Source organism: Anolis carolinensis, unplaced genomic scaffold, assembly GCF_035594765.1.
Source record: "Anolis carolinensis isolate JA03-04 unplaced genomic scaffold, rAnoCar3.1.pri scaffold_10, whole genome shotgun sequence".
Taxonomy (NCBI): Eukaryota; Metazoa; Chordata; class Lepidosauria; order Squamata; family Dactyloidae; genus Anolis; species Anolis carolinensis.
The window spans coordinates 13,712,752-13,844,607 of NW_026943821.1; the positions used below are offsets into that span (position 1 = coordinate 13,712,752).

Below are 131,856 nucleotides of genomic sequence, written 5' to 3' on the forward strand. Positions count from 1 at the left end.
TAGAATGCTGGAGTCAAGTGACTGCATCCTTAAAGGAAGCACACAAAAAGTATAAAGCGTTCGCAGACAGAAAGAGGGTGGAAGGCGATAAACTGGATAAAGGAGATCTAGTGTGGTTAAGTACCCAAAACATCAAATTGGGGCTACCTTCGAGAAAATTGAGCCCCAAATATATTGGACCATTCAGAATACAGGGTGTTATCAATGAAGTAACTTTCCAGTTGGCATTGCCAAAAAGTTTAGGGAAAATACACCCAGTATTCCATCGCAGCTTACTGAAAAAGTATATGGGGACTTTAGACAAAATGGACACATAGAGTTATTGTTTGATTTGTTTCAGAACTATGATGAAAGAAGAACCGAAGAGGAGGACGAAGAAAACGAGGGCGCCATGTCATGGAGCCAGATCCCAGGGCTGAATTTCCAAGCCCTGAATCTGACTTCATAACATAAATAATCCTGCAAGCACCTGGCGGGAGAAGATAAAATGAGCCTGGGAACTCAGGCTCGAAAGTATAAACAATTATAATTGATATAGTGTGTGGGAATGGTAGTAATGTGATCCAGGAGGTGGGATTTGATGATGATATTTGCGTGTGGTATTACGTTGCATCAGAAGTGATAAAATTGAGTGTATGTAAACATTAGGTCATTCTCGACTTTTCCAAAGTCATGTATTCTTCAATAAAGATTGGATTTGAGAGCAGCAATCTTTGATCTGCGTTCAGACTGGTCCTTTGAAGTGAGCCTGACAATGTTATATAGTTCACCAAAATGGCCCCTAACTAGAACAGAAAGCATCAGGGCAGGTAGGGTTTAAAGATGACTAAAAAAAGGTTGATTGATTATTATACTTGCATGAAATGTCAATTTTAGCAAAACTAGTATTTCTAAAGCACGAAATCATCTTAGAAGAGGGATTCTAAGAGAAGATGAGACACCTCTCCTAGAATGAACCTATCAATGCAAATAAAATATTGGTCTTGTATAGCATTATTACATTGGTTCCAGATTTAGTTAGGTTTAGAGCAGACCTGCTAAAAGCAATGGGAGTTCAGTGACTAAATTAATTCCTGGTGATGTCAAATCCTGCAAGACTGTATGGAGCTAACTCAGTTTTTACCCATGAGCAGTTATTAAAACTGTATCTTTTTTAAAGAAAAAACTTGTAAGAACTACAGATGGCAGGCATCATATCAGAATAATTCCAAAAGTAGCAGCTTAGCAGCTGTTGCACTGAAAACAACAAAAAAGCTTATCTGTGTGTAAGTGCCTTCAAGTCAATTTATGGTGGCCCATGAATTTCCAAGGGTTTTTACAAATGTAGCCTTTCCCTTGAAGGAGATGCAACAATGAAGAAGTCGTCAACTGATAAATTGTTTTCTGACACAGCGCTTTCCAAAGAGTAGATTTTTTGTCAAGGAAAAGGACAGTTAAGCCAGACAAGCTAAGCGTAGTTGTTCAATGCAAAAAATGAATACGGCTGTGATATTGCCAGTGTGCTGGGATGCAGTCACTCAGCCTTAACACCACAAGGATATTAAATTTAGGAACAATGAAGATAAGCAGAAACAAGTAGCAACAGTTTGTGGGTAAGCATTAGCAATGTTATCACTTCCTCACCCACTGTATTGTCGTCGGAGCCTTGAACTGTTATAAAACCAGATGGAAAAACAGCGAGAGAAACTTTCTTGTGCCCTGAAATTCCATCCACGGCACTAAGGTAGGAAAGGAGACACCTGTCAGACCTCCATCTGCAAAGCCAGAGCCAAAGAGCCAGAAGAAACACTGCCAGATTTTTTTTTAAAAAGCAAGCCAAACTTTGAATACAGAACTCAAATTTCTGATGAAGAATCCAGTACAGTTCCAAAGCTTCCGTGAAGCAGCAGTGAATACCCATTTGTGTTGTCGAAGGCTTTCATGACTGTAATCACTGGGTTGCTGTGAGTTTTCCATGCTGTATGGCCATGTTTTGGAAGCATTCTCTCCTGACGTTTTGCCCACATCTATGGCAGGCATCCTCAGAGGTGTGAGATCTGTTCGAAACTATAAGCATGGTTTATATATCTGTGGAAAGTCCAGGGTGGGAGAAAGAACTCTTATCTGTTTGTTGCAGTTGATCATCTTGATTAGCATTTAATGGCCTGGCAGATTCAAAGCCTGATTGCTTCCTGCCTGACGGAATCCTTTGTTGGGTGGTGTTAGCAGGCCCTAATTTATTTATTTATTTTCTGTATTTAAATCTGATTGTTTTATGTCTGGAATTCTCCTGTGTTGTTCTTTATTTACTATCCTGATTTTAGAGGGTTTTTTAATACTGGTGACCAGATTTTGTTCATTTTCTTGGTTTCCTCCTTTTTTCTTGAAATTGTCCACATGCTTGTGGATTTCAGTGACTTCTCTGTGTAATCTGACATGGTGGTTGTTAGAGTGGTTCAGCATTTCTGTGTTCTCAACAAAGGATTCCTTCAGGCAGGAAGCAGCCTGGCTTTGAATCAGCAAGGTCATTAAATGCTAATCAAGGTGATCAATTACAACCTTCACACTTGCCTAAAACAGGCCAGAGTTCTTTCTCTCAACCTGGATTTTCCACAGATATATAAACCCCACTTTCCTAGTTTCCGACAAACCTTACACCTCTGAGGATGTGTACCATAGATGTGGGTGAAACATCAGGAGAGAATGCTTCTGGAACATGGCCATACAACCCAGAAAACTCACAGCAACCCAGAATATCCATTTATTTACATTATCACTCTAATTTCTCATCTGAAACCAGCACTGGGTATTAGAAAGCGTTTATTAGAAGTCATGAATATTTACATACGTAGTAATCTCTGCATCACAAGTGCTTAAGTGGCTTCACATACATTAGCCAAATGGCCTTTACAACAGCTCCACGAAGGAGATTGCTGTAATTTCTATTTCCTTTTAAATATTCACTTTTATTTGCATTTGATTGGTTAAAATAACCAGTTCCTTGAGCCCAATTTGCAAAGGCAGCTTATAAAGATGACATTCCATAATGTCACAGTTATCATGCCACAGGGTATAAAAACATTCTGCGCAAAGCAACAGGGAAAGAGAACTATTGCTTGTTTATCTTTTTAAAAGGTCATTGCAGCAATGGGACCCATATTACAAGAGAAATGAGGTATAAATAAAATAAATAAACAATATTAGCAATCATTGCTTAAAGTCAACACGGATTTATCAAAGACAGGTCATGCCAGACTAATCTGATCTCTTTTTTTCGATGGAGTTACAAGCTGGGTAGATACAGGGAACGCCATGGGTGTAGCTTTTCTGGATTTCAGTAAGGCTTTCGACAAGGTCCCCCATAACCTTCTGGAAAACAAGGTAGTCAAATGTGTAATAGACAAAACTATGGTTAGGTGTGTCTGTAATTAGTTAAGTGAACAAACCCAAAGGGTGCTCACCAATGCTTCTTTCTCTTCATCCTGGAAAGAAGTGACGAGTGGAGTGCCACAAGCAGAGTTCCGTCCTAGGCCTGGTTCTGTTCAATATCTTGATTAATGACTTAGATGAAGGGTTAGAAAGCATCATCATCAAGTTTGCAGATTACACCAAATTGGGAGGGATAGCTAACACTCCAGAAGACAGGAGCAGAATTCAAAACAATCTTAACAGATTAGAGAAATGATCGGGAAAAACTAACAAAATGAAGTTCAAAAGGGATAAATACAAGATACTCCACTTAAGCAGAAAAAATGGAATGCAAAAATACAGAATAGGGGATGTCTGGCTTAACAGCAGTATGTGTGAACAAGATCTTGGAGTCCTCATGGGGAACAAGTTAAACATGAGCCAGCAATGTGATGTGGCAGCTAAAAAAGCCAATGGGATTTTGGCCTGCATAAATAAAAGTATAGTATCTAGATCCAGGGAAGTCCTGCTCCCCCTCTATTCCGCCTTGGTCATACCACACCTGGAATCACACTGTGTCCCATTCTGGGCATCACAATTGAAGGGAGATGCTGAAAAGCTAGAATGTCTTCAAAGGAGGGTAACTAAAATGATCAAGAGTCTGGAGAACAAGCCCTAGGAGGAGTGACTTAAAGAGCTGGGTATGCTTAGCCTGCAAAAGAGAAGGCTGAGAGGATACATGATGACCATGTATAAAGAAGTGAGGGGAAATCATAGGGAGGAGGGTACAAGCTTGTTTTCTGCGGCCCTGGAGACTAGGACACAGAACAATGGCTTCAAACTACAGGAAAGGAGATTCCATCTGAACATTAGGAAGAACTTGTACCTTCCTGCCATATGGCTACTAAAGTTGAGATGAGAAGACTCTCAGAAAGATGTTCCATCAGCAAAAAGACAATTGAATAAATTGTTTTTGCGGAGCTGTGTCCCTCTTCTTATGAGCTGGTCATTGACCATAATAAAGTGAACTTGAACTTGACATGATGGCCGTGTTTAAATATGTGAGGAGGACTCATAGGGAGGAGGGAGCAGGCTTGTTGCTCTGGTGACTAGGACTAGAACAATGGCTTCAAACTACAGGAAAGGAGATTCCACCTGAACATTTGGAAGAACTTCCTAACTGTGAGTGCTGTTTAGCAGTGGAACTCTCTGCCTCGGAGTGTAGTGGAGACTCCTTCTTTGGTGCTTTTAAGCAGAGGCTGGATGGCTATCTGTTGGGGGTGCTTTGAATGTGAGTTTCCTGCTTCTTGGCAGAAGGGGGTTGGACTGAATGGCCCAAGAGGTCTCTTACGACTCTATGATTCTATGATCAGGAAGAACTTCCTAACTGTGAGAGCTGTTCAGTAGTGGAACTCTCTGCCCTGGAGTGTGGTTGAGGCTCCTTCTTTGGAGGCTTTTAAGCAGAGGCTGGATGGATATCTGTCAGGGGTCCTTTGAATGTGATTTTCCTGCTTCTTGGCAGAAAGGTGTTGGACTGGATGGCCCATGAGGTCTCTTACAACTCTATGATGAGGAAGAACTTCCTAACTGTGAAAGCTGTTCAACAGTGGAAATCTCTGCCTCGGAGTATGGTGGAGGCTCCTTCTTTGGAGGCTTTTAAGCAGAGGCTGATGGACATCTGTTAGAGCTGCTTTGAATATGATTTTCCTGCTTCTTGGCAGGGGTTGGACTGGATGGCCCATGAGGTTTCTTCCAACTCTATGATTCTATTATTTCATTCCCTTTTCTATTTTAAGATTCAACACTTCCATCAACCCCCTTGTCTCAAAAGGACAAGCTTCCCCCACTTGTTGGGAAAAGGGGAGGATTCTGGAGGCTATAGTCTATCAGAAGGCCATCCTGTCCAGGAAAGCTGACTCAGACAATGACGTCCAAGTCAAACATATTGCCACGCTGACCCTTAAACCCAGAATGTCATACTCTTAAACGTCAGCAAGACTCAATTGTAAGAATTAGAAGAGAGGAAAAGGAGGGGGGAAACTTTAACCAAAGAAGGATAGATGGGGCTTATGCATCCAGGGAGGAAAGCATCGGAGGAGACACCCCTTCCTACTGCTTCAATGCTATTGGGCAGCTGAGTTTCCTCTGCATATAGAATAGCTTGCCTCTTCCAACATCAGCACTAGCTTTCCATTTCCCTCTCCTTTCTCTCACACATACAAGCCCCCAACTACTTCACAGAGAGCAGCTAATCCGCCTCTCTCACACTCCGTGCCGGGCTTTCTTCTGAATAGATGGAGGATCAGCATCATCCTTTCTCCCATCCATGGGGCTCAGGTAGTCCCATTGCCTCTGGATCGGACAGCATCTCCTTTTCTTAGAAGGGAGAGGACCACTTTGATTTTTTGGAACATATGGACAGAGGAGCCAAGAGCCAGAAGACCTGTTGACCTATCAAAAGGAGCAGACTTCATCAAGCAGTCAGGTAGGATTCTATAGAGCTCTCTCCTTCCTCTTATTAATCTCTATTGAATGGGGATGCCTGCTTTTCTGAGACCAATTTGGCATCATGAATTGCAACGGCTGTTAGGAAATTGTTTCAGACAAGCTTGTGACAATCTAATCGTATGTCCCCAACTAGAACAGATCCATGAAAAGCAACAGGGTCGAAGGAATGAGTCACAAGTCACAGCCTGCATATTTGTCTTGAGTCAAGGCTAGCATTAGATTATAATTATAATCCGAATGATTAGAGATTTGTTAAAAGCATCAGAAGTAGAATCTAATAAATTGTGGCCATAACAACAGGTGACTTTCTAAAACTATCTCCACACACAACATCACAAGGCACCATCCTTGAGATATACACGACTCCATAGAGAGGATTACGAATGCACTCACCTGTGCTCTTAAAGGTATATAAACAATGGAGCATTTGCGACCGAAGTGTAATTCTCTACCCCCTTAACTCCTCTTTTCTGTTATTCTCAGCTGTGCCGGACTCTTCGCATGCTCACACATTACACATGGATCATAGCTCTGCTACGCAGATATGCTAACTGAACCATTCAATGGGTTAAGGGGAATAAAATATCAGTAGCATTTTTTGTGGCTGATTTGATCCCAAATCCATGTTCTCTAGTGTTTGGGTGATTATGTATGAAGCACTCCAGACATTGCTTTTAAAACATTGCACACTTTTACCCTTCTTAAGTGACTTTCCTATAGAAAAGGGGGTGTGTTCAATGGGGAAACATGAAAGGCTTACCAATGGATGTCAAGATAATCTGGATCCCTATTAAAATGCCAAAAGATGTAGTTGAATGATTGTGGGACAAAGCCGCAGGTGTCTGTGAGATGCTCACAAGCAAAGCATTTAAGGCATGGCCAGACTTTTGTTTGTTATCCAAAACTAGCATTCCAATATAAGATATACTGCTACTGGATAGAGAGGCTCCACCTTTGCATTCTGTTCTGCCATATAGGAAGAGGTGTTAGGGTGCATCTACACTGTGGAATTAATGAAGTTTGACACCACTTTAATTTCTGTGGCAGAATGTAATGGAATCCTGGGATTTGAAGTTTGGCAAAACAGCAGCCCTCTTTGGCAGAAAAAAGCTGAAGACCTGATAAAATTGCAACTCTCATGATTTCATAGTATGGTTTTTTGGGGTTTTTTTTTGTTTCAGGAGCAACCGGAGTTGCTTCTGGAGTGAGAGCATTGGCTGTCTGCAAGGATATTGCCCAGGGGACGCCCGGATGTTTTGATGTTTTACCATCCTTGTGGGAGGCTTCTCTCATGTCCCCGCGTGGAGCTGGAGCTGATAGAGGGAGCTCATCCACGCTCGCCCCGGGTGGGATTCAAACCTGGCGGCCTTCTGGTCAGCAACCCAACCTTCAAGTCACAAGGCTTTTATCCCCTAGGCCATCGGAGGCTCCTCATAGTATGGTAATTAAAGTGGTGTCAAACTACATTCATTTTACTGTGTAGATGCATAACTAGTTACTTGCTTGCTTAGACAAAAAGGGGGTGAATATGGGGCCCCCAGTGGTACAGCAGGTTAAACCGCTGAGCTGCTTGCTGACAGAAAGGTCGGCAGTTCGAATCCAGGGAGCGGGGTGAGTATCCCACTGTTAGCCCCAGTTTCTGCCAACCTAGCAGTTCAAAGACATGCAAATGCAAGTAGATCAATAGGTACTGCTCCAGGAATGTAATGGCGCTCCATGCAGTCATGCCAGCCACATGACTTTGAAGGTGTCTATGGACAATGCCAGCTCTTTGGCTTAGAAATGGAGATGAGCACCAACCCCCAGAATCAGACACGACTAGACTTAATGTCGGGGAAAAAAACCTTTACCTTCACACTCGCTCAACCCTCAGAGATAGGTGCCCTGTAGGGCTGCCACAAATTGAAAACAACATAGACGGAAGGAACTGTTGAATGGAAGGCATTAAAATACATGTTGTAAATAACTTTTTTTACAAATTATTATAGTGAAAGATCCATTTAATTAATCGCTCCTCTGGGGCCCGCCTTTGTTTGCCTGCCTTCTGTGCCCTGAAACAGCTAGGTGCGCATCCATTAGCAGGCCTTAATGGGCCTTGGCAACTCGGGAGCACGTGGTGGGTCGTTCCCTGGGTGGCGGAGCATCTTTGTGAGTGACGATTATTAGCAGCATTCTTCCCTTCGGAGACAGAGGGACTGATGGACGAGCCCCTTCAAGGAAGTGGTATTATTAACGGGGGCGTAAAAAGCTGCTCCTCCCAGGGGAAAGGGGAAAAGATTTGATGCTGGTCCGCCTTCTGATTTAGACTGCAGTTCCCATAATCTCCAACAGCAAGTGGGTGTGTGTGGGTGGGGTGGGGAGTGTGCTCAAGGCTGGTGGGACATCCAATTCCATGGGCTTTATGGCAAGCTCTCCTTTCTGTTGACATCAATCTGCCAGGGATCCTCTCCCTTCTGTTTTGGACTACAGCTCCCATCATCTCCAACCCTCAGGGGAGAATTTGCTTAAGTCTGATGGGACATCCACCCATGTGGGCTTGAATATAGGTAAAGGTAAAGGTTTTCCCCTGACATTAAGTCTAGTTGTGTCCGACTCTGGGGGTTGGTGCTCATGTCTATTTCTAAGCTGAAGAGCCAGCGTTGTTCGTAGACACCTCCAAGGTAATGTGACTGGTATGACTGAATGGAGGACCGTTAGCTTCCCAATGGAGCAGTACCTATTGATCTACCTACATTTGCATGTTTTTGAACTGCTAGGTTGGTAGAAACTAGGGCTAACAGCAGGAGCTCACCCGCTCCCTGGATTCAAACCACTGACCTTTCAGTCAGCAAGTTCAGCAGCTCAGTGGTTTAACCAGCTGTGTCACCGGGGGCTCCTAGGGCTTGAAAATACTCCTTTCTATTTTAGACTGCAGCCCCCATCATCTCTGACTGCAGACGTTGGGAGGCATTTCCTTTGAAGCTGATAGAGTATCTATTATTCTAGGCTTTGTGGGATGCTCTCCTTTCTGATTTGGACTGAAGCTCCCATGATCTCTGAACCGAAGGTAGTGTAGGAAGATTTCATTTGAGATTGATGGGGATTGATAACCCCTGGATGCTCTCCCTTCTGTTTTGGATTGCAGCTCCCATCATCTCCAAACTCAGGTGTTGGGAGCTGATTGCTTTCAAAGCTAATGGGACCTTCAGGATTATATGTCTGTGTGGAAGGGCCCTTGGACTGCTGTTCCCACCATTTCAGACCACAGATGTGGGGAGATTTCGTTTGAGGCTGATGGGATGTCATCCCCCATTGATTTTATAGGATACTAGCTGTGCCCGGCCATGCGTTGCTGTGGCAAAGTGGTGGTGGTATTGGTTAAAAATTGTTGTGTAATTTTTATTTGACTTTATTTGCATTTTTAAAATTAATTTTATTGTAAGTTATATTTTTATTTATTATATTTTATTATTTTCTTGTATTATTTTTAGTTATTTTCTGTTATTATAGTATTTTATTGTATTAATTTTTAGTGTTTTAAATTATTTTTAGTGTTTTTTATTATTTTTTATTGGGTTGCTAGGAGACCAAGTTGGAGGAGCTTAGCCTTCTAACTGGCAGCAATTGGATAAAAGCAATTATTCCTCTCCCTCTAATTAGGACTTTATTTTTCTTTTCTTTTTGTTGTGTCAACCTAGAGGCGTGGATGATGGGTTGTGTTGTCAAATTTCGAAGTTGGGGGGCCTGTAGTTTTGTTGTTTTGTGGGTCACCGTGATGCCATCACTCTTTTATATATATAGATTTGCCTTTCTGTTTTAGATGGTATCTCCCAGCACCTTCTGACTGCAGGTGATGGGGAGAGATTCTGATTGAGGTTGTTGGAACATTGTTGTTGTTGTTGTTGTTGTTGTTGTTGTTTATCTCCCTGCTTTATCTCCCTGAAAAAGAGGGACCCAAAATGGCATGTAGTGGAAACATTTGAAGGAATATAGTGCTGGCTGCAAGGTGATGTTGGGCAGATATAATCAATTGTTAAACAATAGAGACTGTCTGCAACCTATGCATATATATTTGACAGCAAGCTTCACTGAACATATGGAAGGAAAGTCATAGTAAACATTGTATCCATCTTCATATTTATGAAAATTTCAAACAAATGGCTGGCAAATGTACTTTGCAAGTAGGTAAAAATTAATTCAGTTTTAGCATCCCTTTTCTGGAATTCTGAAATCCTCCCAAAATTGGCCACATGGATAAAACTTACTTTGGGACGCTTCAATGTACACAAACTGTGTTTGATGCACAAAAGTATGACAAATGTGGTATAAAAATTATCTTTTTGTATGTGCATAAGGGTGTTATGAAACATAAATTAATTTTATGTTTAGACTTGGGTCCCATCTCTAAGATATCTCAATATGTATGTATGTATGTATGTATAGGAATACAAATATTCCAATTTCTGAAAAAATCCAAAATCCAAAACACTTCTTGTCCCAAGCATTTCTAATAAGGAATATTCAACAGGCAGAAATCAACCTCCTTGATAAAAATAAACATTTTGCCCCTCCTCCCTATAATAAAGGTATTAACGTTTTGCAAAATACAAAAATAATCTTTTGGATCCATCCTCAAATGCAGAAAGCTAATACAGGTGTCCAGGAGTCTTAACCAACACCACCCTTTTCCCATTTTTAAATAAATATCAGGAAGATAAAATACAATGGCACTGAATTGGCCTTTAACAATTGTCAGTTCACATTACTCATGTCCCTTATCACTCTCCATGGAAATGTAAGATAAATGAGGTGGGAGAGAAGAGATGTGTTGAAGTTTAATTTTTAATAACCTTGCTCTTTTCAGCAGTGGGACTACCATCATATTGTGCTTATAAACCCCATTGTTTTTGCATTAGTGAGAAGCCATAAGTACAGTGCAGCCTACATTTGGCAAGGAGACAACAGCAAAGTTGTACTATTTAGTGTATTTGCAAATATACAAGCAACAGACAGGGCAGTTCTTCTCATGCTTAAGGATTATTCCATTTTTAATTGACTCGAAACTGAAAAGGACCACCATGGTTTCATGCAATAATTTCTGGTTTGGATCTTGGAACCCAATAGGATTTTTCTGTCCTTGTGCAAAGCCTATTTGAGTTAATGACCCAAACTAGCAGTGATGCTCATGTATGCCTTCAGAATTCATTGAATGGCAGCTCCCAATATTCCTCACTATTGACTATGCTAGTGGAAGCGGTTGGATATTTTAGTCAATCTCTCAATCAATGCTCAGTCAATGCTTCCGATGTTGGCCTATATCCAGTCTTAATTGCAATTCAGTGCGTCAATTGTAACTTGGTTAGACCTAGGTTAGGTCTAGAGTTTGACTAGTTCTATTCTGCTTGGGGTTTAACACAGCCGCCAGTATTCCTGATTTCCCAATGAATTCTCTGCCTTCCCACTTTTTCATCTGCTTTTAAAATGTCCCAGTTTCTCACTTCCACTCCCCCTTTCTCTACAGTTTACTTCAATCCCTGCAAATTGAGTTTAGAGTAATAAAGTAGTTTGTATTTAAGTAACTCACTGGAGGGGAAAATATGAGAGGAGTGGAAGCATGGATAGGATCTCGATCTTCCTGGAGGCTCAGGCAAAAGCAAATTGCTGCAGTGTTTCCTTGCTTTTGTGTTTTTCCACATTAGCAACTTTTGCCGCCTTGACTATGTTCTGATGTTACTTGACCACATGTATCCCAGTTTACATCTGGAAAATGTCAGTGGTTATGCTAGAAATAAGGTGGAGGTTTTCCGCTGACATTAAGTCCAGTCGTATCCAACTCTGGGGGTTGGTGCACATCTCAATTTCTAAGCTGAAGAGCTGGCATTGTCCGTAGATGCCTCCAAGGTCATGTGGCTGGCATGACTGCATGGAGCGTCATTAACTTCCCTCCGGAGTGGCACCTATTGATCTACTCACATTTGCATGTTTTCGAACTTCTAGGTTGGCAGAAGCTGGGGCTAACAACAGGAGCTCACCCTGCTCCCCAGGTTCAAACTGCCGACCTTTCAGTCAGCAAGTTCAGCAGTTCAGCGGTTTAATCTGCTATGCCATCAGGGGCTAGATAGCCATAAATATCCTAAAGGCACCATATCTTATCTGATCTTGGAAGCTAAGCTGGGGCAGTCCTAATTAATACTTGGATGGGAGACTGCCAATGAATACCAGGTACTGAAGGATATATTTCAGAGGAAGGAATTAGAAAACAAACCTGTGAATATTCCTTGCTTCAGAAAACTCTGGGTTCACCATAAGTCAACAGGTGATTTGAAAGCACATAATATACACAAACATGCTAGCAATTGGATCCTGACTTTAAATTGTTGTTATTAGAACCAATGGATCTTGAGATCTTCCCCTCATCCTTGAAGCACAGGCATTAAAAAGAAAATAAAAAACTTAAAAGAAAGATCTTAACTTGAGAGCTGCTTTTATACTTTTTGTTGGACAGCTCCTCTCCTTTAGCATCACCCTGATAGACAGAAAGAAGAAAGTACTGTTTTGTGATCCAGAGAGAAACAGTCGGGGGGGGGGGGGGGGGCTTTCATCTCAAGTTCTGTGCTAGACTCCTGCTTTTTTTAAAAAAAGGCAATGATAGTCTCGCCACCATTTGGTTGCCTCCCTCGCTTCCCTTCTTTGTTTGTTTCCAGATAATGTGTCTCTGGTTGTTAAACAGCACCTGGAATCAGATGGAAGAGAAGTTACACAACACAGAACACCTCAAGGTCCCAGCTAGACCCAGGAGCGAAGATGCAACAATAGCTGTATAAATAATACAACTACAGCTGCAGTTGCATAACCAGATCACAGCATTATGATAAATCTTCCAACAGCGAGGAGACAAGGAGAGCAAACATTAAAGGTCTTCAGATCTGCAGGTTTGCTACATTTGAAATGCTAGCACCCAGACTTGGTATTAGATTAGAATTCCATCAATTTTCCTCTCTCTTTCTCTCTCATATACTTTTAGAGTTGGAAGAGACCCCCGGGATTATCCACTCCAGCCCCCTGCCATGTAGGAATACATATAGTACATATCTATATATATATAAATGAGTGATGGCATCACAGCGACCCACAAAACAACAAAACTAAACACCCCACAACCTCGAAAATTGATAACACAATCCATCATCCACGCCTCTAGGTTGATACAACAAAAAGAAAAGAAAAATAAAGTCCTAATTAGAGGGAGAGCCATAATTGTTTTTATCCAATTGCTGCCAGTTAGAAGGCTAAGCTCTGCCCACTTGGTCTCCTAGCAACCCACTCAGCCCAGGGTGCAGGCAGAGTTAGACCTCACTTAGGCCTCTTCCACACTGCCTATAAAATACACATTATCAGATTTTAACTGGATTAGATGGCAGTGTAGACTCAATGCCCTTCCACACAGCTATATAACCCATTTATAATATTATATTATCTGCTTTAACTGGATTATCTGGACTCCACACCTTTACCCTTTACCTTAACTACCACCAATTCCTCAATACTTTATTTCCCATACCACTATACTTCACCATAGCAACGCGTGGCTGGGCACAGCTAGTAATACATACATTTTATTGATTAGCCCATTGACCATACCAAAGCATTTGACAAACACATTTAATACACACAGCGTACAACACACATTACAATCAAAGTTAAAATAAACAAGTTGTTAACAAAAGGTCAAGATCCTAATCCAGACCAAATATATGTGTAGGAATACATAATCAAAGCACTCCTGACAGATGGTCTTCCGGATTGTTTAAAAACCTCCAGAGAAGAAGACTCCACCACACTCTGTCTTTTCCAAAACTACAGCCTCACAACAAAAAATTCTAGAATGCTGCCATTTGTACCCAAAGTAAATGCAGGAGGCTTTGGTTGTTACTGGAAACCGTTGGCTTCACTCCAAGATGTACAGAGCCCGAGTCACCAAAAGTGACAGGCCACATCTTTTTTTTTCTGCCAGATTCCTTCCTCTTATTCTTAGTCCTTTCCAAGAGGTGACTAAGGTAGGAAACAGATCCTATTCGCCATAACTTAGAAGATCTAAAAAAAATAAATGTTCTGTTAAATCTGGTGTTGTTTACCCATTTGTGAGTAAACACTCTGCATTGGAATTTGAGAATATATTTACTTTTACAGGTTGAAAAAGATAAGGAAAGAAAACCTTTGTCATTTTATTTCCCTCTGTTTTGTAATCTTTTGTGCTGAAATAAGGTGTGTTTAGGAAGGAAGGAAGGAAGGAAGGAAGGAAGGAAGGAAGGAAGGAAGGAAGGAAGGAAGGGAGGAAGGGAGGAAGGAAGGGTGGGTGGGTTTAGGAAGGAAGGAAGGAAGGAAGGAAGGAAGGAAGGAAGGAAGGATCCAAACTTGAACATTCTCTCCTATTTCAAAAGCTTTCAAATTTGCTTCTCAGATTTGAATGTGGTGAAAACTTTTTTTACTACTGTCCAGTTTCTTCCTCTTGCTCATTTCTTTCCTGGGCGTATTTAGGTCTAATTCATTAACAAGTTCCTATATCTTTGGTTAGCAAAGGGTAGAAATGTGTTGTCGAAGGCTTTCATGGCTGGAATCACAGGGTTGTTGTGTGTTGTCCGGGCTGTATGGCAGTGTTCAAGAAGTGTTATCTCCTGACATTTTGCCCACATCTATGGTAGGCATCCTCAGAGGTTGTAAGGTATATGTTGTGACAAACACACAACAAAAGGTAGAAACATTCTCCTGGCTTTGCCAAAATGAATGTACACTGCACAATCCATGCTGGAAGGCTTGTATACTCCACAGATGATATCTCTCTAATCCCGCAAACCCCACTCTGACCCTTTGATGGTACTCATCCTCTGCTATGCACCTAAGTTATTCACTTCAGCCTGCCTTATGGTCGGACCACTGATCCCCTCCTCTCTTTTGCCATCTCTTGGCAACGGAAGCTCTCTCGGATCCCATGGCAACTCTCTCGTTTTGAAATGAGGCTCATTTATTGATGCTTCCCTCCACTTTGTGCAATAGTTCCAGCTATGTGGAAGTTACGCCGTAACCAGAGCAACTGAGATTGCCCTTGAGAATTTCAATTATAGATAGTCAGGGGAGGAGGGGACAGTTTGCACAATGTGTTGGGTGTGTGGGAGGGGAGCAATGGGGTTGAAGTGAATCCTGTCACCTTGGGGGGAAAATCCCAGGTGCTTTGACTCTGCCAGTGACTCCTGTCCTCTTTTTCCTGTGGCCTTTGGTTCTTCCCATGCCAACAGGATGATGAATCAATCTGCACTGGGTTTCATACTTTAAAGTAATTCTCCATGGTGCTGAACTACATCCCCAAATAGGTTCAACCAAGCATAGATTTACCATGCAACTGACGTGGGAACCACCTGCACTCTCTTTACTAATAGACACAACTTCCCATTGGATGGGCACATGTAGTATGGTTTTCACCTCCTACTCCAGACTCTGGGGCAGCATTAAACTGGGTAGCAGTGAATGAGTTGGAAGACTGAAAAGTTGCCGTAATTGCTCGTAATGCTTTCTGCAGACTTTTGGATTCTGAAAGCATAGTAAGGGGCATGGTTTATATAGTGCAATGGGGATTAATTAACTCTTGGTGAGTCACTCAGGAAGTCTAGAGGGTGAGGAAGTGCCAATCTCCAGTTTGCAGTTCTGTGACAATGTCATTCCCAAAGCTAAGATCACAGCACACTGAAATGTAACATTCAGAAGTTTAGACATGAATAGGAGAAAGAAGTAGAATGTTTCATACAACATTTTCAGCCTCTTGATGTACTACTCTTTCTTTAGATTTAAAATAAATTGAAAGGGATGTAGGTATCACCAAACCTTTTTTGGGAAAATGCTGTTTGGCTCTTCTTATGTTGGTGAGGGAATGTGGACAGACATAAAATGCCATTGTTCCTGAAAGTGGCTTGTTTTTGATCAGAGGTGATTATTTAAATAAATATATATCTGGGGTGCTTTCACAGGACCCCCATCACACAGAGAGAGACTTTACACATAGGTAAAGGTAAAGATTTCCCCTTGACATTGTCTAGTCATGTCCGACTCTGGGGGTTGGTGCTCCTCTCCATTTCTAAGCCAAAGAGCCGGTGTTGTCCATAGATGCCTCCAAGGTCATGTGGCCGGCATGACTGCATGGAGCGCCGTTACCTTCCCGCCGGAGTGGTATCTATTGATCTACTCACATCTGCATGTTTTCAAACTGCTAGGTTGGCGGAAACTGGGGCTAACAGTGGGAGTTCACCCCACTCCCTGAATTTGAACCGCCAGTCTTTCAGACAGCAAGTTAAGCAGCTAAGCAGTTTAACTTTCTGCACCATCAAGGTGTCCACATTTTTTTACACATACAGCACAGTTTTGAAAGTTTGAGCATCTCAAATATACTCCACAAATTGAGTGCTAATCCATCCGGCTGCCACCTCTGACCAAATTAATGGAGTGCCCCATAATCAACCCCCAAAAGTGAATTTGCATTCTCCATTCAGCCTGGTTTTTAAGTCAACCCACTCCAAACATATCTTTGCAATTTTGTGAAAAGCCTTTAAGCCATTTTCATTTAATGAAAGCCCCAAATAGAAATGTATTTTTTTTTGTGTACATAAGATTTGAACCTGGGTGATGCTCATGTGTTTTTGAGCTATATATATAAAACATGGAGAATGAGCAGATGAGCAATGCAATTTCATGTCCTTGCTGAAATAAAGAGGTTTGTGCTTCAAGGGTGGAAATAGCACCTAGCACTTGGTAGTTTGAAGAACTGACTATTTTGCCTGAATGTTTTCTAAAGATTTTTTTGTGGGCATCATTTTGCTATACCTACTGCTTATAGTAACCCATATATTTTTTTACAATATTTTTCTCACCTTGTTGGTTTTATTATTACTAATTTTATTTTATTTCTTAGTCCCCCACCCCCCTTTTTGACAGTGTGGCCCTTGGGGTAGGGCATATGTTTCAGTACACTATGAACATACAGTAAATTGTGGTGGGCAAACTGTGCATGGCTTACTGGCTTGAGTGCTGGACCAAGGCGCTAGGAGACCAAGGTTCAGATCCCAATTCATCCACAGAAACACATCTTGGGTAGGTCACACTTCGTGAGCCTAAGAGGAAGGCAATGACAAACCCCTTCTGAATAAATCCTGCCAAGAAAACTCAGGAATAGTACCACCAAATGAATAGATCCAAGATCAGTGGTTCTCAACCTGTGGATCCCCAGATGTTTTGGCCTTCAACTACCAGAAATCCTAACAGCTGGTAAACTGGTTGGGATTTCTGGAAGTTATAGGCCAAAACACCTGGGGACCCACAGGTTGAAAACCACTGTCCTAGAGCAAATGAAACCTGAACCTTCTCTAGAAATCAAGATGTCTAAGCAGTGTCTATTATACTTTGGCCATATCGTGAGAAGACAGGACTCATTAGAAAAGGCAATATTCCTTGTAAAGGTAGAAGATAGGGGTGAAGAGATACTCACTCAGTCAATGAAGCCATGGCTCTGATATTGATAACATGGCTGTTGATAACTAGATGATGTGGAGGTCTCTGTTAAGTCAACCTGATGGAAGTTAACAAAGTGTCAAGAAGTTGGGGCTGGGGCTGACCTGAACACTTTGAGGTCTAGGAGCCATTCCTCCCTCTCTGCTCACATTATGGGGTGCAGTAAAGAAACAAGAAGGTGGAAATTCTCTCTCTCTCTCTCTCTCTCTCTCTCTCTCTCTCTCTCTCTCTCCCCTTTATTAGTGGTTGAAGAAGAATTGGAGGGCTGACCTTTGTTTTAAAAGTGGATTTCTGGTCTTGGAGGCCACCATAAACCATAATTATCATTCTCTTTTTGCCTAATGAGGCAATGGGCAGAAGAAAGTTCAGGGTCCACAGAAATGGGTGAAGAGGACATATGTGGTCCATGACCTACATAGATAGTGTTACATGCAAGCCTAATTTGTCTCCTTCCTTTCTCTCTTTGCCAGGGAGATGTCCGCAAGCCCAGCAGCCAACAGTTCATCTTCCTCTTTAGTCCTGGGGGAAAGCACAGTGCGTAACATTGTAAAGATCATCACCGGTGTGATCTTCAGCTTTATCCTCCTGGCTGGAGTGACCGGGAATGGGATAGTTTTGTGGGTCACTGGCCTGAAACTCCGCTGGACATCCAACACGGTCTGGTTCTTCAACCTCGCCTTGGCTGACTTGGCCTCCACCTCCCTGATTTTTGTGACCATCCTGTACTTGGCCTTGGATCTGCACTGGCCCTTTGGATCCGTGGCCTGCAAGGTGGCCAACTGCCTCTTTGGGCTGAGTGTGTGCAGCGGTGTGCTCCTGCTCAGTTCCATTAGTGTGGACCGCTGTGTCCTCGTGGTGGCTCCTGTCTGGTGCCAAAACTACCGCACTCCCCGCCTCACCTGGGGGGCGTGTGGGTTGCTCTGGCTGCTCTCCTTGGCTTTCTTTGTCCCCAGCTGCTACTTCTTCACTGAGGTCTCACTCGAAAAGAACAACCGGAGCTCCTGCAACAACCTGGATGTCTTCCAGGACTGGCAGGAAGCTGAGGTCCTCACCATTTGCATCTTTCTCTACCAGTTCCTCCTACCCTTATTGGTCATCTCCATCTCCTACACAATCTTGGTGGTGACCATGCACAAGAAGAAGCTCAACAAATCCAGCAAGCCTTTCTTGGTGGTCACCAGAGTGGTCTTCTGCTTTTTCTTGTGTTGGCTGCCCTATCATGCCTTCGCTTTGGCAAGGATCTCCATGGACACGGTGCCAGATGCCATGCGCCTGGTAGCCATCCCCCTCTCCAAGTGCCTTGCCATGTTCAATAGCTGCATCAACCCTTTGCTCTATGTCTTTGTGGGGCAGGAGTTCCAGGATGCAGTAAGGAGGTCCTTGCTGCAGGTCTTCAGGACAGCTTTTGAGGAGGCACCCATGGCAGCCAATCTCTGAGAAGCAAAGGGAAGTCCAGGTTCTTGAGATCTCATTAGTGGGAGGAAAACCATTCTTCTGATTAAGATACAACTAATCACAGAGTAGCATTTTGCTACTAGCCAGTGCCACTCTATTGGAGAAGACAGAAAACCCACTGTAAAGAAGTGGGGAACCTGCAGTCCTGTAGGTATTATTGTACTACATCACCCATCATCCCTGACCATTGACCACACTTCTGGGACTGATGGGGAGTGGAGTGCAATAATATCACAGGGTCCACTGGTTCTCTTAACACCAAGCCCATCTCTACTGTGCATCACTTACAGTCTGGATCAAGCTACTGTGAAGCCGAAACCTACAAAATTAATATATATTTATTTTTCAAAAACTTCAGAAAGCATCAGCATTATTGAGTTTCTGCAAGTGATAGGAAGAACCGAGAACTGTGCTTTGGAAGTTCACTTCCAACAAATGAACTCAGGCTCCTCACTTTGCACTCCTGAGATTTCTCCCAAGACGACCCATCCCTCTTCAAGCGTAGCAATGCAAGGGCTAGTGAACTGACTTTTAAAAAGACAAGAAAACTGAAAGTCATAGGACTTTCATAGTGTCACAGGATGCCACCATTATGCTATTTACACAGAGAAACTCTGAAAATGGGCAGATCTGATGAAAAGAGACTTCTGAACCAGCATTAATGCCAGCCTCTTGGTCTGAATGCACAATGCAACCCTATCAGGTTGACTCTGTAGTAAATCCATTGAATACAATGGGAATGGCCTCCTGGCAAGTGTGTGAGATTGCAGTCTTAAGCTTGCATCCTTCCCCTCTCTGCCTTATCTTAGTCTCATAACCTGGCCACTCTGTTCCATTGTGTGGAATTAGTAAAGGAGAGACACACCTATGCCTCTATACTACTCTGCCTTTGAAAATAGTCATCAAGGCAAGATCAATGTATTTCACCGCAAAAAAAATCTAACCAACCACTTAAATTGTATATGATGTGCCCCAAAACCTATTTTAAAAGTGCATTCCTATAAGTCAGTTCACTCTTTTGGTAGATTATACATTCATGGGGCACTCAGGGGAGTGTGGAGGAGCCCAGGGCTGCAAAAATAGCCTTAGATGGCAATATATATTACCCTAGGATCTACAGAAACCACCAATTTCTGAAGATTGTGGCTCAACATTAACCATAGCTGCAGTTGTTTTGCTTTGTATGGACCCTCTAAACACCAGCAGTTTAGTCAGTAAACATTTTCATCCTTGTGCCTGAAACTGAAAAATAAGCAGGGCAGGTATAAAGGCTGGAGAACATCCAAGCATCCTGAAGTTTGTATCAAATGAAGGTATTAGAATCATCTGAAACATCGCCTGTGTGGCTTTCTTAGCTTTGAAACTGCCCAGTGCATTTGTGTTTTGCTTTGGCTTTTACTTCCATCAAGAGGGCTAGGAACTTGATTTTTATGAAAGGGGCAAATGACAATTGGTCAAACATCCTAATTTTTTTTTTGTATCAGGAACAACTTGAGAAACTGCAAGTCACTTCTGGTGTGAGATAATAGACTGTCTGCAAGGACATTGCCCAGGGGACGCCCGGATGTTTTTGATGATTTTACCTTCCTTGTGGGAGGCTTGTCTCATGGAGCTGGAGCTGATAGAGGGAGCTCATCGGGTTGGATTCAAACTGGCAACCTTCAGGTCAGCAACCCAACTTTCAAGTCAACAAGTCAATAGTCCTGCCAGCACAAGGGTTTAACCCACTGTACCACCTGGGTCTCCAACGTCCTAATGAAACGACTGATGAAAAATGCACAAAAATACTTTTTCGTTATGATCCTCATGCTGTCTTTAGACTTTCTCTAATCTCTTTTCCTTCTCAACATCCTTTCTTTTGGTTTGTTTTGTGTCTGTGTGTGTGTGCATCAGGAATTTTGTAGGTTTGTCTCAATCTGCATTTAGGAAAACCGCCACAAAGTGTGCAAAGATGCTGATTTCTGCTTATGTGTAACTTTCAAACCTAACAGTTTAGCATGGATCAGGGATAAAAAGCCAAGCCATCAAACAACTGATTGCAGAAAGAAAACGTGTAAATTGTTGGTTTTGGAGGAGCAACCAATCAGTAGAAAGTGCCTGAAAGTAAATCAAATGATGCAGAATCCCAGGCTTTGGCTGCTTTTGCATCAGAGGAGAAAGACTCAATGTTGTTTCCATCCTGCTATTGACGCAGTGCTCCTTTTTTTTGGCAACGGTTAACGGCATCTCCAACTGCGTTTTTCATTTACTCCAAGAGAACAAACTCCAGAAACGAGCAGAAGCGGATTGTTGATAAGGACTCACTCTTTGGTTTTGTACAGAACATTTGCAAGACCTTAAAATACAGCTTCAAACGGCACAATTTCTTGCTGAAGACTTGTAAAAGATTGCTAAGTGTGGGTAGAAGAAGCCAGTTTCCTTATCCCCAAGTGGGTTTTAAATCCTTTGAGAACTGAGGTATTAGTATAGTGCTTTAAATCGAAAGCTCTGCCTTGTCTTTTCACCTCAAAGTACTATGAGACATATGGAGACAACTAAACTATTGTTAACTGCTACCTTCTGAGCAGCCCTAGAAGGGCTTGTATTTTCCGTCACTTATTTCAGCAGGGGCTCAATGGGTCATCCCTGTAACCCTTCTTGCTTGTCTCTACCCATTTTCCTTGGTGTCGTGGGGCTGACCTAGATTACTTGCTGTCTCAGGCAAAGGACAAGATTCTTTCCCATCTCCATGACTTTATTCTTCTCCAGACCACCTGCAGTCATCCAGAGACTTTGAGGGACTTAGGGACAGTCACAGAGTACAAAGCTATCTACTTTGCTTCCCCCTCCTAGCATCTGCCGCCTGAAGCAATGGTACTTCTGTGCTTAAGTGATGTCATTCGGCCCTCTTTTAATTTCGCTTTGGATTGGATTAGGAAAGGTAGGCAACAGTGGGCAGCTACAGGGAAGTGTGGTCTAGCCTCTGTACTCTGCATGGCTGATTTGTCCCAGAAACCCATAGGATTGAAATACAGCCAGTCCCCAAGTTAGGAACAAGCTAGGTTTTTGTAGGTTTGTTCTTAAGTTGAATTTGTTTGTAAGCCTGAACAGGAACATTTTAAAAGTGTAACTCTAGCCAAAAATACATATATTTTCAGCTTTAGTTAGCATAAGGAAGGGCTAACATCCTTGTAGTGTTTGATTTGCGGTCTGTGCTCCTATTCAGATGATTTAACCTCACTCTTTATCCCTGTGATAACTGGATTTTCAAAAATGTGGCTTGTGGAAACAAGGATCGGAGAGAAAGCTTCAGTGAATACACCTTTTCCCCATGATAACTCTTTCAGGAGTAAATTTCACTTCCGAGGCGTAGATTTCTCGCACTTCCTGTTATCTCATCCTTGTTCTTGACTGTGAGTCATTTGTAAGTCAGATGTTTGTAACTTGGGGACTGCCTGTACATGGCTGACATGTGTTTATGATGTACTTCATTTGTTTACTGGTTTAAGAAATACCGAAGACTCTGGTATTTGCCAATACTCATTCAGCAGTAGGCTCAGTGACCAGCTCCCCTTATATCCATGTGACTATACCTATACAACCTGTGTGCAACTGCTAACAGAGTCACATTGAGTTCCTGTACAACCTCAGAGACAACTAGTGTAATATAGTGATTTCAGCTTTGGAGTCAGACTCTGGAGACCAGGGTTTGAATCACTGCTTGGCCACTGAAACCCACTGGGTGATTTTGAAGATGTTACTCTCTTAGCCTCAGAGGAACGCAAAGTCAAACCTCTCTGAGCAAATCTTGCCAAGAAAATTCCATGATGGCCTTGCCTTAGGCTTTCACCATAAGCCAGAAATGGCTTGAAGGTGTATACCAACAGGAATCTCAGAGGACACCATTGGATTGCCTCCAAACCACCAAACCATCAAGAGTTGCATGTGCCCCATACTGTACTTTTGCCAGCTATTTTAAATTTATTATGAATCTCATCGGAGAAAAGATTGGTTTTATGGTGGTCAAGTGAGTAGGTTTTGGTCTGCATGCCCCCTTCGTGTACTAACAAAACCACTGAACTTTACCTACTGACCATCGAATGTTATTTGGGGAGGAATTAGCAAGAGTTACATTTTGTTATGACAAAAATTATTGAAAATATGATCTTTGCTTCTGCTTCAACTTAAGCTTGACACAAATAACTGCAACATCTTGAGGTGAAAGACAGCTCACCTTTAAGGCTGCATTCAAACCTAAAAATCAATGATTCAGTCAACTCTACCTATTCTGGTTGCATTTCTGTGAAGACCTTATGGAGCTCAACAATGTTGAGTTTGGGATTTTATCAAAGTGCCATAAAATGTTCCTTTATTGCGGGAGGCTAGGGGAGGGAGCAGAAGATGTAGTTGCTTACCTGTAACTATGTTTCTTCGAGTGGTGTTCTGTGGAATTCGCACTGATGGGTTTTCCTGTGCCTGCACAGCAATTGTCGGAACCTTCTAGAACTTAGAATAAAACAAAATGGCGGGAAGCCCGCCCACTCTCCCCAGTATGATATATAAGGCCCTGTGGGCGGGGCTAGTCAGTTCCCCGCCGCCAGGTAGCAACTGAGCCTAGTGGCATGATTCCAGAGGGGAGGATGGGTGGGTTGTGCGAATTCCACAGAACACAACTCGAAGAAACATAGTTACAGGTAAGCAACTACATCTTCTTCTTCGTGGTGCTTCTGTGGAAATCGCACTGATGGGAGACTAGCAAGCTACTCACCGAAGGAGGAGGGTCATGCCACGCATGAGAACAGCACGGCTCTCCCAAAGGCTGCATCCCTCTTCGCCAAGACGTCCAACTTGTAGTGGGAGGCAAAGGTGAAGGAGGAGGACCACGTGGCTGCTCTGCAGATGTCGTCGAGCGGTACTCCCTTTAGGAAGGCTTGCGATGTAGACAAGGCCCTCGTGGAATGGGCCACCACCTTCTGAGGAAGGTCCCGGCCCGCCAGGGTATAGGCCGTACGAATTGCTGCCACAATCCATGCGGCTAGGCGTTGAGAAGAAACCGGGGACCCCAACGCATCTGGTCTATACTTCAAAAAGAGCCTGGTAGATTTCCTATGAGCCTTGGTTCTTTCAATATAGTAAGCTAGTGCTCTCCTAACGTCCAGAGAATGTAACGCTGTTTCTAGTGGTGTGGAGGGATTTTGGAAAAAGGCCGGCAGAGTGATATCCTGGCACATATGAAATCTGGAGACTACTTTCGGTAGGAAAGTTACATCTGTCCTAAGGACAACCTTATCCTGATGAAATCTCAGATACGGGGGGTCTGCCCTAAGGACACACAACTCACTAGCTCTTCGCGCGGACGTAACCGCCACCAAGAAAGCAGTCTTCCATGATAAATAAGAGATGTCACATGAGGCCATCGGTTCAAACGGTGTTTTAGACATTTGGGACAATACCAGCTCCAGGCTCCACGCCGGTGGTGGTGGCGTCACTGGCGGGTGTAGGTTCTTGAATCCCTTAAGAAAAAGACCAATTAAAGGGTCCTGAAAGCAGGATTGGCCAGAGGAGCCTCTACGGTACCAGGAGATAGCTGCCACGTAGCATTTAAGAGAGGCCAAACATAATCCATTGTTGGACAGGTGCACCAGGAAATCCAGGATTATGGATGTAGGGGCTGTAAATGGGTCCACACCTTTGGATTGCGCAAAGACTTGGAACTTCTTCCACTTGTATTCATATGAGCGTTTAGTTGATGCTTTCTGTGCTGCCTCGAGAATAGCCCTCACTGGGCCTGAGAGATTGAGCATGGTCTGATCCTCCAGCCGGTCAGATTCAGCGTTGCTATGTCTGGGTGGCGGACCTGCCCCCTGTGGAGTGAGAGAAGGTCCGGGGACTTCCCCAGTCTGATGTATTCACCCTTCGCTGCCTTCCACAGTGGTGCAAACCACGGCTGGCGCGGCCACCACGGTGTTATTGCTATGCAGTCTGTGTTGTCCGACAGGATTTTCGAGATGGTCTTTCCTATCATTGGTAGAGGAGGGAAAGCATACAGTAGTCCTCCAGTCCATTGGAACCGGAACGCATCCCCTAAACACCCTGGAACCGTGCCCGGGTGAAGACGTGCGCAGAACACGGTGCATTGGGCGTTCTCCGGGGATGCAAACAAGTCGATTATCGGCCAGCCCCAGTGACACGCCAGAAGGCGGAACTCCGTGTGTTTCAGCTGCCATTCGTGACATGCCGACTTCGAGCGGCTGAGTGCGTCTGCCAACACGTTGTCTTTCTCTGGTAAATGTATTGCTTGCGGTGTCACTCGCTTCTTGACGCACCAGTTCCAAAGGCGTAGGGAGAGGTGTAGCAGACGCCTCGAATGGGTACCCCCCTGCCGGTTGAGGTAGCTTTTTACCGTTGTATTGTCCGTCACGATCCGTACGGTGGTCCCTTGCAGGATCCTTTCGAAGGCGTGGAGGGCTTTTTCCACTGCCAGAAGTTCGAGGACGTTGATATGGGCGTCGCGTAACTGGCCTGTCCAGCGACCGTTGATCACTAAATCGTTGAGATGAGCACCCCATCCGTCTTGAGACGCGTCCGTTGTAACCTCGTAAGTTGGTATCGGGGGGCTGAAAGGAAGACCTGCCCGCAGGTTGCGTCTGCTTGTCCACCATCGTAGTGAATGCAGGACAGGACCTGGAGGCTTCAACATCATCCATTGGCTGTCGCAGGACGGATTGAACGAGTCCAGGAACCACCTCTGAAGAGGTCTCATCCTGAGTTTTGCTAGTTTTACCACCGCCGTGGTGGAGGCCATATGACCTAGGATGGATTGGATATGCCATGCTGAAGCTTGTCGTCGGGAACGGAGTTGCAGGATAGAGGCCCGGATAGTACGGAAGCGGGACTCCGGAAGGTAGGCCCTTTCCGACCGAGAGTCCAGGACAGCCCCAATGAACTCGATGTTTTGCGAAGGGGTTAAATGAGACTTTTCCTCATTGACTACGAGGCCGAGGTCCTGCAAAAGAAGGAGCGTAGAGGACACATCATCCTTCAGGCCTGTCTCTGATTCACTAACGACCAGCCAATCATCAATGTAAGGGAAGATAACTATTCCTCTTTGCCTTAAGTATGCGGCCACAGTAGCCATGCATTTGGTGAACACCCTTGGCGCCGTGGCTAGGCCAAACGGCAGCACATTGAAGGAATAGATGGAGTGTCCTACTAAAAAACTGAGGTACCTACGATAGGAGCGCTGTATAGAGATATGGAAATAAGCGTCACGTAAGTCAATGGTCGCAAACCAGACTCCCCTACGCAACAGCGGCAATATGGTAGCCAATGTCACCATACGAAATTTACGGGCCCTGATGTGCCTGTTAAGGCCACGTAAGTCTAGTATTGGACGCAGCCCACCCGACCTTTTCCTAATAAGGAAATATCTCGAGAAGAAACAGGAATGGGCTTTGCACGGAGATGTTTTAGAGATCGCACCCTTCTGTAGAAGGGTCGAGACTTCCTCTAAGAGGCAAGCGGAAGGGGTAGTAGTGCGGGGAGTTCCCGTTCGGGGACGAGATATAAACTCAATGGCGTAACCCGTTTGAATAACTCTCAGGACCCAAGAGTCCGATGTTATCCTCTGCCACACTTTAAGGTGTGGGGCAAGTCTTTCAAAAAAGGCCAAGTGTCCTTTCTGAGGGGCCATAAACGAGGAATTTAAGTACCCTCTCCCACTGGTAGAGGGAGCAAGTGGACTCAACGAACTCAAACAGGAGTCCAGGGGTTGCAAACTTGGAGTGAACCTCGGGAAGGGGGCCAACGCCGTAGGGTTAAAACCGGCGCCTTTGCTTCTCATTCTGCTTCCCCCCATTCCGCTGCTGACCTTTGTATGGAAAGGAGGAGTGCCTAGGCCCGAAAGGACAAAAAAAGGATCGTTGTTTTCCCTTATAAGATGGTGAGTTCGATCTCCTGGACCGATAGTATGGATTCCACTGTCGCCGTTGGTACTGGTAGGTTTGTTGTGTTGCATACTTATTGGTGGCTTGGGTCACTTCATGAGTGTCCTTGATTTGGGCGTCAGTCTCCGGATTGAAGATGCCAGCTTCATCCAAGGGAAGATCCTCTATAACTGATTTAGCAGAGGGGGAGAGGTTGGCTGCCCGCAGCCAAGCATGACGCCGTAATGAGATCGCTCCTGCCAGGAGCTTTCCCGAAGCGTCCGCTATATTTTTAGCTAGGTCCTTCTGTAGCTCTGAGAGCAGGCATGCTTCCTGCTGGAAAGCCCTTGCCATGGCTTGTGTTGGGAGAAGATCTATATACGGGGCCATCTTCTCCCAGAGGTATGTCTGGTATGCTCCCGTGTAAGCGCCATAATGAGCCATCCTAGCGAAAAGGCATGACGCAGAATAGAACTTCTTCCCCATGCTCTCCAGTTTTTTGCCCTCTTTATCCGTGGGCGCTGGTTGGGAACGCTGAATTTGCTTGGGTTGGGTAACATCCACAACACGAGAATTCAGTTTAGGCTGCTTGGCTAACCATTGAGCTCCGGAAAAATCAATTTTATAGAGGTATTCCGCTCTCCTGGGGGTAGCAGGAAGAGCCGCTGGAGATACTCCCTCATTCTTAATTATCTCTATTAAGTAGGGAAGGGATGGCAGCGCTGTGGTAAGGGGCCCTTGTTGTTTGGAAGAAGGATAAACGGGGTCACTGACCACCTTTGCAGGTTTTTGAGCTGGCAAGTTAAGCGCCTTAGAGAGGCGAATCAATAAAGATGAGAAGGTTTTGATATCCTCCGCTGAGGGGGGGGGGGGGGGGTCAAGGTCATCATGTGGGTCCGCAAGTAGAGCTGACATGGAAGGTTGGCCCTCAGTGTCTTCAGGGCGATCAGCCTCAGTCTCCTGAGAGGGTCCCAGTAACGCCCCCCACCTGTGGCGCTGAAGGGGGTGGAGATTGGGCGCGCATCTCCCTTTCTCCCATCTCCGGCGCTGAGCCTGAGGTTTGTTTTAAAGGGAGACTTTCCGCAGCTGCATTGCCCCGGCTTGCCAGCAGGGTGCAGTCTTGAGACGCGTAACTACGCTTCGAACCCGGTGGGGCTGAATAGAGCCCATAGAGCCCATATGGATTCCAAAAGTGAAAGCCCTCGAATCCGGGTGGCATAAACGGGTAGGGAGGGAATCCATATGGATAAGGAGGGAATCGGGAGTCTCTAGAGCGGCTCCTGGCGTTGGAATCAGCAATGGAGCGCCCCGAGCTCAATGAAGAGGAACGCCGACGCCGGGATGGGCGGCCTCTCTGGCCCCTCCTGGATCTTTTAGGCGAGGGAGAGGAAGTGAGGGAGCTCGATGATGAGCTGCGTGCCGCCGGGCTCCGTCCCCGACCCCGCGCCTCCTGCTGTTCGCTCGGCAACAGTGGGGCCGGCTGAGCAGGGGTAAGCCCAGTTGGGCTGAGCGCCTGTGAGCCCTGCAGCTCAATTGGGGTGAGCGGAGGAGGATCGCTCCGCACCGGGGAGCGTCTTATGGTAAGGTCGGGTTGTTGCCAGGTGGGCCGACGGCGCGGTGCTTTCAAATGCTTTACTTTCTTTGTCTTCTTTCGGGCATCGCGCGGACGGGTGGATTGGTGGGAGTCTAGGGCAGTCCCTGGTTCCTCCACACTCAGAGGCCCAGTCTGGACCACCTCAGATGGTGGATGACTCGCGGGGCTTGGCGATCTAGCGTTGTTTGAGGCCGATGGATGAGGCCTAGCCTGAGGGGGGGAAGGCCCAGCGAGGTTAGGCGCCAGGGCCTGCTCATAGAGCAAAGCTTTCAATCTGGATTCCCGATTTTTACGTGCCTGAGGTGTAAACCCCTGGCACATATGGCAGGATTGAGTGATATGCCCCTCGCCCAGGCATAAGAGGCATTTAGAATGTCCATCTGCCTCAGGGAGATTGCTCCCACAGTTCGAACATTTCTTGAAAAAGGAGGCCATGATCACTCCGGTCACCTAATGTAAGTGGCAAGGCCGGGATTAAAGAACCAAGTCCAGTCCGTTAACCAAGGGGATTTACCAAGTCCAGTCCGTTAGTCAAAGAAGGATGGGAGGTTCGCAGCCAGTCCGAGTCAAAAGGATTAAACACGATGCTAGAAAGCTCTAGAGAGGTTCCTAAAGTTGCTGCCTCTGCGGCGGAAAAAAGGAACTGACTAGCCCTGCCCACAGGGCCTTATATATCATACTGGGGAGAGTGGGCGGGGCTCCCGCCATTTTGTTTTATTCTAAGTTCTAGAAGGTTCCGACAATTGCTGTGCAGGCACAGGAAAACCCATCAGTGCGATTTCCACAGAAGCACCACGAAGAAGAAATTGGCCCTTAGTCCTGGGAGAGCTGTACCTCTCCTGAAAGTGAATTCATTTGTCCTCTAGTCAGTTTTTCCTAAATTTGTTCTGTGTGTCTGTGATGAAATTGCAACCCAGGTGGACATTTGGGAGCATTTATGGGCAACTGTTTTCCTTATAACATCTTTCAGAAAAATGTGTTTGACTTGTGATGTTGAATTCCACCCAAATGTGGTGGAAACACCACTAGAATGACATTATAGGGCAAAAGTGTTTTGTTATTTTGTTAATGATTTGGAGGCCTTCATGGGCTGGAAAATAGCCCTCAGAACCCCATAGTTCTTGGGACTGCCTTTTCCTCATTCTGCTGTTGATGCTCCATGATGGGTAATTCTGAGCTCAGAGAAAGAGACTTCATGTGAGACATCTGTGCAGTTGAGATGGGCAGAGAAACAGAGAATGTGCACAATGCGAGGTGAAATAACTTGAAGTGTGTGTGTGTGTGTGTGTGTGGGCGATCCAAGGGGAGATACTCTCTCCAAGCAGGAAACTGTAGAAATACCTGTTTGCCTCCATTCATACTCTGCTTGTGTATTTTGTAAATAAAGCATACGCTGCCAAGGTGCCATAGATCTTCGGTGTGATTCCTCCATAGAGTATGACCCCTGTGCCCATGGTTTCACTTAGCTTCATCCAACAAAATATGCTTTCTCTAGATCCTCCAGGCAATTGGATGGTATGCTTTTGTCAGAAGCTACTACCATAGTCACATTCACATAGTAATTTCCTAGAGAATATATATATGTCTTGGAGCTTTCTAGGTCCTCTGATTCTATTTCGCTATTAAGCCGTTTCCTGTGCAAGTAGAATAATGTGTTCCCACAGATATGAGGATTGCATTGTATATTTGGAGCTTTAGTCATGGGATTTACTCAATTGTGTTTCTGGAAAAAGGGATTGACATGAGTCTCATAGGCGAGGAGTAGGAATCATGCCACCACCTGGATGTGTGGCTGCAACTCCCAGCATTCCTTACCATTGGCAACTACTGATAAGACTTGCAGCTCAACATCATCTGGAAAACCAGGATTTCCACCCCTCCTGTTTGTGTTGGTAGCTCTGCCTACTCATTACTGTCAGAATTCAGGATCATGTAAAAGGCACTCTGCATATGCCCAGGACCACAAATTACAACTTTCAACCCTTGGGTATATATATCTAGAGCCACCACAAATATACAATAGTGAGCCTCAGAACTCAGCTGAGGGCAATGGGACATCTGTATGTCATCTCTCATCACTTTTCTTCCTTGACCCAAGTCGTCCGCTGTGTACCCACAGTTCCTTGAACTGGCCTAGCTGTTTGCCTCAGGACTTTAATTACGGCAATGTTAATTTTTGCCTCCAGATGAAGATAAATTAAGCTGAATGGCACAAGAGCTGGGTTCCTTGATTATCGCTAACAATGGCATTAACAAAACGCGTACGCTTTCCCCCCCATTTTCCAAGGTCCTTGCCAAAAGCATGACAAGAATACAAAAAACGAGTTGAATAAATGAAGCTTTAATGCCGAGAGGCCAGGGAATGCTAGCTGCCATCAAAGCATCTCTGCAGGTTGAAAGAGCTGATCCGTATCCAGAGCAGTCCTCCTCTCTCCTGGGTGACACAAAGAACATTGGCCAAGAACACATTGCTAGGTTATTTTTTTCTGGGGGGGCGGTGGCGGCCATAAAAGGGTTTGAAGGACATTTTTCACCCACATACTCCCTTCCCCACCCAGAGCCATCCCTCCAGCACAAGAGGTACAATTCCTAGAAATTAAACCCTTCAAAACTGCTGCAGGGTAAAGCTCTGCAACAGATTGTGCATTAAAAAATGATTTCAGTTGTCTGGAGATGACACTGAAAAGAGGAAGTGCTTGCATTTGTATAGCCTCTTGAAATACAAGAGGGACTTAATTTGCTTCAAACATAAAAATGGTTGATTAAAGGGGGGATTGCTGTATTGTTTCCTTATAGACAAAAAACCAGGTTCAGTCTAAAATGATACTCCATTTGGGTAGATCTCCTCGACAAGCCCTACCCAAATGAACAAGAACTATACACGAGACACTATAGCTTTCTAACTGTCTAACAGCAACCCACTTTGCTTATTAGGACTGGGAAACACATAGCTTTCAAAGGACTGGGGGACTACAATTTCCACCATCTAAAAGAAGTCTTGAACTCAATAACCTCTAGAGCAGTGGTTCTCTAGTTTTCCAAGGTCTTTTGCCACAAATCCCAGGATTCCACAGGATTGAGCCATGGCAGTTAAAGGGATTTCAAATTACATTAATTTCACAATGTAGATATACTTTAGTTTTACTGAAAAGACACAGCTCCATTTCACTGCCCCGAAAAATAAGATGTCAGATAACGTTCGAGCATTTTATTAATTAGAGGAAAAAATGAACAAGTATACACCAAAAAAATTTCAACAATTTTAAAGTAACATGCCACTAACAGAGGGAGGTTGTGTGTGTCGCTGTTAAGGGGTGCGTGGTTAGAACACACACTTGTTTCACTTGTCCAGTGCAAGAACCAGAGGCAGCAGCAAGAATCTGGGAAGTGGAAGGGGTCAAGTGATAATTGGGGAATGTCTGAGGACAGGGAAGGAAAAAGTTGTCTTTTTAATTTTTTCAATTTCACATGATAAAAACTGAGAAACACAGTTGGCAGACCTTACAAGATTCACCAGAGAAAGCTATCTAATCGTCACTCCCTTGCATGTCTATTAATTGTGCATCCCTTCTCATAAAGCATCCCCAAGGCTTCATATTTAGGAAAGACCAAGCCTGGATAGTTAGAAAACATATTGGTAAGTCCCTGACTCACCTTAGTCCAGAGGTAGTAAATGCTAAGGCCTGAAGCAACACAATACTTGTCAGCTTCCAAACCTCTGTCTGCAAATCACATTAGATGAACTCTTTTAATCACAGGTGCCATTTCTAATGCTTACCTCCTCCCAGCAAAGAGAAGCTCACAAAATTAGACATGCAAGGGATGCTATTTCCCAATTTGATCAGGTAGATTGAAAAAGAAGGTCTGATAAGCCCTCTCTACTGCAGTGTTTTGGGACTACAGGTGGGAAAGCTCTGATTTATTTCACTCCCAGAATTTTGGAAATTCAAGGTACCTTTTCTGCCTTCCAGCTCGTTTCTAATCTTCATTCTGATCAAACTGGTTTTCGACACTGAAAAAATTAGGCATTTCTAACTAATTATGACGGGAGAACTAAAGAACCCATCGGGCTGCCAGATAAGCTAATACTAGCACGAAAAAGGCCAGATTGATACTGCATTCGCAGCTACATACAGCTTTAGGGACATTCTCATGCAAACCCTGGCCAATACAGTTACAGGTTGGCCTAAACGGCAGGTTTTGTCTCTTGCAAAGCTCAGATTCATGCCAAGTGAGGCTCGATGGGGCTGTTCTGTCTCTTTTGCTAGCTTGCAACAGGACACAGAAGGGGGACTGCTGTTTGCTGCCTCCTGCCGATGGAACAAAAATGAAACTTGTCTAAAATGGGAAAGGAAGAGAGTCTCACAGCTGCCCAAGAAGGTCTGAAAACACAGAGCTAAGAGTAGGAGAGGGAGACCGGCTACTGGCCAATAGCACTGTCTCCACCATGTGGATCGGGGGGGGGGGGGGGGGTTGTGGGTGTCATACACATGCAGGGAAAGGGAGAAGGGATGGGTCCAATGGCGTCCAAGCTGAAGAGACAACAGAGCCAGGTCCTAACGTTCAAGCCAACGCCAACACTGTATGAACAAAACAGAAAGTAAATTGGTTATAAATATAATAACTACTTGTAAGGTATTTTTGCATCATCAGTTTTTGCCACCGATTAACTGGTTCCTCCACTGCAAGAATGAGCAGTGGAGGATGAGACCTCATGGGCTATGAGTGCCTGTTCTTCTGGCTAAATAGAAGACAAGGAAGCTTTGAGTACAAAGGCAAACCCCGAAGGGCACTCAGAACAGCCTTACAATAGGCAACAATTCGATGCCTTATCAAACAAACAAAGAGAAATAAACATATACATTAGAAGAAATATAAACATTAAAACCACAAAATAGATGGGGGGCACACTTTGTTATTAGGTTGTTAATGTCTTCAGTATGAAATGATGGCTCACAAATGGGAATGATCCAGAAGAGGTCAATCAGCCACAACACCTTCATGTCATTGCAACCATGCACCTCTTCAACAAAGATGGTTCACATCAATAGGAAAAATGTCACAGAGTCCTAAGTAATTGAGTGATATCCATGTCCTGTGCTATGCTAAGCGCTACCAAGAAGACTTAATAACATTGAAGTCTTTTTAGGTGAATACAAAAGGGAATGACTACAAGAACAAATTGCAAGGAGAAAGCAGAGTGTGAAAAGTTCTCTCCCTTTATACAATATTAAAAATTAGCAGCATCGAATGTTGAATGGATTGCACATCTCTCTTCATGACGGAGTTAAAAGTACTGAGTTTTCTACCTAGGTACGTGTTGATAGCCACATGGTTTAAGAGAGGATTAAACAAATTCATAGAGGTTAAGGCTATCGGTAGTTACTAGTCATGGGTCCCATGTTAAGAGAAAGAAGGGATACACATTAAATATTAAATACGTGAAATAAAACGGTGAAAGTCATGAATCTATCAATTCTAGTACAAATCAGAGCTGTATCATTAAACAGCCAAAGCAGAACATATGTTCTGTTTATGGGCTTTCTTGAGCATGCTGGTCTATAGACTTTGGTCTGATCCAAAGGGACAAAGAAAAAACATTCCCAAACACGTGTTCTTTGAATACAAGTATTTCTGAAACTTGAGTATCCTGCACAGGTTGTCTTTTATATAAATGCCCTTGGGTCTAGCACCATTAATAAGCCAGCACTCCCCTGTGACACTAAATCCATAAACTGAAGCTATTAAAGCAAGAAGACACTAATCTGCATCCCCAATGAGAGAAAGAGTAGACATACAGGTATTTTAGAAACAGCAATTAGACCTTGACTGGAAAGCATTTACTCTCATAATCTGCAGTCTTTTCCTGGTTAGAAGTAGGATCTGGAACTGACACATGTTTGTCATGAAAGAGGTCAATGTTACCAGCATAGAAGAAAGGAGAAACTGTTCCCAACTCACCAGTCAGTGCCTCCTGGGCAAAGTATTTGACATCCACATCTGCATCCTGTGTTAGTTTTTCCAACACTGGCTTCACTTCATTCTGAAGGGTGCTGTGGGTTTAAGAATTGTGTGGGATGATCAATAGGATGAGCCAAGGGAAGAAAGACCAGTACCCAAGGTCTTGTGAGCATTTTGACTTCTTTGCCTCCATTTTCACCTCCCAAATAAACCCTTTTAACAGGAGAAATTCAGGACCTACATAAAGGAATTCTCCTCAGTAACCCCCTGTACCTGTTGTCCAGGATTGGTCCAATTTTCTGCAGCGATTTGGCCACATTGAAGCGGACGTTTGCTACTGCGTCGCCCGCCATCCGCAAGACGGTAGGAAGCATGTGCTTTGTGGTGATCTCCTGCCCACACACCTCTGACAGTACCTAAGGGAAGGAATAAAGGACATGGATCACGGATTCTGTGCATATCTAGATCCAAATAGTACCTTGATCTTTAAGCTTGCTTCTGGCTCTCTTGCTATCTTGTGCTCAATAGATTAGATTAAAAACAGAATTCATCTTCCCAAAGCTAATCTTGGAAAAACAATTCAGAAAGGGAACTAGTGGGCTAGATAATAGATTCTAATGCCTTTAAAACAGGACATCTAGTCCCCAAAAACAAACAACCAACTTCAATTGGAACACCTTGAAGGATGGCTATCTTAATGTCTCCTGAATAGCTTATTCCATTGTACAACAGACCATATATAAATAGAGTGGTGTGCACTCAAGTTTAAAAAGTAAGATTATAGCCTTGATCCTGCTTAGAAGTGGCAGAACATTAAGGTGCAGCCCTGAACTTGTCCGTGAAAATTGACTGGTCTGCTATGGTAAACAGAGATCTGTTGTTGTAATGAAGTACTGGATACTATTTTAAAAGACACATCTGCCAATGCATCCAGGAGTTACACCTGCATAACATCGCTTATGATCCTATCCAGGAAGCTTTGGCTATGGGTCAGGGAAGGATTAACATTACATTCTGAATAACACATTACTATCAGGCGAGGAATGCAGAAAAAACACTAGAGGAGGCTGTACATTATTTTTTAATGGTTCCTATTCCATCTCTTCATCACCATCTTTGATTTCTAGTCCTAAATCGGTCCCTTGACACAAAATTCTTTCCAATGCATAGAATATGCATTTTAAGGAAAAAAATGTATTCAAACTTCACAAGTCTACAAAAAGTGCAATTAAAAATGTTGTTGAGTTATGGTAATTTTGAATGTCAGACCCACTGGATGACTTGTGAAGTCAATCCCATGTATAGTTTGAGGGCAAGTTTGGGGAACAAAATTAAAATTCAATTTGACTTGTGGATAAGTCGAGAGTCATTCCATGGAGAGGGGAAAACAGACAGGACACCTCAAGGGGCCAGCCACCCCTAGCAGCTTTTGCTCTTTCCCTGCTCAAGAATTCAAAAAGACCAGATGTAGATGAGGACAGAGCAGAAGAGGTCAATGCTTTTTAAAGGTTCTCCTGGGACAAAGCTCTTGCCTTTTACCACTATTCAGAGAAGGGGATGGTTCCTTTTTTGATAAAAGTCCAGCACTCACACAGATCCATGGAGAAGTCAAACCAGGTTTTTTGGATTGGTTTCTTTGCTAAAATTCCTCGACTTATACCTGAGTATATAGAGTAGTCTTACTTATTAGATAATGGATGACAAATTATATCTGCAGAAAATTGGAAATGCATTTTATAATTTTCTAGACTTAGGAAATGTGATTCTATTAATGTTTTGAGTTTAAACTGAAAATATACCTATGTGCCCAGTTTTTAAAATTTATTCCAGCAGCAAGAGGTTGTCTTTTCTAAGTGGAAACTGGCAATTATTGTATAAATAATCAAGAACACCCCCTGCTCCTCTTGGCCATCATTTATTCCAGATGTTTCTTCTATTCCAAACCCTGACCCAACTTACGTTGATACAGAAGAGCGTAGTCATACGGTGTAAGTAGTTGGGGTCATTGGACATAGCCAGGACCTTTGGGATGATTGTGGCATGGGCCCAGTCTTTGCCAAACTTCTCCACAAGCTTCTTGAGGTTGCTAGTAGCTGCCTCTCGGATGGCATAGACTAGGGAGCAGGAGAAGAGCCGCATTAGCGAAGGATGTGGGTTAAGACAGGGAGTAGTTGAAGCCATTCTTTGTTTCACAGGGAATATCTCAAGGGGATGTTCCAGCATTTTTGCAAGAACAAAGAAGGGCTTGTTCTTGATGTTTATCAAAACAGAAGTTGCTTTATATCCAAAGTAAAATGATCTAGCAGATGGGTTCTGAGAGTATCAAAGAAAAATACTGTGCAATCCTGCTATATGTGCAAGGAGAAATCTACCTGAAATATGGAAGGAAATCTATCCCATACACAAAGAACACTCTCCATTTTATGTAATACCTGCATTAGTGAGGGTACAACGAAATACTTTATATAGGAGAAAATGAGCTATGCAATACACAAGTTTCACACATAGCGTGAACTTCTATCAACTACGTCACCATTGGCTACAATTATCACTAAAAGCCTTCTTTTCTCAATTGCAGAAATTGTGCATGATTAAACTGACACAGTGTGGAAAACCGAATCGAGCACAAGTTATGTGTGGTCTGCCTTGGATTGTATCCTCTACTTTATACAATTCACCTGTAACCCTTCACAATAATAATTTAGGAAGAAGATGGCAGTTCAATAGATATCTTGAAAACTATATTTCAAGTCCAGACAGATATGATACCACAGAAAATTTACAAATTACTTAACAAAGCACTTAACAGTGGTTTGCAACTCTGCCAATTGGAATGTGAAACAAGGTCTAGGGTAGTTTGAGAGTGCCAGAAAATATATTTCTTCAATTTTATAAAGCAACACACTCATGAATTAAAAACCCAACTGGTCAACAGTGGCAAATCTTACTCGATAAATAGCATACTTCCATTCTTAAATAATTATTATAGTGAGTGACTGCAGAAGGAAAGCATAAAATAAGAAAGGAAAGGCTTAAAATGAGGGGTAATATTAAGTCATACCCCTTATTTGCAAATATTTAAGGTTTTAGTTGTATTTTAAAATCCTATACATTATATAAAATACTAAAATTATGAATATTCATTGAATATTGATTGAGCCAATGCTGAAATAGCCATGGAAACAAACTAAATTACTTTTACATCATTGTACTGGCATTAAACTTGAATTTAATTGCTTCTGTGGCTGAAAAAGGTTTCTCTCTCCCCCCCCCCCCCCCCCCAATTAAATGGCAAAATGCAAACCAACATCTTAATTTCTCTACTAAAAGCTGCATTAGTCACTACCCTGCTGTAAGTGGGAAAAAGAACACAATGGAGCTCATTAGTTTCAAAGTACACTTTCAATACTGTGGATTACTTTTTCAATTCTAGAGCACTTGCAATTTTAGAGATGTGGACAAAAATCTAAAGAACTACTTCAACATGCACTCTCCAACTCCTTACTGACAGGAAGTGCACTAAACTCATAAAATGAAGCCTTCAAGTCCTACACAATTTGTCATCATCATCACCATCACCATAATTCATTTTATCATTAACCTTATTCATTTGCTACCCAACGACAAAGTTATCTGGTAGATAACACAGGTATAGGAAACAATACAAATGAACAAATAGACACACAGACTGCAGACTTATAACACTAGCTATCAAACATTGTGGTGCTGCAAATATTAGCCCTGTTTCTGGGTATATTTGTCCTGCTGATTCCAAAAATGGCAAGAGTTTTCCCTATCAGCTCTAATTTTTGAGATACAGAACACATGGCATCTACCAGTCACCATCTGCTTGCCCATGATAAATATATCTAAGAGAGTTGATGTAACTTTCCGAATCAGTGCCCCAAATAGCTCTATGAACAGGCCTAAAAAACAAGACACCAAGATTTTTTTTTGGTTTGGCTGTGTAAACTAAGGGAACTGGAAAAATAAAATAAAAAAGTTTGTCTCCTACACAAAATTGGAAAACAAGAGTGGGGTGAATTTCTCTAAAAGGGAATGCCACAAAAAAGGGTCCCACTTCTGGAAAAAAAACTTGTCCTGTATAAGCATCCAGATAAAACCCCCTGAATATGATTTCAGGATCTATATATGTCAATGTAATTTGTTTAAAACCTGGAAGGTAAACTTTGAATCTGTGCTGGAGATGAACAATAAAGCCAGTGCTTATGATGACAGTGCGTCGCAATTCAACCTCACATCACTTATTATTTCACAGCACATTTCTGAATTAAAATCTCCCAATCGTTTACAAAGGCAGCGTCAAAACAACACACTACAATTATCCCAGAGCCCTTCCTCACAGCCATAAAAAACAGAATATCAAGGCAGATAATCCACAATATCTGCTTTGAACTGGATTATATGAATCCACACTGCCATATAATCCAGTTCAATGTGGATTTTATACAGCTGTGTTGAAAACGCCACAGGAATCCAAAGGGAGGTTAATTATACCTTGGAAATCTGAAGCAGGATACTATCCAATCAGGTATGGAGACAGCTAATAAATCAGCTGAAACTTTAGTGATAGCATATCTAAGATGATGACTTGCTGACTGACCAAGTATGATACAACCCTCTTGATGGGAAAAGTATTTTTTTATATTTTAGCTGTCCATGGCATAGGGCAGAATTGCTAAAGAAGGAGGGGAAAAACAAGGGAGAATGGTCTTACCATGATCCACAAGCCATGCCATACAAAGGGAGTTCAGCTTCTCATCAAAGAATTCCACACCCTGCAAATGGGAAATTTGCAGTAAGTCCAAATTAACTTGCAAGCTTGTTAAATTACAGGACATTTAGAATCAAAGCCATAATTTTAGGAGATGTGATGATGTTAAAAGAATTGGTAAAAAAGGTAAGGGTTTCCTCTGACGTTAAGTCCAGTCATGTCTGACTCTGGGGGTTGGTGCTCATCTCCATTTCTAAGCCGAAGAGACCTTCAAGGTCATGTGTCCGTAGACACCTCCAAGGTCATGTGGCCGGCATGACTGCATGGAGCGCCGTTACCTTCCCGCCGGAGGGGTACCTATTGATCTACTCATATTGGCATGTTTTCGAACTGCTAGGTTGGCAGGAGCTGGAGCTAACAGCGGCCGCTCACGCCGCTCCCGGGGTTTGAACCTGGGACCTTTTGGTCTCCAGCTCAGTGGTTTAACGCACTTCGCCACCGGGGCTCCTAAAACAATTGGTAGGCCATTTTTAAGCTTCATGTGCAAAAGCAATGGGGAAATTAAACCACTAAACATCCACGAAAGATTGTAGATGAACAATTAGAAAACATATAATAATTATATGAAATTGTTGAAATTAGAATCAGAAGTAATAGAATTGACAGGGCTGTATTTTTATAACACTATGTGAATGAAAGGAAGGGTGGAGGTGAGTATAGATTTGGGAATACATGACGTGATAAGACAATTATATTATTTATTTCTCACATTTATATCCCACCCTTCTCACCCGAAGGGACTCAGGGTGGCTTACAACAGTGGCAACAATTAGATGCCCATACAAACCAATATAAAAACAGCACATAAACAGTTAAAACTATTAAAATACATTATGAATTAAAAATATACATTTCAAACATAAAATCAGATCCGTTCTTCCTCATGCTTTGTCCATAGTTCAGTCCGTGTCATTTTCACCATTTATTGATTAAAAGCCTGGGCACACAATTTAATGTTTCAAAACAAAGTTTTAAAATCATTTAAAAAAGGACAAGAAAAACCCCACTCTCAATTGGTAGGCCAAACATAAAGAACATGGAAAAGGAACAGGCCTTGGTTGAATTATCAATACAGTATTCCCTCACTTATCGCGGGGGTTACGTTCCAGGACCACCCGCAAAAAGTGAAAATCCGCAAAGTAGGGATGCTATATTTGTGTTGTTTACAATCTCACTGGCAAGTAGCGTCTCTGTCGTCTCCTCGTCTCTCAAGCACGCATATGCCTTGTGAGGCGAAAACAAAGCTGCTTCAGCCTCCTTTTCTCTCCCTTTGGTTTCTCCTTCCTTCCTTAGGCTTCTTCTTAGGAAGGAAGTAGAATGAGGATTTATATTATTTTACGATTTAGACTATTATTTTGGTGTTTATTTAAAAATCGTGAAACAGCGAGGATGTGAAAAGCAAACCGTGAAGTAGTGAGGGAATTCTGTACTTCCAGTTTCACTGGCAATAATTTTAAGACTCCATGAGTTGGAACAAACAGTTCAGCTGATGTAAGAATCTTCAGATCATTATTTTCTCCCAGACACACAAGTACTTTTCATTCATTTCTAAAGAGGTCGTGTAGCACTTACCAGTTGCCCAGCCAACAAAGGCATGTACTCAATGATGGCCAATCGCACACGCCACTTGGCGTCCTCTGCCAATTCCACAATGGCCGGGAGCAGGGACTGGGACAACTGCCGGATACCAATCACCTCATTCACACAGTCCAGGTTGGAGATGATGTTGAGCCGGACTTCAGGACACTGCAGAAAGGGAAACAGATGATATCACACAGGGGAGAGCTTACCCGTACCCCCAGAGGCAGTTTCTAACACCCGCTCCCTCTTCTTGAGCTTCTTTCGTTGGAAGGCTAATAGGGAACCACTGCGCTTTCTTCCACCTGACGTGAATTGATTTGCAACCTGTTAATGTGCAAGATGCATTCTAGAAAGATACAGATCTTTCATTCAGAATTAGGAGACAGTAACTCTCTAACAGACATGGACAGACTTTGACCCTAGAGGTGTCTTGGCCTTTCACAATTCCTACCAGCTTTGTGGGAGTTGGAAGTCCAAAAACACCTGGAGGGCCAAAGTTTGCCCAGGCCTGCCCTTTAAACTCCTAAAAAACCAAGGTTTCTACTACCTAATATATACTTGGTCCATCTAGTTCAGGGTCAACTTATTCAGACTGATTTAAGCACTGTACCATCTTTTTAAAAACAACAACAACCATCCCTTCCTTTGAGTAGAGTGGCAAAAGGCAGTAACATCCCAGGAGAACCTAAAAGAAGCACTCTCTCCACCTTGGTGCTGCTTCTTAGACCTTTTGAATGCTCGAGTGGGGAAATGGCATGGGTCATATTAAAATCTGCAATTTTGGTCTCAAAATCTGCCATCAATTTGTATATGAGTAGGAGCCCCGGGGGCGAAGTGTGTTAAAGCACTGAGCTGCTGAACTTGCAGACCAAAAGGTCCCAGGTTCAAATCCCGGGAGCGGAGTGAGCGCCCGCTGTTGCTCTAGCTTCTGCCAACCTAGCAGTTTGAAAACATGCCAATGTGAGTAGATCAATTGGTACCGCTCCAGAGGGAAGATAACGGCGCTCCATGCAGTCATGCCAGCCACATGACCTTGGAAGTGTCTACGGACAACGCCGGCTCTTCGGCTTAGAAATGGAGATGAGCACCAACCCCCAGAGTCAGACATGATTGGACATAACGTCAGGGGAAACCTTTACCTGTATCTATATACAGTAAGCCTATGAAAGCATATGCTCTAAGATGCTACAAGTCCCTTTTTGAATATTTCAAATTTAGATTACATTTCCTTTATCTTTCCATAGCCATTTCTATGCTTCAGTTAATTCTATGCAACTGTTTCATTAGCATCACACAAAGTGCTTCATGTAAGGAAGCTAATCAGACATGAAATAAAACACATAAAACAGGAGAGCAGGCAAATGCTCCCTTGTATTAGCCCTGGAAAGTAGAAATAGACGTTTTGAATACTCCAGAAAGAATGGGAAGCATAGGGCAGAGGGGGCACTCACCTCATCTTTGAGCTGAGCCAGGAAGAGAGGCAGGAGGTGTTCAATTGTGTTGTCCTTGCCCAAAATGGGAGAGAGCCCCATGATCACAGAGGCCAAAGCAGATTTGACATGTTGATTTGCATCTGATACTAGTTCCTAGAAGGAAAAGGGGAGTGTTTTTCGACAACACATGCTGGACAGAAACATTTAGGCAGCAGTTTCTGTTCTGGTCCTCTGCTTAAGTGACAACCTTTATTCTGATGATTATGAAAATGTATAAACAATGTTCTAGTGCCACACCACAAATAGCTACAATTAGGCACTCTCTTCTCTTATACATGCTATCTTTTCCCAGATCCGTGCCAGCAAGGAAATAGCCAATATGAATGCATGCAATATGAATGAACTACCAAGGCTTTGATCAAAATCAAAAGTAAGAAATCGCCTCCCCCTTGCTCTGGCCATGCATAATATACAAGTGCTTGCTGTTCTTTCTTTATAGAGTCCTGCTTCCTTTCTTTCTTCACCCCCGCAATCCTTATTGAAAGTCTGTTCCTGGCCTGACTAACTGAAGAGCAAACCAATGATTTTTTTAAAACTAGCTCAATGGAAGATGCCCTGACACATACCTTGATGCAGGGCAAGATCTGGGTCATGATGACATTTTCACGACAATCAGGAGAAAGGTTCTCACAGAATTCTAAGAAATGGATATAAATGGTTACCACAGCAATAAGATACAAGGATGAGGCTGTTGTTTACCTGGATAACAAAGAAGACTCATAGAAATATTACATTTCTCTTCCCTGGTGTCATATATTTTTATGCTAACTCACCTCAGCACAAGACCTATTCCTGACTTCCTTTCTAAAAGCCCATCCTCCTTAAACTGAGACTGGACAAAGGACAGTTGTCTCTTAGGAAAGAGCTCATTAAAAGCTTCACAGCTCTACTACTGAGTTAATTTAATGTGCAATTTTCTTTCCACATTCATGTGTGGAGATTGGTGCTATGATGTAGCTATCCAATGTATTATCAGATCCAAAAGCATGGCTAATCATCAAGAGTTAATAGGAATTAATGTCAACAGCCTCAGTAAGGTCACAGGTTATTCATCCCAAAACACACGATAGGAGAAAAATATCTTCTATTGAATTTCTGGTAGCAATGCTCTGAATAGTATTTTTAGATCTCACTGCTAAAGTAGTTTGTATTTTACTTAGGTAATTCGTTTTACAATCCAGTGTATAATTTTGTAGTGTAATTATTTTTTCCCAGTTTGTGTGTATGCACACATTTTAAATTGTACACCTCTGGCAGGACCCACTATATTTGGATATGTTCCTCACAAAGTGCAACGTACATTGACGGCACTAATAAAAGAAATAAGGATGACAATAAAATAAGTTTGAAAAAAAGCCCAAATTTTCAAATGAAGTGAATAGAGCTTGAATGGATCTCACACTTCAAAAATGATCATTCTACATACTGCACTTACTAAAAATAAAAACCTGTTTTCTTGAATCTAATGCTCACCTTTTTTTGGCTAAATTACCTTGCAAAATTACTGCACACATTAGATTCACGTCACATGCTGAGCCAAAGCTGCTTCAGAAACACCGAAGCTCCTATTAGAGGGATACCATCTCAAATTTAATGCCATTGCTCAATGTTATGAGATCATGGGATTTGTAGTATAGTAGGGCACCAACACTCTTTGGAAGAGAAGGCTCAAACTACAACTCCCATGACTCCCTAGCATTGAGCCAGGGCAGTTAAAATGGATTCATTCCACAGCATAGATGCACACCAAGGTTTTCTTTTCCACTACTGGAAGCTTTGTTTTTAAAAAAGAAATTCTAAGCAGGCAGCAACTGTAATAGTCAAATTACGAAGAGTGCACTTTAAGTGCTTTCAGGGAGATAGGGCGGTATATAAACAAAGTTTTATTATTATATATTATTTTGCTGCTGAGCATTACATTTAGCAGAAACCTTTTTTTGATTTCAGGGTTTTGAAAATTGAAGTGCGCATTACATTCAATGTTGCATTAAACTTGGACAAACAGGTAAGTGATTTGTACTAAATCTGCTCCCAGCTGGAAGCATTTTAAATCCTGGAGAGCAGAGGTGGGCTCTCTATAGCAGCAGTTATCCTTTCTGACTCCTGTCACTTTCAAGGGCCATCACTATACCTACTTTGTTCTACTTCCCCTATATGGATTACATTGCTGTTCAAGGTCTTCCACACATTATTACAAAAATACTATGGTCAAGTAAGTACAACTGACCTTTAACTTTGTGGGAGGCAGCAGCCCTCACTTCAGCTTCACAGTCTTTCATGAGGTTCTGGAAGGCCGGCACCAAATCAGTCTTAGTGATTTCTGGTCCAACAGCTTTCTGGAGCTGTAAGGAGGAAACAGCACCAAACTTCACCGCAGAGAAGCTCCCAATAGTGCTGCCCTGTACTCTGATAGAAGTAATTGTAATTCATGCACCAGAGAATGTGCTGGTTATGAGAAACAGGCTTTGAATAATGTGCTGGACTTTAATTTGTTTTTTAAAGGTTTATGTTTTAAACATGTTAATTTTGTGATGGTTTAACTGCTTTTCAAATTTCATATGGTTTGAAGTTTTAATCATGCTTATTTTATAACTGCTGTAAGTCTCACTGAGTCCCTAACTGGGAAAAAGCAGGACAGTAATAACAAACAACAAGAACAATCCACAACACATGTGTCAAACACAAGGTCCATGGGCCAAATCTAGCCCTCCATGTCATTTTGTAAGACCCTCCAGATGCTGGAATACAACTCCAGCATAACTAGAAATTATGGGAGTTGTGGCACGAGGAAGGCTGTAGTTTGTTCTGTTTTGATGATGGAGTGGGGTTTCGATGTAGATACAAGGCTCGTGGATATGATGTTTGATACCACAAGTGCTGTTCGGTCGCAGTTCTCATCATCCGCAGTTCATATGGCAGATAATTAAAAGTGATGTCCTTTAATAACATCTGGGGACCCAAACTGGGTAAAAAGACTAAAGAGCACTGACCACAATGTTTGCAGACGGGAATCATACTAACCTCTGTGAACTTATCAGCCACCATGTAACGAACCCGCCAAGATTTGTCCTCTGCTGCTTGCCGTAATGTTGGCATGACCAAGGACTCCAGGTCCTCTTGGGGCAAGAGCTGAGCAATATTAACACAGGCTTCCACAGCCAATAAACGCACAGAATCCTATATGAGAGATATGAAATGTGTTAAAGTTTGTTTTTTTTAGAGAACTACACATTTCTCTGCCACAACTCATTCCCATTCTCTTCCAGAACTGGACTTGCCAGCATACCAACCTGCTCATCAGAGGCCAAGTTAGAGAACATGGGGATGATCTCACTCTTGACATATTCCAACTCCAAGACTTTGGCAAATTCGCCCAGCTTGGAGGCTGCTGCCCGCCTCACCATTGGAGTATCATCTGAACATAGGTTCCTGAAATACCTGCAGAAGAGGAAAGAGCAGCAATAGTTAGGATGTATGGGACCACACAATCACTCTTTCTTACTCTGTATTATCCACAACTCAGCAAACAAACCCCAACCATTTTGCACACTTACTGCCGGAGTTCAGCTTTCACCGAACTGGAGACTCGCGGATAACAGACGCTGAAGAGGCCACATGCAGAGGTGCGTGAGGTGAACCAGTCACCCCCTGCCAGGCGCTTTACCAGGGGCACAAAATGGGCCTCAAGGTCAGAGGGAGAGTGCTCATGGGAGATGGCTCGCAGGGACTCCACTGCCTTGTCTCGCACCACTGTCTCTTCAACTGTTGCCAGGCTCTCAAGTGGGGGCTGCAATAAGATCAGAGGACACATTATAGACAGGATGCCTTTCTACAGGTTATCATTTTTCAATATCCATAAGAAATAGCAATAAAACCAAAATATACCATTGGTTTTTTAAAGGAAAAGAAATCATGAAAATAACTTGGCATTTTGATTGGTGGATAAACAATCAATTCAAAGCAACCAGTAAAAAAAAAGAGATTTTCAATCACTTTTAAAAATGGTCGTTACACTTTTGAAGCATATGAGATTAACAAAACTTTCCATTTCTAGTAAGATAAGTGGAGGCAAAACGTGCAGGAGACAGAATATGGGTTACCTGAGCAAGAATTCCAATTCCCTAGCCACACATTAGAAACACACCCTATAGTCCTTCATGCAAATAAAATGCAGGCCATTTTACCATACATTTTTACCTGACGTCTAATAGAGCTTGGATGGGTGTATGTATGTATGTGTGTGTGTGTGTGTGTGTGTGTGTGTATATATATATATATATAAATTATAGTTTCCAGAACTGCTGGTTGTACTGGTTAGGAGATTCTGGGAGATGCAATAAAATATTCCCAGATTCTGAAATTTTCTTTTTTAAAGTCTTGCTTTAAAAAAACCAAGCTGACCCTAGAAAATGATTTACTTAAGAAAGGGTTTGTCATTTGTGAGGGTTTAACACTACCTTACCCCCAAAATTATCAATTATCAGCAATAATAATAATAATAATAATAATAATAATAATAATAGGTATTTGAATGGTTTTTAAATTCCGACAGCTCGTTTAGCTGCTGGAGCTCTTCTGGCAGGTCGTTCCACAGTTGTGGGGCAGCCGATGAAAAGGTTCTCTGCGTGACGGCTGCCAGTCGGGTTCTGGCAGGCTGGAGTAACCGTCCCCAGAGAACCTCAGTGTTCGGGGCGGATTGTATGGGAGAAAGCGATACTTTAGGTAACCTGGACCTAAACCATGTAGGGCTTTAAAGGTCAAAACCAATAGCATATACTTAGCTCAGAAACTAATTGGAAGCCAGTGGAGGCATAGAAGCACTTTCAAATTTTTACACTTTTTAATTCCATTCCTTTCCCCCCCTGCTGAAAATGCCCCCACCCCCACCCCAGCAACTTACCAATAGACAGTGGACATATTCAGGGCCCCCAACCAGAGCCGTGAAAGTTCCCAGCTGCTCCGCCAGGGCCAGTAGCACCTCATCTTCATCGTAAATAGTATCTGTAGGAGACGAAAAAATCAAATGAAATAAAACAGTTGAAGCAAGCAAAGACAAATAAGCTTAAAACTATCACAATACAGCACAAACCCAGATAATTAAAACAGGGTGATAATTTGTTCTTACATAGTAGCTGAAGGTATTTAGAAAACATATTTAGAGATAGAGAGGGCATTATTGTTTTATCAGGTTGAAACGTCAGCATTTAAAAAAACCTTCAGCCACAAGCTGCCAGCCTTGATTAAAGCCTTACACTTTTCCTTTGGTCAGGGCTGTACCAATAAGCATAAAAGAAAGAACAACATAGTACTCTGCCTGAAGAATTGTGAAATGCCACACAGCATGCATATTGCAACCTACAAAAAGAAACTTCTAAAGAGGCCTTGGAACAGAAACTGGGGCATTGTCCAAGGCGGAAATTGAAGCACACAAGAGTTTTGGCTTTCAGAATCAGCTCTGATTGCTTAAAAGTGGACACCAATAGAAAGCCTGGTATTTTCATTACCTGTGAGAAAAGGCAAAAGCTCACTGCGCGTCCTCTCAACGCCCAGGGCCAACGCAATGGTGGAGAGCTTCTTGATGCTGTTCAGACGAAGCTGTAGTCAAAAGAGAGACATTCAAGGAACAGATTCAAAATCTCAAACCACTAGAAGAAATTAGCTAACCCTGCACAACATCTTGATACTGAGTCCCCAGTTCACTTAGCTATTACCATGCTAATCTATTTTCCCACTCAGCTTCACCCCCCCCCCCCCAATGAAAACCAGAGCAGATAGAGATAATTTACATGCAAGACAAGGACCACACAGATAAATTAATCCATATGTTCAAGAATACACCATGGATTGAAAAGCCACTAAAATATGTTGTCCAAAGGCTTGAAATGTACTTTTATGATATAATCTTAAAGAGAACATTAGCCGTTTTAAGTCCCTTTTGGGGAGATAAAACTGGGTATAAATACAAATAACAATAATAATATGATTTATTGTCTAAAACGTAAAAAGTATTTTAAATGTATATGAGCAATGTGAAGGAACATGTCATTCCAAACATGTCAAAAATAACTGGATACAGGTTCTGGTTGAAAGAATTATGATAATTAATATAAAAATGAAACCAGAACTTTTTGGGGGGCGATTGCGGACTATCACTCACAAAAAAAATCATAATTGTTTATTTTCAATATATGATCACTGCTGCAAGACTGTTATACGTGCAAAGGCAGAAGAGTGTAGAAATACCAATGGTGGAAGAACTGTTGTTGAAACTGATATACTGGGTTAACATCTATAAATTAACATAAATTGATTAGGGAGAAAACAATGGCTTCTTTTTTAAAAGTTTCATCTTCTGAGGTCAGGTGATAGAATAGGTTTTTTTTTAACTTGCCTGGTTTTACATCCTCTATAAAACAGCCTAGATGATCAAAGAATGGGAAACAGAAAAGCTACAAAGTAAAAGTATTAAAAGTCTTTGAAAGATTCTCACTAGGACTGGTTGTCATGGTAAGTGTGGGCAAACTTCCCATAGCAAGTGCCAAGCAACACACAGGAGTCAAACACAAAGAGAGGAGAAAACAAAGCAAGCTTTCCTTACTTCTGAAACACTAAGCCCAAACAGAATTAGAGTTTAGAAAAGTGATATTTTTAGATTACAACTATCAGGATTCCTCAATAAGCACGACCATTTTCCATTCTGCCTTATTTTGTGCAGTGATTCATCTTTCACAAACTGAGAGGGCAAAAAGGAATAGTTATCAACTGACAAACCTTCCTGTCTTGAGAGAATTTTTAGTTGCCAAAGGAAAAGAACAAATGACCAATTATGAGCCATTCAGGCCTTCCATCCAAATGTTTAAAGTGAAGATTTCAACAACTTCAAATTTCTACTATAGAAGGCTGGAAGGAATAGATCCCTGTTTGCCTTTGTAACCACTACATAACTGGGTCCCAACCCAAATCAGGCACACAAAATCCCCATGTTATGATACTCAGTTGACCTGCTAAACTGGTCTCAGTCCCTCCCTATCCTCAATATATTGTCAATTTGACAGGTTTTGACTGGGAAGGATCAGTGACGCACAGCTCTGGATTGTGCTGCTTCTGGTAGAGATAAAAATTTAGTTAGGAATATAAACATCTAATACTAGTACTCTAAGTTCATTACAGCAGAAAGAGAAATTCAGGCCAATGAGAAAGCAATAGTATGTCTGCATCGACGAGGATTGACCAAGCTAGTGGTTATGTTTATCATGTCAGATGCAAAAGACAAGGCCAGCACAGATGTTTGAACAATGGACAATGGCTTTGGAAAGCAGGGTTCAAATCCCCATTTGGACATGGAAACCCTCTGGGTGACCTTGAGCAAGTAATCTTCCCTTAGCCTCAGAGAAAGCTAAGTATCTTGCTAAGTAAACCCGATAGATGCACCTTAAGAGTTCCCAAAAATCAGAAATGATCTGAATACAAAAAACAAATAATGAAAGGCAATCCTTCCATAAACATGAGATGTAGATTTATCTATCTTTACAACTGAAAGCCCACATGGCATCTACAGCAGACAGCACTTCCCAGTAGATAGGGCTGAAACAGCAAGTGCAACCAGAAAGAAAACCTGTACAGGCACTATCAGGATCCCTCAATAAGCAGGGCCATTTTCCTTTCTATCTTATTTTGAATGTCCAACATTAACTACATCAGAGATGAGAAAAGTGCAGTCCATTGGGTGCATATGTCCCCAAAGCCCTTTTTGTAGCCGTTGGTGCTCCCCAAGCCCTTATGTAGCCCAATTTTCTGCTGGACCAAAAATCAGCCCAAAAATGTCAACCAAAATTAATCAAAATAATATGATTTTACTTCGTGTTTGACAGGGTGGTGTAATGCAATCTGCAAGGGTGTAGAGGGAAAGAATAAAAACAGAGCTCCTGTCAGTTGCCTAGCTCTAAACTAAAACAATATGCTTTACATAGACCTGCCCTTTAAGACTGTTTGATTGTATGCCTTCACGTTTACTGTCAACTTATTCCCCCATGAATCTGATAAGAGGGGTTTTTTGGCAAGGAATAGTTGCCAAAAGTTGTACTACAACAATGTCACGACTCTTACCCTGCTAGAAATCAAGATCATCCTCAGATTTCACCCCCATTTTTGCTGAAGGTACAAATTCTGTGTGAGTGGCTCAGAAATCTACCCTTACAAAAAAATTTTTTTAAAAATTCAGGATTCCTAAGATAGAACTGGCAACTCTGTCTCATGATCACTGTGTGAGGAATATCAGGAACATAATGCTTGCTTCAATCTTTCCTGGGCTATTTGATGATAACAAGGAATTTTATTATCCTCATTTCATCTATGTGAGATTCTAGAAATTGAGCCACATATTTTCAATGGCTTTATTTTTTCCAAAAAAGAATGTCAATTTCCTTTCAGAAAGCATCCCCAGCAGATCATCTGCTAATTTCCACCATGTCACACTTATTAGATTACAGAGTTCTAGTGCTTTGAGACTTAAAAACTCGAATACCTCTGCACTATCAACATGTGTGTGTATGCTTTAAAGAGACCTGTCAACTTAAGGTAACACTATGAATTTAGTAGGGTTTTCCTGGGCAAGGAACACTCAGAAATTGTTCTTCTAGTTTCGCTGAACTATAGGCTACATAAGTTTTTAGTCAGTCTCCCAGCAAAGTTCTAACCATGTTCTAAATCCTACTGTTACAACATATGATCAGACCCACTGAATCAACTGGATTTACCTAAAGTAATTCATTAATCAAATCTCCTTTGACTGGAGTAGCTAAAAGGATTCCAGTCTATGGGCCACTTTGTGAGTGCATGATTCAAGACGCTTTTTAATTTATGGAGATCTAATTGATTTCATAGGGTTTTTTTATTTAAGGAATGTTCAAAGGACATTTGTCATTTCCCACTTCTAAAGAATAGCCTAGAGCATCTGCAGGCCTGATCCTGTTTGGCTTCCAAGATTGGATTGGATCTGCCAAACTACAACTCCCATAATTCCATAGCATTATGCCATGGCAGCTAAAGTGGGTCAAAAATGCATTAATTCTACAGAGTAAATGCACCCAGAGAAAGCAATGTTAAAAAAGGACAGAAGAAATGAAACACACCTCCATCCTGGACATCACCAGGCTACATCCAACATGGCTTCCCTATTGACAGCCTCCCCTTATAAACAGATCTCCTAACTTGACCACCTCCATTGAAAAAAATAAGACAGCAATGTATTTCCCACGGTATAATTTTGAATGAAATGGGGCTGGCCTTACATAGAAAAAGCCTAAACCCCCTCCTCTGAATGGACAGGAAGCTGCTCTGCAATGAATAAATAGGCCAAGCCTCGCCCATTCAGTCCCCCTCTATGGTTTGATCCCCTTATCAGAAATACAGGCTCGCTCAGCCAATCACGTGGCAGCTCTCATCCCGAAGGGAGAGGTCAATGGATTGTACAGACCCTTTCATTAGCCAACACCCTCCTCTTTTCTTTTCTTAAATGAAGATCCTTCCAACCAATCTGGCTCCGTTTCTGATTGCTCTCATCCGGGTTTCCATATAAAAGGGAGCCCCTGATTGGCTACCGTGCCGGGGCCTTCGCTTCGTACCCCTCGGCTGCCTCAACAACCCCCCACTTTCTTTCCTTCCGTCCCGGCTGCGCTCCCACAAAAACGGGGCTTACCTGGACGTCCTCATTCCGGAGCTCGTCGATCAATACGGCAATAGGGTAGAGCGAGTCATCTCCGTCGGCGGCCGCCATCTTAGCTCCCGGCTTCTGTTCTGAAGCGGATGCGGGGTTCGCAGAGACGCCTTGCAGGGGCGGGTCTAATGTCATTGGTGGATTAGTATGCCACTCTCGCCTATTCCTCAAGCCTATTGGTTCCTATTGTTCAAACCCCGCCTCTTCATTGGTTCCGTTTGAGAGGACTGTAGATCAATCAATTCTCCACATGCCACTCATTTGGTTGTAATTGTGGAATTTCGACCATTCACAGAAAGCTTTGGGAAATGCGTCATTAATACCCACCCCTTCCAAACCTTGATTGGCTAAATGACTTCTATACCCGCCTTCATCAACGCATAATTGGATGTTCTAGTTTCCTATGTCTCTGCCATAAGGGTCTCAAAACGTTCCTGTTTCAGTCTCGCACGCTATTGGGTAGAACCTATTCCCGCCCTCTTACATTTGAATATGATTTGCCACTTGTTTTGAAAGGCAATTGGCAGTATCCAATCCAAGGCAGGGAATAGGCTTTTGTTTCACTGGGAGAAGGGAGAAGGGGTGGGGCAGAGTATAGTCTTTGCTGATGATCATGCCATCACCGCCCAAGCAGGGAGCCTTGAAATGGTTGAACAGAAGCTCTCTGAAGCTTTTGGTGCTCTTACTGCCTATTACAGGGAAAACCAGCTGATTCCTAATCAATCTAAAACACAGACATGCCCTTTTCATCTTAAGGACAGACAAGCTCTGAGGATTGCCTGAGAAGGAATCCTACCAGAGTATTGCAGCACACTAAAACACTTTGTAGTTACTCTGGACAGTGCTCTGATTTAATAATAATAATACAGTAGAGTCTCACTTATCCAACACTCGCTTATCCAATGTTCTGGATTATCCAACGCATTTTTGTAGTCAATGTTTTCAATACATCGTGATATTTTGGTGCTAAATTCGTAAATACAGTAATTACTACATAGCATTACTGTGTATTGAACTACTTTTTCTGTCAAATTTGTTGTATAACATGTTTTGGTGCTTAATTTGTAAAATCATAACCTAATTTGATGTTTAATAGGCTTTTCCTTAATCTCTCCTTATTATCCAACATATTTGCTTATCCAACGTTCTGCCGGGCTGTTTACGTTAGATAAACGAGACTCTACTGTAATAATAATAATAGTAAGAAGAAGAAGTTTATTTGTATCCCGCCACCATCTCCCCCGGAGGGGACTCGGGGCGGCTTGATTTACAAGAAGCACTGCTTGAATATTAAGTAAAAAGTGGATGCTAGATATACAGAAGAGTCTCACTTATCCAACGTAAACAGGCTGGCAGAACGTTGGATAAGCGAATATGTTGGATAATAAGGAGAAATTAAGGAAAAGCCTATTAAACATCAAATTAGGTTATGATTTTACAAATTAAGCACCAAAACATCATGTTTTACAACAAATTTGACAGAAAAAGTAGTTCAATACACAGTAATGCTTTACGAATTTAGCATCAAAATATCACAATGTATTGAAAACATTGACTACAAAAATGTGTTGGATAAGTGAGACTCTACTGTAATATCACACAAAAGCTGACTGGCACAACCTGGGGATCACAACCAGACACACTGAAGACATCTGCTCATGCCTTTGCAGATGTTTGATGTTTCACCATCCTTGTCCCTGCATGGGAAGCTGGAGCTGGCAGGGGGAGCTCACCCGCTCTCCATGGATTCGAACTGCCGACCTTTCAATCAGCAGTCCTGCTGGCACAAGGGTTTAACCCAGTGGTTCTCAATTTCTTTTGGATTATGACCCACTTGACCAGAGACCACTTTGACCAGGGACCACATTCCAACATTAGTACCAAAAGGGTTACAAATCAGTTTTTGGTCAACTTTAGATTCAGTTTGGTTATTTGGGTCTGATTCAGAAAATTGCATTGGATAGACCACATCAGCTCTAGTTTCTAATACAGAACATATGCCATCCAGTAGTCTCCATCTGCTTGCTCACAGAAAACCATATTTAATCATCTAAAGCTGCGAAAGGAGCTGAAATAAAATTAATAAAATTAAATAAATAAAGAAAGTGCAAGGTGGTTTGTGGACCGGATTTTCGTTCTTGCAGCCCACTGTTGGGCCAGGACCAATGGGTTGGGAATCACTGGTTTAACCCATTGCGCCATTGGGGGCTTATGCTGCTTTAATTCTACATTGTGGGTGGTCTCAAGCATAAAGACCTTGCAAAACTACAATCCCACAATCCCATAGCAGTGAAAGTTATGGCAGTTAAACTGGTATCAAACTACATTAATTCAAATGTTGATGTAGCCTCTTTTATAATAACATCAACCTCCTGGGAGCGCATTATATGGTCTTTTAAAATACATCTTGGGCAAGTAAAAACAGACAAAAGATCCAATAAGCAATTGCAATTTGGCACGAACAATGGGTGGAATCTCATGTTTAGGGATGCTTTTTGTATCACATATAGAAAAGATGCTGTGCAGTTATATCTCATTTTGTTTTTCTTGTTCACAGATGGATCCCCTCTTTCTCTTTCAAGCCAGAAAGACTGAAACTTTTCATCTGTAACTTATTTTTCCCTCTCTGTTCTCCAGCTTCTCTACAGGAAGCAACCCATCCTGAGACGGTCTTCTTGCAGAGCGCAATTGGCTGCATTTCCATACAAATAAGCCAGGCTTTTCATCCTCTTGTTTTCTGCCTTCTTGTAATTCACTGTGGCTCTCTTGCTCAGTAAAAATAAAACCCTGAATTTCCAATGACGCTTATCTTGCTGACTGACTTTTAATATTATTTATTATTGTCTTCTTTTATGCAGTTCCTATTCTTTAAACGGACATGCTGATAATGTAGACAGATCTGACCAAACCAGATGCTGGGATATGGCAGCAATATGTTGGATAAGAGGGCTATGTGCCACAGCTTGTTGCACTTGTAGTACAGAGACAGGAATTTGTTCCTATTATAGATACATTTTTTTTAACAAAAAGAAACTCTTTGCTTAAATGGAACTAAAGTATACATTTGCTGCTTGAGAAGATATCATCCAAACATGATGAGTGGCTGGGATGTGATAGAAATATGCTCTTCTCTGGCCATCTCAGCATAGCCTTAAAATCCGCAATGCATCATGAAAAAATGGAAAAAGCCAGCGCTTGAACTGTGTAATATTCCTCCTCCAGCAATTAATACAGCTGCAGTTCTATACTAATAAAAGTTACTAAAAAGTTACAGTTTACCTGGAAAGGGGATGTTATCCTTTAGGACTTACAAACTCATTATTGGGAAAGAGAACAAGTTACAAGAATTTCTTCCAAGACTTCTCTTTCTTTCTCGGTGTCTTACAGCCAATATTTTAGACAAAGGGATCATCTCAATGTTATGGAATTTTTGGATTTGGTGTTCAGCAGACAAGGCTAAAGACTTTATAAAACAACAACTCCCTTGATTCCATAACACTGAGCCACGGCAGTTAAAATGGTGTCAAACTGCATTAATTCTGCAGTGTAGATGCACAACAGGTGTTTGCTTGATACACCTGCCTTTTGGCATGTTTCTCTCTTTCACCCTCTATTTGTGTGTGTTCATCCACTCGTCATTTCCGACTCTTCGTGACCTCATGGACCAGTCCACGCCAGAGCTCCCTGTCGGCCATCACCGCCCACAACTCCTTCAAAGTCAAGCCAGTCACTTCAAGGATCCCATCCATCCATCTTGCCCTTGGTCAGCCCCTCTTCCTTTTTCCTTCCATTTTCCCCAGCATCATTCCCTTCTCCAAGCTTTCCTGTCTTCTCATAATCTGGCCAAAATACTTCAACTTTGCCTCTAGTGTCCTCCCCTCCAGTGAGCAGTCGGGCATTATTTCCTGGAGGATGGACTGGTTGGATCTTCTTGCAGTCCAAGGCACTCTCAGGATTTTCCTCCAGCACCAAAGTTCAAAAGCATCTATCTACCTTCGCTCAGCCTTCCTTATGGTCCAGCTCTCACATCCATAGGTTACTATAGGGAATACCATTGCTTTAACTATGCGGACCTTCGTTGCCAGTGTGATGTCTTTGCTTTTCACTATTTTATCAAGGTTGGCCATTGCTCTCCTCCCAAGAAGTAAACAAAATCCAAAGCACTATTAGTAAAAGTTGGCCTCTAGTTAGAATGCTTGGGTGCCAAGACATCCCAGTTCTTGGTGCTTATTCCACATTTTTAAAAGTTAACTTTAAGGTCATCTTTAAATCTTTTTTGCTGTCCACCGACATCTTGTTTTCCATTCTTGAACTGATAATAAATAAAGTAGCTGCTTTGGGTGACGATGATCAGGCATTTGGACAACATGGCCAATCACACCCTCCACAAGGTGGAGACACAATGTCTCTAAATAACCTCCAACATTTCTAGAAGCCACACATTGTGGCAGTTTCAGCTTTTCATGTCACAAGCAGGTTACTTCCCAGGGGAAAATCTATGCCTTGAAGCATTTGAGGAACTGAGAAATTAGCATACGTACATGTTCATGTGCTCTTCTGTTTTGACTAACACCATTTTTGTTTCAAATCAGAAACAGGATAACATTTATTTCTGTATTACAAGGTTGAAACTTATTGCAACAACTGTTTTATATTCCTCTTTGCAGCACAGCAGTGAAAGAGCTTGACACCATTTTAATTGCCAATGCTATAGTTCTGGGATGTCTAGTTTGTTGTGGCCCCAGAACTCTATGGTGGAGAATGGTAAATATCTCACCAAACTCACCTGAACAATTTAGGGCAGTTCATGGATAGTGAGATTCTGAACGTTAACACTGAGTTTTATTTATTTGTTTATTTATTTTATTTTATTTTTTTAATGTAATTTTTATTGAATTTTCCAACATCACATTACAACAAAAGTTTAAGATATACATATATATAGATAAAAAAGAAGGAGGGAAAAAAAGGAAACACACACACACATGTAACATGTTTTGTACTTCCATTCGTCCCTTATGGAAATCTAATTAAATTATATTATGTTTTGTCTTGTCCTGGTTGAACCAGCGTCTTCTAATTGTTTTAACAGTTTCCAAAAATTAAGTGATATTAGTTGCCATATAATCTCTAAATAAATTCCAGTCAGTCTTATTTGTTGAGTGTTCTCTATAAGTTCTTAGAAGAAATGTTAATTCGTCCATGTCTCTAATGTCTTCAACTTTTCCTAGCCATTCGTCTTTAGTTGGAACGTCTTGTAATTTCCAATATTTCGCATAAATAATCCTTGCTGCCGTGCTGATATATATAAAAAGTTTGTCTTCATTTAAATTAAAATTTGTTTCCGAATCTGTCAAACCTAATAAGTAATATTCTGGTTTCATTGGGAATTTTTTCTTTAGTATTTTTTGGGATTCTGTGTGTATCATTTTCCAGTATTTCCTTGTTTCAGAACATGACCACCAGGTGTGAAAATATGATCCAATATGAGTCTTACATTTCCAGCAGGAGTTTTGAGTTTCTTTGTACAATTCCCCTAATTTTTTCGGTGTAATATACCACCTATGGAATGATTTTAACCAATTCTCCTTTAAATCCCATGCGTAAGTATACATTTTATTTACAGTATTTATATACTGTATATATGCCTGGCGAGACTTAAAGCTAATACCCAAAGTTCCCCAATCAAAGAAATTTCACTAGTTGAAGCAGAAGCCATCAAGGGATTTTATTCAATCTGTCCAGAAGGGATGACAGCCAGCAGTATGCTGCTCAAAGAAGCTGACATGCCATTTTGCAAGTAAAACACACATCTTTTGTATTTTGTGTACATGCCCAGCTGGGGCCGGCTTTGCACTGATTGGTGGAGCTGGCTCTGACATCACAAGCGTCTGGCAGGATTCCCTCCATGTGGAGGGGCTGCGGCACCAGGCAGCCAATCAGGGAGCTTTCCCGCTTCCGATGCAAATTTTTATTTATTTATTTATTTATTTATTTATTTATTACATGCATTTATACCCCACCCTTCTCCCCGAGGGGACTCAGAGCGGCTCTCCAATGGCAGCAGGGGGTGGTATGGTCTGGAAAAACAAAGAAAAATATGGATTTGTGAATGAGCAATAGTGTCTCAACCTTGAGACTAACAAAACGGGGCCATCAGGTCCCTGAGGATTATTGTTTTGGTGATTGTTTAGTGAATTTTTTTTTCTGTGTCAGGAGCAACTTGAGTTGCTTCTGGAGTGAGAGAATTGGCCGTCTGCAAGGACATTGCCCAGGGAACGCCCGGGTGTTTTGATGTTTTTACCATCCTTGTGGGAGGCTTCTCTCATGTCCCTGTATGGAGCTGGAGCTGGTAGAGGGAGCTCATCCGCACTTTCCCCGGGTGGGATTCGAACCTGGCAGCTTTCAAGTCACTTAGTCCACTATGCCATCTGGGGGCTGCACGTTTAGTGAATGACCCATTGGGTGTATCATTGTTGACCCTGCAACATGCTGTCCAAGTGATGGGATTAAGGAATCCGTTCCTGGGAAATTGTAATTAGAAAAGCAGTGGCAGAACCTTCCTGGATTTTTACAAGTCATGGGTGGGTCTCAAGTCATGGTGGAAGAGATACAGTTTTCATGGTTAACCCTGTCTAATCCTCACTTCCTTCTCTATGTTCAGTGTGCTTATTTGCACTAAGCAAAAGAGGAACAATCATGAAACCATTTCCAGTAATCTCACCTCAAAAGAATACCAGCAGGGGCTGTCCCTCTGGCTTACATAGCATATTTGACACTCAGAGTGGATCTTTTTTTGGAAGCTGGGGTTGCTCAAGCTGAATTTAGGGTTCCACCGTTGTGATGAAAGGTGTCTCTCTCTCTACCAGGGAGATACTATCCTCTCTTCATGTAGTACAAACTTCTTTTCATTGGATGTCCTGGGATTGTGCTAAATGAGTCATTGAAGTTATTTTACACAAATATTGTCTGTTCGAAAAGCAACACCATTTTTGCCATGTGAAATTCTGCCTCGCTTTTAGAGATGCAGCAGAGTTTCCTTAAGATGATGGACTTTATGCTTGTCAAAACATTGTATCATAGGCACTACAGTCAGCTACACAGAAGGACCTTGGATTAAGGCTGCAGTCATCATGTTACAGATGGGACCTCAAGGACCTCCATTATCCTTGTCCCACCCTTGCCTCCGAAAAAGGAGAAACAGGTCAGGAGATGGAATGCGGAAGTACCTCAACTGGTGAGATGTCTGATTCCACCAAGGGACTTGAAGCCCAAGCTAGTCTGTAACTCTTGTGATGATTTTCTTCATAGCTGTTGTGAAGCAGCAATTCCTGTATTATGGGGAAACATTTGCATGTCTGTCTCAAATTTCCCACAAGCCTTTCACAAGAATTGCATAGCACTTCAGCCATGGGCACCCACATTCATGTACAACTATTATACAGCGACGGCTAATGACTCTGAACAAAGGATGCCCTCCAAGCAAGAGACAAACCTTTCCAATGCTAATTAAAGTGATTAACTGCAACATTCACACTGACTTCCAACTGACAAAGAACTCTTCTCACACCCTGGACTCTCCACAGATATATATTAACCTTCCTTGCCTAGTTTTTTCATGCCTCACAACCTCTGAGGATGCCTGCCATAGATGTGGGCAAAACGTCAGGAGAGAATACTTCTAGAACATGGAATACATACAACAACCCTGTGATCCCGGCTATGAAAGCCTTCGACAACACATTATACAGCGATACTTTGACTTAAAAGTTGAATTCATTCCGTGATTGACCTCTTAACTCAAATTTCTCTTGTCTCAAAGTGAGTTTTTCCATTGAAATGCTATTAATTTATTACAGCCCCCGAACCCCCCCCCCCATTTTTATTTTTTAAATAAGAAAATGTACTTTAAAAATAAGAAATAATGTAGAAATGCATTTTCACATGGAACAATAAAAAAAGAATGACCAACTTTAAGATGGTAGAAGCACAAAGTCGTGGCAAGGAAGAACAAAGTGAAGAGGCAGGAGCATCATTTTCTTCATACTGCACTCATTCCAGCCCCCCTCCCTCTCTTGCTCTCTCCCTTTCCCTGAAACCAAACTTACCAGGAATAAAAACTGCACAAAATCCACTAACTCAAAGTTCCTCAAAGTGGACAAGGTCAAAGCAGACAGCAATCTCCCAAAACAGACAAGCGCATAAGGCATGGGAACTGCTCCCTTGAAGCCCAAAAGCCATGTACTTGTTGTATGATCTCACTGTCCAATATTGTTCTAAATTGCTCTACAACATACTCTTGCGCTAGTGTTTCCACCAGCACTAGCAGACCCTCCAGTGCTAACTCTTAACTCAAAATGCTGCTCTTATATCAAAGCAAAACCTGGGTTAAGTTAAGTAGAGGTTCCACTGTACTTCCAAAGTAAGGATGCATCTACACTGTAGAATTAATGCAGTTTGACACTACTTTAGCAGCTATTGCTCAGTGCCATGAAACTGCGGGAAGGCTAAAAACCTTGCAAAATGACCATCGCCACAATGATACAGAATTGTATCTGCCGGGCTGTGGCGCAGCTGGCTAGTAACCAGCTGCAATAAATCACTACTGACCGAGAGGTCATGAGTTTGAAACCCGCGTCGGGTTAAGCCCCCGACCATTAAATAGCCCGGCTTGCTGTTGACCTATGCAGCCCCGAAAGACAGTTGCAATTAGGGAAATTTAGGTACGCTTTATGCAGGAGGCTAATTTAACTAATTTACAACATCATAAAATTGCCAGCAAAACACGAGGAATGGAATGAGGAAGTACAGCCACTACTGGACAGTGAAGCAACAGCTCCCCCTGTGGCCAGAATCGTGAAGCTTGAAAAAAAATGTTAAATGCCTCTGTGTCTGTCTATATATATTGTTTGTCTGTTGGCATTGAAGGTTTGCCATATATGTGTTCATTGTAATCCGCCCTGAGTCCCCTTCGGGGTGAGAAGGGCGGAATATAAATACTGTAAATAATAAATAAATACATAAATTGAGCTGTGGCAATTAAAGTGGTGATAAGTTGCATTAATTCTTCAGTCCAAATGCGTCCTAAGACTCTTTTTATAATTCTGGCTTTCCCAAGAAATCACGTTGTAGTTTTCATAGACTGTTAATCATCTATGCAAAGCTATGGTTCCCATAGTTTAACTGTGCAGTGTAGATCACTCCTTCTTTTCTATTTCTTTGTTACACAGTTGCAGGTAGATCTGGAGATGTGTTTTGTCTGTTTAGAAAGTAACTTTGGGATTATCCTACCACTTCTTCTCTCCATAACATGGTTGAGTCTCATGGTTTTCACTAGGTGGTGGTATCAGGAATTCCTGGACTATTTTGAACATTTAATTCTAACAGTAGGGCTGGGACAAGCTGCCCTTTGACATGACTCTGGGGGTTGCAGGACACACAAGTTCATGGGCTTGTCATGATCTGTGTTTCTACTGCTAAAGATGAGGAAGTGCGCTTGAGGGATTTCTTGCCTCTCATGCTGAAATAATTTGCCTTGCAATGGGTGTTGTGCTTCTTCAACTGAGTAGGTATGGAACACCACTTGGTGTTGTGCCTCAGGCAGAAAATTATTTCTGCCTGCATACACACAATACACGTATTTAGCAAGAGCCACAGGATTCATGAAGTTGGATGATGCATCACTTTGGTCACAAAAACTGAAGAAATTCTATAATAGGAACAATTTAGGAAGCTGTTTTGTACTGATTCAGGCCATAGATCCATTTAGCTTAAAACAGCACACAGTAACTGACAATGGTTTCACAATGCTCCGGCGAAGAGGCTGTCCCAACTTTTCTTGAAAGTGCCAAGGACTAGACCTGGGATGCTTTGCAAATAGGGCAAGTGCTCTGTAACAAAGATATGGTGCCACTTCAACATGGACTGCATCTTATGTCTTAACCTTCCTGGGGTCATAAATTTGCATCTTGACTATGTCTGAAGGTGACTTGCTACATCCTTCTCTTGAAGCTTGGAAGAGTTCTATTTTGGACTATGAATCCCAAAGGATTTTCTTACTTCAATCACTGGAGCCCCCAGTGGTGCAATGGGTTAAATCAGTGGTTCCCAAACTTATTTGTCCTGCCGCCCCCTTTCCAGAAAAAAATATTATTCAGCGCCCCCTGGAAAGGGGGCGTGGCTTCGAGGGGTGGGTGTGGCTCCTGCTCAAGAGGGCGGGGCTGAGTCTCTCTCCTAGTCCAAGATGCAGGGCTGGGAGGGGGAGGTGGGCAAGGCCACAAATAGGCAGCCAGGACTGGGATGGGCGGAGTTAAGAGCTCTGAGGCAGGGCTGAGCTTCATCCCTGTCCTGCGATGCCTGCCAGAACACAGGGGGTGGGGCTAGAGGAGGGGTGGGGCCTCTTCCCAAGTGCCTGGCAGGGCTGAACCTCTATACCCCGCCCCCATGTCCTAACAAGCGCCTCAGGGGAGGTATACAGAGGGTTAGCCCTGTCTCGTGCTCTTTGGAAGAGGCCCTGCCCTCCACCCTATCCCTGCCCTTTAGTCCTAAAAGGCCTCGCGGGAGAGGTATAGAGGCTCAGCCCTGTCTCAGGCTCTTGGAATGAGGCCCTACCCCCTTCCCTAGCTCCACCCCCTGTGTCCTAACAGGCACCTCAGGTGCTCAGCCCTGTCTCCGGCACTTGGGAAGAGGCCCCACCCCTCCCCTGGCCCTGGCCCTGTCCCTGTGTCCTAATAGGTGCCTTCACCGCCCCCCTGGATCGCTGCAGCGCACACCAGGGGCGGTAGTGCCCACTTTAGGAATCACTGGGTTAAATCCTTGTGCCGATCAGGACTCCTGGCCGACAGGTGAGCGGTTAAAATTTGGGGAGAGTGGGTGAGCTCCCTCTGTCAGCTCCAGCTCCCCATGCAGGGACATAAGAGAAGCCTCCCACAGGATGGTAAAACATCAAACATCTGGGCATCCCCTAGGCAACGTCCTTGGAGACCACCAATTTTCTCACACGGTTAGACAATTTACCTTCAACGGTTCTGGTACAGGAAGAATTCAGGCAGAAAACCCAGTCTCGTGAGAGTACAAAAAGCTAAGTATTTATTGTTCTCATAGCTATGATAAGGCTTTTAAGCAGAGGCTGGATGGCCATCTGTCAGGGGTGCTTTGAATGCGATTTCCTGCTTCTTGGCAGGGGGTTGGACTGGATGGCCCGCGAGGTCTCTTCCAACTTTACTATTCTATGAATCTATTATTCTAAAACAGCCGTACACACACAAAGGTCTGTACCATGCAAATGGCTGCTGCAAAGCATGTCACATTTAACAAAGATTATATACCTTGGCTTATCTAAAATTGACCAATTGCTGATTGTCTTCTTCATCTCCACACCTATTTTGGCACAAGTGGTATCTGTGACCTTACTTGTTTTATCTATGCTAGCTTCTCTCTTAGAACTTTCTGAAGAAAAGCACCAGCCCACAAGAAGGGAAGGGCACAGGCCCTGTGTTTACATGTACAGTAGAGTCTCACTTATCCAAGCTAAACGGGCCGGCAGAAGCTTGGATAAGCGAATATCTTGGATAATAAGGAGGGATTAAGGAAAAGCTTATTGAACATCAAATTAGGTTATGATTTTGCAAATTAAGCAACAAAACATCATGTTATACAACAAATTTGACAGAAAAAGTAGTTCAATACGCAGTAATGTTATGTTGTAATTACTGTATGTATGAATTTAGCACCAAAATATCACTATATTGAAAACATTGACTACAAAAATGGCTTGGACAATCCAGAAACTTGGATAAGCGAGGCTTGGATAAGTGAGACTCTACTGTACTACTTTGGTTCATACAAAAAGCTTACATTGTCTATATAAAAGGCTAATATGATATATGCAGAGGCAAAGCCACATATGCAAAAGTTTACTTTTTTCTGGCTTATGGTCCCTTCAACACCAGAAGTGACTTGCAGTTTCTCAAGTTGCTCCTGAAACGAAAAAACTTCAATCACTGCAAACGTGTAAAGTGCCAAAACATTTGCACTGAATTAACCCAGTAGGGAAAAGAGAGAAAAGGAGACAACTGCTTCATTCTTTTCTTACTTGTGTGTTCATCCTGAATAAATAACTTGCTTTCCTGTTGTTTGGCCGTATATATCTCTTTTTTATCAGTTAACTGTTAGTGGTTATGTGAATCAGCATGGTGTATTGGATTGAGTATTGATGACTCCGGAGACCTGGGTTTGAATCCTTCTCAGCCAAGAAAACCCAAGAAAAGCCTTGAGCAAATCACCTTCTCTCAGTCTCAAAGATAAAAATGCCTCTAAACAAATCTTGCCCAGAAAACACAATGATAAGTTGGCCTTGGGGCCCTCTTTTTTTCCATACACTCAAACCAATAATGTGTGGATGTAAATGCTGAGATTTCCTGTAGTAAGATAGGGGAAAGTCTCTGTGAAAGTCCTTGTCTGCTTCATCTTCTTGCACAAGCTATTTGCTGACACTTCTGCTTTCTCTCTCTTCAGATTCCTGTCTATTAATTCTGCTTTTGGTTTTAGCATAAACCATCTGGGTCAGACTCTGGACAGAAGACAAACCTTATTAGAGTCTCCTTCCTCGCTGCTGGATAAGTAAGTGTGTGCCTAGTTGTGGAAGGCAATGTGAGAATCTAGTCCAGATAGGATTAGAAAGATCCAAGAGAGGAAGTGAAAAAAGAAAGAAAAAGATATAAATTTAATTTAATTTTTGTTTCCTTTGCTAAGACTTTAGTTTCCTGCTTTGATTATTGCAATCTTCTTTTGACTGGTCTTCTCACCTTAGTTCTCTAGTTTCCATGCAATATTCTGCTAATGAATGATCTTTTCCATCTGTCATTTTTATCATGTTGCTCTGCTTTTGCATTCTCTCTATTGTTTGCCATTTTTTCTAAGATTTGGCACCAGCTTCTTGTTTTAACATTCAAAGCCTGCAGAAACTCACATCATACCATTTTTCATCCCTGATTATAATTTACTAACCTGCTCAAGATCTACATTCTGGGAGTTCTAGGCTTGTCATCCAACCATGGATTTTTTTTTTTTTTGGCTTGGACGTTTTTCACCCATTGCTCCATACTCTTGGAATTGCCTCCCTGAACATTTGTGAACTGCTCCTTTCCTTATTATTATTTTTTAAATCTCAGTTTAAACAGCTTCCTTATTGTCTAATTCTAATTCAATATTGGAATTTAGGAATCCTAGTTTAATATTGTTTTATAATCTTATATATTTTGATTACATGTGTTAGTATGTTTATATTGTAATCTTTTTTTATTTCATCTGCGTAATTTGTTTATAATTGTTTTGTATAGTTTTATATTTGATTATTCCTTCCTTCATTTTATGGGAGTGTGGCTGTGTATATACTTTGGTATTGGTTGTTATTTGCTGTCAAATTGACTTTGATTCTATAAATAAGAAACCTAGATCTTCAATTTTATCACATATTTTTCTAGTGAATCAAGTTGTCTCATGACAGATCCAAAGTAGAACAGACTCACTTTAAGGATCCTAGCATCTCCTGATAGTTCTGGCATGTTTTAAGACCATTCATATATGTCCTTTCAACTGTTTATGGTATCCATCAACGCTCCTCCATTTGGCTTTCACGAAGGATAAAGGTAAAGGTTTTCTCTTGACATTGGGGGTTGGTGCTCATCTCAATTTCTAACCTGAAGAGCTGGTGTTGTCTGTAGACTCCTCCAAGGTCATGTGGCCAGCATGACTGCATGGAGCGCAGTTACCTTCCTGCTGGAGTGGTACCTATTGATCTACTCACATTTGCATGTTTTCAAACTGCTAGGTTGGCAGAAGCTGGGATTAACAGCGGGAGCTCAGTCTGCTCCCTGGATTTGAACCACTGACCTTTCAGTCGGCAAGTTCAACAGTTCAGCGGTTTGATCTGCTGCGCCACCAGGGGATCCTGGCTCTCATGAAAGTTAGATTTAAAAAATCTTAGCCTTTAAAGTGACACAACACTCTATTCTTCTTATGTAGGTTTAACTTCATTTGGAAATAGGTCAATGGAAGTTTCTTGGTGTAAAAAAAAGATATAGGTAGAGACACAGTAAATACATTATCTTATAATTGAAGTCTACTTCTTCTGCATCAGATCTTAAAATAAGCATGCAGAGTCTTGAGAAGTTCTGGGCTCGGGAAAGTTCCTTTTTTAAACGATAGCTGAGAAACTGCACGAATTGTTATTCAAACAGTAATGTTTCCAAGCTGTGACAGCCCCAAAATATTTTTTTGTCTCTTTCTGACGTTGGTTCAGATTCAACCATTGCTTTTCTTCTTACACAGGGACATCTAAACCTAATAGCACGTAGCTAGCATTCAAGTTAGCATTCAAGTATTTTGTAGCCATTTAGAAGTACAGCTATTGAGAATAGTTGGCTAAGTTCCCTAACTCAAAGAGAAATCTTGGAAACTTTTGGCTTTTTTAGTTGTTGCAAAAGAGGGTGAGCCCTCACACTAGCCACTGGGTTTTGTTGGAATGCTCTTGGGCTCAATTTCTAATGCTGTCTTCTCAATATCTAGATCATGGCCTTAATAAGACAATCAAGCTGCCCTTATCTAGAGGTGAAAATAATAAAGGTCTTTGTTCTAAAACACAAATATGTGTCTGGGGAAATGTAAAGCTTTTTGTGGTCGTCAGGTCTTGAACCCAAGTGCTTTACTTCCTTTTGTTGGGATCCAAATTTAGAAGGGACAAGGACCCAAGAAGAGGAAGTGGGGCATAACTTCTAAATTTTGGTTTCTCCTTTTTTCTCCATCACCAGTCTTTTCTGGGGAAGGTAGCTCATGAGACAGACAACGGACTTGCTTCTTTCCAGATTGCTCAACTACTTGCGGAGACTTCAGTTCTTACAGACCTAAGTATTTACCTCTCTTTCTCTTTATTTTGGTGTGGGGAGGGCATCATATGTCTCTTTGACAGCTTTATAGTGCTAAAGCAGGTTCTCAACTTTGTTTGACAAGGCTCCTCAAGATGACGCTAAACCAGGGATTCTCAAACTTTTTGAGTCATTGAACTCTTTTTGAAGCAATAGTTTTTTTGTGGAGCCTCAAAAAAACTTATATTATATTATATTAATGATGTATATATATCAGGCATGGGAGGAACCATGGTGGGGCAATGAGTTAATCCAGTGTGCTGATTGAACTGCCGACCTGAAGGTTGGCAGTTTGAATCTGCCGGGATGGAGTGAGCTCCCATCTGTCAGCTCTAGTTTGTGGGGACATGAAAGAAGACTTGCAGCAGGATAGTAACACATCCGGGCATCCGCCAATTACGTCTCCTGGGCAACGTTTCTGTAGATGGCCAATTCTCTCACATCAGAAGCGAGTTGCGGTCTGTTTTCAAGTTGCTTCTGTCATGATAAAAAAATCAGGTATGGGCAAACTTAGAATCATAGAATAGTAGAGTTGGAAGAGACCTCATGGGCCATCTAGTCCAACCCCCTGCCAAGAAGCAGGAAATCGCATTCAACTTTTGGATGCATTGAGCTTTAAAATTTGACAGACAGGTTGGGCCAGTGGCAGATGAATGGAGAGTGCTTGTGTGAACTAATTAAAATTAAAAACATGAACAAATTCCTATGCATACTGCACATATCTCGTTTGTAGTGCAAAATAAAAAATGAAAGATAGAACAATACAATAGTTAAAATGAAGAACAATTTAACCAATATAAACTTAATAGTATTTCCACGGAAGACCCCTGGGTCCATCCAGTCCGATCCCCTTCTTCCATGCAGGAAAAGCACAATCAAAGCACCCCCAACAAATGGCCACTCAGCCTTTATATAATAATAATAATAATAATAATAATAATAATAATAATAATAATAATAATAATAGGTTACTGTGAGTTTTCTGGGCTGTATGGCCATGATCCAGAAACATGATCTCCTGATGTTTCACCCACATCTATGGCAGAAATCCTCAGAGTTTGTGAGATCTGTTGTGATATTAATAATAATAATAATAATAATAGGAGCAATCTTTGTACAACAGGTCCAACCATCCATTAATAATAATAATAATAATAATAATAATAATAATAATAATAATAATAATAGGGGAGGAGGAAGAGGGGAGGAGGAGGGAAGCACAGAGCACCTCTGGATGCTTTGCGGAGCTGCAAGAGCTCCCTAGAACACACTTTGAGAACCGCTGCTCTAAACAATCAGGAGGTTTGTCAGATATTTCTGCTATTTCAATAGAAATCAATATTTATCGTGATTTCTATTCTGGCATTCTCCAGGTGTGGAACTCAAAGTGGCTTACCATAAATAAGAAAAACATATAGTTAGAACAGTGGAATCCAAGGCTCAGCTAAACACACATGATCAAAATAAGAAAGCAATAAGAAAAAAAACCAATATGTGCATTAGAAGAATCTAGTATCCACATAGACAGAGGGACATTTAGAGGGACAGCCATGTAATATTGTTTGTAGTTGCTTCTCTTTGTTTTCTCATTATATAATATGACTTTTCTTTCCTCTATAGAATTCCTGTCCCCTAAAAAAATCCACTTGCAACATGATACCCAAGTATGGAAGAGCCTGGCAAGGTGTGGTTTTGCCTTCCAAGAAGAAGAATTTGGTTTCTCCTCTGGTGACTCAGATAATCCTGATTCTTGCCTTTTGCTGCAATGGTAGGCACAAGGTTCACAAACAAAATGGGAAAAATGGAACTGTGGAAGTGGGGACTCATATATTCCAGTTTATAAATTCTGGAATAGATTATCCTAAAATGCTGCTCTTCCTAGGTGTGTTAGATTATAGCTCCCATAATCCCCAGCCACATGAACCGTGGGAGATGCAGTGCAGCCATGTTGAGAAAAGCAGGTCCAGAGAAAGCTCAAGAATGGTATCTGTTTCTTTTGGAGCGTAAGTGCAATAGAAACTTAGGTAGAGCATGGAAAAGCTACTTTTTAGATTATTACTCTCAGAATGCCCCTGTCAGCATGGGGTATAGTGAGAAAAGACATCCCCCCAGAGGAACTTTGGAAAGCTCTGCATTTCATTATTTTCAAATGCACCCACCTTTATTAATTTTAACTAATATTAATAAATTCAGAATATTAAAATGCATTAAACCTGATATTATCACCTTTTTTTTCTCCCATTGGCAGGTATGCTGAGCCAACAGGGATCAAGTTTCACACTGACAGTGGCTCGATATGTCACTGTGCAGCGGAACAGTTGTGTTCACATCGGTTGCCAATTCACATACCAAATTCATGACAGGAGGGAGACGCTTTCTGCTTACTGGTTTAAAATACATGCAGAAAAGAAAACATGCCAAAACGGCAAATGCATTCCTGGTTTCCTTGTGGCCACCACGAATGGTAAAAGGATGGTTGAGGAATCTGCTAAGAACCGTTTCCACTTCATAGGAGATCCAAACCAAGGCAATTGCTCTCTTATCATCATGAATGCCAAAGCCGAAGATGAGGGAGAGTACTTCTTGAGAATTGAAGGAAATCGGGGATTGGGGTACAGTTATGTGGATTCAAGTGGTTATACACAACCTTCCATTTCTCTGAAAGGCAAGTGACATCTTCATAATGAGCTTCCTTGTTAATGTCTCTCTATTGTTTTTATTGTTGTGTTGAGGGGATGGGCAAAGACGGATCTATAGATCTGTCAGCAGCTCTGAGCACCATGATGCTAGGCAGAATATCAAAAATTATGTTTCCTGTTCATCCACACTATTTCAGTGTCCTCAGTAGGTGTTTCATACTTTCTGATGTCATTTCCCAACAGCCAATGAATTCCTCTTACAGGGATAGACAAGAACACTATGTTTCGGATGTCACGCTGAAGTGGAAAAAGAGGAAATGTGGGGCACTACCATTGTCAGTCTCCTTTACCTTAAGTGAACCATTGTTTGCAGGTCTATAATAATAATAAAATTTTATTTATATCCCACCACCATCTCTCCGAAGGGACTTGGGCTGGCTCACAAAAGCACACAAAAGTGCAGCACACATAAAATACAACAGTACATGACCAAATAAAACAATATCAATGTAAATGTACACAACAATTTTACACAAAACATGATAAAACCCTATTTAAAATTTCAGTAAAATGCACCAGTGGCTGTGGATATAAAATAGGCTGTGTTCAAGTATAAATCCCTATCCCAGAGTTCCCCTTTTCAGCACAAGTACAAAAGTTTAGGAAACTTCATAATACCCAAAAGTTAAACATTATCACATTCTTATTTATCCCTAAGGTCTATGTTTGTTGTCATCTCTGTGCCCTGGCCCTGGTTGTAAGCTCCTGAGATAAGGTATGAGCAGATAGGAATAGAGTATTCATGTGTAAATACAAACCATAAAATACAGTGGCTAAAGGGCCTCTGTATCCATTGGAAAGATGCTTTAGCATCTATGCTACATACCTTTGTGTCTCCCTACTTCCAGTCAAGGCAATCACTTTTGTACTTATTGAAAGAAAGGAGGGATGGAGATGGCCCAGGACCCTTCCACACTACACAATTATGGCACTATATTGCATTCTAACTGGCCTGACATTATTTTATGAATGCTAGAAGCTGCAGTTTGGTGAGATACTAGAGCTCTCTGGCTGAGAATCCAAAATGTCTATTGATAAGCGACCTGGCAGAGCCCCGAGTGGTGTAGCAGGTTAAACGCTGAGCTGCTGAACTTGCTGACCGAAGGTCAGTGGTTCAAATCCAGGGAGCGGGGTGAGCTCCTGCTGTTAGTCCCAGCTTCTGTCAGCCTAGTAGTTCGAAAACATACAAATGTGAGTAGATCAATAGGTACCGCTCTGGTGGGAAGGTAACAGAGCTCTGTGCAGTCATGGCAGCCACATGGCCTTGGAAGCGTCCATGGACAACACCATCTCTTTGGCTTAGAAATGGAGATAAGCACCAACCCCAGAGTCGGACACGACTACACTTAATGTCAGGGGAAAACCTTTACCTTTACCTAGAAGCTGCAGTTTGGTGAGATACTAGAGCTCTCTGCTGAGAATCCAATATGCCTATTGATAAATGACAACCTTCAGGATGCCATAGGATGTTGTCAAATTATTCCAAATAGTGTGAATGCTAATTAATCTCCAAAAGGGTCATGCTTCCAAAAGCCTATGGAGATTTTCTGATTTTCCAAAAGGTTATGATCTCTTAAAGATCATGCCTTCCCAAAAAATAGAAGCTTTCATCTCCCCTTGAACTGCCACATTTTGGTTCCCTTATTAGATCCATCCCTATTTTTTTATTCTTGGATTGCCCAGAATTCTATCTGAAAAATGTACTCCCCTACTCTTCATGTTTCAGATCAGCCACGAGATGTCCAAATCACGTGGAGCATAAATGGTAAGTTTTGAAATTTTTGTTTGTTTTTGCCTGTGTTTGCTATTTTGCACTCCCAAAAGAGCATCCAATTCAGGGCAGTCAACTCAATATGTATCAGTGATAATGTGACTGTAACAGAATAGTGGGCTTTATATGATAGAAGTATTTATATTATAATCTCTTTCTCTTGCAGACGTCTCCCGCCAACAAGGAACTACAGGCCCCATATTGGCTCAAGAAGGTGATGCAGTTAAATTGGTGTGTGCGGCTGAGAGTAATCCAGATTCCTTTCTGAATTGGAAAAAGGGGAACAATGTTCTCCCTGCGCAAAGCGGAATATATATGATTTCTCAGATCAAACCAGAAGATACTGGGGAGTATCAGTGCCAGGCAAAAAATCAGTTTGGTTCAGCCGGCCAAACCATCCTTGTGACTGTTCAGTGTAAGTGAAGATTCTTTGGAGGTCAGCAACTGAACACATGCATCATGTGCTAAATGGTGTGGCTCACAATAACATTGCGCTAGAAGCCTTTTGAGTTTTTGAACCATATGATAAATGTATTATTCCACAAACATGTTCTCCTTGCTGAGGAAGTTTAGGAATGTATAATTGAGTTGCAGACAGTGGCAATGTAGTTTGCATTAGTGGTGGTCCATGGACCAGGGCCACTTTCTACCCCATTGGCTACCCATCCCTTGCAAGTATCCAGGACGAAAATAAACATTTGTAGCTAAAGTATACAGATATGGCATTGTTCTTTGGCACACTGGAAGGAGGAAAAAACAATTATCAATCCCCCACAACAAACTGCCTGAGAAGCACTGGTTTACATGATCTAGAGGAGTTTTGTGGCTCTTTTCATAAGGCGTAAGATTTGGGGAACCTTATTGGAGGATCTATATGTTTGCCTACAGGTTGTAGTGTAAAGGAATCTGCAAACTACAGCACTCTGCCCTCCAGTGGTAAAAATACTCAGTTTCAATGACTGAAAATCATTACAGGTTGGCCATCTCTTATCTGGAGTTCTGAAATACACCAAATCCAATTAAATAGTGAAACCTTTTGCTTTCTGATAGTTCAATGTACACAAACTTTGATTTATGAACAAAATTATGATATATATTGTACAAAATGACTATGTGTTCTGGTATATAAGAAACAATAATGAATTTCATGCTTAGACTTGGGTCTCATCAGCAAGACATATCATTATGCACATAGTATATGCAAATACAGGTATTTCAAAATCTGAAAAAAGGCTGCCACCTAAAACATCTTGCACACATTAGGAGCCCATTAAGACTTGAGAATTATGGTACTATGATTACACTTTAACTGCTATCATTTTGCCTTGTGAAATTCAGAGATATGCAGTTTATTCAGGGGCATATAAGAATTCTTAACCACTGAATCCCACTACTTTGCCTAACTACAAATCCCAGGATTCCACAGGATAGAATCAAGTTGATTAATAGCATTATAATTATGTCAATGTGTAATCTCAACGAGCCTAAGGTTGGGAAAGGCTAGTGGCTTATTAAAACACTAATCTCTGTGTTGCAGATTCACCAAGAAATGTGACATTCAGCATCACTCGAATTTCCAGGAGAGACCCTGACCTTTCTCAAGGTACCATTAAGTTTTGGGGTGTAAAAATCAGTATCTGATGTCTTGCTCTGGAGGTGGAGGTGATGCTGTCTGCAATAAGAAGTTTTTGATCTTTTATGGAAATCACTGATGTTTTACTGTGGTTACAGGTTTCCCCCCAGAAGTGGCACATGGCAACAAACTGATGGCTCAGGAAGGGGAGTCATTGCGCATACTGTGCCAGGTGGATAGCAACCCTTCTGCCAGCACCCACTGGATCAACCCAAGTGGGAAGACCTTGAAACATGATAGCTTATTAGAACTGACTGAATTGACAGTTGAAGATGAGGGTGGATATGTGTGCCATGCCGAAAACATTATAAATTCAGCTCAGAAGACTTTCCAGCTCTATGTAGCATGTGAGTGAGTCAAAATGGGATTAAGTTCTGTGCATCTTTGACACCAATGAAAGCTGATCTCCTACACTGCAAAGCATCCTTTTACCTCTACTGAGAGATTATGAGAATACAGTGTTCCTTCACTACTTCGCAGTTCGCTTTTTGTGGATTCGCTGTTTTGCAGTTTTTCAATAAATGCTAAAAGAATATACTAAACCATAAAAAAATATGATTTTTCCTTCCTTCCTCTCTCTTTCTCCTTATTTCCTAAGGAGCAGCCTAAGGAAGGAAGGAAGGAGAAGCCAAAGGGAGAGAAAAGGAGGCTGAAGCAGCTTTGTAAGATTGTAAACAACACAGTCGGACAGCATTAGTGAGATTATAAACAACACAAATATAGTGTCCCTACTTCGTGGATTTTCACTTTCCGCAGGCGGTCCTGCATCATAATCCCTGTGATAAGTGAAGGAACACTGTACAGCACTGTATACTGTAGAATTCATGCAGTTCAACAACACTTTAACTTCCATGACACAATGCTATGGGAATGTGGGGGTTGTAGTTTAGGAAGTCAACACTTTTATGTTTCTTTGACACAATGGGTCTGTTCCAGTTGAAATTAGCAATTTGTTTTAAGCCTATACATTTAATGCAGTTTCAAGTAACTTCTTGAAACTGCATCAAATGGTCAGTACAGCTGTTCCCAAGACAATACTGGCTCCATAGTATGTGAATTGCTGTGTGAACACTCAAAACACTGTTGATGCGTACATGCATTCTGGTGAGGGGAGAATTCAAAAAACATTCTCCTTGGCTGTCAAACCACTGATCGGCGGATCATGGATCTCTGCAGTTTGTGTAATCACAATCTGGACCTCAAACCAGTTTAAAAGTGAAATCATTTGAATAATGAAATGGCTTTCTTCTATGCTGGTTCAAAACAGACCTAAGTGATCAATATAGAGGTGTCGTTGGATGAAGAAAACCAATCCTCAATCTCCTAATGGCCTCTAATGGATGCTTTGTAACTATGGATGACACTTTTTGCACTACAGTTTTATCCCTTCTTATTTCTTCTGCTCCTTTCCAGATGCCCCCAAGCTCACTGAAAACCCTCAAAGAAATGCTACATGTTGGCACCAGGACAACAGCTTTTTCTGCCACTGTTCCTTCATGGCCCAACCTCCACCACAGGTTCAGTGGCAAGTAGATGGGGAAACTATAACCGAGAAGAAGAGCAACAAGAACCAAAAGGTCACTTCTTTAATCCAGAAGAATGTGGTCACCAGCACCCTCAACTGGACAGGCAATCTGGAGGTGGAACACAATATCGTATGCATTGGGCACAATTCCTTTGGGACCTACAGAATGCAGCTCCCCTTCAGTGCCTTGGGAGCCTCCATCACCACAGAGTCTTACACAGGTGAGAGGCTCTACACAGGGACAAAATGGGAGAATGTCCAAGAGGCAAATAGGCCAGGCAATACTATATAGCAGTGGCATGTGGTCTCTTGCTCAGACAGGAGGAGTTCAGTGGTCGCTGATATCTCTCAGATCAGGGAGGGGTTCCATTCCAGGTTTTAATCACAACTTTCAAGGAGCTCTCCAAAGTGCTTCAGTACTGTATCTCAATATATACTATGAGCATTGCACAAAGCCTGCCAGCTCCAGCTGCTATAACCACAAAGTTGTAGGAGGTGGTGGGGGAAAACCTTGCTGCTGCTAATTCTGATGGCCCTTTTTCTTAAAGACCTGCTGTGAGAAAAGGAAGAGAATTTCCTGTGACTGGGAAGAAGTGAAAACGGTCTTGAATCTGAATCCTGATTTCCTTTCCTTCTGAGATCTTGGTTTGTCATTGCAGGAAACCCTGCAACTGTGCTCATCTCTGGATTATGTGGAGCCTTGCTGGGAGTTGGTTTCTTCATGCTGGGCCTATGTTTGCTCAAGTGAGTTTCTCTCTCTTCTCATGTTTTATAAGGTAACCTAAAAAAGCAGTACATGTCAAATACTAGGATTATCACAAGGTAAAGGTTTCTTCCTGACATTAAGTCTAGTCGTGTTCGACTCTAGGGGATGGTGCTCATCTCCAGTTCTCCATTGTTTGTTTTATATGACATCATTTGTTTTATGACTTGCTTTATTGTTGATTGATTTGTTTTATTGCTGTGTTTTATATTGTCTGTTTTGCCTGGGCTTGGCCCCATATAAGTTGCCCTGAGTCCCCTCAGGGAGATGTGGCGGGGTATAAAAATAAAATTATTATTATTATTATTGTCTGTAGATGCCTCCAAGGTCATGTCACTGACATGACTGCATGGAGTGCCATTCCTTCCCCGCCAGAGCGGTACCTATTGATCTACTCACATTTGCCTGTTTTTGAACTGCTAGGTTGGCAGAAGCAGGGACTAACAGCGGGAGCTCACCCCGTTCCCCGGATTCGAACTGCCAACCTTTATGTCAGTTCAACAGCTCAGTGGTTTAATCCGCTGTGCCACTGGGGGCTCCAGGATTATCACTAGATCACCTTTCCCCGCTAAATTCTGTCTTAGCCCTACACACCTGCTGCCATGTTCTATCCTTTCCTCACTCCTTGTCATGACAGATTCCAAGTTTCAATATGCAAAATGTTGAATTGATAACTGATCATTCTAGAATCATCAAATTGAAAGGGACCATAAAGGCAATCTAGTTCAGCCTCCTGCTGTATAAGAAATATACAGTAGTCAGCCCTCCGTTTCCATGGGTTCAGCATTCAGAGATTCAACATTCACAGCCTGTTAATATACCCTGGCTCCAAAAGGAAAAAGCAAACCTTGATTTTGCCATTTTATTTAAAGGACACAATTTTGGCACTATGTATCATGGAGCTTCAGCATGCACAGATTTTGATATCCATGGTAGTCTTGGAACCAAATCATAGTGGATACCAATGATCCACACCTGAGAGATGGCCATTTCATCCTACTGTTGAGTCATTCTGTCAGAAGAGTCTTATTATTAGTTACCTCTATTGGTTTATGTCTGACTCTGAAGCAGGAGAAAACAAACTTGCATCTCCTTCTGTATCAGTGCTACTCAAAGTGATAATCCCTGGATCAGGGCTGATCCCCAAGACATCAGCTGTTGGTTCCCTAAGAATTTCTAAGAAAGAAAGAGATGTAGCCAGTGACCACACCACAGGATTTCACAGGATGTTGCCATGGCAGTTAAAGCGAAATAAAATATTATGGTGTAGTCTGATCAGGCCTCAAGTGAGGTCTGACGAAAACAATATAGACTAATTATCTCATCATTTGTTCTTAGATTTTATAGGAGGAAATCACCACCGAAAGCAAGCTGTGAGGAGATGGTGGACCCCACAAATTCTGGGTACCTGAAGCCCAACAACAATAGCCTAATCTACAGCAACATTTTGCCTATTGTAGGTATTACAGGTGGCTATGCTACATTCTCTTGGATCCTAGGCAGAAGACAAATAGTTGAAGGTTTAACTATCCAGGCTCGAGATCTTGATTCCCTTTTACTTAAATTAGTCTAATCATAAGATTCTACATTTAAACCCACAAATTCTAAAGGGAATTAATCTATACATGTCTACTGAAAACCAAGTTCCTTTGAGCTCAAGACAACCTTCTCCCAGTATGTCCAGCTGTGAATGCACTTTTATCTTGATAATAAATCTGTTAATGTGTTGATAAGAAATTGAGTACCTTTCCATTGAAAGGGCTCACGGCATGTGAGAACAAAAAGATATATGGCTATGTGGTTATATTTATGTTGGAATTTATTATTATCCCTTTCTAACTAAATATCAAAAGCAATAATGTAAGGCCACACAACAAATTACAGTTTCTTATCCATAGTTTGACTGCAGCTCACCATTTGTAAAGCAGACTTTTTGCTTTTTTCAACGCCTGTTCTGATTTTATATTACATATAACCATTCTATTGTCACGATTTTATTTTTGCTATGTTATTGTATATAATTATGTTTTTATTTTGATGTATTTTTATCTTCTGCTGAAATGTATTAAGGATGTATTTTGTTATGTTTTATTCTAATTATCCGGGCTTGGCCCCATGTTAGCTGCCCCAAGTCCCTTTAGGGAGATAGAGGCAGGATACAAAAATTAAGTTGTTGTTGTTGTTGTTGTTGTTGTTGTTGTTGTTGTTGTTGTTATTATTATTATTATTATTATTATTATTATTATTATTATTATTGATATGACTTGAAAAAGTTATTTTTGGCCATGCCAATTGGAAGATTGTACAAGCTGTAGTTTTAAAAGAGACACATTCACAAGCTGTGGAATTTAGCAGTCTATAATTCGTGTACCTGGACATTTGTGGTTCACTGGCACATGCAATGAATGGCGTACTGCATCATCATGGGCAACTATCAACATTTGTAGGAAATGAGGAAGACCACATTACAGATGCAATGACTCAGTCAAGGAAGCCACAGCCCTGAATGTGCAGGATATGTCCTGGACTGTTGATGACTGAGACTCTAGGAAATCTCTCATTCATGGGGTCAGAATAAGTGGAAGCTGATTTATAGCACGTGACAAAGACAATAACAGCACAGTGCTGTAATATCCAGTCTAGCATGCAAAAGCTTATCACAAGAACCTCTGTATTTATGTCCTTAACCTATAGTCACATTTCCAGGAGACATACCTCTTGCTTCTCATTTTATCTAATTCTGCAGCCTACATGGTTATTGGTCTTTCTGGCTGGAGGATTTTGAAAATTATAATTAAGTAACCTTCCCAGGTTCTGATTCCTATTCAGAAGAGCAAATGTTAGGTTTTAAAACTTTGTTATAAAGGAGAGATACCTAAAAGCAATGAACCCCTAATAAAAGTTCACATTTCAGTTTATGAGACCTGACTCCAGTTCTTAGTGTCTCATTGTTTAGGAGAAAGTCTGGTCACATTGGCTCAGCTTGTAAAACACATTGGACTTTAGCATAAAATGTTTGGCGAATTGAAATGTAAAGTATATGGAAAAGAATCCTATTGCTTTGAGGAATCCTATTCAAGAAAAGAAACACTCATTCTCTGACGTGTTCTGCATACACCTGTCTTTAATAATAATCCAACCTGAAAGCCTTATCAAAGCAAAGAGAACCAGCTACCCTGTTTCCCTGAACATAAGACAGTGTCTTATTTTAATTTTTGCTCCCAAAGATGTGCTAGGTTTTATTTTCAGGGGATGTCTTATTCTTCCATGAAGAAAAATTCATATTTATTGTTGAACAAAAAAAGAACATTTATTACATACTGTACAGTAGCTGTCACCTCAAACCAGCATGACCAGACAAACTGTTAATCTTATCAAGAATTTCTTGTTACTACCACTATTTCCATGTACAACAATCTATAGTACATACTACATACATTTACTGATCCTGCATGCTCTGGTGTTCTGTTCAGCGGGCATGCTTCCAAACAAAAACTTTGCTAGGTCTTACTTTCGGGGGAGGCCTTATATTTAGCAACTCAGCAAAACCTCTATTAGGTCTTATTTTCAGGAACTGTCTTATTTTCAGAGAAACAGGGTATTTACCTTGTACTGGTACTCACTCAAATATCCCTCCGTAGTATACCATTGCATACATGTCACCCTGGTTAATGAAATCATGCACTCATGCTTTTATCAGCACAGTCTCATGGCCGTTTGACTATTTACTATTATATTGTTATTCCAAGGAAGATTACAGACTTTTTCACATGGTTTCCCCCCTCTTTTTTCTTCCAGGGTCAAAGGACTCCCCATGTGGGTCAGCTCAAGACACCTAGGCAGAAAAATGTGAAACAAGAGCAGATTCCTAAAGTTCCTGATCTGACCAGAAATACAGTAGACGAGGTCCACTATGCTGCCTTGGAGTTTAAAAACTCAAATCTCAGTCCTCCAATTGCAGAGGAAGAAACAGTGGAATATTCAGCAGTCAGAAGGAAATAAGACCTTATTCCTAATCAGGCATGAACTAGACTATTGAGAGTGAGCAGGTCCTCTGATGAAAAGAGCTCACTCGGACATCAATGCCAGGCTTGAATGAACAGATTGTTTTTCATCAAGGAGTTGGAGATGGACGTGGTAGAGGAAGAGCAAGCAACCTTTGACTTCTATGTTCTCCAAGAAATCATTAATACACCCTGTCACCAATAGATAGGGCAGGAGAAACCTTAAGACATACTTGATATAGCTGGAAGACTCTTATTGAAACTTCAGCTTTTTTGACCTGGTTTCCATGCGTCCATTAGCTAGAAAGAAGGAACCAGAAGAAGATGTTGAGGACTTAGTTAACCATCTTCTCAACAGTAAGCAAAAAGCATTGATCAATGGCTAGATTCCTTATTTGTAAATCTTGTCTTGCCCAAAGCAATTGGTCAAACTAACGTGATAAGCAAATATTCACTATCTTGTAGTAATGGGTTGGATAAAGTAATGCCTATGGTGGCGAAGTACATTAAAGCACTGAGCTGGAGACCGAAAGGTCCCAGGTTCAAACCCCAGGAGCAGCATGAGCAGCCGCTGTTAGCTCCAGCTCCTGCCAACCTAGCAGTTCGAAAACATGCCAATGTGAGTAGATCAATAGGTACCCCTCCGGCAGGAAGGTAAAGGCGCTCCATGCAGTCATGCTGGCCACATGACCTTGGAGGTGTCTACGGACAACACCGGCTCTTCAGCTTAGAAATGGAGATGAGCACCAACCCCCAGAGTCAGACATGACTGGACTTAACATCAAAGGAAACCTTTACCTATGGGCCACCAGAAGCTTCCTGAAACCCTCAAGGGTAGTTTTAAATTTCTTTTCATTTTTTGCTTACAAATATCCCCCACAATATCCTCTGGGGTGTTCTTGGAGAATTGCCACAATGTTTTGAGCCCTTCCTAGGCCAATATGTACTAAGGAGGTGTAGTTTTTGAAACAGGAGGTGACGTCTGTTCATTTCCCGTTGTTAAAAAAGGCCTGTCATAGATCTAAAATGGTCAAGGAAGGCCCAACGCCATAGGGAAAATGCCCCTCTGTTGCCCACATGGGGGCAAACAATATTTTGTTGTGAAGGAATGATATTGAGGTAGACCATAGAATGTTGGTTTGAGAAATTCAGATTTTTAAAATAAGAAATATGTTCTGCAGCTCTATTTTTAGCAAGTGCACATGTTTTCGAAGCTGTGCTTTTAAACTGCATTATTTTATATATGAACCATATTTTGTTGTACACTCCATACAAAACTATGTAAAATTTCAGTATAGGCATTCTTTAGTATTGGCTAGATCATCTCAACCAAGCACAACATAAATAACTGCCAAAGGAATTTCTTCGATGCATGAACTTAATATCAAGGGAGAAGGGATTTCATATAATCTGGTTCAAAGCAGATAATGTGGATTATCTGCTTTGAACTGGATTATTTGTCTATACTGCGGTATACTCCAGTTCAAAGCAGATAATCTATATTTTATAGGGCAGTATAGAAGGGGCCTATGGGCCTTTCCACACTGCTCCTATATCCCAAGATCTAATCCCAAATTATCTATTTATCCCACGTTATCCAGCAGTGGGGACTCATATATTCCAGTTTATAAAATGATAATCTGGGATCTGATCCTGGGATCTAAGAGCAATGTGGAAGGGCCCTTGGAGAATACCCCCCTAGGAATCTCTAGGGCCCTTCTACGCTGCCTCATAAAATCCAGATTATGTTATTTAAAACTGGATTATATGGCAGTTTGGACTCATGTAATTCAATTCAAAGCAGCTAATGTGGATTATTTTCTTTGATAATCTGGATTATAGGGCAGTGTAGAAAGGGCCTATGTCTTCTAGTATGATACTATGATCAAGTCCAAAAAAAAATTAAGGGATTCCTAAAGAAATGTTCATCCAAATAAAATAAAAAAGCAATCTGATTATTTGAAGTTTTTGACTTTCATTGGAGTGCTGTGCCCCAAACCACAGCAAACTGCCCCTTTGTGCAATCTTTACTAGCCAATAGAAAATACAGTGTATTGCAAAGTGTGGTCACAACCTGCTTATTCAACAGGTTAGAGCAGGGGTTCCCAAACTAAGGCCCATGGGCCGGATGCGGCTCTCCAAGGTCATTCACCTGGCCCCTGTCCTAAACTTTAGACTTAGGGTCGACCTAAGTCTACCTGGTCTTTGGAAGTCTCTTTCCTTACCTATGGTCTTATGAGATCATCTAGATGGTCTTTGAAGGTCTCTTTGCTTAGCTACGGCCTTATGAGACCATCTAGATGGCTTTTGGAGGTCACTTTCCTTACCTATGGTTCTATGAGACCGTCTAGATGGTCTTTGAGGGTCCCTTTCCTTACCTATGGTCTTATGAAACCATCTAGATGGTCTTTTGAGGGTACCTTTCCTTATCTATGTTCTTCTGAGTGCCTGGTGAGATCATCTAGATGGCCTTTGGTGGTCTCTTTGTTTACCTATGGTCTTACTAGATAGTCTAGATCAGGGGTCCCCAAACTAAGGCCCGTGGGCCGGATGCAGCCCTCCAAGGTCATTTACCCTGGACTCTGTTCTAAACTTTAGACTTAGGGTTGACCTAAGTCTGAAATTACTTGAAGGCACACAACAGCAACAATCCTAATTTTGGACTATTTCATCATAGTCTGGCCCCCCAACAGTCTGAGGGACCATGAACCCGCCCTCCACTTAAAACGTTTGAGGACCCCTGGGTTAGAGTGCTGTTAAAAATGGTAATGGTTGGAAAACAGAATCCAAGGGGGGGGAGGGGGTTAGCTTGCAAATTTTAGCCTGTGAAATTTTAGCCCAGTGGCAGGAAACTGGCTAAAACTCTAGGGTTTGAGCCAAAGTTCCAAAGAGCTTTCCAAGGTGCTGAAATTACCTTGAGGCTTAAGCTCAGTCCTTTGAATCTTCAAGTTAAAACCTAAGATGGGTTCACTGTTTCCTTTTAATTTGGCTTCGTGGATTTCACTGATTTACACACTCAAGATGGATAAAGATTAGTTCCCCATCAATTACGCTTGGGAAACTGAGTCTAAGACATTCTGGTCATTACAAAAAAAAAAAAAAAAACAACCCCATATGAAAACAGGATGTCAGTGAAACACTTTCTAGAAATGAAGAAGTTGAAAGCATACAAAATAGTTCAGGAATATCTACAACATGAGGAAGATTAGTTTCAACACCCACCATCTCAGTCTTGAGTCTTCAAAAAGAAAGAGAATATGTGAATTCCTGCTTTGAAGCAAGGGGATTGAAGGATACTCCCATTTACTTGCATAAGTATTTATTGCCTAGCTTATTCTAAAATAAGTTAAATGATTAAATAATTTAACATGGTGCCCCCGGTGGCACTGAGCTGCTGAACTTGTGGTCTGAAAGGTCGCAAATTCGAATGTGAGGAGCAGAGTGAGCACCCGCTGTTAGCCCCAGCTTCTACCAACCTAGCAGTTCGAAAACATGCAAATGTGAATAGATCAATAGGTACCGCTCCAGCAGGAAGGTAACATGCTCCATGCAGTCATGCCGGCCACATGACCTACGGAAAATGCCGGCTCTTCGGCTTAGAAATTGATATGAGCACCAACCCTCAGAGTTGGACACGACTGGACTTAATGTGAGGGGAAAACCTTTACATTTACCTTTGACCTTATTCTAAAACACTTCAGTTACTAGAAATGCATTTTCTTCAGTGTGCAATAGAAAACAGATTATTAGAAATATTCAGGGATGAGGCCTTATTGTTGTTGTTTGCCTTTACGTTGTTTCTGATGTATGGCAAGCCTAAGGTGAAACTTTCACAAAGTTTTCTGAGGCTACAAGACTGTGGACATGTCCAACGTCACCCAGCAGGTTTCATGGCCAATAAAGAATTCAAATAGAGTTGTAGTCTAATACTCAAACTACTATGCCATGTTGGCTTCCAGGCATTTGTATATTGTACAACTAAACTGTGTCATACAAGAATAAATATGTGTGTTGTGTTCATTCACTCAGTCGTCTCCGACTCTTTGTGACCTCATGGACCAGTCCACGCCAGAGCTCCCTGTCGGCTGTCGCCGCCCCAGCTCCTTCAATAATAAATATATTACAAATAAATATATATTAATTATAAATATATTTATTATCAATAAATATATCCTTCAAGAATAAATATATCTGCTGTTGTAGGGAAGGCCAAGCTCATGAGAGTATAATATCCCCTGTAGGAGATCCAAACCCTGGGACTATGCATAGTAAGACCAGATATATTTATTCTTATAATACACAAACTCCATCTATGAGTTGTCAATTATTTAAACATTTGTAAGGGTGATGCAATCAATCTTAGTTGTTGGCAAAGAAGAAAAGATCTCCATTTTTTCTTATGTGTGACTCAACTCATCCACTTGATAGAATTCTATTTAATCACAACTGAGCCTGTGAGGAAATGATCGCATCAAGTTCATCCGGTACAATTCCTCATTACAGTCAACCCGCTGAACCAACCTTCTTTTTCAAGTTGACAGAAACTGAGCTAAGGAGCAGCTTCCCATGAAGATCTTACTGCGTCTTCATCATGCGTAGATTGTTTTATTTCCAAAGTTTAAATGAAATTCTGCAGAAATTCAAACCTGGGGTGAATTTCTCAATATGTTCCAAAAATGTATGAATGATGTGGTAGGGAGTCAATTAGTACAGTTGTGTGCTCCCAACTTTCCTGAATAGAAATGTTCTGGGGACTTGGTTATTCCTACAGTAGAGTCTTGCTTATCCAACCTTCACTTATCCAACACAGTCTGCCTCCTGCTGTTTCTCTAGGCAGTAATGTTTTGTATCTTTACATGGTTTTATTGTATGTATGCGTAAGTGTGTACGTTTTGTATGTTTTACATGTTTTGATATGGTCAAAAGTGACTAATCAATAAAGAATTGTTGTTGTCTAGGCAGTAATGTATAGTGGGCCAACATGCCCAACAACAACACAAGTGCAGCCATGCTCCCAAACAAGTGGCAAACTTGTTATAAAATGTGATGTTTTGGTGCTTAATTTGTAAAATCACAACGTAATTTGATGTTTAATAGGCTTTTCCTTAATTCCTCCTTATTATCCAACATTTTAACTTATCCAAGGTTCTGCTGGTCTGTTTACGTTGGATAAGCGAGACTCTACTGTACTTTCATTTGGAGCACAGGAGCTATGAGTTGTCTTTTTAACATAAGCTTGAGCTGCACATGTTTAATACAAAGTTATTTGTAAAGACTATACCTTCCAGATAACATCGGCTAGCTTGACTATGAGAACTCGAAATCTCTCAAGACATCTCATTCCTTCTACAGACTGCACCTTCCCTCCTAGACACGAGATGATCAAATTCCTCAAACATTATGTCATTGACACAGCTTTAGGAAAACAGCAGGCATTCCGACAAACCCAACCCATCCATAGCTCCACATCGTAAATTGCTATCAGTCCCGTCCCATCCCCCCCTCCCTACCTCCCTTTCAATCTTAATTTCAATCTCTCTTCTTCCTTCCCCACTTGTTTCTTCCCCGCTTTCTTATACATACTACATACCCTGCAGCTGTCCCAATTTGGCAGGAACATTCCTGTCTAATCCTTTGCCTTCCCACATTTTCAATTGTGTTAAGCCTCCCAGTAGGATGGTAACACATTCGGGTGTCCTCTGGGCAACGTCTCTGTAGACGGCCAATTCTCTCACACCAGAAGCGACTTGCCGTATGTTCTCAGTCGCTTCTGATATGATAAAAATGCTGCTTTAAAACTATCCCAGTTTTTCCTCCTTTCTCTTCCTTTCCCACTTTCTTTTGATCTTGCCTCAACTGAGTTCAAAGCAAAGATGTAGTTTGCAGGAGGTTCAGGCAAAAGTAGAATGCTGCACCTCCTCCCACCATATGTGTTCCTTCTCATTCATAACCTTTGCCATCTCAACTACCCTCTGATGTTGCTTTGGCCACCCGTGTTTCTGGTTTTCCACCCGGGAAATGTTGGAGGCATGGCATACCCACAGCTTTCATGCACAGCCAACTTTCTGTTGCCTCCATGGACAACATAGATGACAAATGACATTTACTCAACTCTCACATAAAATTGATTAATTCAAAGACATAGCCATGTTAGCCTGAGTTATCAGTACATCAAGGGATTTTGTGGCACCTTAGAAACCCACTGAAAAAAGGAAGTTTGTAGCAGAAGCAGAAGACTTAAATCTTCTTCAGATGCACTGAGGCAGTCCAACTTTCAAGGTGTTACAGTAGTGGTTCTCATCCTGTGGGTCCCCAGATGTTTTGGCCTTCAACTCCCAGAAATCCTAACAGCTGTTAAACTGGCTGGGATTTCTGGGAGTTGTAGGTCAAAATACCTGGGGACCCACAAGTTGAGAACCACTGTGTCATAGGATCCCTGTGTATGCTGACTTCAAAGAGCTTACTTAGTTGGGTCCTAGCCTCAGTACACAATTGGTGCATTGAAACACTGGCCAAGTATACAGTAAATTTCACATTTTGCTTCCTGGCAAGCAACTGAGTTGAAGCCATCACCTTTCATCCCCAACATGCCTCTGCAGTAGAGGGACCTTGGAGATGCAGAAGGGCCACATAAGAGGGGCATAAATTACCAGTGAAATAGTGTCTCTCCATTCCTAGTATTGATTTGGTCTGATGAAATTATCTTACTATAATTTTTAAAGATTAAAATGCTTATTATTGTGATATAATTTCAGGTTGCCTCTGAGGCATGATTACCTTATCATAAAGGATTCTTTGCAAGATTTATTCCTGTTAGGTGATCCCTTGTTGTCCGAGAATGATGGCCTTCCAAGTGTAGTGTCTTGGTGGGGGGCACGTAGGTGACTGTTGAGCCCTATTCTTGACCCACATGTTCTTCCACAGTGAGGGCATTGGTTTCCAGGTGGAAGGCGATCCTGATCAGGGTTGGCTTAATGGACCTTCATCTTGGCACCTTTCTCCCTTTCATCCTCTGTTCGTGCCTCTTCAAATTCTACAGCACTGCTGGTCACAGCTGACCTCCAGTTAGAGTGCTCAAGGGCCAGGGCTTCCCAGTTCTCGGTGTCTGTGCCACAGTTTTTAAGGTTAGCTTTAAGCCCATCTTTAAATCTCTTTTCCTGTCCACCAACATTTTCCATTCTTGATTTATTCAGAGGACATTTGTCCCTACCTTCCTCTGATGATGCCAGAATATGTCATGTCCAAAGTCCCCCAGTAGGTTCCTATGGCTGAGCAGGGATTTGAATCCTTGTCTCCTAGAGTTGAATGGAATGATTCAATTTACAAGAAAAGAGATTCCACTGGAATATTAGGAAGGACTGTCCCAATCAAAATATCTCCCTTTTCACAAACTATATTGGAATGTCTCTCTCATAAAGCAAAAGAACCAACTTTTAGACATCTATAGATGCAGATCTTTCATCTTCAGATCTTTGAAACCTGAAATTCTTTTCATCTTGAATATGAAGATGTTTGTAAACATTGGCCAACATGTCAACAAAATGTGTCCTAGCCTGTTCAACTATTCCTGGTAAGGAAAATGATCATATTCATATGTTTTTTAACTTCAAGGATTTTTCATGCAAGATAGGAAGATATTTTTCAAATTTAAATCCAAATTGACTGAAATTGAATTTTCATTCAACATTGAGTCAATAGGGAATCACTTGTACTCAAAGACACAGCTTCTGCTGGTCTTGCCCAACATCAGATCTCTACGTTTCACTGCTAATAGTGAATTTATGTTGCAATTGATAGATGACAGTTTCTGAGGCACAACCACTTCTGCTTTTGTAGGTATTTATTTCCAGGAAGCTCTGCTTCCTTCAGTACAGTTTTGACAAGAGAACAGGAGAGGCACAACAGCACCGAGACTCGAAGCAAGTTAAGAACGACACTGAAACACTGAAACAAGGTAAGACCATTCATCTTCTAAAAGAGCATGACTTAGGCCCTTTCCACACAGCTGAATAAAATCCCATGTTTTCTGCTTTGAACTGGAATATATGGCAGTGTGGACTCAGATAGCCCAGTTCAAAGCATATACTGTGGGATTTTCAGCCTTGATATTCTGGATTATATGGCTGTGTGAAAGGACCCTTAAGCAAAGTAAACGACTTCTCAGTACCATTGACTTACTATCTTCTTGCAAGCAAGTATTTTTTTCTTTATTCAACCAGGCTTTGGGAATGGATTTTTAGATGATCTGGATAATATGATAGACTTCGAATTGTTGTTTTTGTTTAATGGCTTATGTTTCAAACTAGCTTTACTTTTTGGATAGCTTAATTGCTTTGTAACTTTTTTTAACTATTTGTTTTTAAATATGTCTGATGGCTTATATTTCTAACTAGCTTTACTTTTTGGATAGCTTAATTGCTTTGTAATCTTTTAAAGCCATTCATTTTTAAAAATGTTTGTTTTAACTGTTGGAGTTCCAAACGAGGTAAAGGCAGATGATATCAATATTTGATTTAAGGGTTTTTGCCTTGTTTTTACTAGTGTTGTATTTTGAAATGGTCACATGACTGGTCAAATAATAATAATAATAATAATAATAATAATAATAATAATAATAATTGATTTAAGGGTTGCCATTGACACTGAATGGAGTTTTAAAGTGCGTGACTTGGGCTGGATTCCAGTTATTCTGGGATTTCTTTCACTATGGTTCATCAACCTCCCCCCCCCCCCCCCCACACACACCTCTTTTTTCTGTTGTTCCTTTGATTTTTTAGCTTCAATATTTCAAGGCTCTAGTGCAGGAATAGCCAACTTCTTCATCCACCCAGTTTTGTTGGACTGCATTTCCCATTGTCCCTAGCCAACAGAAGCCAAAGTGAGGGATGATGCAGTACATCAACCTCTGGAGGTGACAAAAGTTGCTCAATGTTTCTGTAACATGTATGCAACTTCCACTGCTCCAGATGTACTAGACTGCATTGTGTTCATTATCCCCACTCAGTCATCATAAGCCACAATGAGAGATGATGGGAGCTGCAGTCCATTGACCTCTGGAGCAACCAGAGATTCCCATCTCAGCTTCGACATGTGTTTAGTTATTGCAGAATGTCTTGATTATGTGACAAGTGGCTTGGCTTGATTTAATGGTAGATAAAGGTTTTCCCCTGACATTAAGTCTAATGATGTCTGACTATGGAGGTTGGTGCTCAGCTCCGTTTCTAGGCCGAAGAGCCGGCATTATCCATACACACCTCCAAGATCATGTGGCCGGCATGACTGCATGGAGCCCTGTTACTTTCCCGTTGGAGCGGTACCTATTGATCTACTCACATTTGCATGTTTTCGAACTGCGAGGTTGGCAGAAGCTGGATCTAACAGTGGGAGCTCACCCAACTCCCCGGATTCGAACCTGTGACCTTTTGGTTAGCAAGTTCAGCAGCTCAGTGGTTTAATCTGCTGTGACAACACCGGCACTTCAGCTTAGAAATGGAGATGAGCACCATTCCCCAGAGTCGGTCACGACTGGACTTAACGTCAGGGGAAACCTTTACCTTACCTGCTACCGGGAGCTCCAGTGATTTCATAGTATAGTGATTTAAAAGGCATTTGATTCAAAGACCCCCCAAATGAAAAATGTGCATTTAAAAAGAACTGTGTGTGTGTGAGATATATATATATATATATATATATATATATATATATACACACACACACACACACACACACACACACACATACACACACACACAACCCCAGAGATAGATAGATAGATAGATAGATAGATAGATAGATGATAGATAGATAAATAGAGAAAAACCCCAGATACTTTGGAAATTTATGGTATGTGAATGTAGGAAGTTGGGTGAAGAAACACAGAAGTTGAGCTGCCTGGAGGAACTTGGTGTGCTGAGAAGAAAATGATGTGGTTTGAGCTCTCTTGCAGCACAGTCCCAAGGCTTTTTGCTCAGGAGTAAGTCCTCAATGTTTGACCAAACCTGGTTGGAGTCAACTCAATGAACACAATGGAGTCTACATCTGAGCAGACATTTTTTGCTATTCTAGCAACCAGAACTTGAATTTTTTTAAAACAAAAATTTACAATTCTTAGGCCTCTTTTTCATTACCAGATAAAATCCAGATTATCTGCTTTGAACAGTATATGGCAGTGTAGACTCAGATAATACATTTCAAAGCAAATATTGTGGATTTTCTGCTTTGATAACCTGGATTATTTGGCAGTGTAAAAGGGGTCCCAGAATTTCCCCATAAATATGATGAGGTACCCAAAAGTCCAAGTCCCATCTTTACTGGTAAACAGTTTTAGAACTACCCTCTTAGGGTATTTCTGCACTGCCAAATGAATACAGTTTGATGCCACTTTAATTGCTAGAGTTGAGCTTCCTATATTGACTAGTGATGGAAAGGATATTCAAAAATATATGTGTGGTTTTGCAAAGAAAGCAGCATTTTCTGCAGAGACAACGCCATATTTTGGTTCCTCTTTATGTATATTACAAAGAACACAAGTGGTTCACTTATGAAAGGGAAGAAGTAAGGTCTGGGAATGTTGTCATACTTCAGCACCCAGATGTATGAGGGTGGTTTGACATTTGGGAATTCTTACTTTACTAAAAGGACCTTTTGTGCGATTGTGTGAAGTGACAGCATTTTTATTTTTTAAAAATGGTATTCATTGCACTGAAGAGGTGAAAAGAGAAGGTCTCTCTACACACTCCCTCTGCCCCTTTGTTCCTCTTTCTTTCTCTTATCATAAATAGAAGGTAAGGTTATTTCACTGACTGAATGGTGGAAAATTCAGGATAGACAAAAGAGCAGCCTTTTCCCCATCTAATATTTTGTTGCTGAGCTTCCCTTTTCTGTAGTTACAATTTAACCAGAAGTCAATATGGGTAACTAGATGCAAAAAAGGATGATGTTCCTCTTTCTTTAATAATGCCAAACAAGAAGGAAATTGGATGGATGTACAGAGCTATGGTGGTTAGATGCAAATGAGACCTCCCAGACTTATAATAATTATGTACAAGAGAAAATATCAGCAAAAGTAGCTTTCTAAGTACACCAAAGGCCGCTATGAAAAAACTAGATAGGTTCCTCAAATGTAAAGAGAGAGATTGAATACCAATGTCAGAATTATCCACACCATTTTTGATTATTATGAAATTGATAATTCTGAAAACTGGACTATGAAGAAGGCTATCTGGAAGAGAAACAACACCTTTGTAATGCAGTGCTAGAGGAAGCTCTCTGGATACCAAAAAGACAAGCAAGTGAGTCAGAGGGTACATCTACAGTACAGAATTAATTCAGTTTGACACCGCTTTCACTGTCATGGTTCAGTGCTATGGAATCCTGGGAGCTGTAGTTTGGTGAGGCACCAGTCCTCATTGGTAAAGAAGGCTAAGGCCTTTTAATACAGAAACTCTCATGATTCCATATCACTAAGCCATGGCAATTAAAGTTGTTAAACTGCATTAGTTCTATGGTGTAGATGCATCCTAAATCAATGCTGAACTATCGTTAGAAGCAAAGAGTTCTATATTTAAACTGAGACTGTTGTACTTTAGATATATCAAAGAGATGATATTGCTAGGTAGAGTTGAGGGCAGCAGGAAAAGAGGAATGCCAGTCATTATAGGTAGAGTGACTCCATCAAGGAATCTAGACCCTTGAATTTGCAAGAGGTATTAGATAGAGCTGTTGATGATACTTGGAGGTCTCTCACTTGCAAAGCTGCCATATTTTATAATGTACTTGAAACTAATGTATCTTCTATATATCTATTAAAATGCAGGAATCCAGCTCTCTTTTGTACCTCAGAAATTTGGCAGATACTTTGGGGATTCACTGAGGGAGGTACCAAAAACAAATCATGCCAGACTAATCTGATCTCTTTTTTCAATAGAGTTACAAGCTGGGTAGATGCGAGGAATGCTATGGATGTAGCGTACCTGAATTTCAGTAAGGCCTTCGACAAAGTCCCCCATGATCTTCTGGCAAACAAGCTAGTCAAATGTGGGCTAGACAAAACTATGGTTAGGTAGCTGTGTAATTGGTTAAGCGAACGAACCCAAAGGGTGCTCACCAATGCGTCTTCTTCATCCTGGAAAGAAGTCACGAGTGGAGTGCCGCAGGGCTCCATCCTGGGCCTGGTTCTGTTCAACATCTTTATTAATGACTTAGATGAAAGGTTAGAAGGCACAATCATCAAGTTTGCAGACAACACCAAACTGGGAGGGGTGGCCAACACTCCAGAAGACAGGAGCAGAATCCAAAACGATCTTAACAGACTAGAGAGATGGGCCGAAACTAACAAAATGAAGTTCAACAGGGACAAATGCAAGATACTTCACTTAGGCAGGAAAAATGGAATGCAAAGATACAGAATGGGTGACGATGCCTGGCTCGAAAGCAGTACGTGTGAAAAAGATCTTGGAGTCCTCGTGGACAACAAGTTAAACATGAGCCAGCAATTTGATGTGGTGGCGAAAAAAGCCAATGGGATTTTGGCTTGCATAAATAGGAGTATAGTGTCTAGATCCAGGGAAGCCATGTACCCCTCTATTCTGCCTTGGTCAGGCCACACCTGGAATCACACTGTGTCCAATTCTGGGCACTGCAGCTTAAGGGAGATGTTGACAAGCTGGAAAGCGTCCAGAGGAGGGTGACTCAAATGATCAAGGGTCTGGAGAACAAGCCCTGTGAGGAGCGGCTTAAAGAGCTGGGCATGTTTAGCCTGCAGAAGAGAAGGCTGAGAGGAGACATGATGACCATTTATAAATATGTGAGGAGAAGTCATAGGGAGGAGGGAGCAAGCTTGTTTTCTGCTGCCCTGCAGACTAGGATGCGGAACAATGGCTTCAAACTACAGGAAAGGAGATTCCACCTGAACATCAGGAAGAACTTTCTCACTGTGAGGGCTGTTCAACAATGGAACTCTCTGCCCCAGACTGTGGTGGAGGCTCCTTCTTTGGAGGCTTTTAAGCAGAGGCTGGATGGCTATCTGTCTGGGGTGCTTTGAATGAGATTTTCCTGCTTCTTAGCAGGGGGGTTGGACTGGGTGGCCCATGAGGTCTCTTCCAACTCTACGATTCTATGATTTTAGGACTTTCTGCAAAATACAATGTCCTTTTTATTAAGTCTGTTTCTGGAGGCTACTGATGGCCTTTCAGATACCCAGATTATGGATATATGGCTGGGATACTATTCCATCTCCAGGTCCTAAGGAAAACCACTCTGCTATTTCAGTCAGAAACAGACAACAGGGATGGAAGTGATGTTAATATCTTATTCCAAATATATTGTCCCCAGTAGCCAAGCTTTGAAGCTGCAAGGCCATATGTGGCCAATTGCAACATTCACACTTGTCTCATAGAATCATAGAATAGTAGAGTTGGAAGAGACCTCATGGGCCATCCAGTCCAACCCCCTGCCAAGAAGCAGGAAATTGCATTCAAAGCACCCCTGACAGATGGCCATCCAGCCTCTGTTTAAAAGCTTCCAAAGCAGACATCAAGCAGACATCAGTTTTTTCTCTCACCCTGGACATTCCACAGATATATAAACCCCACTGGCCTAGTGTCCAATAGACCTCACAACCTCTGAGGATGCCTGCCATAGATGTGGGTGAAACATCAGGAGAGAATGCTTCTGGAACATGGCCATAATGCCCGGAAAACTCACAGCAACCCAGTGATTCCAACCATGAAAGCCTTCAACAAGATATTTTTTTCAAAGAAGGTCTCATTCTTCCTGCTTTGGTACTCACTCCTCTCTCATTCTTTCCATTTTATAGGATCCTTCAGGTAACAGCAGAATTAAAAATTGAGACCAATATTTTATCAAGAAGAGAAAAGAAGATGGGCTACCCCCTTGAAATATTGGTTTTCGGGCTTCTTTCAACTGGCCCGCTTTGGGCAGGTAAGAACTGGGAAGAAAGGGAGGAGGAATACAGCATGCATTTTCTGGATCATCCCCCCATCTTTTCCAGTAAGGGGAAGATGTGAGTCTGGTGTTCTCTGTATGGTTAAGCTTCTTGTCTTCTCTTTCCAGGTGTACAGTGTGACATAAATCTATACAAGCTTTATGTCCAACCTGCAACAGTCCAAGAGGGACTCTGTGTCTTCATCCCCTGCAACTTCACTTATGACCCAAATGATGCCAGCAGCACTGCCACATTGTATGGATACTGGTTTAAGGGAGGATGTTTTAATTCTCCTCCTTTAGTGGCCACCAACAAACCAGGGGAAACTATAGCAGAAAATGCTCAGAATCGCTTTATTCTTTCAGAGGAAGTAGAACAAGGCAACTGTTCTCTTGTCATCAATGATGTCCAAAATAATGATGACGGGGATTACTGTTTTAGAATGGAGAAGGAACCTAAGGCAAAATGGAGTTTCAAAGAGATACTGAAAGTGACTGTAAAAGGTGAGTGGTGACAATGACATCTGCCTCCCTGCAGAAGTTTCAAGTGAAATACACAAACACATTCTTTGCTGCCGGACAGGATCCCCTCCAGATACACTGTTCTAAAAATGTGATGTGCTATGAACACAGGCACAAACCAAAGTTCAACAGAAAGCAGCAAGCAACGATGGGCAGGACCTGTCAAATTCACAATTAATGGTCTGGGCAAGCAGGGGTTTATGGACTCTGGCACTACTTTTCAGCTATCCATGTGCCCCTAATATTTCTCACTGGTTCTCCAAGCTGTATCCTGCTAAAGGCATAGTGAACATGAACTACTGTCACATACCATTCCATGAAATGTAGTGTACAATCTTTATGCCAAAAACACAGGCACAGACAGGAATGTAAGAAATGGGAGCATTGGGGTGTGTGTGTGTGTGTGTGGGGGGGGGGGGGTTCTGTTGATTTCAGACCAAGTGGGATCTTTTGGCCCCTGAATCAGACTGCCTTTGAAAATCGGGACTGTGGACACTCTTGGGTCATCACAACAGGACATCTGAGACTCACTCAAACCAATCCTTGACAAAGCTTTCATTCTCTTTAAGTGCCCATATTATTTATATCACTATGCAAATGCATTGCAAGAAGTGATGAGGTGAACATCTGATAGTTCCCAAGCAACTCATAGCTTGGATAAATAGATTGCTGAGACAATACTGAGCATTTGCAAACATCTTAAATATGTCTAAAGACGTGGAGCCTTTGTAAGGGCTCAAGAGAAATGTATTTATTTATTTATTTACAGTACAGTAGAGTCTCACTTATCCAACGTTCTGGATTATCCAACACATTTTTGTAGTCAGTGTTTTCAATGCATTGTGATATTTTGGTGCTAAATTCGTAAATACAGTAATTACTACATAGCATTAATGTGTAATGAACTACTTTTTCTGTCAAATCTGTTGTATAACATGATGTTTTGGTGCTTAATTTGTAAAATCATAACCTATTTTGATGTTTAATAGGCTTTTTCTTAATCTCTCTTTATTATCCAACATATTCGCTTATCCAACGTTCTGCTGGCCCGTTTATGTTGGATAAGTGAGATTCTACTGTATTTATGTTCTGCCCTTCTCACCCCAAAGGGGACTCAGGGCTGATCACAATGTACATATACATGGCAAACATTCAATGCCATTAGACATATGACATACAGGCACAGACAGAGGTAGAGACAGAGACACAGAGGCAATTTAACATTTTCCAGCATCCGGCTTCATGAGGGTATACTCAATTCAGGCCACAGGGGGAGCTGCTGCTTCATCATCCACTGTGACACTGAGTCCTTGATGGAGTACTTCCTCATTCTTCCACAGGCTGCTGGAAGTTTTTTTAAAAAATTGTTTTGTAAATTAGTTAAATTAGTTCCCCTGCATAAAGCAGTACCTAAAGACGGGTGCAACTATATTTCGGGTTTCTTAGGTAAACAACGAGCTAGGCTATTTAATGGTTGGGCACTCAATCCGACCCAGGCTGTCTTCGAACTCATGACCTCTCATTCAGTAATTATTTATAGCAGCTGGCTACTAACCAGTTGCGCTACAGCCCGGCCCTTACTCCCCTCCATCATCATGCATATGAATGTAATATCCTCATTTTTATGCCTCCTAAAATAAAGATATCCTGAGGAAGAGCTGTCACAGACATTCTTCTGCTCCTTTTTCCACTCATCATACGGTATCATATCAGTGCCCATTTTTTGTGCCCTGTTTCTTGCTCGAAATGCCACACTCCTCCACAAAATTGCCCAACTCTGAAAAACCCGGAGCTGTGGAGATATGGTAGAGATTTGAGTCATGTTTCCAGCACAACAAATATAGCATAGGGATTCAGTGTTAGGCCAAACCCCTCTTTTTTCCTGAAGACTACCATTTGCAACCCCTTCTTTTGTGCATAGTGTGCTATTTCCCTACCATATTTATCTAATGTTTCAGAGGAAGGAAATGGCACAACCATATCTGAGTATTCCTTGCCTGAGAAAACTCTGTGAAAACCATGGGATTATCATATGTTGGTGGGCAAATTGTAGGCATGTATATCCAAGAACCAAGGAGAACTATCTAGATACTTAGAAAATAATTTGCATCAACAGGAGTATTTATGAAACTCCTCATTCATACATAGAATGGCTTCCAGGTCGCACCCCAGAGACACCCCCTTTTTCTTTTGCTGATTCCTTATATTCTAGGACATTGGGATAGAAAACTAAATGTATCCATTATACTCTCCTGGAGTAGAACGACCACCAAAATGTTGTATTCTATCTGAGATGATACCCAGTCGTGGGAAGAGAATACAGGACTGGTGGGAGTAGCTATGTACTACTGACTCTCTTTTCCTCCTTCCTTAGAATTGGAAGACCCAGTAATACACTTTTCCAGGAATCTTCAGGCAAACCATCATGTAAATATCACTTGCATAGTGCCAAGAAGTTGTTACTTGAAGCCTCCACGTATCTCCTGTAAAACAATGGCTGGAAATTTCACACTGAGAGCCTCTGAAGAGCAGTCAAGTGATTCCCATGTTCACAGTGTGTTTGACTTTACACCCTCAGTGGCAGACAACAAGCAGAACCTCACCTGTGCAGTCACCTATGGAAACACCTCGATCTACAAGGAGACAACTGTCCTACTGAATGTTAAATGTGAGTGGCTCTTGCTATTTGTAGTAGAAACATTTTAAGGTCTTAATGGGACTGAAATCGATATGCAAGGGAAAAGATCTCTCAGAATTGCTGGGTTCTGCATAAAATAGTGGTGAGTCATATTGTTCATGTTCTGGCCTCTGAAAGCAGGTGTTTTGGCTGAACATTGCTTTTGGGCATCCTTGTGATGGATCTCTTCTCTGGACCTGCCCAGAAGTTCCAAGCTCTTGGGTCCTGTTCCCCACTGTGCTTGATCCCTTCTTGGATCAGATATTTGGATCTCAAGGTGATCTAGACCAATGGATTTGTCAGTGGGTTAATTGGTGAGCTTGATCAGACTTGCTATAAAAACTTGGCCACATGACCTTGGAGGTGTCTATGGACAATGCTGGCTTAGAAGTGGAGATGAGCACCCACCAACCCCCAGAGTCGGACACGACTAGACTTAACATCAGGAAAAAACTTTAAAGTACAACAGTCTCAGTTTGCTTCTAACAAGAGTTCAGCATTGATTTAGGATGCATCTACACCATAGAATTTATGCAGTTCAGCACTGTTTTAATTGCCATGGCTCAGTGATATGGAATCATGGAAGTTTCTGTATTAAAAGGCCTTAGCCTTTACCAATGAGGATTGGTGCCTCACCAAACTACAGCTCCCAGGTACTCAGCTGAGAACTGCATATTTGGAGTCAATTGGTGTAAATTATAGAGGTGATGCAGATATTTGATCTGGTTCGGGATCTTGACCCCTTATTAACAGTTTGTTTATTTTAACTTTGGTTGTAATGTTGGTTGTATGTTGTATGTGCTAAATGGCCTTTGATCAATAACAGCAGCATCAGTTACTACCACATCCTTTAGAACTCAATGACAGACCCAGTTTTCAGACTCGAAATGCGCCAATTGCATATTTATATGTATATTTTTATGAATGTTTAATGTATTTAATTTTAATTTATTGAATGTTTTGTATTATTTTTATATATGTGTTTTATTGTAGGCCGCTCTGAGTCCCCTATTGGGTGAGAGGGGCAGGATACAAGTACTGAAATAAATAAATAAAATAATATAAACGTGTTTCTCAAATGCAGTCATGCCGGCCACATGACCTTGGAGGTGTCTATGGACAACGCCGGCTCTTCGGCTTAGAAATGGAGATGAGCACCAACCCCCAGAGTCAGTCACGACTGGACTTAACGGCAGAGGAAAACCTTTACCTTTACCTTTACAAATGTTTTAATACGGCCGATAGGCTAATCAATAAAACATATTTGATTTGCTCTAATCGTGGAGTGGGATGGGGAAGATCCGGATACCAGATTCTCTTCTACGATATTCTGAATTCTCTGCAGAAGGATTCACTCACACAATGTGCTTGCTTTTGTCTTATAGACCCACCCCAGACACCAGTTATCAGTTCCGAACTTAGACGTCCGAATAAGAGTAAGTTTTTATGTACTCAAAAAGCCATGCTATTATTAAAGTTATTAATTAAGTTGTTGGTTTAGTTCACAGATTCTCTAGACAACAGCAATAAATCTGAACAAATTTAAGAACCTTGTACAAAAAGTGTTGTTCCTGAGCTACCCATGTTATATGTTGAGGCGTATTGTACTCAATTGGCACTTCTGCTATACTGTGAGTGCTCTTGGCCATTACAAATCCCAAGCCTCTGTTTCCCATCTGTAAAATAATACAGACCTATAGAGGAGCACTGCAGCAGTCCCTCCAACCTTTCACAAATGAAAACTATTCAACTAAAACCAGAGTGTGGTCAAGATGGCAAACATTATTACTGAGGAAGAAGACACAGACAAGGAAAAGTGTCTTTACTGAGAAGGGCAAGAATATGTCCCTGCTGCTGTTAATTGAATGTGAACTACTTTTGCTTATTGAACTATTAAACGGATGTAATTAAGGGTGCATGCACACTATACAAATAATGCAGTTTGACACCACTTTAAGTGACATAGCTCAGTACTATGATATAATAATAATAATAATAATAATAATAATAATAATAATAATAATAATAATACCACCCTACTGGGATCTGCGCGCATCATCCAAAAATACATCACACAGTCCTAAACGCTTGGGAAGTGTTCGACTTGTGATTTTGTAATATGAAATCCAGCATAACTATCTTGTTTGCTGTGTCATACTATGTCATTGTGTCAATAATAATAATAATAATAATAATAATTTTATTTTTGTATTCCACCCCATCTCCCTAGGGGGACTCGGGGCGGCTCACATGGGGACCAAGCACAACAACTTACATAAAATACAACAATGTAAAATACAACAATATAAAATACATAACAATCTCAATAATTAATATATCAAACTCTACAACACAGCTTCACAGAATAAAAGCATGGTCAGTGAACAGAGGCAATATCATGGCACTTCAGTCCTTGGTCTTGGAGGAGAGGAATAAAATTATAATTAGGAGAACCAATCGCATGCCTCACCAAACTATAACTCTAAGCCACAGCATTGAGCCACAGCAGTTAAAGCAGTTTCAAACTGCATTACATCCATCACGTAGATGCAGCTTTAGTTCCCACCAGTGGAAAAGGGAAAGTAGAAAGAGAAGAACTGATCTTCTCATATACCAGGCAAATGCTGTGTGTTGGCTGTTCCTTTACAGCTCATGGGATGTCCTTCTCTTTTGGAGGACAGAGAGTTGGCTGTGTCTCACAGGTTACCTTATTATCCTTAGCTGGCTTTCCACCCTCAGAAGTAGTTATGGATGATGTTCCATCACCAGTATTCAACCTACATTCCAGTCAATGGTTTTAATGGGACATGAGAATAGGGTAACCATAACCTTTCAGATGTCTTGAACTACTCCTGAAGAGAGCTACCATGCATTTTAGCTCACCATCTTGCCCATTTCACTGTCCCTTTGCAATCTTTCAGGTTCCGAAAACGAAACAGATGTCTCCCAGATCATAGTAGAGAAAGGCGACACTGTGATCTTATACTGTAAGGCGGTGGGCAACCCATCAGCCAACGTGACATGGTTAAATAGAACAAATAATATCATAGGAGACAATGAACTGGTGTTTTCCAAGGTCACGGCCCAAGATGAAGGTGACTACACATGCTTGGCAAACAACTCAGAGGGCACCAATAATAAAACCTTCCGCCTCCTTCTAAAATGTAAGTGACACAACATTTAGATTTACATGTGGGGATCACTGTGGGAAAGTGAATCAGAACTGGAGGGGTTTGGTCTGCTCCAGCAAGAATCTTCTTAATTTTCTAGGAGATTAATCTTCAAATCTTTCCTCTCTATATGGGTTCTATAGTGATGGAAATTTAGATGTAGAGGAAATTTAAACATAGTGACCTCCAGTCAAGCATTGCCCATCTATGTAGCTAGCAAAAGTATTAACCATTTAGTCATGCTTGCGTAGCTCTTTATCCATGTTATGTCAAGTAAAAAGAAATATTTAGGAAACTATAACTCAGGGATTTAATTTTTTTATTACACAGTTTGCATATGTACCACATCATTAAATAGACTGAACTATATTTCAATAGGCTTCAGATGTTGGGTCCTTTATAGCACCGAATTACCTCTTAGTCTTGGGACCTGAAACAAAGGAAAATAACAAGACTCCTCATTTTTTGTTGAAGTCTGTTGACTATGACAAAGAATAGGCAAGCAAGCATTTCACTATATCCTGTGACCTGCAGCAGGTCTAGAGTGCCTATAGCTTCATACCAGCTCAGGAAACATGTGTTTTTGAAGGTTTTCATGGCTGGGATCACAGGGTTGTTGTATGTTTTCTGGGCTGTATGGCAATGTTCCAGAAGTATTCTTTCCTGAGATATGGAAAACTCTGCCTGCTAATTTCTACAGTCTGCTAATACTTCTGGAACATGGCCATACAGCCCAGAAAATATACAACTATCAGGAAACATGGCTAATATGAAGCATGATGGAAATTGCAATCCAACAACATTCTGAATTGCCCAAAAGTCTCTGGGTAACAAGTGAGGAGAAAATTTCTGACTTCTTCTCCAGATAGAAATTCCATCCCAAGTCTTATAATTTGCTGCATCTAGTCCCCTTCCCAGAAGAGGTACATTGGGAGAAAAGGAGGCCAGTGATTCCTGACATCTTAAACTATTTCATGTGCAATCCCCTTTCAGACAGAGAAATGTTTACACAACCTTGGGTATATGGACATATAAAATAGGCATAAAAATCAAATATTTAATTATAGTAAAGCAACATTTGCAAGACTTGCTAGACAGACTAATTTTCCTTCTTATGAAGTATAGCTGAAGCATCTTCTTGCAGAATCCACTGTAAACACTGCACAACAGTTTTCTGTAAATGTCTAAAACAGCCACTAGGTGGCATTCAGAAACCTTTTCCAGTTGCCAAATTTTTCAGAACCCAAATCAACATTTGCAAGACTAGCTGGACAGACTGATTTTCCTTCTTATGAAGTATAGCTGAAGCATCTTCTTGCAAAGTCTGCTGTAAACACTTGCACAACAGTTTCCTGTAAATGTCTAAAACAGCCACTGGGTGGCATTCAGAAACCTTTTCCAGTTGCCAAACTTTTCAGGACCCAAACAGTGAGCTAAGGACCCCATTTGGCATTGGAATCCACAGTTCAAGAAGCCATGTTTTAGACAACCCTCGACCATGCAAACAGAGGAACTCCTATTGCTGGAGAGCAGGCATTGGATTCCAGTGCAACTGTTCCATCTGCTCATTGCCTATGCCCAAGATTTAGTAGCAGGTGAATGGGGAGACCCTGGAGGAAATACTACCGAAGAAAACAAGCAGGTCATGACTTCAATTGAGGAGGATGTATGGTACCAGCACCCTGCATTTACAGGGAACTAGGATGGAGACCGCCATATTGTCTGAAATGGAACCAATCCCAGGGGAGAGTTTTCTATCATGTCCTTCCTATTTAGCTCAGGTATGTCTTTGGACTCAGGCTAGTCCAATATGATTCCCTAAGAACATATTTTAGTAAGATGTCCCTACTCAGGCAACCTGTAGGGTTACTACTGATCAGGAAGAAAAAATAACCCAACCCGCAGTTGTAGAAATTAGCAGGGAAAGTTTTCCATATCTATTAGATACCCATAATCTAATTACTATATAGCAAATGTCAGTCAAAAGGACAATTTCACATCTGCAATATCTCACCTAGCTGCTTACTCAGTTTTCATCTCTGTCTCAGGCACTCAGCACATGTTCAGAGGCCCCAGTTTCTTTACTCACTTTTACAAATAAATTCCTGGCCTTGGCAAACCGCAGCAGTAGGGATGGATTACTGACTTGAAATTGAGATTTGGACCAGCAGTGTATCTCCAAGTGTGATTTTTATTCTTCTTTCCTCCCAATTCTCTAAAGAGCTTTCAGCATCTGGCCCGAAGGCAAGCTTGAGTGAGATTTTATTAAGTGTATCCGCGTTAATAACTTTAATTTTAGAGATAAATGATTGCTATTAGAATAATTTAGTGCTGAACTGTTAAAAGTTTATTATTTTCTTCTAATGGCTAGCCAAAAAAAGTAATTAGCACGAGTACTTCCATGTATTTATTTTTAATTGTAGAGATAATACTTCCGATTTTTAAAAATCATCACCACGCTTTTAGGTGCAATTTTAACGAGGGATAACATTGGCAATTACCGCTCATTTAATGCTAGAATGGAAGACGTCTTTGCTGTGTTCATAAAATATACTTTCTCCAATTCACTGGAGTCTGGAGAGCTAGGAATCACCCCATTCAATTCGTTGGATTTCCTTCTGACCAAAGACATATAATGCTGCAATTTAATGGTGCGATATGTAGGTCTTACAAGTCCTTGGTTCAAACCCAACTCATTTGTGAATTCACTAGAGGGCTTTGTTGCCTTGATATTTCTATCTGAAGTATGGGAACAATATTAATGGGAATACTGTAGCTTCAAATGATGTTTTAGGGATTACAAGGGTTTATTGATGCATCTGCTTAGAGCCCCCGGTGGTGCAGCAGATTAAACCACAGAGCTGCTGAACTTGCTGACTGTGAGCAGCGTGAGCTCCCACTGTTAGCCCTAGCTTCTGCCAACCTAGCAGTTTGAAAACATGCAAATGTGAGTAAATCAATAGGTACCACTCTGGGCAGGAAAGTAACGGCGCTCTATGTAGTCATGCCAGCCACATGACCTTGGAAGTGTCTACGGACAACGGCAGCTCTTCAGCATAGAAATGGAGATGAGCACCAACCCCAGATTTGGACACAACTATACTTAATGTCAGGGGAAAACCTTTACTTTTACCTATTGATGCATCTGGTAATCTGGTAATCCCCCTTCTCTGGTACTTGCCAAGAGAAGGTGATGGGGAAAAATGTGGATAGAAAACATTTCCCTGCAAGATGAAAAAAAAATATGTATGAGAAAAAGCCAGCCTTTGGTCTGAAAGGGGTGGAATGGACCAAGTTCATGGGGTAGAGCAATAAGATACAATTGCATTTTCAAATGTTATCCAAGTCCTTTCTCCCTTTAAACAACTACAAACAGGAAGCCTTTAAAATAGGAGTAGAGTGAGGAGACTAGAACATTGTTATTTTTCAGGCACATTTTGACATCTGTTCATTTAATGGGCAAACCATAAAATTTAATAAGCGGTGACGTGCAGCCTTGTTGAAATATATTTATTGCAGTCATGCATAGCCAATTGATTTTGGAAAGGGAGGAGGAGGCGGAGGAAAGAACCTAAGAACTCATGATTTAGAAAGGGTGTAGTATAGATGTGTCCATAGTCAGAAAGGTGTGATTAGATTTGGAAATTGCGTCTTAGGAGAAATAATGGAAAGTGCTAAAAGAGCTGAAAGAAGTCTTTGCTTAGGCTGGAAAAGATTATGAGGAAACATACTTGCTGCCTAGGAATATGTAACTAGTCATTTGGAAAGAGATGAAATGGATTTATTCTCTGCTGCCTCAAAAGGCAGGGCTAGAACAAAGTTTGGATATAATACTGAAAGTTTCACAGAGGGCCAGCACTACCATTAGCCAATGTAGGAATTGCCCCAAGCAGCTGATGTGTGTATATATATATATGTGTGTGTGTGTGCATGTGGGAGCATAGCCATTGATTCCTCCTTATCCCTTGGAGGGCAAAATTGTATGTAGACTACAAAATTGTATGTTTGGCCTTAAAGCCATACACTAGCCTATCACTCTCAGCTGTGATGGTATTTTTATTGCTATTATTTTTAAATATGACATTGCTTGAGCATCACAGAAGCATAGAATCATAGAGTTTCTATGACCTTATGGGCCATCCAGTCCAACCCCCTGAAAAGAAGCAGGAAAATCTTTTTCAAAGCACCCCCAACAGATGGCCATCTAGCCTCTGCTTAAAAGCCTCCAAGGCTCCAAGGCTTTTAAGCCTCCAAAAGCCTCTCCGAGGTGGAGAGTTCCACTACTGAACAGCTCTCACATTGAGGAAGTTCTTCCTAACGTTCAGGTGGAATCGCCTTCCTTTCCTGTAGTTCGAAACCATTGTTCCGCCTCCTAGTTTCCAGGGCAGCAGAAAACAAGCTTGCTCCCTCCTCCCTATGACTTCCCTTCACAGATTTATACATAGTCGTCATGTCTCCTCTCAGCTTTCTTGTTGCTGGGAGAAAACTGGGATATTGATGATGATGATTTCTATGCCAATGTGGAGATAAAATTCAACCAACAGTCCAGTCAGCTTCTGGAAATGGGCTGGAGCATGGCACTATTTTGGCCCTATGGGGTGATGCTTTAGGGAGTTGATGCCTACAACAAATAACAACAAACTGGTCTTTTGTTCTCCACTGAAAACATCCATATCAGTAATGAAGGGACACAAATGTAAGGGCACGGGCTCACCAGCACTCCAAATGACTTAGGAGTCCCCACAAAGGCCCAGGCAGCTGTGCACGGAGGCCACAAGTTGGATTCTTCCTACAAAGGCTTTTATTGAGAGCTTAGCAGTAACGATAAAAAATATGTACAGGAATGCAGTCAAAGGTTTTGTCGCAACCAGGGTTGCAAGGCTTTTTATTTTTTTCACAGAAAGTTACAAACATGTCCTCATTGGTGTACAAAGATAATTTATCCGATTCGTCTAAAATTGATTACATCACAAGCATCTTAACTTGTATGCATTTCCATTGGCTTTTTATGTTCTATCAGGCAAAAAGCAGCACGTGATATTTTAAACAATTGCACTTTCTTTGTCTCTGACTCTGGGCATAGTATCCACGGGGCAAGCTTATCTACTTCTTCCGTTGCAAGCCTAACTCCAAACGGCTGGGAAACTTAGGGAGTACTAGCTAACCAGTTCTATCCTGATGTACTTTTATCCTTGAAAAATAACTTCCTCTCTACAACAACTCTTTTTTCAGACATCAGCATTTTTCTCAAACATGGGTCTCACAAGGGCCTTTTGCAAATTAGGTCAAATATCAGTAAATCAGGACATAGTCATTGGAAGTATCCCTGAAAATTCCCTTTTACAAATATGTCCCCATTCAGTAGGGTAGCAAATCCACCTCCTGATTTGAGTCAGGAATGAAAAGGAACTATCTGAAAATAAAACCTTGATCCTTAGGTCCCCCTCAGGTAATGTGGGACCTGTGCACCAAAATTCTTTGCTCCACAGTAGGAATGAAACAAGATTTATTGGGAGGCTGTGTTGCTAGGAAAGACAAATATTCTGCTCCACTGAACTCTACCATTCCTTCTCATAACCAGCATCGGATAAGCCAACGAGTGCCCTTTTTGCAGTGATGGGTGCCCTGTCTGTGATTGTGGTCGTCATACTCATCATTGCTGTCATTTTGATTTTCAAAAAGTAAGTAACAATCATTGTTTTTTGTTAATTTCTGGATGGATGGAGGAGCGAGTTGACAATCGGAAGAAGCTGGAATGGGGAGAGTGTGTGGCAAGAAGGTGAAAAGCATTGTGAATGAACTGTGATCCTATGTCACATGAACACACACAGTACAGTTTGTTCTGGTTTCATTTTGCAAGCTGATTTTTAGCAGCCAGTTTATGAATCCACCCTGATATAAAAAAGATTATAGTGGCTGGATCATACCAAGCCACGCAAATCTCCAATAGTGTCATCTCCAGTTATATCAGTAAGCGTGGGGATCCTGTCCCCAAATAAGAATTCTGACCCCTTGAAATGTTCCATCATTGGTTCCCAAATATCTAGCATTGCAGTAACTTTAAACATCAAACAAGCCTTTAACATTTGGGCAATGTTGGTACCCAAAGAAAAAGGGAAGGCAAAATAATTAAGGCAATGAAAACCCAGCACCTCGTATGAGTTGCAAAGATGTTCTGAAAGATGTTCATTGTCTCAGTCTCCTACAATTATAGAAATGTGCAGATGAAAGGAATTTTTAATTATTTTGAGTAGGTGGAGATTTTTTATAGGAGTTTGCACATTTATGTGAGCCAATTCTCAGAATTTGGAAAAGTCGTTTTCGGGTATGACAGTGTCAGACATTTTCCAACAAAGATCAACTATTCAAAGCGATCTTTCCAAGCTCTGACAAGTCTTAGGACCTTTCCAGACATTCATCTTCTCTCCAAGTGACTACCCAGTCTGCCCATCTGGTTGATGTTGTTCTGACGGGTAAATGGCTGCTTCTTAGACCCATTATGCTCTTTGCAGACTGATTGCTAAGACATTCTCAGATCTTGTCAGGGGTGAAGATCCAGACAATCTCACCCATTCCTAGTAATAGTTGTGATGTTTACAGTATGACCCTTGTATTCACAGTTTCATTTTTCCACTTCCAACAAAGGCATGTTTAGGTCCTCTATGGTATTCTTGGGCTAGAAGTCTTCATTTCAATAGGGCTTGCTATTATCCATGGTGTTGCATGGGCCAACAAAAATGAATTGGTGGGCCGCATGCAGCCTGCGGGTTGGATCACACTGTTCTATGGAAACCATATTACTGCTGCCTTCAAATAGTTGAGACTATTTAAGCAGCACTGTGACCTTTTCTTGCCTGATAACAAGGCATGTTTTTGGGTTCTCTCAAGATCTGAAATCTCACAGAAGTCATTGGATCTTGTATAAACCTTCCACTTCTGCCCTAGTGGTTAGTCTTAAATTGACCTGGCGAGTGGGGGACCTTGCCTTTTATTGCTTTAAGCAAACTTGGCAGACCCATTTACACCACAGATGCTCAAAGCAGAATATATGGCTCTCTCAGTCTTCTCCATAACTTCACAACAATCCTGTAAGGAAGGCCATGCTGGGATTTACTGGCTCCATGGGTGTCCAGTGAATGTCATGGCTGAATGTAAATTAGAGCTCCGGTCTCTCAAGTGCCAGCCAAACACCCTAAAGACATGAATTATTCGAATTATCTTATTTATAATCATAATGTCTTGGACTGTGTCTCCCATCATCCCAGCCAGCTCAAGCTATCTTGAAATAATGGAGGTATAAGCCAACAAGTCTTGCAGAAGGATGGTTTATTCCATTAGGCTCTGATTTGCCTGTATTTGTTCTCTCCTTTCTCCTTGAAAAGATTATCTGCACTATGAATAATCTCTGAGATTTATTTTAAAAGCTTCTCTTCTATTCCATACAGAAGATAATCTGTCCTTTTTTTCTTAATGTTCCATTTTTTACTGTTTCAGTGTTGCTAATATATTCCTCTCTCTCCCTTTCCCTCTCTGTGCCTTTTCTTCTTTAATTCAAATATGAAAATTTTTATGAATGCTTCCCTCATATAAGCTTTATTAGTTTGCCATATAGTTAGTTTATCCTTCTCCGGAGTATTATTAAGTCTGAAAAAAATCCCCTTAGTTCATCAGTACGCCACCTCGTTGTCTGACAATAACAAATTATTTAATTTCCCAGAGCAAAGTCGCTCTTATTTATAATTGATCAACTTAAATATGCCGTGTTACAATCAATTTCTGCCGAAGCTCCCAAGTAGGCTGCCTAAAAAAAGAGATATTTCTGAAGCAGGGAGAAATCAGGAAGGTAGATCTGGTTTATACTGAGACGCACCGTTGGTTCATTCAGCTTCAAATGAAACTGATTGGTACGGAGGTCTCTTCAAGGTCTCTGACAATGTTCTTTCCAAGTATGAGACTGTTTACTAGTGTGTCTATGGTTAGGGAAGAGCAAAACATGGTCTTCCAGATGTTCTTTGATTGCGATTCCCATTAGACCTCACCAACACAGCTGATAGTGCAGGTTGACTTGAGCCAGCGCCCAATAAAACCTGGAAGGCTGCATGATCCTTAGCCTTCTGCCGAATGTGGGCTTTCTTCATACTCTCCAAAGACTTAAAGATGGAAACCAAGGCATGCAACATTAGAATCTGGTCAAGAGAGCCAAAGTTATTAATTTGCAAGAAAATGCAAGCTAGAATAGACTGCAGTGGTTTTCTTTTGCCTGAACCTACTGGGAAGGACAAGATGAGGGTGATCCCATTTGTCAGATTTAATTGCACAAAATTACTTTTACAGCAGTTGAAGTAATCTAAGGGGAAACTGGGGCATTTTAACAATAGATGTAAAAGAGGGAGAACAGAGGATTAATTGGGGCTGTCTTTACCAAAATTGGACAGTTGGAGGGTACACTCATACTGATCTTTCCATGTTTCTGTTGGCTAAAAAAAATTCCTGTATTTCTCTATTGGAGTTCCCAGTGGCACAGCTGGTTAAACAATTTAGCTGCTGAACTTCCTAACCAAAAGGTCAGCGGTTCAAATCTGAGGAGTGGGGTGAGCTTCCGCTATCAGCCCCAGCTTCTGCCAATCTAGCAGTTCGAAAAAATTCAAATCAATAGGTCAATAGGTACCACTCTGGTGAGAAGGTAATGCTGCTCCATGCAGTCATGCCAGCCACATGACCTTGGAGGTGTCTATGGACAATGCTGGCTCTTCGGCTTAAATGGAGATGAGCACCAACCCCCAGAGTTGGACATGACTAGACTTAATGCCAGGGGAAAATTTTTACCTATTCCTCTATTAAACATTCAAACATAAATAGAACCCAGGATTTGGAGACAGAAAACTTGAGATGTCTCCTTTACCTTTAATAGCTGTATAGAAGAGGGAATTTCAACAACACTTGCTGAAATGCCTTCATCAAAGGTACACCAGCCCTCTCCAGTTTTTACTCTGGCAACCCTAGTCAAATCTAATATGGCAAAATCTTGTGTACCTTTGCAAAGTCCTCCCAAGGTCTAATAAAATGACACCCAACCTGAAAGCAAATATTGCTTGGTGATTTGATATAGAAAATTCCAGATTTTAAAAGTTATTTTGTCCTACAATGCCCCCAATCCCCCTGACCACAAGAAGTACTTGGAACAGAAGTCCAAGAAAAATAATTTCTGCAAAGTCTGAAGCACATTCCTAATACTAGCTTCTCGAAGGAATAGTTTTCCTTTGTCATGAAAGTTATCCTTCCCTTATTCATATATTTGTAAACCAGTCCAAAATCCAAGTTTGTTTATTTTTCCTTTGATGTAATAATGATTGGCTCATAGAACAGCCTCTCTAATTTGTCATTTGGTAACATATTCAGATGCCCGAGGCTTAAATCAATGTGTTCTTTGAAAAACTAATATATTCTTATCCTTAGATTGCTTTCTAAAATATGCTGTTTATTCTTCATTTATCACATTATTTAACCCATGACTGTTTGTTTGCATGCATAGAATCAGACCTGTAACTAAAGAGAGAAACCATCAACAAGAAAAGGGAGAACAGCTCCTTATGCAAGGCTCAACAAAGCCATGCAGTTGGCATATAACTTGCACATGGAAGACTGGCATACCCTTCAATGAAAATCATAGCTCCATCTTATTTCCTTGAAACAATCCAAAGTATACAGCAGATATATTTGTACCACGTTCTTTTATTATCAGTTTTGAATTATATTCATTTCGCTTGCACCTTTGAATTTGAAGTCTCAAAAGCATATCTTCTGCTGTTAGAGGATGTGCAATGGTAATTCAAAAAGGTTCCCATAGCAGTACTGTTCATTGATTTAAAAATTATTTCTATTAAATGAGCAAATAACTTTTCCAGGTGTTCTGGAAAATATTCTCCAGATTCTTCAGGTAAGCTCCTTTACTCTGTTTCACCTTTTTTTGTCTGTCTAATCTATTATCTAAATTATCATTGTATTCTTTTGAAGATATCATCTGTCTCCTGCTTTCTTACTGAAACTTTTAACTAGTTCTGAAACAAAAACTTTCAAATGATGCTTTTCAACACCTGCATCTCTCCTAACTGTTTATCTACTAGCTTTTCTTTTGTGCCGTTAATGTGTAACATCCAGTGAAAAACGTATTGGGAATATATCTCCTTGATGCCCATCCGCATTATATGCATACAATCAAAGTGCTGCATGCTGTTCTTGTTTCCATCTTTGTCTTGGATTTTGCCTGGTTTTGAAAACAAAAAATCAAGTCTGTGTAATAATTTCCCCTCGCTCTTACTAGTGCATGCTTCCTACATTATGCTCTTTTATTAAAACCTAGGCAACCTCATCTTCCTTGGTAGGTGGAGATGTAGAGCATTGCTTCTTACATTCAGAATGAATGTAAGAGAGGGATATCTCTTGGAGAAAACAATGTCTGGAAAGGTTCTTCTATCAAGGAAAGTAGTTGCGGGTAGCTGCTTCCCATTCACACTACATGGTTATAGTGCTATGATTTCACTTTAGCCTGTGGAAACCTGGGATTTGTAGTCTTTTGAGCCATTTGAACATTCTGACTGAGAATTCAAAAAGATTCTCCCTAAACTTCCAATCCCTGGATTTCATAGGCTTTTAAGTGGACTTCTTTCTCTAGAATTGTATAGTGTAAATAGGACCGTGGGTGTTCTGTGCATGACTAAATATTCTACAGTGCAGTGATTGTATTTCTGCAAATCATGACTTACATCATGCCCGCTAAATCATTACCAATACAATCAACTCCTCTGTGGCTGTTATCATCATGGATAGCAGTGAATGCGTACAATCTGTGGCGGTGAATCTGTAAATGGCTTGTGTTCATGGAGGGTTGGTATTTTATGTGATATTTTATGTAATATGATAACGTCGACATGGTCCGATTGAAAGCTGAAGCATGAGGTTTTTAGACAAATGGATCTAATTTACTTATGTTTTAATTTTTATAATGTATTTTAATGATGTATTTTTATAGTTTTAATTGATTATATGTACTGTTTTTTGTTTTATTATTATGTTCTTGGCATTAAATGTTGCCAACTGTGTAAGCTGCCCTGAGTCCCCCCGGGTGAGAAGGGCGGGGTATAAATTCTGGAAATAAATAAATAAATAAATAAATAAATAAATAATGTGGAAGATGGTCTAGGCTGTGTTAGATATAAAGGAAATGACATTTCTTTTCAGGTACCAAAGGAAATCTATGATGGACATGGAATCGCACAAAACACTCCAAACACCTCGTAGCGACTTCCCCCCCAATGACCAGGTGTGTAGTATCTCCGTTTCCCTTTTACTTTTAAGCCATCCATATTAGCACTTGGATGACCAGCAGCCAATGTGAACAGTTTGGAGTGGGGTCTTTGGACCTTCTGGTGGGTTTTGAGTTCCTACTGGTTCTTCACTCCCAAAGCAACTCTCAAGAGTAATAACATTTTTAGAATCCCACTGCCATTTATTGGATTTGGGGAAGGTAGTCTGAGAAGTAACCTTTCCAAGCCTTGCTCCCAACCATGCTAAAGGGTTACTTATGCTGCTTTACTGGGATCTATCTAGTGTCTCTAAGATCGGAGGATTCAAGATTGTGGATCTGCAGTGTCCAGCAAGATTCTGCTAAAGGTTGAGCTAGCCATTTGTGTTGTCTCTTCAGGCCACAAATGAAAACACTTACGGCTCTGCACATCTTAGAATCATAGAATCGTAGAGTTGGAAGAGACCTCATGGGCCATCCAGTCCAACCCCATTCTGCAAAGAAGCAGGAAAATCTCATTCAAAGCACCCCCGACAGATAGCCATCCAGCCTCTGCTTAAAAGCCTCCAAAGAAGGAGCCTCCACCACAGTCTGGGGCAGAGAGTTCCGAACAGCTCTCACAGTGAGGAAGTTCTTCCTGATGTTCAGGTGGAATCTCCTTTCCTGTAGTTTGAAGCCATTGTTCCGCGTCCTAGTCTGCACGGCAGCAGAAAACAAGCTTGCTCCCTCCTCCCTATGACTTCCCTTCACGTATTTGTACATAGCTATCATGTCTCCTCTCAGCCTTCTCTTCGAAATATACCTAGTTCTTTAAGCCGCTCCTCATAGGGTTTGTTTTCCAGACCCTTGATCATTTTAGTCGCCCTCCTCTGGACGCTTTTCAGCTTGTCAACATCTCCCTTCAATTGCGGTGCCCAGAATTGGACACAGTATTCCAGGTGTGGCCTGACCAAGGCAGAATAGAGGGGGAGCATGACTTCCCTGGATCTAGACGCTATACTCCTATTTATGCAGTCCAGTATCCCATTGGCTTTTTTCGCTGCCGCATCACATTATAGGCTTCTGGAGTGTTAGCTATCCCTCCCAGTCAAGATAAAGTTGACAGAGAAGACAGTCTTCATGCTCCACCATGAATAGGATTCCATTTGGACACATCTCTGCCTATATAGGTAGAGGAGTAATCATGGTGGGACTGGAACATAACTATGTAATAGTAGCAGATGTATTTCTTTTCATCACTGAGGAAACTATCTGGGTTTGATCAGAATTGCAGTCCAAAACAAATATCAGAAAGGAGTAAGCCAACCAAAGTCAACAGTCTAGAATCAAGAGCACAAAGTTTACACAAAAAGCCAATAGGAATCCAGTGCGATGATCCTAAGTCCGATTAGCGAGGTCAAGCTGGAAAAATATAGAGTCACTTCAGGAACAAACAATAGCCAAGGTCATAATCCAGGGTCCGGCATGATGAGAGTCCTAAGAGTAGCAGTCAGGGTTCAGTTGAGAAACAACAGTATTGACTGCCAGTACAAGCCTTCATACAGAGAGTCTCTTTATCTTACGATCTTAGCTGTTGGTTGTTTACGGCTCATTTCTTTGCTAATCTTGCAAAATTAGCAGAACTGCAAAATTCTGCATGCTCTCTCCTGTGTTCCAAAGCTGGGGGTATGTTTAACCCCTTGCTAGCTTGTTCAGATGTATTTTCCTCAGCTTGATCAGGCTGCTGAAATGAAAACTAGGCTGGGGAGACTGATGGGAGCTGCTGGACTCCATCTCCTCTGCTGACCACTCCAGCAACTCTTCATTCTTACTATCAAAACCGACCATAACACCAGAGACTAAATGACAATGCTGTCCTCTAGGACCTCCTTGGGGTCCTCAGAAGGTCTCATAGGTTGACATCATTATTGTTTATATGGCTACAGCCACATAGCCAGATTTTTTTGCTGCTCTTCTTTTTACTAGTCATTAATTGACCACAGGGAGATGGGACAGAGCAAGATTCTGTCTGAAGGGAAGAGTGTTATTCTTCCTGGTATGTCTCAGTATTCTATTTTTTTAATTCCTCCAGAATTACAGTCCTCTACACAGGCTGCAATATTAGCTGAGTTGTAGAGTTTGTATATATTGGGTGCTTGTTCTTCCTCCCACCAATAGGATCCCAACCTGATGTTCCCAAATGATGTTGGCAATGATGTTCCCAAAGAATCAGAAAAAGCTGAAGAAGCGATGGACGAAGTCCCTAATGATCCCGAAGACCTTCATTATGCATCTTTGACATTTGTTGCACGGCAGGATATACCAGATGTGATTCCAGAAGAACCTCAAACAGAATATGCAGAAATCAAGAAATAGTTGCTCTCAGACTTTTCAGCAAAAACGCAAACAGCAAGTTAATGGGAATCCTCTTCAGTCTAGTTGACATTGAGGAATCTGCCTCCTGGTTCTGATCTCCTGTATGCCTTTAGAAGAAATAATTTCCTTCTACGGTCTCACCTGTACTGGATTACAGAGTTTCAACTAGTAATGTAGTTGCCCTCCTGAGAACCAACTCCATTCACATTGCCTTTATCTACAGCAATTTTGGAAGAGGGGCAGAGCTCAATGGCAGTGTGTATGTTTTAGAAACAAAGGACCCAATTTCAATTCTTAGATGCTTTCCGGACAAAGGATCTCAGTAGCAGAGGGATTACAATATACTCTTGCTTGAGGTTCTGGGAAACCATCCCAATCAGTACTGAATGGAAGAAGAAAGGATATTTGAAAATATTGGAGAAATTGTCAGAAAATCTGTTATTCCCATGTTCAAACATCCTTATTTCAGAGAAAACCTCTCTAGGAATCTCTCGGTCTTTCAGTGTTACTCTATGGTCTAGGCCCATCAGAATGTGACCACAGAGTCACACTGGAAGACCTAGAGATTTTTAGAGAGGCCGTATTAATGAAATCTGTGAATGACCAAATCCTCTAATGTAGAGGCTGATTAACATTTGTAATTTGTTTCACGGCAACCTCCAGTCCTGGAATGGATTGTAGATACCTCTCTAGAATCTCTCCGTCTTGCAGTGTTACTCTATGAGCCATGGTGGCACAATGGGTTAAACACTTGTGCCAGCTGGACTTCTGATCTGAAGTTGTTGTCCTGAAGGTTGCCAGTTTGAATCTGTAAGATGGAGTGAGCTCCCATCCGTCAGCTCTAGCTTGCAGGGACATGAGAGAAGCCTCCCAGCAGGATGGTGACACATCTGAGCATCCCCCAGACAACGTCTCTGTAGACGGTCCATTCTCTCATACCAGAAGCGACTTGCAATGTGTTCTCAAGTTGTTTCTGACATGATAAAAAGTGTTACTCTATGGTCAATGTTGTCTAGAATATGATCATAGAGTTGCAGTGCTGAACCTAGAGATTCCTAAAGAGAACATGTTAAAAAAAATCAGCAAATGTTCAACTCCAGAAAAGTGGAAGGCTGACTATAATGAATCATTTGTTTAGTGCTGATCTCCAGCTTTAGAAGATCTGGCTGTCTTCCTCCTTGATGGTGTTTAGATGTCAAGATGGGAGATTTTTATTTATTGTGCAAGAATACTGTAGGGACACAGTAAAATAACCCCCATAAAATGATCCAGTGCTTTGGGAAATTAGGGAACTTTTGGTTTTGCATTGGCTTTGGACTACAGCTGCCATAATATCTTAAGGTAAAGGTTTCCCCTGAGTTAAGTCCAGTCATGTCTGACTCTGGGGGTTGGTCCTCAACTCCATTTCTAAGCTGAAGAGCCGGCGTTGTCCGTAGACACCTCCAAGGTCATGTGGCCGGCATGACTGCATGGAGCGCTGTTACCTTCCCGCTGGAGCGGTACCTATTGATCTACTCGCATTGGCATGTTTTCGAACTGCTAGGTTGGCAGAAGCATAATATCTTATCATCAGCCATATTGGTTTGGACTGTTAGGACTTAAAGTACAAAATATCTGGGAGCACCTTTGCAGGGATCGATGTCTTGTTGAAAAATTGCAAATAAAAGAAAGCATTTTTAACGTGAGAGATTCTCTCTCTAGGAATTTCTAGGTCCTTGAGTGTTACTAAATGGTCAATGTCAACCAAAACCTAGAAATTTCAAGAGGGGCCATATTAAGCCAGTTTGTAAACAATGAATCCACAAAAGTTAAACCCACAAATGTGGATGACTGGGTGTAATGTGTAATTTATTTATTTGTAATATCTGATCCTGGATGATCTGCCTGTCTGCTTCTTCGATGATATTTGGACTTTTATGTATGATATCATCGGTTTCTGCTTATTTTATTATTTGAAATCCCCACAATTTATTTTTGTAAGTTTGAAGTTGTTTGTTTCCCTAACCTTCCCTCCATTGTCATGTTGCTGCCTTCATGGCATATTCTCTTCTTAAAAAACAAATAGTGTAATTTATATATTTTATTGTGTTGTGTTTGATTGTAATAAGAGAGAAAAGTCATCCCAGCCATGGGGCAAATATGTGAGACAGAATTTTAAAATAAATACATGAAAAAGTGATAAAAACACTTTGTTTGAAGTCCTTTGGAAAGAAGAGACAAAGGGAGATGTGGGCAGGGGAGGCTGTCAGAACCCTGCTACTAGAGCCTGGATGTGGCTCTGAGTTTCAGGGTCACTGACATTGATAAGACACCTGCGTCCCAGGACTCGGAGGAGAAACGGCTGATGGACTTGGCGGGGAATTTGCGCGGGGTTTTACTGAGCGGGAAGAGACTGTTCAAATGAGGGGGAGGGTATATAAAGGAGGGTTGGCCGGAGCCTCCCATTCTTGGCTTTTCTGATGTTCATGTTTCCTACAGTAAAAGTTCCTGGTGATACCACAAAGAGTCTCGTGTGTTCATTCAGGAGCGGCTGTGGTGAGCTGACACTAAGCCAAGAATACGGACACCATCCCGCTGTAGCGGTGAGGTGTAACATGCAAGTGGAGGATGAAGAGCTCTTGGGCGCCGGAGGAGGAAGGTCGGAAAGGGCCACTCCCGAGACGGACGCTGAGTTCCACCAGCTGGCGGCCCTGGCGTCATCCACCGCTTATGCCCAGCCAAATGGGGTAACCCAGAGGCGCGGAGTGGTGCGGGGAGATAGCACCGGAGGAGAGGAAGGTTCACCTTCCCCAGGCCCGCAAAAGATGGTGTTTCTGGAGGAGAGGATGTCGGCGATGGAGACCACCCTGGCAGTGATGTCGAGGGCGATGGAGCGCCTGGCGGTTTTGGCGGAGCCGGAGCGAGGAAGGGAACTCCGGGCTAGCTCAATGTGGGACGTGAGCATGGGAAGCAGCCAGGGCTTTGCAGACCTCCCAGCACCGAAGGGAAGGGAAATGCGAGAGGAGCCCGGTGCCCGGCCCAAGATCCAAACGAGCCTGACGCGGGTGGAGGAGAGTGACGACGAAGGGGAAAAGCCTCCGAGAATCCCGGCTACGCTCCCAACTGAGACCCTGGTGCCCCTGGCGAATGCCGGGCGTGGCACAGGACAAAGGGAAGCAGCAGCGGGGCCCACTGGCCCGCAAGGGGGCTTGCGACGGGCGGAGGATTGGGGATTGCCACCACAGGGACCCCTACCGAGACGAGAGGAACTAAGGATCGAGTTTGGGGGAGAGTCCTCTGAACTGGATTTTTTCCTGACCACGGTGAGGGGCTATATGGAGGACAATGCCCACACTTTTAGAACGGAATCCAGCCGGGTACGGGCCATTGGTGCAGTGTTGAAGAGGGGAGCGGCCAGCTGGTACGTTCAACTACACGCGCGGCGCGACCCATGTCTGGGGTCACTCCGACGCTTTATGGGGGCCCTGGAGACCCGTTTCCGAGATCCACTGGAGCAGATCCGGGCGAGGGAGGAGTTGAAGACCGTCTCCCAGGGGCAGAGGTCGGTATCTGAGTATGCGGAGGAGTTCCAATGCCTCGCTGAAAAGGTGCCGGAATGGTCTGCAGTGACAAAGATAGAACTCTTCAAAGAGGGGCTCAGGCGGGAGATCCTCTCCTGGGCGGTGCATCGTGATGAGCCTGACACACTGCGCGGATGGATTCAGCTGGCGGGGCGCATCGAGACATCGCTGGCCCAGGCGAGGAGGCACCGAGGAGGGCTACAGCAGCGGCCGCAGATGAAAGAGGGGAGCCGGAAGGAGGAATCAACCCCAGCCGGGAGGAGAACGGAGCCGACAGGGAACGTGAGCACCAGCAGGAGGGGCTGCTTCGTGTGCGGCCGTTTGGGCCACAGGGCTGCCGAGTGCTGGCAGAGAAAAGGGGAAGGCGGAGGCCCGCCCAAACCAAGAGCCGTGGCAGGGAAACGCGCCGAGGAAGAACCACCGATGAGGCACCACTCGGGGGGGTTGGTAAGTCAGGACAAAGCCATGATAGTGGTCCCCATTCAGCTGGAAAGTGGCAGCAAACAAGCAACCTGCAAAGCATTTGTGGATTGTGGATGTTCCAGGAACATCATCTCCCCTGAATTAGCCGAGGGATTGGGATGCGAAAGAACGAACCTAGAATCCCCAATAGCTTTTTCGCAGTTGGACGGATCCACAGCATCGGGATCATTAGCTAAGTACAGTGCCGAAGATGTAAAGTGTAAGATAGGGAGTTGGGAAGGAAAGGTGTCATTTGTGATATCACAAATAGCCAGCTATAATGTTATACTAGGCATGCCATGGCTGGGGCAGGCCAACCCGCAAATCAACTGGGAGGATAAGAGCATGATCTTCAGGATGAAGTTGGAAGGAGGGAGCCAGGAAGTGGAAAGGGAGCCGGGGAAAAGGGGGGAGGAAGACTCTATCAGGATAGCAGAACTGGCAGATAAATTACCCCCAGAGTATCGGGATTTTGTGGACGTATTTGATGAGAAGGAAGCAGACAGTTTCCCACCGAAGCGGAGAGTTGAAGTGAAGATAGAGCTAGTCCCAGGAGCAGAGCTTCCTAAGGCAAAAATATACCCAATGTCGGCTAGGGAAAAGGAGGAACTGAGAAAATACATTGATAAAAACCTAGCGAGGGGTTTCATAGAGCCTTCAAATTCCCCTCTAGGGGCGCCTGTGTTGTTCAGGCGCAAAAAGGACCAAACGCTGAGGCTCTGCATTGACTACAGGGGCCTGAATGCAATCAGTTCTGGAAATAAATACCCCCTACCTTTAGTGAAGGACTTGATCGCCCAGTTATCGGAGGGACAGATATTCACTAAATTGGACTTAATTGAAGCGTACCATAAATTGCAGATTAAACCAGAGGACAGGTGGAAGACGGCCTTCTCCTGTGCATTCGGATTATTCAATTATCGTGTGCTCCCTTTCGGTTTGTGCGGCGGAGGCGCCGCGTTCATGCAATTAATCAACGAAGTGTTGCATCCATTGTTGTACAAGGGAGTCTTTGTTTTTTTAGATGACATATTGTTAGTATCTCGGACTAAGGAGCAACACATAGAACTAGTCAGGGAAGTCCTGCAAAAGTTGAGAGAAGCAAAACTGTATGCGAAGCTTGCCAAGTGCGAGTTCAATAAAGACCAGATAGACTTTCTGGGGTATAGGATTTCCTCCCAGGGAGTGGCGATGGACCCTGCGAAGGTAGAAGACGTGAGGGGGTGGGAAGCCCCCAAAACACGGAAGCAGCTGCAATCCTTCCTAGGGTTCGCAAACTTCTATAGAACATTTATCAAGGACTTTGCGCGCCTCACTTTGCCATTAACGGATTTGTTAAAGACTAAAGGTAGGGGAGAAACAGCCAAAGTGAAGGCCCCAGGGGCCAAACTGACCTGGACAATAGAATGCCAGGAAGCTTTCGAAGCCCTTAAAAAGCGTTTTACTGAGGAGCCTGTCCTACAGCACCCTGATATGTCTAAAGCCTTTGTATTACATTGCGATGCGTCAGACCGGGCATATGGGGCAGTTCTGCTACAGAAAGACGAGGGGGGGAACCTGAAGCCATGTGGCTATCTGTCAAAAAAGTTTAGCGATACAGAAAAAAACTGGCCGATTTGGGAGAGAGAAGCCCTAGCGATTCTAAAAGCACTAGAGTGCTGGAGACACTTCCTGGAAGGAAGTGGAACACCGTTTGAGGTGTGGACTGACCATAGAAATTTACAGTATCTAAGATCCCCTCGTAAACTATCAGCGAAGCAAATTAGATGGGCCCAATATTTCAGCCGTTTTGATTTCAGACTCAGATTCTTCCAGGGGAAACATAATATACTCGCTGACGCTCTCTCTCGGATGCCTCAGCACGGGGGAGGAATTCAGGAATCTGAAGGGAGTATTTTTCTTGATAAGCAATGGGGCCTGGCAGTACTAACTCGAGCACAAGCGGCCAAAGAAAACAAACGTACTGCCATTTCCACGGGGGGAGGAGAAATATGGGAGGAAGAGTTGAAGCGAGCGTATGGAATGGACAAATGGTTACAAACAAACAAAGAAAAGGGAGAATTGTGTGGGGATTTGGTGTTTGTAAATAAGAAATTGTATATTCCTGAATGTTTAAGACGAGAAATGTTAAGGAAGTACCATGATAACAAGGGTGCGGGTCATCTAGGCCCCACCAGGACTATTAAACTGTTGGCCAAACAATGCTGGTGGCCCGGAATGAGGAAAGACGCCAGGGGATACGTCACGCAGTGTGAATTATGTGCAGAGGGAAAAACACCACCGGGGAAGCCCCAGGGGCTATTGCAGAAGGTGGTGGAGCCCATGAGGCCATGGGAATGCGTAGCCATGGATTTTGTAGGCGAACTACCCCCCAGCAGAGGCCACAGATACATTTGGACGATATTGGACCTATTCTCAAAACAGGCACACTTTGTGGCTCTGCCAAAACTTCCTCCAGCTGAAAAACTTGCTGATTTGTATGTGAAGCATGTATATCGCCTACATGGGTGTCCCGACAAGATAATTAGTGACCGGGGAGTCCAATTTACTGCAAAATTTTGGGGAAAATTCTTACAGCTGTTAGGAGCAGAAAGGAACCTGAGCTCGGCCTTTCATCCCGCGACCAACGGGGGGGTCGAACGTACCCAACAGACACTGTGCCAATTCTTAAGGATGTACACCAATTATAGACAGGATGATTGGGCGGACCTTCTTCCGTTTGCTGAGATGGCTTTTAACGGGGCCGTACATTCGGCCACAGGTCGTGCCCCATTCGAAATAGTATACGGACAGGAGGTGGCACCTTTCCCCAGGCTACCCGAGTGGAAGGAAGGGGAGGGCCAGACCGACGAGGAATGGCCGGCCAAAATCAAGCAAGGGTGGCAAACCGTGGTAGAGGCATTGCGGGAAACACAAAAGAAGTACAAGCTCTTTGCGGATCGTAGGCGCCGAGAGGGGGACAAATTGGGCGAAGGAGATCTGGTTTGGCTGAGCACAAAAAACCTGAAATTGGGGTTCCCATCCAAGAAATTGGCTCCACGCTATATAGGGCCATTCAGGGTAGCAAAAAGAATAAACGAAGTGACCTATGAGCTGAGGCTACCAAAGGACCTAGGAAAGGTACACCCGGTATTCCATTGCAGCCTGTTAAAAAAGTATAAAGGAACTCTGGACAGCGGAGAACAATAGTTGTGTTTAATCTTTTCCTTCCAGGACGAAGGGGAGGAGGACGCCATGTCAGAACCCTGCTACTAGAGCCTGGATGTGGCTCTGAGTTTCAGGGTCACTGACATTGATAAGACACCTGCGTCCCAGGACTCGGAGGAGAAACGGCTGATGGACTTGGCGGGGAATTTGCGCGGGGTTTTACTGAGCGGGAAGAGACTGTTCAAATGAGGGGGAGGGTATATAAAGGAGGGTTGGCCGGAGCCTCCCATTCTTGGCTTTTCTGATGTTCATGTTTCCTACAGTAAAAGTTCCTGGTGATACCACAAAGAGTCTCGTGTGTTCATTCAGGAGCGGCTGTGGTGAGCTGACAGGAGGCCATACATACATTTGCCAAACCACCTGTCATCTTACATTGCCGGACACCCCCCCCCCCGCCCGCCCCGGTGATGCAATGGGTTAAACCCTTGTCCTGGCAAGACTGCTGATCAACAGTTCAGTGGTTCGAAATTGGGGAGAGCGGGTGAGCTCCCTCCGTCAACTCCAGCTCCTCATGTGGGGACATGAGAGAAGCCTCCCACAAAGATAGTAAAACATCAAAACATCTGGGCGTCCCCTGGACAACATCCTTTTATTTGGAGGATGTGCCACGATTAAAGGACACATCAATTGAAAAATCACTTGGCAATAGTGACATCCTCTGGCTGAGGAATGTCTAGGGAAGGAATGGAAACGTGGATTTAATGAAGTTGCTTTGTGTTTAGAGATGGGGAAAGAATCCCAGTTTATGGCTGGGTAAGAATTTACTCACAGCCATGACTTTCTTCCTACATGAATATTTGAGATTTTTATAATTCGATTGAGGAAGAAACCAAAGCATACATTCATTCAGAATTCAAAACGACCTTAACAGATTACAGAGATGGGCCAAAACCAACAAAATGAAGTTTAACAGAGACAAATGCAAGATACTCCACTTAGGCAGAAAAAATGAAATGCAAAGATACAGAATAGGGGACGATGCCTGGCTCGACAGCAGTATGCATGAAAAAGATCTTGGAGTCCTCGTGGACGACAAGTTAAACATGAGCCAACAATGTGAAGTGGCATCTAAAAAACCCAATGGGATTTTGACCCACAGAAATAGGAGTCTAGTGTCTAGATCCAGGGAAGTCATGCTACCTCTCTATTTTTCTTTTGTGCTATCATTTCATGTCGACCATTTGCCTACATAAAACGAATGACGACATTTTCATAGGAAATGAGAGGCGACACGAAAATGAAAGGCGCACAGTCATCGTGCTTGCTTTTGTTTCATTTCATTTTGGCCCCGTAACAATAAGCAGGTACCGACAGAGGGCTGCTTTCCTATTACAGCTGATGTGGACCAATGGGTGATAATAATTAATATTAATATTAATAACAATAGTTATTCTGGGACTGTGAAGGCACGCTGGGGGAAATGGCTATCTATAAGTCTGGCTACCCAAGCGGCGTTTAATTATACCTCAAACCCCAAAGTAAACACTCTTGAAGCTGGTGAAAGATAACCAAAAATATATTTATTGAACACAGGAAATAGTCTTTACTGTATTAGAAATAATATGAGGTAAAATCGCTGAAATGATACAGAAATAAAACTATATTGATAGAGAATGAAGGTTATAAAGACTATAAAGGATAAGCACACAAGCTATGAGGAAACTATAAGGTAAGGACTATAGGGTACGTACAAGGCTATGATAAGCACTATAATGACTCTGAGGTAAACTATGAGGTAAGTACAAGGCTATGATAAACACTATCTATAACAGTGATGGCCAACCTATGACACGCGTGTCAGCACTGACACGCCTAACTATTTTTGCTAACACGCTGCCGCATGCAGATTGATTGGATGACTATGTCTTTTGTGGCCAAATTTGGTGTGATTTGGTCCAGTGGTTTTGTTGTTTACTCCATGGGAATTATGCACATTATATATAATTGTATATAATCTCATTCTATCATTATTCTATTACTGTAGTATATTATCATATTATTACTATTATATAATTATTATATTGTTCATTATTCATGACTACATTGAAACTAGAATAGAGAGAAATCAGCGTGGAAACTGCAAGAGGTAGCATAGATTGTTGTACAAGGAAATGGTGGTAATAAATAGTTTTTGATTTATTAAATAAATAAATATTACAATTATACATTTTTGTTATTTAAACTATACATATTGTGAAATTATGGGTTTTTTCTCAAAGTGACACACCACCCAAGTCATGCTAGGTTTTTTTGGTGAATTTTGACACACCAAGCACAAAAGGTTGCCCATCATTGATCTATAATGACTATAATGACTATGAGGTGAACTATAAGCTATGCTCTTGGTAAGTACATAAGGAACGTACTTCACTATGAGGTATACTATCTAAGCCAGGGGTCCTCAAACTTTTGAAGTGGAGGGCCGATTCATGGTCCCGCAGATTGCTGAGGGGCCGAATTATCATTTGAAAAAAAAAATGAACAAATTCCTATGCTCACAGCACATGTCTTATTTATAGTGCAAACCCCGCCCCAAACATTTATTTATTTATTTACTATATATTTACCCCACCCTCTCTCATCCCGAAGGGGACTAAGAGCGGCTTACAAGTTGTATGTACATACAATATATTATATTATTAGCATAGCACAATATTAGCATTATATATTACTATATTGTACTATACCATTACACCGTAATATTATTAGTAACATTACATTTAATATATAATATATAATTAATATTATTATATTATACAATATTATTATACTGTATTATTATTATTATTAGCCGCCCTGAGTCCTCTATTGGCTGAGAAGGACGGGGTAGAAATACTGTAATAAATAAATAATTATATTGTATTACATTATAATATTATTATCAATATTATATGTATACACAATATATTATATTACAGTAGAGTCTCACTTATCCAACATAAACGGGCTGGCAGAATGTTGGCTAAGCGAATATGTTGGATAATAAGGAGGGATTAAGGAAAAGCCTATTAAATGTCAAATTAGGTTATGATTTTACAAATTAAGCACCAAAGCATCATGTTATACAACAAATTTGACAGAAAAAATTGACAAATTTGACAGTAATGCTATGTAGTAATTACTGTATTTATGAATTTAGCACCAAAATATCATGATGTATTGAAAAAATTGACTACAAAAATTTGTTGGATAATCCAGAACGTTGGATAAGCTAATGTTGGATAAGTGAGATTCTACTGTATTACCATATCATTCATTTACAATATTTCATTTACAATATTAGTAAATGAAAGAACAATACAATATTTAAAAATAAAAATAATTTTAACCAACATACTGTAAACTTATCAGGATTTCAGTGGGAAGTGTGAGCCTGCTTCTGGCCAATGAGATAATCAAGTAGGATTGTTGTTGTTGTGCCTTCAAGTCATTTCAGACTTTGGGCAAGCCTAAGTCTAAAACTGAGGGCGGGGGCCAGGTAAATGGCCTTGGAGGGCCGCATCCGGTCCCCGGGCCTTAGTTTGGGGACCCCTGATCTAAGCTATAGGTAAATACCAGCTATGAAATAACTATAAGGTGATAAGCTATAAGGTAAGTACGCAAGCTATGAGGTAAACTATCAGCTTTGCTATCTTTGAGGTAAGTACCCAAACTATGACCTATGTGGCAAGTACATAAGCTATGAGATAAACTATGAGGTATAATAACTATATGGTAAGTACATGATTCATGTTGCCTGTATGAATTTGCCAGGTCAAAGAACCCAGACCAAATTCTAAGACCTATCTCTAAGAATGCCAAATGGAGGGAAAAAGGCCTCTAGAGACTAGCTCCCAGGCTGAACCATCTTATCCAAACCTAAAGGGGAGTCCCAAGCTCCACCCACAAAATGAGAGCCAATGGAACAGTCCACTTAAGAACAGCAAAGCAGGAAATAAACAAGGGAGAGAAACCCAGTAAGACATCACAGGGACCCTAAACTGAGGAGTTTTTAAGGGAGATGTTGCTATGCTGGAATGTGTCTCTGTGGAATTAGTAGGAGAGAGAAAAAAACTTTTTTAAATTCCTCAAAATCAGAATATGAAGGAATCTTTCTGAAACTTTGTAGGATTGATGCTCTGCTTACACAGTCTCGTGCAGAAATCCAAGGGAGTACCTCCTGTAGTTTTTAAAAAACGTATTTGTAAAAACTTTTAAAATTACTAAAAATCAGTAGATGACTAGAATGTTCTGAAACGTGGCAGGCTAAAAGTTGTATGTGTTGCCTACAAGTGTGCCAGATGACAGAAAAACGAGCCTTGAAAATTTTCCCATTGCTGTTAATGGAGCAAATCCGAACAAAACAATTGTAAAGCTTTGGACATTCAGATTACAAAACAAAATGAGACCCTCTCCAGATCTTTACGAAATGAAACAGGGGCCATCCGAACAACAACAACAACAACAACAACAACTTTATTTTTGTATGCCGCTTCCATCTCCCCGAAGCAGCTCACATCCAAATCTCCAAAACCAATTACTAATCAGATGTCAGTGGGTTAAAGCCTTGTGACTTGAAGGTTGGGTTGCTGACTTGAAGGCTGCCAGGTTCGACTCCAACTTGGGGAGAGTGCAGATGAGCTCCCTCTGTCAGCTCCAGCTCCATGCAGGGACATGAGAGAAGCGTCCCACAAGGATGGTAAAAAGATAAAAACATCTGGGCGTCCCCTGGGCAACGTTCTTGCAGATGGCTAATTCTCTCACACCAGAAGCGACTTGCAGTTTCTCAAATCGCTCCTGACACACACAAAAAGGCTTCTTTTGCACACTTCTATTGGGCAGTCTTTCTGATGCTCGACTTTGTTCTATCTTTTCTGCAATGCAAAGATATCCCAGCAGATGGTGCTGTGCACAAGTGGATGAAATCTTCAGCACAGCTGTATCAACTACTACCAAGTGTTTCCTCTTTCCTTGTTGGCCAATGCATCAATGTTTCATACAAAGCGCATGTGCGAATATATTTTATAGAAGAGTCAGCAAATGCCTGTGGATCTGCTTTCCAGACACAAATAAACCACGCAATCACAGGATGATTTCCATTCAGGTATTTATTTCTGGGAGACAGGGTGGTGTAGTAGTTTGAGTTTTGGATCCCCATTCGGTCATGGAAAGCCACACTATCTCAGTATCAAACAAACAAATATTGCCAAGAAAACTCTGTGATAGAGTCACCTTAGGGTCCCAACAAGTTGGAAATGATTTGAACAGTAATACAATTATTTCCTGGGAAGGCTAACTCGGACCATGTCATTGGTGTCCAAAACACTGGTGTTTCTGTGAATGGGAATCCAATTTCACAATCCTCTTTGGCATATCAGAACTCTGCTGTTCACCGATAATACAGAGCATAGTTTTGAATGAGCAAGTGTACTTCTGAGCATTTGCAGAGTATTATGTCGCTAAATAGTACCTTATTAAAAATAAAAAACAAATTCTTCTGCAGAGTTTTTAATACTGGATTGGCACACTGAAATTTAATTACTGAGGCTGTGCCTCCCGTTGGCATGGGGAAAGTTTTGGATAATCTACAAAGTCACAGGAACCATTTCTTTCTAAAATGGCAGCGATTCCTATAAATCTCCACTTTGAACTTACATGGCTTACTAAATTAGCTGTAATAATCAGAAGACAATCTGTATGTGGCAGTCACGGAAAAGAATATTCTGAAATATTTAAAATTGAGTGTTGAGAAACATTGATAGCACATTTATTTCTGGATAGAACCTAACTCATTGGTGGACCAAGACTCAAGTTAGTCATATCTGATAGAATATGAAACTAATAACGATAACAATATTAAATTATGACACAAACACCATATATGTGAGGACATGTTCCAACACACCTGAAACTGTGGTTAAAAGCAAATACAGAAGAGGCTCACTTATCCAACATTCGCTTATCCAACATTCTGAATTATCCAACACAGACTGCCTCCCCCCTGGATCCACAGCTGTTTCTCTAGGCAGCAAAGACTGAATTTTTATGCATTTAATTTCCGACAACATTGTTACTGTAAGTTCATTTTATGCAATTCTATCTTTATTTGTAGTCAATTTGTTAGTAGCCAATATTTTTGTAGTCAGTGTTTTCAATACATTGCAATGTTTTGGTGCTAAATTCGTAAAAACAGCAATTACTACATAACGTTACCATTATGATATTTTTGTGCTTAATTTGTAAAATTGTAACATAATTTGACATTTAATAGGCCTTTCCTTAATCCCTCCTTATTATCCAACATTTTAACTTATCCAACGTTCTGCCGGCCCCTTTATGTTGGGTAGGTGAGACTCTACCGTATTATAGTTTGACTGTACTTGGGCTGGAACCATACCATAGAATCGTATTGGAGAGCCTTGCCACAAACACTTCTAGGAGGAATTATTTTTTGGAGTGTGTTTTGCAAATGTAACCATGAATATGAATCAATGGAAAAGGTGGACATACTGAACACAATTCTGAGTTCTTTCCATCAAAAGTCGAAAGACTGTTGTGAATTTGAGAATGTCTTTCTCAAAAAAAGGATCAAACAAAATTTTCTGCAATTGTCATTGTCGACAGGCATATCTTCCTGCCATGCAAGTATTATATTACCACCATCATGAGGATAGAATAGACAAGATTACAAAAGCCATGCTTTAAGGAAATAAATATACAAAATCATGGGCTGATATTGATAATAGATTTATCCATATTGGCCCATGATTTTGTATATTTATCTCCTATATTTATTTTTGCTTTCTCCCCCATTGTTGTTGATGCATGACGGATTATTTACAGCAACCCTGTGAATAAGATGTCCAAACTTGTTATAAAATACCTGCTCAGTTTTTGCAAACACAGGGCAACCAGGGCTTTCTTGACCAAGTCTTTAATGCAGTTTTTCTCTTTCCTTTGTTAAGCAGTCTTGTTTTTTCCTAATGGATTCTGTTCTCATGATATGTCTAAAGCAGGCACGGGCAAACTTTGGCCCTCCGGGTGTTTTGGACTTCAACTCCCACAATTCCTAACAGCCGATAGGCTGTTAGGATTTGTGGGAGTTGAAGTCCAAAACACCCGGAGGGCCGAAGTTTGCCCATGCCTGGTCTAAAGTATGACAGTCCCACTTAGGGTGCATCTACACTGTAGAATTAATGCAGTTTGACTCATGTCCCAATGCTGTGGAATTATGGGAATTATAGTTTGATTAGGTACCAACACCCTTTGGCAGACAAAGCTGAGGACCTAGTAAAAGTACAGTTCCCATGATTCCATAGCATTGAACCATGACAGTTAAAGTGGTGTCAAACTGTAGTAATTCTACAGTTTAGTTCCACTTCAAGAATTCTGGGGTTTGTAATTTAGTGGGGTCCAGGACCTGCCTGGCTGAGCAGTTTAAAGGCTTGCCCTCACTAAACTACAAGCCCCAGAATTCTGCAGGTCGCAGCAACTAGATTTAAAGTGGATCCATCCTCTAGTGTTAAGAGATTCTACATTCATGGTATCTGCTGCAGTACTCCAGAAGCTGCGGTGGTGCAATGGGTTAAACCCTTGTGCCAGCTGAACTGCTGACCTTAAGGTTGGGTTGCTGAACTGAAGATTGCTGGTTCGAATCTGCAAGATGGGATGAGCTCCCGTCTGTCAGCTCTAGCTTGCGGGGACATGAGAGAAGCCTCCCGGCAGGATGGTAACACATCCGGATGTCCCCTGGGCAATATCCCTGTAGATGGCCAATTCTCTCACATCAGAAGCGACATGCAGTATGTTCTCAAGTTGCTTCTGACATGATAAAAAACTCCATTTCAAAGGTGTTGATTCACTTCCTCCCAGCTTTCTTCAATATCACCATCATCATCACCAGCATCATGAAATTCTTTCATGAAGAAATCTATACATTTTAGGACCTTCTTATAAAAAAATATAAACCGAACAGAATTTTCAGTTATCCCTAAAAAACTGCAGACTTCATTCACACAGGCAGATTCTTCAGCGATTCTCCACTGAATACTTGAACTGGAAATTACCATTTCACAGATGTAGTGGCAGGCCCTTTGACTCCAGCCCCAATGCTTGGGCCCAAATTTCCCTCCTCCTGCATTTTTGTGCAAAATAAACCCAGCCGCCGACTTCCTGAGGTCTCCTGTCTCGATTCTCCGGCGCCCCAATTTGTCTTCCTTCCGGCTGCTCCAGGGGGAATGCAGGTCCCTTGGGAGAGCGAAAAAACCGTTTTATCTGATGGCTACTAAGTTCTAATAGTGATTCTTTCCCCCTCTTTTTTATTTGATCATTTATTCATGAAGGCATTAAAGCTGATGTATCGCTCACATGGGATCCCCTCCTCCATTCCTCCAAACAAAATCAGAAGTCGGCCATAGGTAAATTTATTAGCCCTCTACAAAGTCCCGGGAACTGGTCTCTAGGGAGTCTTACCGCAGCGCGAGTTTGACTGACTTCTGATACAATAGTAAACTGGAAATCCATGTAGGTTTCCTTTTTGTTTCTCCTGGGAGACAGACAACTAGATGGACCGATTTTAGGGGGAAATTCTGAATTATGAGATACATATTGATATGATGCCAATTATATGGAATTGAGCTTATTTAATGTGTTGTCGAAGGCTTTCATGGCCGAAATAAACAGGGTATGGCAAGCATCCTCAGAGGTTGTGAGGTATATTTCTCACAACCTCTGAGGATGCCTGTCATAGATGTGGGCAAAATGTCAGGAGAGAATGCTTCTGGAACATGGCCATACAGCCCGGAAAACACACAACGACCTTATTTAACATTGACAATCCTAATTAACATAGGGTTGCTGGGCATTTTTCGAGCTGTATGACTATGTTCCAGCAGCAATCTCTCCTGATGTTTTGCCTGCCTCTGTGGCTGGCATCTTCAGAGGTTCTGCTGGCTATGAAGCAAGCGGAGTATGTGTGTGTATGAATATATGTGTCTGTCTATCTCTATCATCTATTTATCTATCATCTATCGATCTGTGGAATGTTCAGGGTGGGAGAAAGAATCCTTGTCTGTTTAAAGCAAGTGTGAATATTGCAATTAGCAAGCTTGAATAGCACTGAGAATAGCCATGAAGCTGCAAAGTCAATCAGTGAGGGTATCTGCATAGAGGTAATAATAATAAAACTTTATTTATATACCGCCCTATCTCCCGGATGGGACTCAGGGCGGTTTACAGTCATAAAAGCAACACAACATTACATAACGACATAACACACATTATTAAACAAGGTAAAATAGTACAATTATAACGATAAATCACACATGACCAGATCAAGGGGATGGGAACCATAAACCCAATATATTAAAATGTATAATTTTAGGATAGGGAAATCTTGTGCAATGTATTCAGGCTCAGAAATCAGCGGTAGTCCAATATAATTACTCAAAAACCTGCCGACACCGCCAGGTCTTCAGTTCGTTACGGAAATTGGATAATGTAGGGGATTGCCTGATCTCTTTTGGCAGTGCATTCCAGAACCGGGGGGCCCCTGCCGCACTTGAGACGGTGGTGGCGAGAAGAGCCTCCCCGGAAGATCTCAAGGTCCGCACTGGCTCATAGGAGGAGATGCGATCACGGAGATAGGTAGGGCCCGAGCCGTGTAGGGCTTTATAGGTCAAGACCTGCACCTTGAATTGGGCCCGGCAGTTTATCGGCAGCCAGTGGAGCTGCTTTAATAGGGGCATTGTGTGCTCCCTATAGCCGGCTCCCGTTAGAAATCCAGACCTTTGTTGCCTGGAGGCATCCTCTGTTTGGAAGGTGTTAACTGGCACTTGATTCCTTGCTGTCTGGAGTTCTTCTGTTTTTGAGTAGTGTTCCTTATTTACTGTCTTGATGCTAGTGGTTTTTTTAAAAAAATTGGTAACAAGATTGTGTCCATCTTCATGGTGTCCTCCTTTCTGTTGAAATTGTTCACCTCACAACTTCTGAGGATACCTGCCACAAATGTGGGTGAAATGTCAGGAGAGAAAGCTTCTGGGACATGGTCATACAGCTCGAAAGACTCACAGCAACCATATTGTTCACGTGCATGTAGATTTCAGTGCCTTCTTTGTGTTGCCTAACACAGTGGTTGTCCAAGTGGTCCAGGATGTCTGCATTTTCAAATAATAATCTGTGTCCAGGTTGGTTCACCAAGTGCTCTGCTATGGCTGACTTCTCTGGTTGAATTAATCTGCAGTGCCTTTCATGTTCCTTGAATCGTGCCTGGGCAATGCTGCATTTGGTGGTTCCTATGTAGACTTGTCCACAGCTGCACAGTACACGACTCCTGCAATGGTTAGAAGATCCCTCTTGTCCTTTGCTGAACGTAGCAGTTGTTAAATATTCTTTGTGGGTCTGCAGATTGTTTGTAGGTTGTGTTTCTTCATCAACTTCCCTATGTGGTCAGTAGTTCCCTTGATTAACACCTTTTCTTTTGGTGTGAGACCAGATGTTCATCTTCACTGTAGAACTAATGTAGTTTAACAGCAATGGCTCACTACTATGGAATCATGAGAGCTCTGGTTTTGTAAGGTCTTGAACTTTCTCTGCCACAGTGTACTGGTTCCTCACCAACCTACAACTCCTGGGATTCTAATAATAATAATAATAATAATAATAATAATAATAATAATAATAATAATAATAACAACAACTTTATTTATATACCACCCTATCTCCTCAAGGGACTCAGGGTGGTTTCCAACATAGCAAGGAAACCATACAACAACTTAAAACCATACAACAACAAAACATAATATTAATTAGCAATTTAATATTGCCCCCCATTTTATAGGTTTTCGTGTTTTAACGCAATCGGTTCCTTGTCCTCCCCCACCCGTCTCTATTTTACTCATGGATTTTACTCAGAGTTTTGCACTAATCACCCCTCTGTACATAGGAATTGATGTCTTGGTTTTAATAATTGTCATGTTATGTTGTTTTTATAACTATGTTATTATATTGTGTTTTAAATGTATGGATTCTTTTTCTTATGTAAGCTGCCCTGAGTCCCTTTGGGGAGATGGAGTTGGGGTACAAGAATAAAGTTGTTGTTGTTGTTGTTGTTGTTGTTGTTGTTGTTGTTGTTATTTTAATATGATATAGCATATTATTATTATTCATAGAATCATAGAATCATAGAATAGTAGAGTTGGAAGCGACCTCATGGGCCATCCAGTCCAACCCCCTGCTAAGAAGCAGGAAATCGCATTCAAAGCACCCCCGACAGATGGCCATCCAGCCTCTGCTTAAAAGCCTCCAAAGAAGGAGCCTCCACCATGGCCCGGGGGAGAGAGTTCCACTGTCGAACAGCTCTCACTGTGAGGAAGTTCTTCCTGATGTTCAGGTGGAATCTCCTTTCCTGTAGTTTGAAGCCATTGTTCCACGGCCT

At 41.8% G+C, this 131,856-nt stretch overlaps 4 protein-coding genes and 1 long non-coding RNA gene across 5 annotated transcripts; 4 read left to right on the plus strand and 1 right to left on the minus strand.

The window, feature by feature from the left end:
• The first annotated feature begins 5,339 nt into the window (after positions 1–5,339).
• Positions 5,340–20,486, plus strand: LOC103279955 (chemerin-like receptor 1). The gene is made up of 2 exons (XM_016996089.2): positions 5,340–5,872; positions 17,898–20,486. Exon 2 carries the CDS (start codon positions 17,902–17,904, stop codon positions 18,862–18,864), a length of 963 nt encoding a protein of 320 aa, XP_016851578.1. The 5' UTR covers positions 5,340–5,872; positions 17,898–17,901; the 3' UTR covers positions 18,865–20,486.
• Positions 20,487–31,573: 11,087 nt separating this feature from the next.
• Positions 31,574–52,064, minus strand: ppp2r1a (protein phosphatase 2 scaffold subunit Aalpha). Its single transcript, XM_003225087.4, has 15 exons — positions 51,908–52,064; positions 47,715–47,805; positions 47,111–47,211; positions 45,765–45,997; positions 45,501–45,648; positions 45,232–45,387; positions 44,438–44,552; positions 42,777–42,847; positions 42,169–42,303; positions 40,709–40,882; positions 39,080–39,140; positions 36,301–36,455; positions 34,615–34,757; positions 34,342–34,433; positions 31,574–32,960 (listed from the first exon to the last, which is right to left on the minus strand). Exons 1-15 carry the CDS (start codon positions 52,058–52,060, stop codon positions 32,944–32,946), a joined length of 1,845 nt encoding a protein of 614 aa, XP_003225135.4. The 5' UTR covers positions 52,061–52,064; the 3' UTR covers positions 31,574–32,943.
• A 12,270-nt stretch (positions 52,065–64,334) lies between these two features.
• LOC103279948 (sialic acid-binding Ig-like lectin 10) lies at positions 64,335–81,202 on the plus strand. Its single transcript, XM_008117310.3, has 13 exons — positions 64,335–64,546; positions 65,410–65,574; positions 66,736–66,832; positions 68,470–68,617; positions 69,098–69,514; positions 71,275–71,313; positions 71,486–71,734; positions 72,857–72,922; positions 73,051–73,299; positions 74,366–74,698; positions 75,137–75,221; positions 76,579–76,696; positions 79,039–81,202. The coding sequence occupies exons 4-13, from the start codon at positions 68,503–68,505 to the stop codon at positions 79,240–79,242; spliced, it is 1,875 nt and encodes a 624-aa protein (XP_008115517.2). The 5' UTR covers positions 64,335–64,546; positions 65,410–65,574; positions 66,736–66,832; positions 68,470–68,502; the 3' UTR covers positions 79,243–81,202.
• Positions 81,203–86,739: 5,537 nt separating this feature from the next.
• LOC134293712 (uncharacterized) lies at positions 86,740–93,482 on the plus strand. Its single transcript, XR_010000672.1, has 3 exons — positions 86,740–87,198; positions 93,061–93,185; positions 93,318–93,482. It is a non-coding gene; the product is annotated as an uncharacterized LOC134293712 (long non-coding RNA).
• Positions 93,483–93,543: 61 nt separating this feature from the next.
• On the plus strand, positions 93,544–113,932 carry LOC103279949 (sialic acid-binding Ig-like lectin 6). The gene is made up of 7 exons (XM_008117311.3): positions 93,544–93,692; positions 96,085–96,378; positions 97,773–97,823; positions 99,309–99,551; positions 105,139–105,238; positions 110,796–110,877; positions 113,017–113,932. The coding sequence occupies exons 1-7, from the start codon at positions 93,632–93,634 to the stop codon at positions 113,212–113,214; spliced, it is 1,029 nt and encodes a 342-aa protein (XP_008115518.3). The 5' UTR covers positions 93,544–93,631; the 3' UTR covers positions 113,215–113,932.
• The last annotated feature ends 17,924 nt before the right edge of the window (positions 113,933–131,856 follow it).

What these genes read in the sequence shown, in the direction of transcription:
- LOC103279948 (XM_008117310.3), top strand. Translation starts at nt 68,503, where the DNA reads ATGATACCCAAGTATGGAAGAGCCTGGCAAGGTGTGGTTTTGCCTTCC. An exon ending in ACCTTCCATTTCTCTGAAAG is followed by an intron (nt 69,515 to 71,274) that starts GCAAGTGACATC and finishes TTCATGTTTCAG; the next exon opens with ATCAGCCACGAGATGTCCAA. An exon ending in AGACCCTGACCTTTCTCAAG is followed by an intron (nt 72,923 to 73,050) that starts GTACCATTAAGT and finishes CTGTGGTTACAG; the next exon opens with GTTTCCCCCCAGAAGTGGCA.
- LOC103279949 (XM_008117311.3), top strand. Translation starts at nt 93,632, where the DNA reads ATGGAGAAGGAACCTAAGGCAAAATGGAGTTTCAAAGAGATACTGAAA. An exon ending in CTTCCGCCTCCTTCTAAAAT is followed by an intron (nt 99,552 to 105,138) that starts GTAAGTGACACA and finishes TCTCATAACCAG; the next exon opens with CATCGGATAAGCCAACGAGT. An exon ending in ACTTCCCCCCCAATGACCAG is followed by an intron (nt 110,878 to 113,016) that starts GTGTGTAGTATC and finishes TCCCACCAATAG; the next exon opens with GATCCCAACCTGATGTTCCC.
- LOC103279955 (XM_016996089.2), top strand. Translation starts at nt 17,902, where the DNA reads ATGTCCGCAAGCCCAGCAGCCAACAGTTCATCTTCCTCTTTAGTCCTG.
- ppp2r1a (XM_003225087.4), bottom strand. Translation starts at nt 52,060, where the DNA reads ATGACATTAGACCCGCCCCTGCAAGGCGTCTCTGCGAACCCCGCATCC. An exon ending in TGGCTGATAAGTTCACAGAG is followed by an intron (nt 44,553 to 45,231) that starts GTTAGTATGATT and finishes TCCTCCTTACAG; the next exon opens with CTCCAGAAAGCTGTTGGACC. An exon ending in GGACCAATCCTGGACAACAG is followed by an intron (nt 34,434 to 34,614) that starts GTACAGGGGGTT and finishes TTAAACCCACAG; the next exon opens with CACCCTTCAGAATGAAGTGA.